The sequence below is a fragment of the Dendronephthya gigantea genome, unplaced genomic scaffold (genome assembly GCF_004324835.1).
Source record: "Dendronephthya gigantea isolate DGI-Jeju-01 unplaced genomic scaffold, DenGig_1.0 000024F, whole genome shotgun sequence".
In the NCBI taxonomy this organism is placed as follows: domain Eukaryota; kingdom Metazoa; phylum Cnidaria; class Anthozoa; order Malacalcyonacea; family Nephtheidae; genus Dendronephthya; species Dendronephthya gigantea.
In genome coordinates, this window is record NW_021163034.1 from 1385808 (window position 1) to 1515000 (window position 129193).

Here is a 129193-nt window from a genome sequence, read left to right on the forward strand (position 1 = left end):
TCTGGTGTGCCAAAAATAATTGTAGTGTAAACGGGCTTAATGTTCATAGAGATTAAATAGCGGAACTTCTATTATCACGGCGGAAGAGAAACAATTCTTTTTAAGTGTCATCGTTTCCTTAATGATATTGCATAATGCTGGAAGAAATTATAGGGATGATTTTGTCAGTGTTTTCACTTTTCACAAGCGAAACGCCGCGTGTGTCTTTCCGAGAACAGCCTCGTCAAACAAACGGAGACGACAGTGAAAGCCGTCCGGTAGTCGAAGATAAATGGCTGCCATATATTAACAAAGAATACGAGAACTTCAATAATGTCGACGTATTGACTTCCTCCTTGCCTGAATTAACTAGAGAAAGATCAACAGACTATCGAAGGTTTGGTGATGTCTCATCTGAGCTTGTGAGTTATCGGAAGTCCATTTGCAAAAGCCTTTGGACAAGTCTAAGTATAACCATCGCTATTATGCCCATGACAGCTTTCATGCTGGCGTTTTTATATCTGGATTTGAAGACAACTGATCTTTGCATGGAATGGGAATATCACAACCACAGTTTACCGTTGTCTGTAAAACGACTTCGAGTGCTTGGCGACAGTGTGGAAGCAATAATAATAAACCTTTGGTTTCCCCTGACAACCGCTGTGCTGTTCAGCTGGAACGTTTTTAAAATGAAGTACTTTTCTACTTTTTATATCTCTGTTATTTTTGGATTAACGACAGTTATCTATTACATAATTTTACTGCTTTTGGGGGTCTACGGCAGGCATATGTATTATAGATACCCTGTAAATGTACTTGATTTCACTGGAGTAATCATTTGTAGTATTGTGGTATTACGCAATATTCGCTCTGGTGAGCAGACCACATCTTATTCTAATTTCCATATATTGTCTTTGGTATCGTCAGAATTTCTCCTGGGTTCTCTACTGGCATACGTTTACAGATACGGCATAGTTCCTTTCTTCAATGGTGTAAAAGAAGAACAATATAAATTTACGATCGCTGCTATGGCGCCTGTGTCGGTCATCATTCCTGCAGTAATTCTGAAGCACATCGCGTTGAGGCGGAGTTCCGAGGTAGTACATCCTGGTCGGAGTTTTGTGCTGGTGTACTTTATCCGAGGTGGAGTAATTTACTTATACCGTACCATGCAAGCGGACTTCACAAACATTTGGCTGTTCGTTGGACTTTCATTATTTTCCGGCGTTTTTAACTTTTTGAAGAAAGCAACCTATCGCGTAAGAATGAGATTGTGGAGTTACATCATCTCACGGTTGAAGCGAACTGTTTGCTGTCAAAGACTTCACGAAATGCCTCGTGACACACCACACTACAGAAGGTTAAGAGCGGATTTAGAAATTCAAAACATGCTTTTTGAGTACATTACACTAGTTCTAAGTCAAGGGATCTTGGTCTTGTACATTGTAGAAAGTTTTAAACTTTCTGTTTCGTCCATCATTTACGAGACTTTGAGGAACGTCGCTATTGGCATTGGAATCGACTTCTTTTTCAATGTCTTATCTAATTTTGTTCAATTATACACATAACGTGGTGTGGTCGAAGCACTGGAAACGACATATGTTGGCTAACGTCATCATTGTCATGGTGATGGGTTCGTACTTTAGTTCAGTCCTCCTCACAGTTTTTCAAACGCGTGTGAAGGGGGTTGGTGCTGTTAATGGAACATACGTAGTCAGAAACTGCACCTTGTCTATATTGTGATATTCTGCCGTGCACTGAGCGTGTTTTAAGAGACGACCTGAAATATTAACTACAGTTCGGGAGCCCGATTTACACTTCCAGTAAACGAGGACATGCAAAAACACTTTTCTGAGGTCACTATAGAGCGAAAAATACTTTGTCTATTGGAAAGTAATACAGCCTGATTTCATCATTTCATTGAAAGGAGCTAGTGTGAATCAGGCCTAATCACATTAACAAGGTAAACACTCCTTTTGAAATGCAGTCAAAGCAATGTGTGAAACGTTCAACCCTTCACAAACTGTTTTGAAAGTTGACCCAACAAAAACATTTTCGCAAACTCTAATTTCTCAACACTTGAAAACTTCACGAATGGATCCTGTCTCTTGACAAGTTAAAGCGCACTATCATTAATCTCATAGTTTCACCTCTGGGTATATACAGGCAACCACTTAAATATGCAAGAATATTAATATTGTTCGGGTTTGCACCACAGTTCAGCTAAAATGACTTTTAGCATTTTAAATGAAGGATTAAGAGCCATTTTCAATTCCCAGAGGTGCGTATCTATTGCGCTTTAGAGCTGTATTAATGTCTTGCATATTTAAGTAGTTGCGTTTTTTTTGAGACACCCTGTATAGATCTCTTGCCCTTCGTAAACAGATCATATGATCAAATCAGACCGCATGACATGAATGTCACCCTATCTTACGGTCTTTTGCAACCCATAAAATCTTATAAAACCTAGAAATTTAACCATGAGTTCGTAGTATGCTCATTGGCGGCCATTGCTCAATACACATCCAAATGGAAAGCCTACGTGGCGCTTGAGCCCGCCGCACATGAGAGATGTGATCAGCTGCATGAGCTAAGCCGCCTCGCGAGGCAGTTAGCTCAGCCCGAAAACCATCCGCACACGAGAGTAACCTGTTGCGCTAACAGCCTCGCGAGGTCTTTAGCTCAGCTCTCGTGTGCGGCGGGGTTTAATCCAGACCCCTATGCGATGCGACACCGCAGAAATTGGTGTTTAAGACGTTTCAACCCGAAAATCTAATCGCTGGTTCACAATTGTGCATTTCTGTATCGCCCTATCAAAGAGAAACCTTTTGAATATCTTAAAAAAGTTCAATTTTTCTTCTGAATACGCATTCTGCAATCTTTTGACAGTTCATCATACACATCTGACCGCTGTGAAATGGCCATTTTGAGGCTTAAAGTATACACAAGGGTTATTAATTCAGACGATTCGTTTTTACCGTGAGCAAGCTTCAAATCTTTTGTGCAAGACATATTTTCTTGAATATTTATAAATCTTTTTCCTCACCAAGTTTGAAGTCTAAGTATCGAGAATTGCGGCTAAGCCTATACCAATTTCCGCGGTGTCATGCGATGCAAGTTAATTTGATTTCGTTTAAGGCTATTGAAGTGGAAACAAATTTAGGTCACGAGATTTATTCTTTAACAAGTTTGCATCAGAATCATAAGTTTATTTTAGGGGAAGACGTCGTGCTATTATGATAGGAATAGAAAAATATAGCGGAAATAATCGATCATTTTGATTCATTGTCTCAACCACTCAAATTAGCAGTTTTTTTACGCGATCAAGATTGTAATTATCTCACCGATATATCTAAAAACAGGAAATGAGATTCATTGAAGTTTGTATATTCTTGTGTTTCATTTCATTTGACGTATTTAATTCCCGAGGGTCAACTCGAAATCGAGACACAATATTTCAAGGATGATTGTTATGTTCTTTATTGCGATTACCATTCAGCTGACTATATACTCAACCATGTCAATCATTTCAATCCCTACCATTCTGCTGACTATATATACTCAACAATCAAACTATTCTATTCATCGAAATCACATACATGCATGCATGCACCATAGATCTTTAACCTTGTTCATCATGAGTTCCAAGTTTGTTTCTAACATGGAGATCTGTACGGTTTTACTTTGTATTGACCGCTTTTTAACTTCTCAAAAGCCATATCGAAAACGTATGCAAGTTTCCCGACACTCTGAACGCGGAAAACGTGTTTGATCGCCGGAGAGGAGGCTACATGAGCCATTTCCTTTATCGCATCTGTATCAAGGTCGCTTACGGCCACAACAGAGATTTGAACACCCATTTTCTTCAGCTCCTGAGCCTTTGGTACTGTCATCGATTTATTTACATTCGATTGTCCATCCGTTATGAGAAGGACCTTCAATTTTGAAAAGCGTCGGCTTCCTATGTTGAAAAGACATTCAAGTAGCTGCATACGCATCTTATAATGCACTATTGCCAACTATAGATGTCTTGGGTGTATCTTACAGGGCTGTACATGCACTGCTGTTGATTTCCATTTTTTGGACTTCGAATTTGTTCGTTGGAAAACTTGAGAATCCGGTAAGATGACTGCAAATTAACTCAGTGCAGTTAAAAAACTGCTAATTCAGTTGAATTAATGTTGTTGCATTGATATCAAGATGATTTATGATGGATGCCTTTTCAATGGATACTTGTGAATGTACATTTGAACCAATGGTAAAAGTACTAGTCAGGTAACAAGTAAAAAATATGTTTCAACAGTTCATATTCGTGATGTAATAATTACTGTTATGGTCAGTAGCGTAGCCAGCCTGTCGATTTGTCCCGCTATGCTAATATTTTCGTGTTCACGGACTGTGAAAACAATAGATTTCTAAAGACATGAATAATTATAATAACTCGAAATTTACATAGCGGGACAAAATCGTCGGGCTAGCTACGCCACTGGTTATGGTTCATCCCCAAACAAAGGCTTAATTAACTTAGGTTGTATAGGTTAATTTTTGAATGTAGATCTTAAATTTCGAGGGCTATATATAGTAACGCTTTAATAGATTATATCGTACAGTACCTTTCAAAAGCAGGTCCTTAGCAAAAGCCAACCCTGCTTGTGTGTTTGTGCTGCCACCGGGATACGGGATTGAACCAATTCGCTGACTTGCTTGCGCAGAAGAAAGGAAAGAGAAGTCGACTTTTGCAAGCGAAGAAAAAGTGACCGCAGCGTGTCGACAGCTGTATATCTTACCACCTCTGGGGGTCTCGCACATCTCTATCGCTTGTGTGAACGCCTTCAAGCCCTGACGAAATTCACATTCAGGAACTGACCCAGAACCGTCCAGCACAAAAACGATATCTTCCAGAACCACGGACCTTCTATTGCGATTTCCGGCCACCGGATAAAAATCAAAGAAATTTTCCAGCACCGTCTCTGCAGTCTTTTGTGGAGGTGGAATTATTTGCAGTTCTAAAAACATAAAAGAAGTGAACTGAGGGTGAAGTGAACTGCCATGAGCTGAAGGTTTGATAGTATAGCATCGAAGAAGTGAATAAAACATTGCACTAAACGGTATTTACTTTGGTAAATCGGAGCATTGGAATCCGATGGCAATGTCGTTGTTGGTGCTGGAGTAGTCTCGGCGAATCTCCAAAAGGTTTGTTCACTGTTCTTTGGCAAAACACAGAACAACAAAAGCGATAATACAACAACCGATTTCATAGCTTCTTCTTCTGGGAGAGTTTGGTTTCGCGCTTCTCAGCAGTTGATGGACGGAAATGAAAAATGTTCAACCGTATTTGACCGTTTTATTCGCTGCGTGGTCGTTGATTGATGAGGTTTTTGCGAAAACACAGGAAGTCCTAATGCATGTGTCAATTTTGTGCCCTTGTTTGTTTTTCTTTTTTACTCCGAGGTGAAAAGAAGCGAAAGTTGTCAGTTTCAAAGCAAAGCAAAGCCAAGCCAAGGGGCATTCCGAACACAGATAAAAAATCAGATATCCCTTGAACCAGTTGAGTCGTGCGTGCATGTCTATAGCGTAATGGCGCGTGATCTCCACAATGTCAGTGTGTTTGGCGTTAAACTAGTAAAACTGAAATCATGAAACGGCAGACGTCTTTCCAGTGTCAATGTTTAAAACCGGGTCGTCGAAAATCTAAACATAGGCAAACTCGGTATATGCATTTAACGTGCTTATTGACCGGCCTTGCTCACACCTTCTGATTGACTGGCGTAAAAAGATAAACTTCTTAGCGTAAAATGCAGCAAAACGCACCAATTTACATCTTTTCGTGGCGAACAATTTTTAAAAACAGGCGGCTAACAGTTGATGAAGAAATTGAGCAACCATGCAACCATAAGCAACTATCGGACCCGGACGTTGAGAATGAAGCATTTCAGAAAATTTACTCACTCTAACACCAGTATTTGTCCACTTGGGAACTTACCAACTGCTTGTGCACCTGACAGTGGAAAGCTATTTAGGACCACTTATTACTGGTGTCCCTCGCAGCAAGCGAGACTGAAAGGTAGAGGAAGGTAGCGTCCACCCTCTTTCAGTTCAGCCTCTTCGAGCACGCAAGGGCAGTCGAGACCCACACACTTCGGTCATTGAAGGTGTGTGAGTTTTTTTTGTTTATAAGATCAAACTTCAAAGGTATTCAACAAGTATCTTTTTATAAACAAGAGAGAAGTGCTCTCAAAAATGCTGTTTCAAGTGCGTTCCAGTCGCACAGACCAGATATAATTACAAATGTGTGTTGTGTTATTATAATTTCATGCTATAATGTAGGACTTTAAATCTACCGGTGACCACAGACAGTGTTTGTTTGAATTTAGTTTCTTCTGTCATGCAGAGCTGTTAGACCTGAGGAATGCACTCATACATTCTCGTCGATGAGAGACGGAGATCGTGAGGTGCTTGTTCTTAATCGATGGTTAAACCATTTGAAGTGGAACCTCAGTTGAGTAAGAGACTATGCTCAAAAAAATGGCAGCTCCGAGATATCGTTCCAGTTAACATATAGAGTCCACCCTAGTCGTAGTAATTCAAAGTCCAGAATCCACGTATATAATCCTGGCTTTAATCCCTAACCTCACCCCAACCCTTAAGAAACTATTAACCCTAACGAATAAAATAACTGATTAAATATTAATATTTGTCCCTTCTGGACATAGAATTACTATTACCAGCCCAACCCTGACCATTGGTAATTGGTATACTAATCCTAAATCGGTTTGTCTTAATCCAGATTCACATTCAGCATGCTCTTCCAGCTTTTTGCCTTAATGAACTATATCATAATGCGTTATCGTTAATCTAACGCCAGTTTTCAAACGGCAAGGAGCAGTTTCTTATTGGGTACGCCTGAGAATCGTGCATTCGAACTTGAAACACCGTCAGCAAAACGCTAGTGAAGTAACAGACAACCACGACAAGGATCACAGCATTCGCTACGATGTGTCTACGCCAGCATCGCCACCAAACGCGCGGAATTGGAATGTTATACCAGTGAATGTGTATAAAAATCGACAAAAAGTTAAAAAAGAATTCAATGGACAATCCGATTGCGAGCCTCACGAGGGATTCACGTAACACGCTCCAATCTGAGAGTTCAAAACTTATGATCATATACAAGGCCAGGTACGCTTGACTGATTATCAAAGTGTTGTTCTCGAATAGCATATTTTGTATTTCGGTGTCGGCCTTCAATCGTCTTGAATGAGGTGTGTTCACGGGCAGTTGTCGCAGCGATGCACAACAGGTTCTTCTCAACAACTTAAAAACTTGAGCCCAAACGCGATTTCGAATGTTCATCGTTGCTGTTCGAAGCACGCTCGATGCGCCAGAGAATAAGGACAGACCGATAAACAGCCAAATGCTCTTGAAGTCCGCTTGCATGATGCGATACAAGGTGATGCTTGCCCCGCGCATGAAATACAAAAGTACGAAACTTCGTTGAGGTTCGATTATCTCCGAGGAACGCCACAAGGCCATGTGCCTGCATACAGCGGTTGGGAGCAACGTCAGCAATGGTATCATGGTGGCCACGATGAACTTATAGATTTCGTTGTTCAGGGAGTTGAACCAAGGAACCGCAGCATATCTATAGTACATTGCAATCACAAAGGAAGCTAAGAATTCCGTGGAAATGACTGACATTATCTGAACGTCGGAATAGGTGACCGTTGGATGGGCTTCTCTGACTTTCCGGACAACAAGATGACATCCTACTATCAGATTGGCTGCAAACAGTACATTACCAGGCACACGATACACAACGTCCGTATCGTAAGCACCGAACAACAGTAGAAACGTCAAATACATCGTGGCAATCACACCAAATAGAAGACCCACAAATACAGTTAGAACATAACGCTTCTTGAACTCAGGCCACCCGAACAAGACCACCAAACTTGCTGGAAGCCAAAAATTTAGCAAGATCCCCTGAATGCAGTCACCGATCAATTTGAACCTCATGACGGCAAACGGTATGGTATTGTTGTGAGTTTTCCACTCGAAACACAAATCGCAAGTTCTCATGTCAAAATACAGGAAAGCAATCCCGATCGCGGAGAGAATGAGGACGGATGAGGTGATGCTGAGATTTGTCTTAAGACTTCTCACGAGAGACTGACGGATCGTGGGCTTGACTTGCACTGATTTATCTTCCTCGGTCAGTTGTACGTATCCAGATTTGGCGTGGATAAATGAGACGCTCTCCTCATTAAATGTACCATATTCGCTGTGTGTTTCGTTTTGCCATAGCGCTGTCTCGCAGGAGTCGGGATGGTTGTTCGCTTTATCCCGGAACAGTTGCGGCGTGTCCAAGGTGAACGCAGAAAATATCGAAAGAAAACCGGCAAGAATTTCTTCTAACATTCTACTCAAACCAATTAAGCTGTGTAAATATAAACACGTTATACGATTCCTGGATCAGAGCAACAGAAAGTGGTAAAGCATATTGAGTATCACTGTTCTGCTAGTCAATTCAAACTATACACAGTTACTATATAAATAAGCAAATTCTCGCCCCGGAAATCCCAAGTATACTTAAGCAGTTCCTAAAATACAATCCTTAATGGTGCAAATATAGAGTATGACTTAATTTCCATAGAAATTGGCTTTATTCTTGCCCATCACAACACTTAAAATGCTCTCTATAATTATATTGGACTGTGTTATGATTTCCGCTCTTTTTAGTTTCGATTCATAAGTTAAAAACCTGCGTACTCGACTATTCAACGCAAACGAAGAATGTCCAACTAACATACACTCTCATATATCAAAATCATTTACCTTACCTTCTTGATAAAACCCGGTTTTGAAATGTCCAGGGGGGGGGAGAGGTAGTAGCGATTAATTCCCATGCAGTCACGGTAAAAGCGTTAGCCAAAAGTCTTTGTTTTTTGTTAAGGAAAAATACGTCATCAAACGTTAACTGGTTTCGCAGAAATTTCAAATAGGCTGTACGTTGTAGAAGTATTTAAGATTTTATCATCAACAAGACAACTACAAAACAACTTACTAAAATCTTACTGAATTAAATTGCGTTAAGTAACAAGCTTAGACAACATGGCCGTCTTTTAAAAAAAAACATTTTAAAACGTTTTAAAAGCTACTAAATACTACGAAATGTTGAGAACTGCTGGATTTTTCAAAGTACATATAAAGAAAAATATATTGGTTTTATACGATTCAAAAGAGGACGAAACCGGAAGTTCCCGCGAAGATGCTTTGCACGCGTCCCTATACAGACGCGCCCTTCACGAAAATCTGCCCACTTTCGCCCCGCATCGTTCAGACGTCCCTGTAAATCTATTATATCCTTGTCGTAAATATATCACTGCACGCAGCTGCCCTCTCCTGACGTCATGCATTAGTGTTTAATTATTAAAGCGACATATCTATTAGATTGCTTAAAGCCATATGCTCCCGATGAGATACCAAGTGAATTGCATTTCATACAAACCGCATAACTACAGCGCCTTTCTTCAAATCTCCTGTCAAAAATGTCGTCGATGAGCAGCACCGTTTCGACTGTGTCCATCGCCATTGGTGTTATAGAGCTCCTTTCGGCCACCGTGTCCATCATTGTCGGTGTGGTCGCCGTTACGAGCTACTCCGGGCATGCCTCGGTGTCAACAGGCTTTTGGGCTCTAGTCGTAAGTACACAGTATGTTTATACTTTTGTTTTCACTGTTTGACAACGTTTGGTTCTTGCTGGGCGATGGTGCAAATATCAATATTGATATCAATTCAACATTGCGCCTAGTGTGCTTGAATCAGTTAGATACGGAAAATTTTACCGAGACAAAATACCTCGCGAATTCGAGAGTGAAAGAGAACGTTTATATTTATTGCATGGTTTGATCTATCAGGTTAATCCCACATACAAGAGAAGTGAAATGTTTTGTGGAAAGTAGGAGCAATAAGGATACTCAGTCAGCAATTCTTAAAACATGTCTAAATAAAATTATTACAGTGGATCTTCACAGAACGTGAATTGCCATCACAAACCCACGCCATTTGTTAGTCGCGGGGCGATTATCGTCCATGTCGGCAGAATCTCTTAGCTACCGTTCGTCGTTTGCCAAGTCCATATGCATTGATGTAAAATCAGTTTTCTCCGTAGGATTCAAACTAAAGATGCAGGGTTGTCATGCCATGTTGTATCGACTGGCAATGCCTATATGTGTCGATCCGGACTCAGTACGGTGCATGGAACTTTTTCAGATCTTTAAGATGGCGCGGGCGGAACTTTTTAAACATACAAATGCGATCTAATCAGTGCTGGCTTGGACCAACGTGCAAATTGAAAATGTTAATTTGGGAGGTAGTGCGTGCACTCAAGATTACTTTTAAATTCTCACTTTGCTCTAAAGTGGGAGGAAAGGCGCCGTCGTTTTATAATATGTTTCAAGCGAATCATTTTCCAAACTGGACTTCAGTGATTCTTATGTTATAAAGTATAAACCTCCGACAAAGGACCCAGGGAATTTAAGCCGGTATCTGTGCCGGAATCTGAGGATATGCGTGTACTCAGCTGTAGACCAGTAGCTTGTGAGAGATTCAAGTCCATTTGTAAGACTTGTTTTAACTCAGTCGTTCGAGTTTCGGGAATTTAAGTTTATTAATATTATGAATTATCACGAATTATATATTTCTCAGCTAACTCTTGCAAGCCATTTCCTGCCTACCCTAAATTAAATTTTACATTCGATTTTACATACGAAACAAAGTGCTTTTTGTGTCAACATGGCATCATATACATTCTTCGTATAATCACTTGTTCAATGTAACCTGGGTCTACTTTCCCGCATCTCAGCACAAAATTGAAAAAATACATGGCCTGTCTGAGTTCGCGTAATCAAGATTATATAAACTTCTCGGAACATGCAACCATAAGTTGTTCTTTATAAAACAGCAGCTGCACGGGCGATCAGTTTTAGACGAAAATCTAAATTTTGAAACTATCCTAGTTACAAATTATCCGAGTTTTCTTTTGTTAAGTAAGTATCTTTGCGGCTTTGCCAGCCAAAAAATCTTTGCATTTTGCGATGTATACTTAACTCGAACTATCGGCTATAGTTTTATTATTTGAAGGTTTGCCGAACTGAAAAATTGGCAATGAAGATTTATATTTATATCCAAAATCCTCTAATTATACAGCGAACCCTAAACTGTGAAACTTCGCCGGGCTTAATCAACTGACTGAATATCTTCGTGGTTACTTTTTTCTTCAGTTTCTCGTTCCTGGTGTGTTATCAATTGTTGCAGGAAAGACGAAAAATGTATTGGCAGTAAGTCAGATCAATCATATTCATATATATCATATATGGCATGTAATGAAACCGATATATGTAGCGATCATGCAGAGTAGCGTCAACGACGCATGCTCAGTAGATACAAGAAGCTTAAAAGCAATCAGGTTGATGCAACATTGATATGAACAGGATGGAGCAATGTTGTGCTGCCCACATTGTTCAGAGTTGTTATCAACATCGAACAATATTGTCACACCCAATTCATTTTCAACAATATTGTTCAGTGTTTTTGACAAGTGTGAACAATAATGGCAGCACAACATTGTTGCATGCTGATAGACCGCGGGCTCAGAGTTTTTAGGTGTGTAACAGAGACGGCGGCTGTTACTTTATGACATATAGACATATAGAAGCCAATTTGCAACTTTTTGAAAGATGCTTAACCAGAGAAATAAATGCTCTGTGAAATTCTATTCAGTCTCCAGTTGTTTAGCCTATATAGTTGTTTAGTCCCACTGTCCCATAATATACTGACTGCCAAGAATCACATTTTGTGCCACAAATTAAATAATGAAATATTTCACTCGATTCTGTTCCAGCTGACTGTTGCTCTTTTCTTCAACATCGTGACGACAGTAGTTTCTACCGTGGCAGCTCTGGTGTGCATCTCATTCTGGGCAATTTTGTCGCATTCGGGATGCAATCACCAGCAGTGTAAGTGGATCCGAAAGTTAAATGTATAATGTAAATAAGTTAGTTGCGGTATAATGTGCAATCTGAAATTACGTGTTCATGTTTAAAAGCGTAGCACGAATTAATGACTTAGCTGCAACGAAACTTAAAGAACTTCACTCAAATTGCAATTTAATCTTTGCCGTTTGGATTTGCCAAAAAGCATTAAAGGCGAATTTGAATACATCCATTGCCATTGGATAACATAATTATTCAGGGCAATTTCATTCTCTATATTGAGCCCTTTCATAAAGGGGCGTAGGAACCGGGGGGGGCAAGGGGGCCAAGGCCCCCCAACTTTAAAAATCACAGAAAAAGTACCCTTTTGCTGAGGTAAAGTGCCCTTTTCTTTGTGGAAACGTCTATGCCAACGCAACAATATAATAATATAATTCAACTTTTTTCAACAATAATATGTGCCGATGTTAAATGCCCTTTTCATCAGGCAAGTGCCCTAGACGTTATGGCCTCCCCCCAACTTAAATATGCTTCCTACGCCCCTGCTTTCATAGCAAGGAGAATCATGCTACGTTACATCGATTCACGTCGAACCTCCAATGTATCGCTAGATTTTTCTACGGAATGAAACGTATGCGGTCAATATTAACTGCCAAGCTACAATCCAACTCAGATCATTGCTTCAGTATCAAACGAATTCTTTTTCGAGCTCATAATTGTGAACGTCCGTTAAACTTAACGAAGACGAAGCAAAGTAATTTCTAGCGAGTACATTACTAGCGTGATGAACCTAGCTTAGTTTTTGTTATTGTAAAAATTGGAAAGCAAAAGTGCGGAACAAAAACCGCAGACGGTTTTATATCGTATATTCCTATTGATCAACTCAAGGACAACACTTCAGGGTTCTTCTTCCAAATCAGCATATTTTTCCTTATATTCTGCCATCACTTTGTACACAAAACGTCAGTTATGGTTACTGTATATGGAGGTTTTTAGAAATGGCATATTGATAGGTGTCTTAATGGATATAGTTCGTGTTTTATACACATTATCCAAAAATGGTTTAGCTTTCAAAATTGGGAAAATAAGGGAAATGCCGTTAACAATGGCTAGTTTTTTTTCTTAAACTGAACACTTTCTCAACAATGAATGCCCCAATTCAACTGTTAATTAATCTTCACTTTATCTTTTCAGATGGGTTTGGCTGCGATACCTATCATAAAATATTCGCTATCGTTGTTACCATGACAACCTTGATGGTGCTTTTGACCATAACAAGTTTTACAGGTTGCATCATCGGCTGTGCAGGAACGTGTTGTGCACCACCGGTACGTTTTAGTCATCACTCCGTTTAAGGCTGCTTTCCACTTACGCGTTTTTTATGCTCCTCGCACGTACACGTACGGGGAACTTTAAATGCTTTTAAATTTGTGCAAAAGTGGTCAGTGGTGGGGCCAGGCCGGCAGTGTGATTCGAGACAAGGTTCGTGCTAAACATTCTGGGCAGGATTTCAATGTGGCATTATTGATGGACAATTTCGATACCGATGGGCAAGATTACATACAGACTCTTGTGGTATTGACAACATAAAAATGATTTTCTCAGGAGGGGCACAAAATTTCACCAGGGGGGTTGAGCCCTCCGACTCCTGCCCTAGTAGTGCGCTTCTGATCCTGACAAACACTACCATTTGCAACTGAGCTACTGTTAATCGCCATACGCAATCTGATTGATTGGTGATTGATTTTTAATGCTGTTCATCTTTTCTCAACAGCAACCAGTTATTATCGCGACTGTTCCAACTCCACAATCAACGGTGATCATTAATTCCCAGTCTTCCAGCCAATCGCAGATGAACTACCACCCAATGATACCACAGAATACAGCTGGCTCGATGTTGCAGGCGTACACAGGTGTGCCAGTCCAAACGTTCGGGTTTCAAAAAACATCGTCTCCGTCCGTCCCGACAACAGACGATCAACCTCTTGTTGACAATATTGTCCTTTAAAAATGTCTGGACTAGCCTGCGGAATAGAAAACCTGCCCGCAGAATAACACTCAATAGGAAGGCGTAGCGACAGTCTTAGGGTGTATGACCTAAATGCATGACCCACCGTGAAGCAGGCTGGTACTTAATAACGAAACTTTCCCGCGTTTATTTCGCTTTTAAATTCCCCAATCAGTTCGTAAAAAGGTGTATAAAATAAATTAGAAAGCACATTGTATAGTTTATTAAGTAATTCTAAATCAACCGAAAGAGAATGGTGTCTTCATTTAAACAGGCGTTTTTGTCTTTCGCGCGCGTACCCCACGCTGCTATGAAAATTTGAGGCTGTGTCGCAAGTAAGAGAAAACCATTAACATTTTGACCGCATCCGAGCGCAGGGCCCACAATTGAAATATAGGCCCCGGTAAGAGAGGAGAGATTTGTCTCTGATTTGACACCGAGAAGAGAGGCGAGGGACCGAAGGTGAAAAAATAATAAAAGTAACAATGACACTAAAGAAAGATAAAGTGTAAACTTACTTTCCTTATGGGAAGAGTGTCCTACAACTTCAAATACCCGCCATCGCTGTGAAATTAAAGATCTCAGAAAAAAAATTCAAAATAATCTGTGTGAAAAGACGCCGGGGAAACACAGGAATTTTGCCCTTCGTTGTTTTCCGGACCGACCTTTTTCGTCCTATACAGGTCCGACGCTTAGCACTAATTTTAAACAAAAGTTGAGAGTCCACCCCCGTAGCGCCCTCTCTCCCCTTCCCGCCCAGCTCACACACACCACAATATGCGCGCCTTGATCACACACACCACAATTTGCGCGCCTTGAAAAATGTAGAAATATTTGGAGATATTATTGATATATGGCCTGCGAGGCAGCCTATTGACATACTGATGAATGATGATATAATTCTCTTTGTCGTGTATCATTGAAACTTGAGTATCTGTATACGTAAGCCCCAGCGGTTAGCGCAAGACCGCCATAAATGACTTTCATTTTTACGAAACGACAGTGTTGTGACGCAAGAAGTTGAATTGCTTCACTCTGTGGTTGCTCTATCCGTTATTTGGGGAATTTTCTTCAGAAATAGCTGCGTGAATTCGATCAAAGTTTGGCAAGATGGTGATGACAAGAAGCACCGCGGTTGGCTCGATTGTGACCGGTTCAATTATGCTGGGTTTTGCCATTATCACAGTGATCTGTGGCGCCATTTCGTCGAGCAAGCTCTCTGGGGCAACAGCTGCTTCGGTCGGATTATGGGCGCTTTATGTAAGTGTTTTGTCGCTTGTTATGCTTTCAATGCCTCGACTTCGCTTCTGGTCGAGCGCAAATACTTCATGATCAACAATTCACAGCAGCAACTAAAGAAAATATCAAGCGTGTGCCTTTTCCGCTTCTCTATAAGTGTCAAGAAAGAAGATGGCGAATACGGATATGTTGACCTGATAGTGTTGCGATTACGAAGTCTCAGTCAGTTTCTATAATTTATATAATATAGCCGACAACAACGATACTCATATATATTGTCGGGGTAGTCCGGCAAACACAATTATACATTACGAATAAACCTAACAAGACTCGCTGTTCCGACTTCCGAAATCGTATCATGACGGTCGTAAATATTTTCATGTCGGCGACCACATTTCTACCTTTCTAGCTGCTAAATCAATTTTGTGATTATGGTAGTATTAAGATGTTAATTCCTGAGTATTTTCACTCCACGGCAGCCGAGGAAAATCGATAGAATTCACAGTTAACCTGCCTGAAATGAACATGTTTAAAAAACTGACGAATTATCTAGCGACATGCGATGTTACAAGACGGAATTCGAACCCGCCTTCATGCGATGAGTTCCTCCTAAGGACATTGCATGTGCGTGAAATTTGAAATGAATGCCCATCCGATTAAAACGACCAAAAATTAAAGACGGGTTTATAACTTTGTGCTCTTATACAAGGTTTATGTCTAAGAATCGAGCTGCGGCAAAATAGTTTTTCAATGAAATTTGTTAATAATAAAATATCCGGCATTTAATATTCATAATTTAATTTAATAATACGATCCTTTGTCTCAAATATATTGCACGTAATTAGGAACACGCGTTCCATAGAAACTTGTTTCGCCGATTCAAGAGTTGACGAGGATTTGAGCGTTTCTAATTTATGAAATACCACGGGAATTTGCAGGTATAGACTATAGAATGGCAAAACAAAGTTCGCATGATTATAAGTGTTGAATTTGACACTTAACTCGAGTTGACTTTTAATATTGGCAGGGCAACAACAAAATTGATGAATTCCTCAAACATTTCTTAAAATTTCCCTTAGATTTCCGAGGAATTCCCTAGACATGAATAACGTACAACTCTAATTGGCCACATGTGACCAATTAGACCAAAATAATCATATTTAACATAACACCAAGCAAAAACAACTGAAGCACGAGTTTTAGCAACACTTGAAAAAATTTCCCCGAAAAAAGTGATTCCCTGGCCAGATCGCTCCCCAAAAATCTACCAATTTCCCCGTTTTGGGGAAATTTCCCCAAAAGACAGAGCCCTGAATATTGGGTATGCTTAAAATAGGCGTGACTAAACATCCAGCCTCGTACCCAGGCTCCTTAATAGTAAAATATATAACGTTGCAGTTATTGCAGTTATATATTTTACTATCATTAAAGCGCTTGGGTGCGAGGCTGCGAGACACCTGTACCGCTGTCCAAACATGTCATTTCTGAATTTATTTGACGAAGACTTATTTTAAGTATTCAGAATTCAGATAGCATAGTAACTGGAATATAGGGGAATATATAATAGGGTTAATCTCGTAACTAGAGTCCACGATGTTTGAGCGGAAAAACTCGCCGGATTTCATGCGATTTTAACCAAACCAAACACCACAGCAATGATTTAAACTAAAGAAAAAAGCTGCGGTTTCATGTTAGCGGTTTGGTATCGCGTGGTTACGATTTTCAAATTTTCTCATTTTTCATACCTCAATAACTTCATGTTAGAATTCGATAGAATGTTTCAAAATAAACAGCTATTTTCGCTGTTAAATTGCTTCAAGTTATTCGAAATTCTTCATAATTTTTCGTAACCAAACCTCGTTCGCACAACTGGCAGGGTTGCGAACAACTTGTACTCTAGGAAGCGATTACCAAATACGATGTTATGATAAACTAAAACTCTTTATATACACTTCTCTTAAAAGGATTCTTTTTATTTGCGACGCATTTTTGCAGGAAAACGTTCAAAACATAAAATCTTCTCTGCATATACCACCCAAATATCATCACTTCTTCTTTTAATTAATCTTTACATTATATGGTGGACTAAGTTTTGACAACGACAAGAGTTTTTTATCAAAATATGATGCGGCTATCAACAATGTTATAAATGTCAACGCCATTAGCACTGAAAAAAATACATTGAAAGTAATTTCGAAGTATCATTTTCTTCTTGGCGTTATTTTGCCATTACTTTTAGATAATACAGCAAACATACTTTTTATTTTTCATTTTATTTCATTTCATTAAAATTTATTTATTCACGGTGGCAAACTATCGATATACATTGTTTTTCATAGAGATACTTTTAAGCTTTGCAAAACATTTTCAGTAGTGTTAAAAAGTTTAGTAGCACTGTCTGAATTTTTTTATTATAGTTTGCTGTGCCAGGGGTACTCACGATTGTTGCTGGGGCAAGCAAAAATACCATTGTGGTAAGTAAGGATATAGCAATGTCTAATTGTAATACATTAATAATACTATAATTAAAGTGCACCACGTTCGTCATATTCAGCAAATTTTGTCCTAGTGGAGGGCTCAGTTTTCCATCGGTTTCGCATCAAAAATTAAAAGCTTTTCGTTTTACACACTGCTCTCAATTTTATGTAAGTTGTCCGCTGACAATATGAGCCCGCACGAGTGGGAGAAATTTACTAAAAATTTGGACCAGTGTGGCTCACCCCGTAAAATTGGTGAATTTCATGAATATTCAGTTAGTATGACCTTTTTAGTGGCATTTTCAAGCTAATTTATCATATGCTATGGTTTTCATTGGTGATTTAGGTAAGAAAAAATGACTATGCCACTCAACCTATATAAGATCGAATTCTGTACTTGTGCGGACTAGCGGCAAAATCTCTTGGAGATGGAAATCGTTTCGAAGAGCAACTCTCCCTGAAATCCGGTGTGAGTGGAAATATCTGACGTATGACTTTGTTTTCATTCTAGATGGGCTTTGCTTTGTTCTTCAACATCATTGCCGTTATCATTTCGACGATCGCAACGATTGTTTTAATCGTATTCACAGCGGCGATGAATGAAGTTATTAAGTACAAGAATAGAACGAGTTACGGTTGCCACCCAACTGATGATGATCGATGCAAATGCAAATATGGCGATGAGTACGACATTAGAGATGAAACATGTAAGTATTAATATAGGAATCTCAATAGATATCATTTGAAATAATAAAACTTAATCCATTTGCGCTGTGAGTCCAGCGACGTCAGTAATCGCGAAGCATAACTATAGCTTATAACTATAGCTTCCATAACTGGACTGTGGGATACTTTGGGACTTTACTGAGGGATACTGGCGCTATTAATAACGTGATTATATACAGAATTGACAGAAGCATAATCGAAATTTAAGATGAGGGCGTGGGGAGTTATAGTATTATTGGGATTACTATCGTATTATAATCCTCCACCATCTAAGCAGAGAATTAGTGAGGGTAATCAATAAATCGGAGTTTGTTTCGTTCAATATGTATGTGATATGATGGGTCAAAGATCTCGGATGCCCTATTCACGTCCAACCTGATCATATCTGCTATTTTTTTTGACCGCACAGTTTAATTAACCCATCTGAAATAAATTTCTCTTTTAGGCCCGTCACCCAATCTTTTGTCTCTTTGTAGATGATATGAAATGCAGTGATCTTGACACAATTTACTCCGTATTCATTGCTTGTCTTGTTATCTTCATTATCATCACCATCACCTGCTTCGCCGCATCAATCTTTGGCTGTATGGGCACATGCTGTGCTCCTGTTGTAAGTACAGCATTATGTATTATATAATAACCACAATGAAACACGCAATTTGATTGGTTAGTACTTAGTAGGCGTACAGGATGAGACAATCCTTCACGGAAAGTTTACAATGCCAAGTCTCTGGGATAATCGAAATCAGAAATGATTCTGATTGGTCGTTGATGTCACAGGGAATAATACAAGTGATACTTTCAGCGATTTTTTATTGTGATTTATAACGTTTAAAAAACAAAACGAAAAGTATCAAGCGCGAAATTTGAATTCTAATTTACAGTTGGGGAAAGCAAACGTGTTTCCGCATAAAAATACTGAGAGTTACTTAAAATTTCAGGATCCAGTTGTTGTTGTCACCACAGGCGTCCCAGTGCAATCTGCAGGAGGTACAGTTGTTGTTGCCACCAACCAATCATCGTCTGTCCAACATGGCTACCCGGGAGGCATGCCGCCCGCGTATGGCTACGGTCAGCCGACACAGCCCCCAGCATACGGGGACAAGAGTGGCCTCATTAACAACATGGCTATTTGAATAACACGCCAGGCCTTAATTGTTTCCATTTTTGTTGAGATTTTATAGAATCACTTATATCATTTAATTTAGATGGATTTAAGGGATTATTCTAGTTCCATAAGAAAGTAAGGTTTACAAGTAAAGTTTTGTCTGTAACACACATTTGTAATTACTGTTTTAGATTTTTTTAGCTTGATCGTGTACTTGGATATTCCGAAATGTAAACTTGCATGGATTTGTAGTACAATACATTAAATCAGTCAGGATTTCTGGTTACGGGTTTGGATTATCCTAAATGCCCGGTTCTTCCAACTGAGGGCTGTTTTCCACTCTCGCGTTTTTTGCACGTACGTATACGCACGTAACAGTTCTAGTGCCCAAGTGATATCAAATGAAGAAAATGATTATACAGTTTTGTCGAAGATCTGGCTTCTGATTGGTTGATTTTTATACTCATATCAAGGACTTTGCCTCAACATTTGTTACCGCTGCGATTCAAATTAGTTGTTGTAATATGAAGTACTGCGCAGTAATCGCAGGCGTCATCGAATATTTTCAAGATGGCGCTCGAAGTTGAAAGTGCAGAGTAAGTCTTGTATATTAAATCCACAGGTTTTTTTCTCATTTTATTTATGCGATTTGGGACAAAGCCTACCTCATATTCTTGCTGTTTCTTTGCAGTGTCGTAAGATTAATCGAACAATACCTGAAAGAGAATAATCTGCCAAGAACTTTGGCTGTTTTGCAGGTACATAACGGCTATAATCTTTAATAAACATGTGGCCATTTCAGTACGCTTAATATATTAGAAAGTATTATTACAAAAGTTACTTCGATCTTAGTCTATAATCGTTTCTTGCTCAGCGCTTCCATCATCTTATCGAATCTCGAAATTATACCAAATTTCCATTTGAATTATTTGATTGCCAGGGTGAGGGTGCATTCGGTGTATATCACACGCCGAAGGTACGCCAAAGCAATCTTAACATTACGCCAACTTCCCACCCTGGGCCATACTTACGACAATTACCCACTCCAGGACGTTACGCCGATCGCAGACTCGCCAGGACGTTCGACTCGTGAGTCAAAAAATGCTACACGTTTAGAGGACCATTTTTAAGAAGTTAAATGCCTTTGGTGTCGTTAAAATACTTAAATGCATGCAGTTGAAGTCGGTGTGTATGTGGACCTTTGAATTACAAAGTTTGGTGCGTTTATCCGGTATTTATGCGCCGACAAGTTAAAAACAGTGTACGCCACTACGCCAAGGAAAGTTGATTTTACGCCAGTACGCCAAGGATACCCTAACTCTACGCCGAAGATATTCCGATTTGTCTACACCGAATGCACCCTGGTTTGATTGCTTGTAGTATATATAAAACTAGTATTTTCAATGTGGAACTCTGCTATTGAATTTTTCGCGCACAGGAAGAATCTGGCATAACTCTAAACACAGTCGACAGTGTTGAAGGCTTTGTAACTGAAATCAACAATGGTCATTGGGATACAGTTCTTCAAGCTGTTCAACCATTGAAATTACCAGACAAAACTCTCATTGAGCTCTATGAACAGGTATAGGACACCTTGCATATGTTAGTATGGATCTTATAGTAAACAGCACTTCTGAGCCTGCCACCCATTTGAACAGTAAATCGTTAAATTTCATCTCGATGTACCCCACATTAGTACATTAGTATTCACTCTGTCTAATGCTGGAAAATTTTGACAGTACAATTATAGAGTTCCAGGCCAATAGTGCATTATGTTAAAGATCTGTTAGGGGATCAATTTTAGAATATGGAACAACCTTGTTCTTTTGTTTATTCTATGTAATTCATGCATCAAGTAACATAAAACAAGGTACATGTAGTTCTATATGGCATTCCCTGAACATTAAGAGTTAAGTTGTCCAGGCATTCTGTAATTGCTCCAATTTTACTCATGCAGGAAAGAGCACTTACATTGATATCTACCGATATGTTTAATTAAATCATAGAATAGAATTCTGCTGTTGTGTGCCCTACTTTTCGTTAGAGAAGGGAATACATGCATGCTTTATAATCATGCTGTTTATTTCTTGTCTAATAATCTATTCAGATTGTGCTGGAGTTGATTGAACTTCGTGAACTTGGTGCAGCCAGATCTTTGCTTCGTCAAACAGATCCAATGATCATGTTGAAGACCCAGCAACCAGAGAGGTATCTACATTTGGAGAACTTGTTGGCACGGTCGTACTTCGATCCTCGTGAGGTGAGTGACATTCTTGGGCTGCTCTTGTTATGCACTGTTACAATTTCTGCTACCATGTGGCATATGGTAACATTTCAAAGCAGAAACAGTGTCACACTTAGAGTAGGGGTTACATTCTCCCAAGAGTTTAGGATAGAAGTATGTAATTAGATATGTGAAGTGTGTAAATTAAGACCCTTTAAACCTCTAGAATTTACCTGCATCAAGTGAAGTGCCAAAAATCATAATTAGATATGTGTTGAAATTTAGAATTTGGGTGGAAATTTTGAGTGTAGTTTACGGTGTAATCAGGGGACAGCTAAGCCTGTCAACAGCCCTGTTGACTTGACCCACACCTCATCTCTTCAACTTTATTGTATTCTGCTCCTCAGGCGTATCCAGAAGGAAGCAGTAAGGAGAGAAGAAGAGCAGCAATTGCTCAAGGTAGGTCTGAGTTCAATTTATATGAGAAGTTATATGGATTTTTGACCTTAAAACTCACTGTTCTATGTCACAGCTATATATAATACCAAAGTTATACCCAGGGTTGCATTCCCAGTGTTTTGGGGTTTGAATATGTTACATGTATCATTCTGAAGGCCTTTCCTCTTTGGTGCCAAATGAAGTTGCATTCAGCTACTCTATGAGATCAGTGACAAAAAATAGCGAATGTATGGCGTATTCTGATCTCCCCAGATCTCCCCTTAAATTAGCATTCTAGTTAACTTTTAGTTCAGTGGGTTATGGTCTTGTTTCCTTGAAAACGACCAACTTTATTAGGTAAATTTTGTATAAACCAGTCGATCTGTACAAAAATCAACCTTAAATTGGCGTGAGCTAGATTCTGGTTCCAGAAAAATGAGGAGAACCGATGCGCAAGCCTGAGTGGTCATTACTTGTTTCTTATTCTCTGAAACTCTTTAGCTTTATCAGGTGAGGTATCCGTCGTCCCTCCATCGCGCCTTCTGGCTCTGCTTGGACAGGCTTTGAAATGGCAACAATACCAAGGCTTACTACCACCTGGAACATCTATCGACGTGTTTCGAGGAAAGGCTGCAGTCAGAGATGAAGAAGAGGAGAAATATCCCACACAACTTAATAAGACCGTCAAGGTACTCTATCTCACTTTTGTTCAACCCTGCTGCGATTTCCAGGCTGATTCAGTTTCGTCTAGTGGTTATGGAAGCCCTGATGTATGCAAGCGGCCTTATATAAACAGCCATTACCTACATGTAAAGCATATACACTCTTTCACACCGATGATCTACGGTCATCCATTTAAGGAAAATTGCTCTTAAATTGCACTAAATTGTAAACAGGCCTTTCTTTCTTGACTGTCAAGTAATATACTAGAATCTACATGCTAGGGTGGAACTAAGGGGCTTTTTACATGAGCCCGGTTACTCGAGATTCAACGAAGCTTGAGAGACTTTGAGGTATTAGAATAAGTCTTCATGACACCAAACAAGCACATGCTATTGTTGTGGTGATTATACGACGTCTACTCATTTCAATACCTCAAAATCCTCTCGCGCTTTGCTGAATCTCGGGTAACCGGGCTCATGTAAACAGCTCCTGAACAAGTAAAGAATAAACCCAGTGAAAGTAGTAGAACACTTTTTCTAATTCTCAAAGAAAAATTTCTAGTTGAAAACAATCTTTATCAATGCACGTCTTTGTCCGTCGGTTTTTAGTTTGGTTCAAAATCCCACCCAGAATGCGCTCTCTTCTCACCGGACGGCCAGTATTTGGTGACTGGCAGTGTCGATGGATTTATCGAAGTCTGGAATTTTACGACGGGGAAAATCAGAAAAGATTTGAAATACCAAGCTCAGGTACGTCAGAAACAGCTCGGTTGAAACAACTTAATATATCTCTTAAGTTTAATATACGTAACCAGGGAGCAGCGTGGCAGCATCTTCAAACAACTTAGCATCAAATGTGGTATAACGACTGCCTAAAATAGACAGTATGACTTATACTAACTCTCGTGACGAAGGCCCTCAGGTCGAAACGTCGAGAAGTGTTTTTCTCTAAATTTTAGTTTCGAATTTATCTCAGAGTTGATAATAGTTCTTATAACTTAAAATAATCACAAAATTTCGACTAATTTCATAAAGAATTACAAAACATATAATCGATTGAATACGGCAGAATGGATTTCTATTTCGACAACCGTTCTGGACGCTGATTGGCTAAAATATGAGCGTGAGATCACCTGGTACTTTCCAACGTGGCATTGCGGTACTGATGGATGTTGGCTTCTGCACCTAACACTGCTAAACTTGTATTTTTTATTTGTTCATTACAGCTTCGTTAGGCTTAACTGTGTTCTGACTAGTCGCTTTTAACGTCGCTTTAACTAATTGCTTTTAAATCCAGTGTATACTCAGTGACTTCCAAATTAAAATCAAATTGTTCTTGCAGTGATAATTATTGTTTTGCTTTCGAGCTTATATAACAGTGATGTTAATTTAGGATAACTTCATGATGATGGACGATGCTGTGTTATGTCTGACGTTCAGTCGAGACAGCGAAATGTTGGCTTCAGGCGGCCAGGATGGTAAAATAAAGGTGACGAACGCTAGAGAAGTAGTATAAACTAAGCCAAAAAACACTTGGACACCTAAGAAAGAAATGGTTTTTTAGTAGTCTTGAGAGTTCTTGAACTATAACGAATATACAAATTTGTCCCTGTAGTGTAGAATTCTAGAAGTTAAAAAATACCTCCAGTGTGAGACCAAGCTTTATTTTCGTAAACTATTAAAACATTCGTTTCGCTATAGGTATGGAAGATGCAAACAGGACAGTGTTTGCGTCGCTTTGAACGGGCACATGCAAAGGGCGTTACGTGCATTAATTTCTCGAGAGATGCAAGTCAGCTTCTTAGTGGTTCTTTCGATATGACGATAAGGTATGTTATCCTTTTAACTAGGGAGCCACCTTAATCATTTTGAGGCGAAGAGTATACCTTTTCACGAAATGTTACCAAAACTGGAGGGGGGGGGGGCGACTTCTTGACTCCTCTTTTCCCAAGACCCTCTTCGGGTCGACATTCAAACTCAAATGACATTTTCGTTCAGAATGCATGGGTTAAAGTCTGGGAAGACATTGAAGGAATTCCGTGGCCATATTTCTTTCGTCAATGATGTGGCCTTCACTGTGGATGGTCACAATATTATCAGCGCCAGTAGTGATGGAACAGTCAAGGTGAGACAGTATGAACTTTGATTCCCTGAGTTATAAACACAATAGTGAACTTAAGCAAGTGAAGTTTTGTTTTTCACCAATCACAATCCTTGACCCAGTCTTTTCACGTTACTCGTGACGTCTGTTTTGTCAAAAACGTCACTTGCTTAACCTCACTAATATCATCTTCCCGTCAGGACAATTAATAAGGCGAGAAGATATGACAATATCAAACTACATATTTTCAGGTTTGGAACATTAAAACAACAGAGTGTATTCATACGTTCAAACCTGCAGTTGGCAGTGTGGCGACAGATATTGCCGTTAATTCTGTCCATCCTATCCCTAAAAACTTGGAACAATTTGTCGTGTGTAATCGATCGAGTACAGCCGTCATTATGAACATGCAAGGCCAGGTATTATATTTTAAGAAAACGTATACATATCATATATCATATAAATATTATAATATCATATCATATCTTATCATCATATATCATATCATATCATATCACTACATTGTCATAGTATTTTATCACCCTCGTATTGTTTATGTTACGGACACATGTTATTATGACGAAAACTGGGGGGAATGAGGGGCACCCCTCTCCCCTTTAATACCCCTTCCCGTTTATACCCAAGTACGGGGAATTTTAGAGCGATTTATAATATAATATCTATCCACATGCAGTCAGTCACCAGTGGATAGCGCTATTCCTACGACCTGCTCCAGGTTTATAAATGAAAGAGCTAATTCATTATATTCATCATTATAACGCGCATTCGTGTTTCTAGATCGTTCGTAGTTTCACGTCGGGCAAGCGAGAAGGTGGTGATTTCACATGCTGTTGTCTCTCGCCACGAGGGGAATGGCTTTACTGTGTCGGTGAGGACATGACGCTGTACTGTTTCAGTATTGCAACTGGGAAACTAGAACAGTCTCTACAGGTTAGTTTCTCGAGATTACAGATTTTTTCATTACCTTCTGATAAAAAGGTGCTTTCCTTTATACAGTAAAGACGGCCAGATTGTATTTCAGAGTGTTTCCAGAACTCTGCATTCAAATATATCGTTATTTACATCTGCCCCTCACCGCTATATTCTTAACGAAATACTCTAATTTTGGCCGCTGGAAAGCGCCCTTAGTCTACCACGCAATCAACCCAATATTAGTCACCATAGTTTGTCTAATTTCTCAAGGTCCATGAAAAAGATGTAATTGGCGTGAAACACCACCCTCACAACAACCTCATCGCGACGTTCAGTGAAGACGGGCAGCTCAGGTTGTGGAAACCATAAAACATGTATGTGAAAGACAATGTTTTGGTAGTAATTCCATAATCTTAACTTTAATCCTGAACCTGACCGTAACAATCAACTAATACTCGTGCTAAAGGATTAGATTATGGATTATATTAGGAAATTCTGGACCTGGAACTATTAAGTCTTTGTACATAAAGGTTTGTTTCCGTACTTAACTAACTCATCGCTTTTCCAAGACAAATATCTCCCTTGCTGAAATACAAAGCTAGATCTGACGGGGGAATAAACATTGGGTTTAGACACAATCATGAAAACATTTCCCAGTGACTTGCCGAGACTTGGAGACAAAGCAAGCATTGCATGGCTCGAGAAATTGGCCTATTTTATTCATTTTTACTTTATCTTAGCATATGTTATTAAATTGCCTACGCTGTGATTTGTAAGTCGTTTTATCACAGGTTCCAACGTTACCGATATTTAAAAAAGTGCTAAAATTATTGAAAATATTCTCTCATAATCGTTTGACAAAACTTGCAGAAATAGGCGACTTTCATCAGGAGTCACGTGACTGTGCGGTTGGATAAAAAACGCGAGAGATTTTGAAATTTACGGCGACATTTTGGAGTTGCCGACATTTTCATCAAAACACTGATACACAAGAGACTTAAGTCGGTATTCTGAAAACTCACTTACACTTAAACTCGTTAAGTGGAAGATGTCAATCACCACACAATTCCATTGGCTATTTCCACTCGAATAAGAGCTGAGTTCGAAAAACTACCTTAGTTTTCATCAGCGTTAGTATGCTATCAGCGCACAAGTTCACTTCGATCAGGCATCATGATACAAAGCATCAGCCTGCATCGCAGCATCGGACCCTTCCTGGACCTCGGGGGATCTCTTAAATCGATCTTTTCCGGACGCTCACGAGTTTTGACAGAAATAGACAAACACATTTCTCGGCGTTTCGACCTATGGGTCCCGTGTTTACAAGTTACAAGGGCCTTCCTCGGGAGAGTTAGTATCGCTATACCACATTTAATGAGAAGTTATTCGAAGTCGCTCTCACGCTTCTCCTAATTTATTCTCTCATTTTACTAAAAAATACTTTTCCAATAAAGAAGTGGCTATGTATTTGCAAAAAATTACTTCGACAAAAGCAGATAAAAATAATGGTCAAGCGTATAAGTTTGTTAATCGTTTCTCTAATCATATCGCTGTTTAGTCACTCTTCTATTATGTATTAGGCTTTATCGCCTCAATTAAGACTACCATATTCCGGACCATTATCGACGGCAACTAGCACGAGGGCAAGACGTCTTCGACGATATCGACGAAAGCCAAACGCTATCATAATTATCATGAGAAGTACAGCAAAGCTACCGACAGCAATACCGGCGATGACCGCAGTCGACAGGTGACAAGGTCCTTCTTGGCAAGTTTCACTGCAACAATGTCCCGTATCACCACAATCAGAATTAAACGTACAAGTATAACCAACACAGCTCTTTCGACATTTCCCATTGCAACATTGATCATCCGTGTCATCGCAAGGAGATAGGGAGGAACAATAGGAATAGTCCGAATAGGTAGCATTACAAACCAAAAGACATGTTCCACTACAACACACTTGTGTTTCGGTACAATCCCCTCCGTTCTTACAAGTTGTTCCACCTTTACTTGTCCCACACAATACAGCAAAGCAGATAGCCAAGTAGACCACCTTCAAAACGGCCATATTTATTTCCGTATTCAACCAGGAAACGATTCGCGCACCACCAAGTGTTTACCAAATGTTATAATATATTACCATGTTGATCTCTATGAAGTAACTGAATGCAACCAATGAATATTTTCTAATTAGACGAAGAGGATCGCGTCCGAGTGGCTCTCGCCTGCGCCTAAATAAAAAAACGATCAAATAAATAGCTTGCTTTAAATTCGTCTATTGTACGACGTTTTATATAACGCCGACCTTAGCTCGTAAACAGCGTTTTTTCGTGGGAGGGATGTCCACTCCATTTTAATATATAGAGCTCAGTGGTACGTCACACGTGTTGTTTTCGAAATTTTTCGGAGACATCGAGATCAAGCACGGAGCGTCTGACAAGAAACCGAAGAAAGGCGAAAGTTTTAAAGTTTTTGATATGGATGCAAACAGTAGACCAAGCATTGGGCGGGGGAGAGGACGGGCCCGAAACCTGGCGAACGCTATAAACCAGGGGGGAAACGCCGGCCAGTCGAAATACGCACCGTTAAACGCGAAGAACGACGAACAACGTTTGCAGTCATTGAAACTGGCAGTCGATGAATCGTTGCGTGTTTGTCTAACGAAAAAAACTTCGGAAAATATCAAGTCTTTCTTATCAAAGGCAGAGGAATACGCGACGAGTGAAAGCTTAATCCAAAGCGTGGTAAACTCGCTGTTCGAGATATGTTTGGAACAGCGAGGTTTCGCCATCAATGGCGGCCAAGTGGTGGCTACATTGTTTTCCTCCGAGAAGATGCCGACGTTTCGGACAATATTTTTTAAAAAGGTAAAAGTGTCATAATATTTTAAAAAGGTAAAAGTATAATAATATTTTTTGAGTCAACCTTGAGGCGTATAATCAAAATTTTTTGTCGGCGTCAGCCAGCTCCATGCTGATTGGCTGAATATTTGTGGCTGGTAAGGTTGAAAGTTGACCAGTAAATATGCTTTCTCTGCAAAGCTTGTAGTCTTTGGATGAGCTATTTTCACATAACAACAAAGCAACATATATGATTGCATGCATCTGTGATATAATATCTGATAGAATATATCAAGTTGTTTACTATTTTATTTTAAGAGGTGCTTTGCAGGTATAGGGCAAAACTCATGCATGTTGCTTTTGCCCTATTTTCTGCCCAAGATTACACTTCTTTTTCAACAGGGTAATAAGGATGACATATCTTAATTAAATTTTCAATTGCCTAAATAAGAATTTCTTTATTTAGTTTCAAGAGATGTACACAAATCGGGAGATGCTGAGAAAAAAGGAATTTGAGAAATACATTTGTTTTTCAACATTCCTTTGCTCAATATTTAACGATGTTCGACTAAGCAACGGCCAGGTCATAAATGTGTTAACAAAGCCAACATACAATATGCTTTACGATCTTCTGAACAATCAAGAGGGCTTTCAAAGGGAAAAGGCGATTGTGGTTTTTCGAGACAATTTACTAATGGTTGCTCCTCTTCTACATAAGACAGACAAGGTAATCTGTAATTTTAGCAAGTAGACTACTTTTTCAAGATGTGTATCAATTTGCTCCCAGTTGGCTATTTTTTAATATTTGCTATTGTGCCTTCTTTTTAGAGTCAAATGGATGAGCTTTTCAATAGAGTGAGAGTAGGTATTGTTAGGGACAGTTCCCCAACAATTACATGCACACTTCTTCAACTACTAGAACAATACTTTGCTGGAGATTGGTCACTTGAACCCGAAACAAAAGGTTTTTATGAAAACTTATTCAATCACATCACAACTAAATCATAATATTTTTAATACTATAACTTATTGTTGGAAATCCAAGCAATTCTCCATTTTGTAAATATGTGTATTTTGAGTTTTGTAATGGACCATCCATAACTTTAATTCGCTGGTTGATGTAAAGATTTTTAATTTGTTATTATACAGTTATCGCTTTACATGAAGTATCGGTGTGTGTTTGCTATGGTGATAATGACGTGCCATAAAAATTGCCGGCACCGGCACAGATTTATTTTCGTTTCTTTTCCAATACTTGGAAATTTATAAAATTTTATACATTTCTTGGAACGCAAAATACGTACGTAATGATGTCATATTCTTTTTGCCCATACTCATTCCAAGAGTTTAGGTTAGTACAGATCATTTTTTCGTTTCTTAGAACATGTCTTTTGGTTTGTCTATGAGCTTTAAGTCGAAATATGATGCAAAGAAATTTGCTTCCATTTTGACATTTGATTTATATTCGATTTATTTCAACTCAAAAGCTTGTTATGAATCGTTGACAAGTAATTTGATGAAACTGCCACGTTGCTCCTGGTTAACGGGAAACGTTATATCTGAATTTCAGAAGATTTTAAAGTGTCATCGTTTAAGAATTGAACAAATATAGATAGATAGGTTAAATAATGCATTTTTAAAATTTCAACTGATTCTTAATTTAGCATCCTTTATCAATATATCCATCAAAGCAGAAACCTACTTCTGTAGTAGCACTAGCCTATGATGCAGGAACCATAATCACCCTTATTCACCTCTGCCACACCATGCCCATGGATGGGAAAAGAGTATCAAATATTTATGGTCAAGTTTATGACTTTGCTAAAGAGATGGTGACATCCTTAGACCAGGTATATCCAGGCGACCATATTGCATATGAACGTGTCAAACTCTACTGGCACCATGTTATTGTTGAGGACGTTGACAGGGAACTTGAAGAGGTCAAAATCATCCATTATTATAACAATGTGAGAGAGTTTTTTGAAACAACAAGTAAAGAAGGTTCTTTAGCTCAGGTCATGAGAGGTTCAATCAAGTTCTGGTCTAAAAGGTATTAAATTAGCCTAAAATTTGCATGTAAGATAATAATAATAACAAATTTATTGTAGCCTTCCATTTTACATGGCTCTTCATCTACAATATATCTATACTATAATTAATGAATACAAATTAAAAAATGTCTATGCTATAATTAGCGATATAGATGGTATAATGTATTGTAGGTTAAAACCGTTGATATTATCCTACTCAACTCTTGCCTGATCAAGAAGAAGCGTTTTTGTCTTATTGACTAAATACTTCCAACCCTCATAACTTATCTCCTCAAAAGCAAAAGCAAACACAGAAAAATATTTATTATCTTCCTAACTTTGCCAGAGTCTCTGAAGCAATTTATGTTAAATTTTGAAGGGCTGTCCTTTTCAAATCACCATCAACATGAATTCACTTCATTATATTTCAAACACATTATATTCCTGACAGGTTTTACCGTATCGTCTACAATGTTGAGACCTATCCTCCTGAGAAAGTGTTGGAGCTTGCTTGTGACAGACTGGGGGAAAAGAAATACAATCCATTGACTAGTAACTGTGAGCATTTCTGCACTGAGTGTAGGATTGGAAAAGCTGCCAGTGTTCAGGTTGGTGGAGAAAGTTTGTTTAATTTGCAACTAACTGGTCCAGCACCTTAACTAGCTGTAACTGTGTAAAAACAGTGGCATGGCTTGACATTTCTTAGACCTTACTGAAAAAGATTTAACATTTCTAATCTTAGCGAATCGCATTTCCGAAGTCCGAACTTTGAAATTATTATTTGCGGGAAAAAATCCCAAGTAACAAATGACAAAATGCAAGCTTCTGGCCCAATTTCATCTTGAATATATTAATTTCACACCAAAAAAAAAGATTTTCGACTTTACGTGGTCACTTTCTAGCTGGCCAATCAGGTTGCTGAATTTCGATTTCGGCTTCGCGCGAAAAAGTCGATTTGTGAAAAACGCGGGCTTTGCAAACGCGCTACTATTAAAATAAAAACAATTCAGATAAAAAATGATCTCAACAATTTTCTGACCCACACATCTTAAACAACAATATCTTCATCAATTATAACTTATTGTTAAATCTGCATTCGTACAGGTAGAATATTTAGTGGAGAACATAATTGCAACAGTACTGCCTTCTCTATCGCGGCCACTTCTGGAATTCTTGCTGAGGAAAACTGTTCAAAAAAGCATCGAGGAATTCACTAAAAATACTGCCAAACATCTCGCTCGAGAGATCCTACCTAAACTTTCGCATGCGGTGTTCCGCATAGCCTTGCTACGTTGCATCGGACTCGTGGGATCCCGGGTGTCCTGGGTGTCATTGCAACAGAGTACTGTTGTAATCGTACGGGGAGTTGTTGCGACCGAGGCGGGGAGGCTTTGTAAGACTGGGACCAAGGAGGTGGTCAGGAGTCTTGGGCAAAGTTTAGCTGTGAAAAAAATTCCCGAGGGTACCAGCTCCCGGAAAGCAGTTTGTCGCATGACAAAGTCTGGCGTTTTAGCAGGTATGGTAACTGGTGTATAAATGATAAGCTTGTATCGGTTAATACTAGCATGGATAGTTAAAAAAGACATTTTTTAGTGATTTTATTATCCACGATACTGGCTAGGGAACGCCAACTTTATATGAAAGATTTTACACAAACCTCTCGTCCACTCTATAGTTGATTCTCCTTACATTACATTCCTGATATTCACCAAATTAAAGGGCATTAGAGTGAGAGTTCTCCAATCTCCAAGTCCTTCAAATTCTGGTCACTTATTTTAATACCAAGATGCGCTAATCCAGTATGACACACGTAAACTGATTTGCATTTTAGGCGTTGCAATTGAATTAGCGTTTATGAGTAAAGACATTCGGGCCGCGTCGGTGAAGAAGAACGCGGGCGAGATTACGAAAGAAGAATACGAGGAGACGGTGATTAAGAGAGTGGTGGGGGCTTCGGTGTCCGCCCCCATGTCGCTGGCGGGAAGTGTCGTTGGACAATATGTACTGCCGGTGCCCGTCGTCGGCAACGTGATTGGTGGAATCACTGGAAGCGCTGCTGGCAGGGTTGTCGGCGCGGTATTAAGTGCGGGTGTGATAAGGACCAAAGAGCGTGTCGGGAAGTTGATGAAATCCTTCTCGTGGAAACGCGTTTAGCTGCACACTCCAGTGTCTTTGTGAGATCACCCGGATAAGATATCATTATTTATGATTACGGATTATTATTTTTTAATCAGTCAATTAAAAGATATGATATGTATTTTAGATATATATAATGTGGTTGTTAATTTATTTTACTGATAAAATATGAGCTGCGATTGAAAAATAAGGGCTACGTGACTCAAATTGCACTGAGCATCCGTCTTGAAGAATTCCTGCATAAGTATAATATATAATATATATGATTACTAGTTCTTTTCAGCATGAAATTCAACGCTAACCATACCAGTGTATGTAATATAAACGCAACGTAACCTTGCCCCGAAACCCCTGCCTGTCAAATTTGATGCTATTTCATCATTTTCATGTGTTTTGGGGCAAATTTGCCAATAAAATTGCAAAATACGTCATCTCAAACAGCGCAGTGGGAATTTTATACAGTACAGAGCCACCTTAATAACGTTCGAAATCACGTGAGGAACCTTCGTGTTCGGAGTAGCGTTCTTGCAGTCAGGAAGTAAATTTTGTTTCCCTTCGAGTCCATGTGTTTCCGTGCGACCACCGGAAACCGAGAATTTTGCACACTTTTACACAGAAACAGCGTCAAATAGAAGATCAGGCACACACACAAGATTGCGGATTCGTTTCTAAAACCGTTTGGCCGCGATTTACGGTAAGATCGCCGTTTTTACGGCTTTAGTGCTCAAGTGTAATTTGACTTCCTTTGTCGTGATGGAACGTTCGTATGTGTTCCGTTGCCTTACATTGGTTAACTTCGCGCGGGAAGTACGCGTATTTGCATCTAACGAACTAGGTTATTTAAGCTGTGCTGTTATGGCAGTAAACCGGCTGTCGAACTACGCTCTTCTTGCTCTACATTTTACCGTATTTTCGGGCGAATAATCGTCATGTTATCTGTACAAAAACGTGAAATATATCATTGATGAAATATGCCGCGAACTATTTACGTTTTTTCTATCCCATGGGAATTAAACATAAGCACTTATGTTTGTTATGTGTTTCGAAGAATGTCGCTAATTCGAATACTCTCATCTTTAACTGTTTGTAAAGCGACTCGTTCTGTAACTATTCAGATCGGTAAAGGATTATATCAGCTGCTGTTTAATGAAACGCTGTTTATATAAATTGCTATGAAAGGCAGAAAGGGTTCCTTTGTTTTTATCTCACCAGCTTGGCAACAACAGAATTTACTTTCTGCATGTTCAATCGTTGGCTTCTTAGGCAAATATTTGTCGTATACGGATGGCAGTAAATGCGTACAACTTTTGCTCTATTCAGGCTGTATACAACGTTCTATTTTTAATCGGTGTTGATTTCAAAATTAAAAGGAAAAAATCGCATTCGGAAACTGAATATATTCGACTTCCGGAGGTGGCAATATGGACAATACATTTATTTAGTGCGTTTTCTGTTCAATCTTAATACGATATAAACTGATGTGCTTTATTTCATACGGATAAAAAGGACACATAAATTTTCCCTGCAGTGGTTTCTTTCATTGTTTTTTATGGAAAGTCGTTTGTTATTCACATATATGAACATAACTGCTAATAACTTTAATACTATTAGCACGAGTAGTTGAAAGAGAAACTGCAGGAGAACTGAGGGGAAAACAGTGGGTAAGGCCTGCATACTTTTCTAGTTCTTTCCTGAGGTGGGTCATGGAAAATTCCAATCCAACAAGCTATAGTGTGCCTTGAAATGGTTGAATAACAAAATTGAAATCACAGCATTGGGCATGAACTCAATCTTGACAATGAAATTAAAAGGATAGAAAACAGTAAACAAATGCCAAGTGCAGCATGTCAATGATTTGAAGCTCCCCAAAAATAAGGTCCTCCCTTAGCCTCTCAATTCCAAAATTGCTCCATGGTCCCGGTTCTTGTCTTGATTCTATATCAAAAACTTGCCCACCATAATAGGGTCACTGCCAATAGTGCATGGTGCACAAAATATTAAACATTTCAACATGAGGTTGCTATTAATCCACTTTTAATAAATAATTTTCTGCTGCCTTAGGAGCATTACTTTCAATAGACCTTTCTCATAATGACTTGTTAGTATTGACTAGCACCACTCGTTAGTTTTGAAATTTATTAATTACTCAATTGGCTCATTTGTATTTAAACCAATTGGTAATCAAACCAATTGTGTAAATTGAACAACATTCATGAAAATCTTTATAAATGCTTAATAATAGACTCTAAATTTTGTCCATGGTCATTCATCTATTGCATTTAACATGTTTTCCAATCACATATGAACAGCTAATATATATGTCCATCTCATTTTAAAACTTACATGTTTGCATCTCAACTTCTCAGTCACACCTACTGTGAATGTCAACACCAGCAATGGCGTCATTGGTTGACCTTGGAAAGCGCCTCCTCGAGGCATCCAAGAAAGGTCAGGCTGACGAAGTGAGCATGCTGATGTCATCTGGGGCTCCTTTCACAACTGACTGGGTAAGATTGACAAAGCTTTAACTGGGGGTTTAATGCTGGGAATATATTTGTGACCATATGGGTTAAAAGCATTTCTTGTCTCCTTGAAGTTGCTATAGCAAAGCAGTAAATGCCACCTAGAAAATAGCCAACAGTTTTGGTAATCTTAGTCCAGTATTATGACCACATATTTCCTAAAAATGATAGTTATTTTAGGACCTCCCTCCATGCGCAATCAATTTCCATCTAGTAAAATGTATATTCATTTTTTAGCTTGGTACTTCACCACTGCATCTTGCGGCCCAGTACGGGCACACTACCACAGCAGAAGTGCTATTAAGAGCTGGAGTTAGCCGAGATGCGAGGACCAAGGTATTGATTTTTGTTATGACATTGTTATGACACAGCTGATACAGCTGTTTTTCCAGATGGTTGTTACAATTCAACTTCAAGTATTTACTTTCATTATGTTCATTTTCCAGGTTGACAGAACACCTATTCATTTGGCTGCACAACATGGGCATCTTGACATTGTTGATTTACTTATTGCTGGTGGAGCTAGTGTGAATCATACTGACATGGTATTACTATAAACATGCAGCATTTTAGCGAACTTGTAATATCACAGCACTAATGGTTAACTTGATCACCATTAACTGGAAGTTTGCTGAAACATCTTCCTCTGACATGGGGTGTTTTGTGTTGTGCCGGCTATAATTTATGGCTTTTTGTATTTTAGTTAAACATGACACCCTTACACTGGGCATGCGACTCTGGCCATATCGAAATTGTTAGGCTCCTGCTCAGAAACGGTGCGAGAATGGACATTGAAAGCAAGGTAGAAAATTGACGAAAAAAGTTCATTATACGGTATCTTTAAGACAAAATTTTCAACACGTATTAATTGATCCCTTTTATTTAGTTCAAACACACGCCCATCGACATAGCGAAGCAGAAAGGCTTCAGTGATATTGTTGTTGCACTTCTGGAAGAAGAGGTAATGAAAGGATATAATTTGAATCGTTTTTTGTTTTTCTATTGTATAAAGAAGTTTTTCGAATAGATTCGGAAAGGGAGTTGTTTCTGAATTTCTAGGAAACTTTTTTATATTTTTTTCTCGTTTATACAGGCCTCAGATCGGAGTCGGGGAATAAAAAGACAGAGTAAGTTACATTAGAAATTAAAATTCCGAGAATTTTGCGGGTTAATTCGGATCAGAATAAGTTGGCGAAGGTGTGTTGAGTTTGAAAACTTGACTGTAACTAGACTCCTTAGCTTAGTTTGTTAGAGTCGTGCGACGGCATCACGGGGTTTGAAGTTTTTTCCAGTGAATACGGAGTGAAAAGAATTGAACTATATTTTATCAATCCGCCATTTTGAAAAGCGATAATAACACACGTGCGATTATTCATCATAATAACAAATGTGTGATTATCGGGTTTGATCCACCAAAAGGGGATAAAAAACTTTTCAAAAAAAACTAGTTTTTTATTATATAATAAACAGATGTTCTCATGTTGAGAAAGATATCTCACTCGTTCGCTGCGCCCAGTCGTTCGATATCATTCTCAACACTCGAAATAATTCCATATTTCCGCGCATCGATGTATTATTGTCTATTTAAATATCGGTTGAACATTCCTTCCTGAAGTTATATGAATAAAAAGCTGCACTGAATGACAAATAAAATTCAAAATGGCTAACCGCCCTTACCATTTTCGCGGTTCAAAGAGAAAGAAAATTGCCCTTGGTGATCTCTTTCTTTAAATATTTGCAGGTCAAACCAGCCTGACACTTGGCTCTATAAAGAAACGGCAAAAAACTCGAAAATTTCCAATGACTGCTGGGTCATGGACCGGAGTTCACGATCCAGGCAGTGGGCAGAGTGAGTATTCGGAGCCGGGGGGTCAGAATGAGTTTGAAGCACTGAATAACGAACATGTAGTTATATTCACGTAAACTACATGAGATAATATCTCATAATTTAAACCTATCTTCAGACGTTCAAGTATTAAGAACCCACTCGGATTCAATGGCGCCTCTGGTCTCGGCTGCTGCTTTAGCAAGTTCCGAAGAGAAAAATACAAAAAGTAAGATTTGGTACACAAGAGTAAATAAAGTAAATTGTGAATACATCCCTTAACTCTCTGTACTTCATTCGCAACGTTTTGGTATTCTAGTTTTCAAGCTAGATCTATCAAGTTCTCTTTTTTAAACCCTGCATCCTTTCCTTTCTTTTCGACCAGGTTTGAAGCAAGGAACAACCTCGTCCCAGGACTCCAGTGTGTTGGACGCTCTCGCAACTCTGGCGACCGCTACTTTACATCAAACAACGTGTATACCCTCGACCCCTACCAACTCCATCGCGATGGCAATGTCGGCTGTTGGGAGACAAGGCGTCACCTTGTCCCCTTTGACGATACCCCCGAACACACCCAGTCAGGTACTGAGCAACATCACTCCAATAACACCACCCATGTGGGGAAACGTGCCCCCACTCCAGTCTCCCCTGGCCGCCCTCTCGACTATATCAGCGCTATCCCAACCCGCGCAACCTTCACCTCTGAACATTCCCATGCACCAACTTCCCTTCGCCGTGCCAATCGGGTTCAACAGCCAGTCAGGCAGTGCGACTGGTAACCAGCTGATCATCACTCAAGTTCCTATCGCAGGCCATCAGAATGTTACGGCGCCTAGCGCCCAGTCTACCGTTACGGTTTCCTCGATAACAGGCTCAGGTGAATAAAGAGATAATACACTAATTATACTAACTTCGTCCCCAGGGCCAGGGTAATTAGCGGAGGTGAAGGGACCCTGGGTACGAGGTTGATTATACACCTGATTGAAATTGTTGTGTTTGGTAAAACGTAAACTTGAAACCTTTAACTTCAGATTCTAAGCCTGCCAAGGATATTTAAAGCACGTTGAAATCTGTTTGAAACGTTTATAAACCCATATAGCTACACTCATTTGTTGTACCAATTATGAAATTGGAAAAAAAATAGGGTTTAATGTTGAAAGTTTATAGAGGCTAACCTTTCTTCAATTATTTGTTAGTGCATTTAATCTTTTAACCTCAACTTTACACTACGCCTGTTTCTCTCCCTGAGCTTCAGATTGATCAACTTTGCTATAATTTCTTTCAGCTGTTTCTTCTGTTGTCGATCAATCTGCATCCTCGAGCGATGCAACACAATCCAACACTCAAACGACAACGTATCTTCTACCCATCATGGGAGGTCCTTCTGGACAAGGTAAATACAGCTTTATAAGTGTAGTCGCGGTTTGTCGCACATAATATAGGTTAAGAAAGAAGATCTTGCAAGAAAAAGCATATAGGCTCAAGCCCTCCGGCGGGAGTCCGTCTATGTTAGAAGTGCTCTCAAGCTAGGGAGAACGTAACTTTCCTCTAGAAGGAAGAGCAATAGAAGAAGAGTAAATTTGTTGTGGTATAAATATATAGAAAGGATAATACCATCTTTTGCATGACCCACATTGTTTACACAGTTGCCAAACTTGTGACAAAATTATCTAGTTGCATCAAAGCGTATATCCCCATGTGTTATCATCTTCACCATCAAACCTCACTCAAACTTTTGTTCTCTACACCAAAGTCACGCATGTTGCTAAAGGAGCCTTCGATGAACCGATCTGTTATATTTTCATTGCCATATTTTTCCCCAGGTCACCTCTTTATCACCGCCCCTGACGGAACGCCACAACTGGTCGTCGACAGCGCTCATTTAAACCAACAACAATCCAATGTCGAAACCACAACGTCGGAAAAACCAGCTACGCAACAGGTATTTTTCGAATCCGACTGGCTCTCCAGGGCTCAAAATAACAGCAGGCGAAAAATGCCAGTTTACAGTCGGTAAATTTTGGCCAGTCACATTTACTGATAATTTGCTTGGCCCATCATCAACGTGTAAATTTATTTTCATTTCTCATTTCAACAAAGTTATTCCACGATGAGTTTTTTAAAAAGTCATGTTAATCAGAAAATTAGGTGTATTAGTGACCGTTTAATTGGGCTGAAATGAAGCTGACTGTTTTGAGCGGATATATCTTCGCCGTTCTTTTGAGAAATACTTGTCTGGCCGTAAAGGAGGGGGCTGGAGCTAGCGATTGAATTTCGTATTTTTTTGCACAGGACGGCGTATTTCAAGTGCAGCTCTCTCCAGCCATACTTCAACAACTCAGTCAAACATCGTTGGATATTCAATCTCCTCGGCCCAATGTTGTACACAGCATTCTGACACAACCTTTGCATATCGCCGGGCAAGTACCAGGTCAGCTACCGCAAATTCAAATGGCGCTGGCTCAAGTTCTTCCCAATCAATCCGAGGCTCAGAACCAGCCTCCGACGAACGCGCAGAGCACGCCGCCTCAAGTTCTGGTAAGTACATTAAGAAAGCTAAATTTCGATACAATTACATCATACTCACGTAATACAATTACATCATACATTATTTGCTGTAAAGATGGCAGGGAAATTTTTCAATATTACAATGTTTCACTAGATCCAAGCCGTACCATTGTCCACGCCCCAACGGCAAGAATTGCAGGCACAAACCACACAACAAGGAGCCGAACCAATCGCAACGTCACATCAACAACTGTTACAGCAGTTACTACAAGGTGACTGATACTTGTCTAATTTTATCATGTATTACACGATGTATTTCACCCAGTACAACAGGCTCCGTTCTTCAGCGGTTTAAAGGCGAGGCAACCCCGCTGCCAATATGAGCCTGCGTGAAATTTCGCTGATTTGGCCAATGCAGTTATTACAAGCGAAGTAATAAGAGTGAAAACGTGATTGCTTTGAGGCGCTGATCTCCTTTTGAGTCACTCTGCCGTAAACTTCTGTGGCTTTTAGCCTCATTATATATAGTATATATAGTTGAGTATTAGGTGTTCTCATTTTCTTTAGCTGTCGGGTCTAGGCGTCGTTAAATATATGTTAATATAATATCTCTCAGTACCTGAATGCCCCTCATTTCTGCGGAGTAGAGAAGTGTTAAATGCGCATGCTCGAACCACTATCAACAGCGGGCATTAAATCCTACAGTCTTTGCTAACAGTTATTTTCACCGACTATTATACGCGACAATTATTTTTGCGAAATTAATGGCCAATCAAATATGATAAAATAAATACGTGAATAACAATCTGTTTTATCACCTAAGGTCAAGGGAGCCCGCAGGTCAATGTACCAGAGGCCACACAAACGTCTGTTACGTCGACTCAAGCAAACAGTCAACCGACACAACTTAGTTCCCAGCTCCCCGCAACAGCAGCTCTACAAAATTTACTCACTCAAAACTTACAAGGTAAGTCAGAGAATTGCGCACTTATTGTTTGTTTATGCAGGAGCACGCGGATTTCATCATGGTTAATAGAAATAAGCTGGAGATCGATAGTGATTTTTAGTATCAGTGTATTTCCAAAATTTAAACAAAGTTGATTTCCTTATTTCAGGAAGTATAAACACAAAATTCGAACAGAATTACCTTCGAATTCATTGAAAAAAAAGAACCATTGAACTATATGTAAAACTACAGAACCAAATAATAGACAAGAATACGTTTAAAAATAGCTGAACATTTAACAGAAAAAAGGTTGAAGTCCTGTTTCTTGTGGTATATAGAACATTCTATAACACTGTGTACCATCGTGATAATAAACTGATTGACTTGTACAATGTAAGTTCCATCCAACAGAAGAGGGGCCTTTCTTTAGAAGGGAACGAACCATCGGTAATTCATTCTCAAGTTTTAAATAAATTTCCGTCTTATGAGCTGAAAGAAAACTGACATAAGTCCAATGACATCGTTGACTTTAAAGTGGCCAAAATCTTTGTTTACTTTCTATTAACTATGGTTTGACCGCGATGTTCTGTCTTTCCAGGTGTAAGTAACCCCCAGTCCCCCGCTCAGGCGCCTCAGCAACAAAAGGTATTCGTGGATCTTCAGAAGATCGTTCAGACCCAGGAACGCGAGTTGCGCGCGCGCCGGGAACTGGAGGAGAGACTCGAACAGGCCCATCGAGATAGTCGCAAATTTCAAACGGAACTACATCAGGCTCAGAAAGAGGCAGAGTCTTATAAGGACCGTCTCCAGGCTATTAAGGAAAAAGATAGCGACGATGAGCCCGCTGTTGGTAATGTCAGTGGTGTACCGTCTGGCGGACAGTTTGCGCGGCAACTGTTTATGCAATCTGAAGGTCTTGAGGTAGTACCATATTGTGTCTAAAAACTGCTTGATAAATTTTGGTTATTATGTTGTAGTTCCGCTACTTTTTTATGAGTGTTTTGTAATCGGTTTATATCACAATTTCTGCGTTTGTATAGGAATTGAGCACGATGACCGCTGACGCCGTAGACATGCTCAGTCAGGTGGCTCAAGAGAGCACCGCGGTGACACAGGTGGAAGTTGATGAAACCGTGGTGGACGAAGGGGATATTACATGTACATAGGGGATGATAGTACGAATGACTACAAGACGAGAAAGTACATGTTCTTATTGACAAAATAACACATGTACACGGGGGCGAATGTGAATTAATAAACATGTACGTAGGAATGACCAGATTTTAAATATTTTAAATTATATAATATTTTAGTGTATTTTACGGTAGTGGGAATCGCCTAGAATAGTTAGAAAGTAATAGTGAGAAGACATAGTTCTTGTCCAGATGTTTCACTGCTATTTTTGTCGTAGACAAACTTTTCTGAGGGTGCATATATTAATATAATCGCTTTGTCGAGGACTGAACTGCAAGTTGTTTTACAATCTGTGTGGTGCACCCTCATTGGTCGTACATATTTTAGTATAGTGTAATATTGTAGAAACTGTTCAGTATAGTTACTGCCAGGAATCGGTACCAAGGACAAACTGAAAACAATGTAACATTTTCGTATATTTTTCTAATGCATGCCTCCAGCTATGGGCCATTCTTGTTCCAGCAAAGAATGATATAAAATGACCCACAACTCAAAACACCATTTTGAGTAGAATTCCAAATTTCGTTTCAAAAATGTGCAAAATGCACTACGTGCGAAATATATATAATTGAAGTACGCATTTCACATTTGCAAGCAGTTTGTCTTGATGCTACCCTGGGGATAACTATGCAACAGACAGTTCTTTGCTAGCGTGGTAGTGGAAACATTGACATGCAGATTTGAGATGGTCGAGCAATACTTGAAGTGGCCATCTGTGGAATAAATAATTGCCTATAGTATTCAGTTAATTACTGTAGGGCCATACGATTTAGAACGGCAACACCAATGGCTCAGCTGGCGTATAATGAATCATTAAAAAAATCATATCACACTGCACAAAATCGCATGCTTGTTCCAAACATGTTGACCGTGCAGTCTTCTTGTACTTTGCCAAATCGCTATGGATTATAATAAATCCAAATCCATACGATAAGATTTATTTTGTGGTATTTGTGTGAAAAAAGGTTTTGCCGTCTTTGTCGGTTGCCATTTTAGATCGCAAGGTTTATTTCATTTCAACTTTTAGAAGTCATCTCATTGTGGCGGTACTGTAAATTGATATGGTATTATTGTATGATGAAAATAATTGTTTTAGTAAAGGGTGAGGTGCAGTGAATGAAATCGTGAAATGAGTTTGTTTTAAAAAAAATTCAATTATCTGAGTTGAAAATCATTATTTCTTCGAAGGGAAAGTTCAATTTTATGCAGATATGAGGTGAAGAGCAAGGCGTAGTAACCAAACCGCTCTTTTGCCATTCATATTTCTGGACCGACAAATGCCATATTTTGTAAAGGTTTTAAAGCATTTAAACCAAAACAGTGGGTTAAAATTAAACCCAGGGTTAGCGCTAATCCAGCTTTGAACAACTGGCCCCCTGGTCGAATTTTAGAATAAATTGCGTGCAACTGTTGCGTGTGAGTTGACGTCATATCGAAAACCGGAAACGAAACGTAGCATGTGAGTTTACTAATGATCATGATAACAATCGCAGAACTTTTAAACATTTAGTTTGTTTGCCATTTAAATTTTTATTTTTTGTGTTAGAGAATATATTATATCGTAGATTCATGCCTGCTGAAATGCAACAGAAAACTCTGCCTCTATTCGTACGAGGAGAGGTAGTTAAAGGTTTTGGACGAGGGAGTAAAAGCTTGGGAATACCAACAGGTGAAAAGATTGTAAATAACTGATAAATATCGCCGTATTATATTTGTATTGAGAAACGTATTTGGCAAAAGCGAGTATGTTCTGTTTATATACATGTTTAGTATATATCTAGGAGGATTTTGCATGTATTTGTGTACTTTTATACACATCTACTATTTCATTCAAATCTGCTGTAATTAAATGATGCAACTAAATATAAGAATGATACATTCATGCAACTAAATAAGATTGATGGAATACGATACTAGATGGCTCTGGAGTATTTTGCTTTGTTAGATGCTAGAGAAATGCCAGGCGTTGCTCAGCCTTGGCTTTTATAACTTAATATGTTCTCTTTTCTTAAGAATGTGTATGAGTGAGGGCAAATGACCCCCTGGTGGAATGTATATTTTAATGCCAGGCATGAATGACTTCACAACAAAAAGCTTGAAATACAAATGGTATTTCTATTGCTTTGCCCTAATCCGAATCACCAAATAAGCGAATTAATATGTTTAAGCTCTTGTGGGTCTACCACTCTGATCATTAGCAGGGTTCAAAGTCAACTATTACAATTGCGACCTTTTGGTACCAGTAGTGGTCAGGGCCGAAACTATATGCAATAATTCCTTGCATGTATGTTATACTCAATGTTTTCACAAAACCAACACTGTAAAATGGTAAAGTAATAGAAAAACTCGTTTGAAAAAGTGAAACACAACATTTCTCCCATAATATAAACAGGTCTCAATCATTTCTGTCTGTATAATAGAATCTCATGTATGTTATACTCAATGTTTTCACAAAACAAACACTGTAAAATCGTAAAGTAATAGTAAAACTCCTTTGAATAAGTGAGTTACAACATTTCCCCCATAATATGAACAGGTCTCAATCTTTTCTGTCTGTATAATAGAATTTCAGCTGTAAATTGTGACATATTCTTTAGCAAATTATCCTGAAGATGTGATCAATAGTTTACCTGAATCCCTTAATACGGGTGTTTATTATGGTTGGGCAAGTCTGAATGGAGATCAAGTTTATAAAATGGTTCTTAGTGTAGGATGGAATCCATTTTTTAAGAATACAAAGAAATCAATGGTAGGTTGAGAAACCTGAAATATAAAATCCTTATTTCTGCTGTGTGCTCATTCTAATGTTTTATGTTGATTTGCCCACAGGAGACACACATTATTCACACATTCGCACAAGATTTTTATGGGTCAGAACTTCGTGTGTGCATAACTGGATATATACGGCAAGAAAGCACGTTTCCATCTATGGGTTGGTACAAGTTATAAAATTTGAACAATTATTGTAACAATTATTGACTGAGGTTGAACATAATTAATATGAAATATTATCAAGCTGAAGTTACACTCATGTTACATTCATTGAGCTGGTTACATTTGTGTTTCACATCCCTGTTCCTTTGGGACACTGATATCTTCGCCATCGGTGTGACGTAATGACGTGATACGACTATTTATTGACGTTAATGACGTAAAAGCCGTGATATCTTTTAAATAAATGATAAAATTTAAGGCCCAGTTAGACGGTGCAATTTGCAATGCAATTTTACTTTGAAGAGATGTAAATAAGTGAAGAGGCTTCAAAATGTAAGTGTAAGAATCGTCCATGTGGTGTAATAAGCATAAAAGTTCGGCATTTGCCAAATTTACATCTCTCAAAAGAAAAATTGCACCGTCTAACAGGGCCTTTAGTTACTGCACGAACTGTTTTAAACTTTCAATCTGTAAATTTCTTTCTCCGTTTATTTTAGATTCCCTAATTGAAGCGATTCAAAACGATATCAGAATAGCAAAAGAAGAACTTGATAAGCCTGAACATCAAGCATACAACTCACATGCATTTTTAACCGACAAATCTTTGACTCAAAAAAGTGAAGTAATTTTAGGATGTGCTAGTTAGTTTATTAATATTTGGGTAAATCCATGTACACTGGCAAAATTGCCACCACGGGGCTGATGTTTTACAATTTCAACGGACTGGGAAACGTAAAGCCTGAAGGCCCGTTTGCACTTGCAATTTTTGTCCGATTTTATGTGCGATTTTCTTCTTTTGAGAGATGTGAGCTACACTCAAGGGCGTAAATCCATGTTGGAAAGTGGGAGGGGGGGGACACCTCAGTTTGCCATAGATGAGTTAATGCGTATGATTGGCTGCTACGCTTAGAACATTTAGGTTGTAACATTTGTTCATACTTGTAGTTCTATAGTGCAGTTAGCCAATATATAGCCAATTACTTCATGTATCAATTCAGGGGCGCAGGAATATGTTCGAGATTGCGTGAGAGGGGGGGGGGGTCACCAAGAGGCGCCACCATGGTTGGCGCCGAGCTTGAAAATTTTTGAAATTTCTTAAGATCCTTGCTTTTGAAGTTGTTTTGAGAGCAATTACGCGAGACGATACATTTAGCTTAGCGAAGCAATTGCTGCTGTCTTTCTTCAACGTATGAAACGTTAAAACTATATTGTGATGAATGAAAACTTTGATCACATCTACATGTGTCCGGACAACCCGAATATACAATTTTGACAGAGCATACGTAACTAATCACTCGTTCACATCTACCAAAAGAAGAAAATCGCACAGAATCAAGTGTAACGCCCTTGCTGTAACATAAAATAAGCATAAAAGTGTGAATACATGCTTTTTAAAATAATATAATAGCAAATAATAGGTTTTCTGAAGGGCAATTACCAAATTAGATGCCGGCAGAAATTACTAGATGCAGTGAGTGAAAAAGGAAACTTTACGTTAATTAAATATTCTTAAACGCCATTGAAAAACGATAAAAAGGCAAATTTAGTATAAAGAAACCTCGAGCAGTCGCAGTGAACGAATAATAATCCCACAATCACCACATAGAGCCATTGTCGTATATACTCACCTTCAGCTTTTGAAGTCGCATCCACTGCGTGACACGCCAATCTATCGGTTTTCGCTTTCTTGTCCTGTTTCGTGGCGCCGTAGTTTTTGGCTTCTCCCATATCTTGGATAACCACGATGTTTTAATGGTCAAATGCTTGTCCTAGGTAAACTGTAAAGTTGCCGCAAGCATGTTTCATGCTCATATACAAACATTTATCATGAATAATCGCACATGTGTAATGTGTTATCATCGCTTTTCAAAATGGTGGATTCGTCAATAAAACATTGCATATTATATAATAAAAAACGGTTTATTAAATATTGATAATTTGATAAAACACCATTGATAAAAAACAACTTTAATGCCTTAAAAAATACTGCAGCCGTTTCTTGATTCCTTTCGTGGAAATTTTATGGAAATTTAAACATGTTGTTTGCGAAATTTTTGTTCAATTTATGGAAATTCCAGCCTTACTCGATGGAAATTTCAAATTTGAAAATGGAAGCACTGCCATTGTTCACCAGTTCACGGGGCTCACGGCCATACTCACGGCGCCATATTCAAAAATCTTTTCTTTCGGTGCATAAAAGCCTGCGAAAATGTTGTTTTTAATACGAAAAGAACAAGGTTTTCTATGAGTTTGAATACGCAAGGTGTGAAGCAAGTATTTCTAAACGTTTTAATCTAATAATACTGACAAAATATAGCAACATTGAAATTAAATTTAAAGACCTTGTGAGACAAAGAGGCGACGTTACTAAAGTTGCAATACGAGGTCAAGGACAAAAATCATTGACAAAAACACACTTGGCAAGAAGATAAGCACTTCGAAAACTTTGATTTATAGCATTTTCGGTGAGTAGAAAGAGAGTTTATCCTGTTTGGGATGAATAGACGTTTTATTTTTGAATCGTTTTTCGGAAAGGTTAACCATAAGAGATGAAGTTTTTAATAATACAATATATTCAAGTATTCTTAAAAAAAGCGCGTACATTTCAAGCAATTCTCATTCAAAAACGATAAAGCTTTCTATTTGTATAATTAGGCGTTTTTCATATTTCCTTTAGACTGTTTCATAGGCCTGTCAAACCTAATAGTGCTAATACTCGTTAAAAAATGCCACTTTAGTAAACATAAATACAGTTGTTTTATAAATTATAAAATTCACATTTTATATTCCCAAGGGCAAGAGATATTTTGACATGATTTATACAAAAACCAGGCAATTTCACCGCCGGGTTATCTAGGTTTTAGTTTCGATTTTCGCTGAAAAACAGAATGTTCCTTACTTACTTTGCAATCTGCCAGTTAGCAAGCGTGCCAGTTTGAATTATCGGCGATAACTGTAAGTCATTATTTTTGATTTGAAAGATTTTAGCATATGATTTTAGCAAAAGACCAAGCTTATAACACCGCTTTCGAAGACTACTGATAAAGAGATGGACGAAAGCCAAGATGAAATATCAAGCGAACCAACTGAAAGGTTTGAATAAGCCATTTATAGGTTCGGGAGAAGAATTCATATAATATAGATAATGAATTTTAAATATGCCGATTATGTTTTGCAATCGTATTGTTGAGCTCTCTTATTTCTCTGCCAAGCATGTTTCACTTGATATGACTGAATCTTCCGTTTCTTAAACTGGCCCTTAGTTCAAAATGTCTATTTTAGGCAGTTCTTATACTAGTATGAATAGTGTGAATAGTATTTTAGGGCCTGTTTATATGATCCCGTCTAGCCGGGACGGGATGTTTTCATCCCGCTTAGCCGGGAAACTCGCCTAGGCGGGATGGCGTGTTTATATGGAGTTCATTCTGTAGTGCAGGTTCCTTCGACGGCATGTTTTATTGTAGAAAACGAATATGCCAATATATACACATGCTCATAATGTATGTTAATCGCGAATCATCCCGGCCAAGCGGGATGGAGTGTTTATATGGCAATTTCTCGTCCCGTCTAAGCGGGATCCCGGCAAGAAGTGCCGGGATCCCGCCTAGGCGGGATGGAAAAGTGGTCATATAAACACTAATTAGTGTTTGTATTACAAGCGGGATCTCGGAAACTGTCCCGTCCCGGCTAGGCGGGATCATATAAACAGGCCCTTAATATAAGGGTTTTGAACGAGGGGCATCACCATCCCAAGTCAAACTAGCTTTCTGCGGCCCTGAACTGCCGTTACACACCTTTTTAGGCTGGAAAAGAACGAATCTAAAAAAAGCCAACCCGTTGTTACCTCATCTGAGAGTGTGGTTACCGCGAATGCTGAACCAAACCGCCCAACCGTACAATTTTTGAACGTGAAACCCGAGACTAAAAATTTAGAACCCGGAACTTGTTACTTGATTTCCAAACCAAATGCCCCCGTCACGACAGCCGATACTAAGGCATCCATTTCGAGTGGCCAAATCATAAAAATTATCAGTTCCACGGGAAGTTGTGTTCTCGTTTGTACTATTAAAGTGCCACCAGATGGTGGACCTGTATCACCACATCCTGGTAATAGCCAACCAGCTAGTACTGGTGGTCCAAAGCAAGCAACCATTCATCCAAATGTCACTGAACCAGCACGAAAAGAAAAAACGGGTGCAACACCTTCAAGAAGTAACCTGTCACCCACCAGCCGGAGTGATCCACTTACCATCCAGAGTGATCCACCTACCATCGTGAGTGATCCACTCACCATCCAGAGTGATCCACCCACCATCAAGAGTAATCGACCCACCATCCAGAGTGATTCCTCCACTATCCAGAGTGATCCAGCTACCATTCCAACCACTATAGAGCATGCGGCACCGCCTGTATCCGATAATCTTCTTGTTACCATACCAGAACAAGAACTATTTACCATTCTTCGGCATGGTAACACCAGTCAGATAAATGGGCGATCGTTTCAAAAGAGAACCATACATCAATCAATTTCCAAAACATCAAAAAATGATGCTGTTGAAAACGAAAAAATAAACTCTACTGACACCACCATTGTGAAACCTTCCTCTGTAGATGGGCAAGATTCGTCATCTACTCCAATTCGCCACAAGCAAACATTGCCGAATCCGGTTGATTCGACTATTCCAAATAATAACCATCACTTTACAAATGGACAGATAAGTTCACCATCTCTACAGCTACCATGCTATGACCTAGCTACCAACCATTCAGCAGTTGTAAACAGCGATCATAGCTTTGAGAAGGGACAGATGAACTCCACACCTATCTCCAGAAATCTACCATGTTTTGACAATTTAAGTACGACAACTACCAGCGGCAATTCGAGGAAGATTAGCTCAACAACTGTCAGCGATGACCATCGCTCTAGAAATGGGCTGACATATTCTCCATCAACCCCCGAAGTTCCACCGTGTCACATCCAAACGGCAATCCTACCCAAAGACAGCCCGCTAAAAAGTTCTTATTTGGATACACCCACCTGGGACCCCTTGTACCACCATATAGAGTACAATGATATAATCTCGGCGCTTCCCAACGATTTACAATACCTCAAAGAAAGCGAGCTACTTCCGCTTGCCCACGAAGATTTCGCGAAATATCTCGAAGATAGGAATCTTTATACCCCAACTGAAATGATGACGTTAGCCGATGACGATGGCGTGGTGCCTTCGTCCTCGCCACCGTTGCCAGGCGACGGTGACACTTACATGGACTCAAGTTCAGACGGAAGTCAGGAATACCCTTGGGAGGGTTTTGTTTCTCATGGTGAAAATATTGTAAGTAGAGCGATCTAGTCACTTCTCCAGCTGCACTGAGTGTATTAAATTTGGGAAACCAAATATTGGGAAGGATCCCTATTACTTTCTGTGTCCCGACCACGCCTTTGCGAACCCCTACTCTATTGTTCAGACCCGGGGCACTCTCTCTCACTTATTCCTGCCCCGTATACATTTCAGTACAAATCGCCTTCGGGAACTGACCTGGATCACCCGCAGTACGGCACTTTGAACTGGGGCCTGACGCCCACGATCATCTACAAAACACCAGGGCCGGACATCTCGTCGCAACATGTTGGTGATGACTACATGAAGTGTAGCATCAGCGCCGGAAATGTCGAGCTGCTGACCCCACCTCCAGCCAATTACAGGAAACTGCTGCGTCGATCTCGCAGGAGAATGCAGAGGAGACGTGTTAAAAGAAGGAGAATATATTTTGAAAGTATGGTTTGTGTGATTGATCATATTGGTAATATTATGACCGTTTGAAAATGGGTCTCTTCCACCAACACCGGCATTGCTTGCCTAATGTAGGTCCTGGGCAAGATACCCCCCGCCCCCACTTGGCGATTTCCCCCACTGGAATGTAGTCTTTTCTATCGCTCCAACAAAGCAAAATGCGAGACTAGGGTCTCATTTCTCCGGCACTATCGTGTGGGAACAAAATATTACCGCATGGTATAGCACTCTCTTAACGAACCTTTCAGCAATAGATAAACGGAATGAAACAAAAAAACCCCGGTAAATTTAACGCTACAGTTTTCTTAAAATTGATGTATTTTAAGATGATGAGAGCGATCAAGGACTCCAAGAAGTGCCAGTCAATGAAGGGGACAAGGTAAGACAGATATAATGCTTTAATCATTGTTTCAACAGTCACTGATCAATGATATTTGTCTTCACTCAGGCTATGGAACACACATTGGATACAGGTAAATATGTACATATTTTAAAATTATAGCGATTGCGCGGTGAATCCCCCCAAAAAGCAGTGTTTATATTTTCGACTGCATGAAGGGGTAAACGAGAGATGGAATAATTTTTCGGACATGCGCATGCAGGCCCTGCATTCACATTGTAACGATGTCATATGTCACACAGATAATTATGTACCTGATGATCCCATGTGGTTTGAAGATGCCACTGGGGAGAATGGTGGTGAAGAACAACCATTCAGGTAATGGTCCATTCGGTACAGTCTCGTTCATTTTAACCAAATCAGAATTTTGACCACGATCATGAAATGGTTGGGTAGACCTACTGAAAACTCATTTACAATGTTTTATCTTCAGCGATGGTATAACCGAACAAGATATTGCGGATTGCTCCGAAAATCTTAAAAATGCTTTGCCTAGCGGTGACGAGACTACGGACCCAGTAAGCTTCGTTTGTATAACGCATCTGTTATAACACTGACCATTTCGAAATCAGACGATCAGAATTTTGTATACTCACTTTTATACATTGTTTATAGTTTCACCTCCTCAACGAGGCAGTGGAGTACATTAAGGACCTTGAAGGAACAATTGATGGTATGATGGGTTATGGAGGTGGATTAGAAGGATTGTGCAGGAGGGGTTGGGACGAGGGTTCAGTAGGGGGGTGACCTAACCAACATCACAAGATAGTTTGACTGGATAGAATTATAGCTACTTCATATTGAAGAAATGTTTTTAAAAGTCTCATAAATTTAAAAATTATTTTCATAAAATCTCTTTATAAAAGCAGAATACGTTTACTGCTCTGTTGTAGTCTTTAGGAATTTTTTTGCAGAGCGTGTTTTTCTTATATTTTAAGACCTTGGTGGAGACTGTAATGATGCGAAAGTTGAAGTTCAAGAAGATAATGAACTTGAAAAATCAACCGAGTTGAATGCTAGTAGGTTTTATAAAACACTTATGGCAAATACGATTAGTTCAAGTCTTTCCAGACATTCAAATCCGATCCTGAATCAGGATGTAATTTCTGTATAGACGCCATAATCAGTTATAATTATCATCATTATGATTATTATTTTGAAAACAGTTTTCAGTGAGGTTAGGAAACTCTTCATTTCTTGTAGGTTGTGAGGATATTTTGAAAACTTTACCCACATTTTCATTTGATGATATGGATGAACAATCATCTCGCGGTAAGTCTCACGTTTTTGTCTCAGTAACGGCTATAAGCCGATGAAAAAAGATCTACTTAAAAATCTGCCTAAAATAGACCGATGCAAGCTAGGGTTCAAGTATTTTGTTTTGTATGCGTACAGTTAGTCGTTTCTGACAAAATAAAATAGATGAGAGTATGCATTAGTATGCATTATTAAGTTTTTCATTATATTTCTACATGCGAGCAGAAATCCAAGAGATTCTACATAGCATCGATCAGTCCTCGGAGAAAACATGTGAATTAAGTGCGGAGGGTTTTGGTGAAGAACCATCAACTGATCTTGCAATCCAGGGAAAGAAGCAAAACACACGGAAGAGAAATCGTCCGAGGAACTCCAACAAAATGCAAAAGAAAAAAAGATCCTCGCAAAATGAGCCGATGTCTAACAATACGGCTCGAAGCTCCCCCGAGGGTAGTTCAAGAAGTAAAAGGTATTGGTCCGTCGATAATCATCAATTAACCATTAATAAATACTCGATGTGATGTGTCAACAAGGCCAATATTGGGTCTGCCTTATTAAGTCGAGAATGGCGGGAAAGATTTTCGCCAAAACAATATAAAATGAAAATGGCGGGAACCGAACGAGTGGGAAAATTGGTTGTTAAAAAACGGGAAAATAGTTTCTCAAATAATACAGCAACAGAAATGGCGAAAAAAATTCTGTACATTTCACAGTATAAACGGTTAAAAAAAGGTATTGCGAGAATATGTCTTGTCATTACAAAATATAAACTGGAAAAGAGTAAATAGCTAAAACTAGTAGTGGTATAGGGCAGAGATCTTCACCGGCATTAGTACCTTGGGTTATGCCGAATTTTATTCAACATATAATTTTCTCCAAAACAGGTCTGTTCTCGACGGCAGCCCAAGTTCAAAAACGTCCAGCAGAAGTAACAGCCGAGCCGGAAGCCGCTGTGTAACACCCATCGCACCGAAACCACCTCCCGGGGTCTTGCTTAGTCCATCTTTGCCTGGCCTCATCCACCTACAGGTTATAGGCTCGCCGTTCAATTTACCGAAGCCGCCCATTGAAGTTTACTGTTTCTCGCCACCCCCGGTACGGTCACAGATGATCTCGCCTAAACTGGATGGCGCTCCACGGCTGATGCCCACCGCGGTTTCGCGACCAATATCCGATCCACCGAATCTTCAGAAGGCGCCCCCTGACCCACGCAATACTACCACAAGGACCGGATCGGATTGTCAGGGTTCAGGTCAGGTCACCAAACTGTTGCCTGCTAAGAAATACTGTCTTAGATCAGGGAGAATTGCAAAGTGAAAAGAAAAATGAAAGGAGAAATCGTGTAAGTTTCTTGGTTTATTATAGTTTTGAAGCACAAATACTGTGCAAAATGATGCGTTCAGATTTTAAGACCAAAACTGATACTCAGGAAAAGTTCTTTCATCACCTTGACTTATGATTGGTGTTTCTGTCTCCAAAGCAGAAAAAGGGAACTCAAAGTTGATGAAAATAAGTAGATGAATCAAACACTATGGAAAGCGGTTATGCCAAGCCCAACTGCCCAAGCCAAGGCCAGTATATTGTTGTGTGAATTTTTGTGTTGAAATGAGTCTGCACTAAATCTTGAGTTGTAAAACCTATAGTGAGTCATTGTTGTTATGTAAGCAGCAAAGAATAATTTTATTTGGTGCACATCAACCTAAGTCATTTCACCGAGATATGTTTCATGTTTTACTGAGATATTTACAATTTAATCCTTAATATTAAAATTTAAAGTTGTACAGTGGAACCATATGTACTGTATAAAGTTTAGTATTTGTGTTGATGTTTGAAATATTTAAATTGTTGCACACATTTTAGAATACAAAAAAATATGAAATGTACGTAACAAACACCAAAATTTTTATTAATGACATAGTCCTTATTTTCTCTTAAAAGTGAATGATTCTTATCTTAGCCAAATGCTACAGAATACATCATCCTGGGGGCCAGTTCATCAGGCGACCTCCAATAATGTGTATGTGTAGATGATACACTGACTGAGCACCATCTCTGCCATCATTGATTACTACAAAATATAAATTGTTTCATTATAAATATTCTAATCATCCAAACTATATATACCATACTAATGCATAGAAAAACATCCCAAATGGTTTCATTTTGTAGCTTTACATTAAGTTTTGCATCCAAATAATTTTTAAAACATACTTTGTTTTTTCGAAAGCTTGGTTAAGAGATTATAATTCATTAAAATGGTTTGGGTTGGTCACAAACACTATCTGCTGACTTACCAATTCTATAGCCAGATTCATGCAATCCTTCTTGTTTTGCAACTTTCTTGGCAGTCATCATTAAATGTCCCAGCAACTTGAATTTCAAGGAATTCATGAATTAAATAATTGGACACCATTAAATAATTCTTCAACTACATCAAACACATATGGGTACCTGTGTGTCATCTTCACTGGCCTCGGATAAACGAGCAATTGGTTTTCTTGGTATGACCAAAACATGTTTTGGTGCAACTGGATTGACATCTCTGAATGCTATACACTGTGACAAAAAATGATATAGGTTGTGAGGCTTCTTAAGGGGTAGGAATCACAATTAGGTTTAGGAACCAATTATACCAATGCTTTTTCTTAGTTGCTCTTTTGGACTGAAAGATCTGAACCGTAATTATTAAAAGGTAACCCTTACCTAACAAACCAACCCAGGGGCAACCCCTACTTTCCATACACCTTGGCCTCCCCCCACAGATTATGGGCCTGCACCCCTCGTTTGGCAATATATTTTATCTACTACTTTTACCTTGTCATCCTCATAAATCATATCAGCCGGTATTTCCTTGCGAAGTATCTTGCCAAATATTGTATCCCCCGTAGTATATTTCCCCCCTTGATATTCCTCTGACGCTAGCTTGGCTTTGGAAGCACCATCGTCGCACCCCTCGCCCCTGTTAGTGCAAAATTTCTCCACCTGCACACTTCTGGGTAAAAAGCTAAATGTCGCAACTGTTGTCACAAAAAGACGACGAGAGATTAGCGAAAATGGACGAAATGCAAGCGACATTCTCCAAGAAAGTGAAGAAACGCGAAACGTGAATGGAGGTGGTAATCCCTAATACTCGATACCCACCCGGGAAATCGTCTCATTTTTATATTTAACCGGGGGGTGTAAATGTAGGACACTTAATATCAGGATGTCACGCTCTCTCACAAAAAGCCTGGCAACTAATTACGAAACACGCGGTAGAAGAAATCCATCATGGCGGATTTTTATGTTCGTTATTATGTGGGACATAAAGGCAAATTTGGACACGAATTTCTCGAGTTCGAGTTCAGGCCTGATGGTAAGTGGAAAGAATATTAAGCAAAGTAATAGTTAAGCTTAGTTTTGTGCCATACTTTGTGTGAAATTTGGCGCATTTATGTGAAGTTTTTGTAACCGCTTTCTTTAAATGTTTGGTCATTTTTTCTCAGGTAAGCTAAGGTACGCCAATAACTCGAACTACAAGAACGACACCATGATCAGGAAAGAGGTGAGTAGACTCTCACAGGGAAAAATTCAAAATTTGTAGTAATAAACAAACATTTTTTTTACATTTTCAAACTTGTGTCAACTGGCCTTAGACAGTTAGACTAGTGGCCTATTGTTGGCACTGAGCACTCATAAAAGCATTCTCTGTAGCCTCTACCCCAATATATATTTCATTCTTCCCTTCTTTGCCCCAGTATTTACCATCCAATATGCCAAAACATCAAAGATCTTCAATTTTGAAAAGTCATCCTATACAGTTTAAATCAAGTCTTCTGTATGTAAATTCTGTATAGAAAACCAACCTGTGTGCCAAAGGCCTATAGTATTTGCTACTTAGAATGCACCCCATAAGAGTAATATGACATGGTGGATTTCTCATAACAAGGGAAATGCCAAAATTTACAAAAAAAATGTAATTTTTTAGGCTTTCGTCTCAAAAAGTGTTATGGATGAGCTGAAACGAATCATTGAAGACAGTGAAGTATGTATTGATATTCTAGTATGTTTAAGATGATTTGGGTGAGCATTTGAAAACTTGGCATGCTACTTACACAGTATTACTTCTTATGTAGATTTTAAAAGAAGATGATTCAGTTTGGCCACAACCAGACCGAGTTGGCCGGCAGGTAATATCACATGATATTCACCTAAGCTTGGTTTTGTCATTTTTTAGCTTTACATTTATTGATATTTTAACTGCATTACAATTTTTCTTAGGAACTTGAAATTGTGATGGATGGATTACATATTGCTTTTACAACATCAAAAATTGGATCTTTGGTTGATGTGAACCAGTGCAAGTAAGTCCATTAGCAGTACTCTAGCTGTGGCGTTCACAGCTACCTACAAGAATTACAAAATTGATTTATGTTAACACAACATGTCAAAAATCTAATACAGTTTAAAACTGTAAATGCGTACACAAAAAAATGTATCATGCAGAATTGCAAACTTCTATTCAACTGTAATATTGCATAGACAATGCTGCATATTAGTTGTTTGCAACAGCATGATTAAAGAATTTTAGTTGAGGGTGTAAGATTAAAAATTTTTTTGGCGATATTGACTTTTAAAATTATCGTTTTTTTTGTGGTGACAACATGCTATGGTAAGTAAAAAGAATTCCTAAATGAACATCCATTTACATTGAGTTATACAACCTAAGATTTATACAACCTAAGAAAATAGCCTAAGGAAAAGGGTTTTTTGTATTAGTACAGTAAATGAATTTGTGGTCAAGGCATATGGAAAATAGCTTAAACGTAATATGCTGTTATGTTCTGAATGTATTTGAATGCACACCTGTATTTGAGCCAAGATTATCAGTCATATTCTTTTTGTTCTATCAAGGACAGTTTACTAAGATAAAGTTTTACTTTATTTTAGTGATGCTGATGGTCTGAGATGTCTTTACTACCTAGTTCAAGACTTAAAATGTCTTGTGTTTTCTCTCATTGGCCTGCATTTTAAGATCAAACCAATTTAAAACAAAAAAAACATTAGTCTATTCTAGGACTTGAACAATGTATAAATCACGTAAATAACTCGCAGTGAAAAAGCAGACTTACGATTTAGAGAAAGATAACTTTGGCACATACGCACACTTCACGTTAATTATCAATAAGTCAAACAGACAGAAGCTTTGCACTTAAACCTGCTTATTAATAGGCGTTATGCGCTGTACTGTAGACTAACTTTGGATTTAGGCAACAGGAGGGAACTAAGATACCTAGAAAGAGCATACTCAAATTAGTATAATTGCAAAGATTAGTTGGAAATTTTTGTGAAATGCGGAAATTTGCAAATTTGTATATTTTTGTATTACGTAAAGAAATATAAAGGCCCGTTTACACTTTCGATTTTTGCTGCGATTTTCTTCTTTAGACAAATGTGAACGAGGGAATTAGTTACGCATGTTCAAATAAGAGCTCTTTTACATCAGAGCATTTGTAACTAGTTACTCTTTCACATTGACCAAAAGAGGAAAATCGCACATAAAATTGCAAGTGAAAACAGGCCTTAATACATAAGTATATAAAATTTGCCAACTTTTCATGCCATTTTTCATACGTTTTTTTAGCATGCTGTTTTCCGAAAGTGTCCTTTTTATTGCCTAAATCAGTAAAGAATTGATCTATAGCGCCTAACGTCTATTTCATGTGTATTACGTTTTGAACTTTGCAAGCTCACGAACCGGAACGTGACACAGTTCACAAGATGTTGTGTGGTTTTTCGAAAGATGGATTTATTTTTCGGTGCACAATAGTCCCAGTCCTTTTTCTTGCTTTTGTCTGCTCTAGACTTCTCTAGACATTGTTCGATTACGTTCTCATGCTCGGGTGCGCGAAAAAACCTGGGTACGAAGATATAAACGACTCAGTAGCCAAAAGACCTGTTCGGCTTGTATGCAAATTAACACATTTCAAATCAAATGGTTAAGTTTTTTTGGCTATTCCATGGTCACAACATCTGAAATGGGTTCATTTGCATGCAAGCTGAAATGGTCTATTAACGTTTTTTAAAAACTTGTATTTTATGCAATAAAGTTGAACAAACTTAGACTCACTGTCCCTGTTATTTTTAAACAAAGCCATTCGGTTATGAGCAGATATTATTCCCAGATGGCAATAACACACTTTGCACCTAGTCAAGGATAAGAAAAACTGTATATTCTGCAACGCTGGGGCTGATTGTGAAATGCTAGATAGCAGTATTCTACGAATAGTTCAATATTTCACACACATTGCAGTTAAAAGGCATGGTGATGTGAGCATTAGCTAAAAAAGGTTAATTTATATTTACAGCAATTGAGCTAGTATAGTATGTAGGTTATAGAACTGAATCATTCATTTGGCAACTACTAACGAGTGAAGAGTTTTTAAAATGGCCCTTGGAGTGTAAAAAATTTCTTATTTCCCAACTCATACGCTAAGGGACTTCAATTTGTGGCTTGGGTCGCCTAAAGTCTGATGATAAAGTTTCCTACAAGAAATCACCAAGTTGGTGGTAATTACCAATCATCTATAGCCCCGTTTACAACACACTCGATTTATTGGCACGGCTAAAATGGGTACCTCCGTGCGCAATTTTATTTGTCCTCAGGCTACTAAAACAATGGACGGGCACGGATGAAATATGCGGCACGCGTACTGTCTCATTTTGGTCGTGCCGTGCCAATAATTCGAGTGTAGTGTAAACGGGCTATAGTAAACATGGATAGATTAGAGAGCTTAAGCATGCGACGTTTTTGTCAACACGGACGTCACGCGTACAAAATTTTGGTGTTATAGATGGCGTCAGCCGTTTTTGTTTAAAATCAGAAACCGCAGTCCGTGCAGTTTCCCGTCGTAGATTTTAAGCAAGAACGGCTGACGCCATTTTTAGCCGTTAAATTTTGTACGCGTGACGTCCGTGTTGACAAAAACGTCGCAGGCCAAAGACGACGTAAGAATGGCGAATAAAGGGCGTGGCACATCCCTATTTGGGACAGTGAACTGTAATAAATAACTGAAGCGATACTTCCTCATTGTTTTCGTGAAGCCAAAATTGCGGGCATTACCTCCAGACACGCGTGAGCATCATGCCATTTATTCGCCATTCTCACGTCGTCTTTGACGCTCCCGTCCTCAATCTAAATCTATCTCCGTTAATTAATGGGAGTTGGGAAATACTACACAGTATTCATACATCACACGTGGGTATTTACTTGAAATCCTTTATCTTAGAACACTATCGTAATAGAAATTGGTAAAAGTTCACTGAATTTCTCTATTTCAACTTTGATTGTTATATATACGCACGTCACTCAGTTTCAAATACAATATTCTTGATTACAAATATATTTTACATTCAATTTAAAAATTACTAAAATAATTGTGAATATATGACCTTGAATACATAAATTGAAATATTAATTAGCGCGATCGAAGAAAACTACAACGAAAGTTTTACTACAATCTAAACCTTGCCAGGAATCATTTCTATCGGTGAATGTTTATATAAAATTGAATATACAAAAGTGTCGTTTGTTGTTGCCATTTTTCTAAATACAGTACTACCTAATGTGCAGACCCGCCGTAAGTGAAAAAGGTTTTGAAAACCTCAAAAAGTCAATTACGCATGCTAGACATTAGACACATATATATGAACATTACAATACTTTAAGGGTGCACCGTGAACCTCTCGACTGCAAACTTCAAAGGTTTGATTTATTTTCTAACCTTTTCACCTTAGGTTATTACTATTATTGCTTTGATAATGAAAGTAACCATTTATAAAGTTTGTTTGTTGGTAAGGATTATACTATTTTATGTAGTTGGTTGGAGAGGGGAGGGGGCATTCAGCCGTGATACTGCACGACATTGTTACAGGGTTAGACGAGGATACAAATATGCACGATTGCACATCACAATGCGTTAAGAAAAAGAAAGGGAATGCGAATAAAGAAAGGGATTCGAATATATTTAGAGAAATATTCAGTAATCCAAACCACAACCTATCGAACTATTATCTCTAAACGACAGATGTCGAGAGAACGCGAAGCTGATCTCATTTCACCCAAGGTTGAAATAAGAAACATTTTTTAAATAGGTGTCTGAGCTAAATTTTCTAATAACTCAGACATAAAACATGGTTAATCTTCTCATTTATGATGTTTAAGATTAAGCCACGCCTCTGTTGTGAATATTTATAATAAAGTTTATAGTCGGAGGTTTAGGGCTATAAATAACTGTTCATGGGCACCAGGCCTTTCTCGGCGGTCCTGCTTATGTTTAAAATTTTGGCCAACACTAATTGCCTCGCGCTATTCTGCGTACAAATATAGTTGTATTGAATGCTAACTAATCATTTGAACGTCTCTCTTTGTTTATTGCTTACTTTCGATGACTCGACACAAATTCTCGCGGGAACATTCCTTTACGTCCACGAATTTCCCCGCACCACCACGTGCTGTCTTCCTCGCGCAGCACTTTAATGACGTCACCTTCACGGAATGAAAGTTCCTCGCTGCCCTGCGCATCATATGGAAAGTCGGCCTTGACATATTTTGTCGGGGGTTTGATCTCTGTTCGTTTTTTCAAGTCCTGAACCGTAGAGTAGGTCGGATCCTCTTCTATATCATCGCCGTAATCTATCACTAAAGTTGGAATAAAAAATTAAAAACAGGATAGTGTTTTTTTCAATCGCTTAAAATCACCTGTTGTTAGGTATAACTTTGATTAAATCCTAGTATTCCTAAGTCGAGAATCCTCTTTAATAATATTTGGTTCCAAAGCTGAGATTTTATTGCTTTTCAAGCATTTTTAAAAGGGTTGAAAAAATCAGACGAGTTTCTGAGATATCAACACGGTCAAGCACGGAACAAGGCTAAGATAAAACAAACAAAATTTAAAATTTTTATCTTAATAATTACGATACCCTTTTTAGCAATACCCGACCCATCATACTTTTAAATTTATCCATTCCTATTCATATTAAGAGGAGTTTTTACCACCAACTTTCCCGTCTAAGATATGTTCCCGTCTCTAGTATGAATTCGGCTATTGTTACACCTGATCTCGTTTCAACAAAACTTGCAACTTGGTCAGTATGAACTGCTCAACAATATGGGAGATTGCTCAATTCACTTAAGCGCACGAATGATTGCCATCAGTTGTCAAATGTGCTCAACAGCAAGTAAACTGTCAAACGCATGTAAAGCTGTCAGAACTCAGAAATCGTGCCCTGTTCTAACCGTCAACAACATCGCTTACCGTTAGTTTTTGGTACAGTGTTCGCAACCGTAGGTGTAGGTGGCAGACTAACTTTTGCCATGGGGTAATTTGGCTGTCGTTGTGATGACTGTAAACCAGTCTTCTGATTACTCTGCGTCGTGTAGAAATTCTCGTAGAATATTTCAGCTAGATGAATTGAAATGAAATAAGAGTGCTGATAGGGAAATGCACAATTTATGCATATGTTGATCATATAATTTTGACACAAAAGTAAACTTGTGGCGTTTCGTCGTGAATTGTAGCATATAGTGCATTCATGCATAAACTAGAAAGACAAACTATAACTAAACATGCATAAACTATAAACCCGAGTCGTGAATTCATGCATAAACTATAAAAACAGCGAATTGTAGTTCTGGCGATCTCGTGTGTCTTAGAACCACTTACCAGGCCTCTCGCATCCGGTTTGCTTTGCACTTAGGAACAAATGAAGATCCGAATTAATATCGCACTGTTCTAGAGACTTCCTTACTTCTTCGCAATGCTGGGAAAAACAAAAAAGACACGCATTCAGGCGCCGCAAAAATTCCGCCTCGTGGAGAACCGCCCTTAAGCCCTAATTCCACGGGCTAAATTCAAAAGAAACAGGCGAAATATTTCGCATTTCGCCGAGAAAAAGCGCACGTGGAATTAGGCCGTTATAGAAAGGTCTGACATGCTCGAAAATTTCCGTTTCAGTTATAAAAACTGCGGTATCCAATGTTTAATATAGATATATAGATATATAGATTTTTACAAAATTAGGATGATATCTCTGAGTTAACTTATTATGAATTATATTTCAATTACAAATTTGTTTTCGCGAAAAGATCACTCAACCAATGCAATTTGCTTTGACAAACCTGGTCAACCCTGACGCAGTTCGTGGACCCGAGGTTCGTGTACGTCCACATACTATTTCGTAGAAAGGAAATCCTTTCGGTTTCAAGTTCTTGGAAAGTCTAAAAATTTAAGAATTACATGGGATTACCCCGAGCGATGGTTGACACGGATTAAGACGAACTAGACCAACAAACTTACATTACAGCAGGTGGTCATTTCTCTTTCCCATTCTTTACGCGACTCTTCCAAAGCTCTTACTGTGCTTTGATAGTTTGCATCTAATAAAAGTTTGAAATTAGCCTCGAGCAAATTGATAAGAACTATTTTTTGGAGGTTTTAACAAGCGGCAGGGGTGATTTCGACTCATCGGAAAGAGCTTAGAGTTGACTTAGCTTGTTTAACGTTGGGATACCTAATGATAGCTAATGGATAACTAATGATAGATAGTTTTATTGAAGCAAGTTTCGATGTGATAGGAATTAAATATCACAATAATGTAAAATTCTGCATGAGCAGTTTGATGCATATACATGTAAATCATGAGAATATAGAAAAGAGGCAGCTGACTGCTGGTGCTAGAATCCTGAAATGAAATTAATATTTATATCAAAGTGGAGTGACAACTGGCAAAGAACGAAATGCACTTACCAGCATTTTCAACTGCCGTTTTCGCCTTCGATAATCTTACACGAAGCTAGGCGGGATATGGTATGTTTGTAAAATGCGGAAAATGATATATTAGAATCGGCATATTGAAAGCGGGCAATTTAGCCACAGCAATATACCGAAATTTACGATACACTGGAAACCCTAGATATACAACCTTGTTGAATTTATCAGCATTAATTCACTTCACTTACTGAATGCTAATTCACAGGAGTATGAATTTTGTGTAACTTTGTCTGCCTGATTCTAGTGGCATTTTTGGACATTAAGTAACAGATTTACGATACTCATGATGTTCGAAACTTTCTTTAAATTTTCATTCAAGGATATTCCTTTACATCTCATATCAAAAGAAAACCGGTTTACTGATAATACTGGTATATTGTTTTGATATACCGATACCGAAAACCTCTTATACTGAGCATAGCCGCATTCTCTATGATACGGAGTATTCTAGCTTAGCCTGGTTACAAATCTGGTTAGGATGGTCTTTCAGTGGGACTAATGAATTTTTACCTCTCGCCTTGTTTTGGCTATGTACACACGAGCGTTTCGAGCGTTTTCACTTTCGTTTTCATACCAAAACGGTTTCAAACACCGTCAATTTAAAATAGAAGTTAAAGTTAAGTTATATAAAGCATATTTTTCCTCGGTCGTGTGAACAGGACGTCAAAACAATAAAATAGACAAAAACGATTTTGAAAACGCTCGAAAACGACGCTCGTATGAACATAGCCTTTAAACTGGTATCGGCAACATAACATGGCCGCTACGGCTATTGTCGGGTTGTTCCCTGGGAATGAGCAAAGATGCTCTATGATAACTCCAAATGTACCAACCTTTTCCTCCTCTTTACTTTGCTGCGAAGCAGATTTCTTCAACGTGTCCTCACACTGATCGTGTTCTCTGCATTTTTGTTCGTAATTTCTTTTTGCCTAGGTAAAAAAAATATGCTTGGTTAACGCAGGTTTGCGGTGGCAGGTTTGCAGTTCATCACAAAGGCAGACAACACAAAGAGTGAACATACTTTTACGTTGTTTTCAAAACAGTTCCTTTTCTCTTTCTGCAATTTTTTCACATTCTCTTCAATCTACAAGAATTCCGCAAAAATATTACCTGTACTCAAACTGGGCGAATTTTCTGAACCGATTCGGCAATATTAATAAATAGCTGTAAAGTTTAATGCGTTGGACTGTATAAATAATAAGTTGTTCGCTTAACTAGGTACAGATTTTGCCAACCAGAATCGCGCATTTACCTATTCTGGTCTCTGCTACTCAAACGACCAATTTGCGAGGTTAAGCATACGGATGATCTAATCATGCATTATTTTTTTAACATGTTGAAAAATTCTCGAAAATTGAGAGGGCACGTGATCAGCCTTGGGCAGGGCCTTCGCACGCCTAGGCCCAGGCCTAGCCCGCGGTGTGCAGCAGCCTGGGTTCGAGGTAGAAACTTAGAATAAGAATTTACGCAATTCAGAATAAAACCATTGAGAAATAACAAATTGTTCGATGAAAAGTGATTGAAAACAGGTACATTGCCTACGAAATAGATGTAAAAGGGAAAAGCCTCAAGATTAAGAATGAAGTTGCCGTTCTGTTTTAAGTTGGAGTGATTTAGCAAAAGTTTAAGATGGATGAGTGCAATGGATGAGTGAAGACTGAAGATCAAACGCCCAACCTGTAGTGCGACCGTGAGTTTAATCGTACTTCGTGGTTTTTAATGATGTAAACTTGTAATCAATCATACAGTCATTTATGCCGTTCGTTTATAGAAAGCCTCTCTTAATAAAAAGTTTCTCTTTTGGCAGGGCTTGTCTAGATCTCTTTCTCTGACCCGTTGCCTTTTCTACATGTGGAAATGTGCATAGTGTATTTTTACCGGTTTCCTTTTGTTTTTTTGATCCTCCCTAAATTCCCTGACTTCTCGATCAATTTGGTCAATTAACTGCTGACTGAACTCCAGGTGAGCACGTCCCATACTTTCAGTTTCTGGAAATTGATACAATTGATGTGAAAATTGTACCAGCATGGAGGCATGTGAATGAAATAAATTTTGAGAGATCTTCCACACCTAGAACCTAACCAGATACAGTTACAATAGTGATTTACTTCTGACAGACAAACTACTTCTTCCATCTTTTGCAATGTGTGCTCTTCTTTAAAAAGTCTTAAATACATGTAAATATCTATTCGAATATCACATGTACAGACATCTAATACTGACAAACAAGGTATCCATGACAAATCTGGTTACAAACCTTGCCTGAGGACATCCCATGACTGCCTCAATGTGCTGAAAAAAGTAAGAAAAAAAACATGTCACAATTTAGAAGTAAAAACACATTTGCTTGCTATACTGACTAGATCTCCAAGCTTTTCACCACCCAAGTGACTCTTCTGAAAAGTGCATACCCTATTTCAACTCCATTCTCTCCAGTTTTTGCAAGCTTTAGCAATGCTTTGCCATATCTTTCTTCAGCTTCTGCTCTGTATAGGAAATTTAGCCACAATTGATCCACAAGTGTACATTCAGTAACTCAAATCTTTCTTTATTACAATAAAAACTTTCAATGCATTAGGCCTTTAAATTACCTTTGTTTAATAAATTCTTCATAGTCCACACACATTTGTCTGCCATCTTTCACCCGCTTACACAATACATCAAATCCTGTTGTACTGTTAAAATCGCTGCCCTGTTGGATATTAATAAATAATCATCTGTCTTACCGGTACCCAAGATGAATAAAATTTTTTGACATTAGAGAAAGCAAAATTCAAATGAAACTAAAAATTTAAAATTGTTCTATGAATTGCATTTGTGTGTTTCTTCAGTGGGGTTGTTATGGCTCTATATTGGTGAGCACAAGCAATGCAGTGAGTATATATTTTACCATAATGGTGAATTTCCACTTGCAGAAAAACAGTTGCATACTTTGAATTTTGATAGAATAAATAAATTAGTTCAGCTTGACTGTTCTCATTTCAAAAGAAAATATGCAAAAATTTTGCTAGGAAACCATTCCTCTGCAAGTGAAAATCCAGCGTAAATGCAGATGTAATCTCATTGTGATATAAATTGTATATATATTGTCATCCTCATTGATGTCATGTCCAGGAGGATGGTATGTATCATTAGGCAGAATTTGATGTGCCAGGAGGGGTAATTGCATCTAGTCCGTTCCACCCCAGATGGCCTGGGCCTCTCTGTGTTAGCCTGTCCCCACCCCTAGTAGGGGCCAAGTGGGCCTCCTGTCTATGCTGTGTGTCAAAGGTGACTAATATAAATGACAATTCACAGACCCCACCTTATCGACACCCACCATATTTTCTGTGTAACATGACATAACATGTTTTAATGAGCTTAAGTCTATTTTATTTGATACCAGGGAGATTTTGCTGGTAACTAAGGGAATACTGCAGTCCTGGTTTTTCTCAGTGAATATATTGTATATTGCATGATAATATATACAGTGTGTGCATTACCAGGTAATGTAAACAGTACTCCGTAAAAGGGAAAGATGACTTACAATGAAATATGAAAACACTCGGCCGTCAGGGAAACTCAAAGTCACGCACTGAGATTTAATCGACCCAATGTTAGTTTTATACGCGTACATGCCGCGGATTTAAAAAAACCCGTATCTTTGACTTCACATTAACACGTAAACATAATATTTATCGGTCCAACAATGGTATGCTTCAGCTAACAATTTTATTACCGCTAGCCGACGAATGATAGCAAGAACAACAATTTCCACTCGCATAATATTTTATACGATTTAGAATCTTAGCGATCATTTTCGATTTTTTTCAACATACATACAAGATACTTTGACAGTCGCCGACATTATACAGAGATTATTTTAAAGTTTACTTCCTGCTTTCAATGAGCGAGCATTATGTATTTAATTCTACGCTGGTCTCTGCGATTTTACCCGTAAAGTTAAACACTAGCACACTTAAAGAGAACATCAAACAATATACTCACCCAGAAACAGTCGACAAACCGCGTTTTTGTCATGATTGGTTCACGTTTTGTTGCAAATCAAAAGACTTCTTTCAGACCATTTCACAACACTAATTTCGAAACAATTTCTGAGTATCGTGTATATTTAATACGTACGACAACTTCCGATGCCATCCGACAGGATATTGTAAGAATACGCACCGGAACACATTCCACAACAATTTTTTTTTAATAAATTCCCAGTAATTGCTATACTTGCGAGTCATTGAAATTCAAAAAAGTCGCAATTACTAGTTAACGATCTATATGCAACTATCTTATTCTAATAATAAATTTTTATTTAAAATACATCGCAATAATTTATCCGTATTATGGCGGTTTTCCACTACAGGCGGAATTTTTCGCCTGATTTTCTTTTCAAATGTGAGAATAAGACCGAAGAACCACAGTTAATAGAAATAAGAAGCGGTTCTCTTGACCGGTCAAGTAATAGCTGCAAGCTGCAATACACTCATTCAACAAAAACGTCACTATCTTGGATCGTGATGTATTGTGGGACGTGGGTTACGATGGATAAAAATTACATTTAAAGCCATTGATCTTGTGTTGAGTCAGTTGAGATACAACACAAAAGAAATACACTTAACATTCTTCGAGGGTTATGAGGAAGTAGAAATCACTTTGCCCACCATTTTGGAATTTTTCGAGTCACTCTTTTCATACGTGTAAACAGACTTATCCTCATTTTTCCCAGGGATTTGTTTTCTTTTTAAAGTTTGCCCGTTTATATAACCACAAAAACAAATGTTTTCGCTTTCTGTCTTCCTTTTCATATTGATTCAAGCTTGATGCTTCAATGCATTGTAATAATTGTACTGACATGCTTTCATCTTTTTCGTTATGCCCGGCCGTTTGCAAACATCTTTGTTGATTTTCCAAAACAAGGCCGTTTTAAAACTGATAATATGATAGATATATGCGGTAAGCATCTACAAAATAGGCAAGGAAAAAGTAAATAAACTCCGTTCTTCTTTGATATAATAGCGGAAGTAAGTAAACTTTGTAGATCTACAGTTAACCACGAAGACGTGTATTGTATTCGTCAGACGTCCTTTAAAATTGAATAATCGAAAAATATACCGAGCAATTTGCACACTCATTTTAGGTGTCTATGAAAACTTCCTTTCTTTTCCTATAGCTTTTTCATCGCGGTCCATCGCGGCAAATAACTGAAACATTTCCACACACCAGTAGGTAAATTTGCACTTTTTCATTCACTTGTTTTAATAAAATTTTCCTTCAAAACAAAAATTGAAGGCATCAAATACGATGTGTGGATATATATAGTCCGATTGTAACCGACAGTGGTAAACTGGGAGGATTATCCAGGTATAAGGAAGAAGCTTGGTACCGGCTTGCTATCGGGTAAAGCCGCCTTAATACGACCACCCTTTTGTAATACGTCTCTAAATCATCGATTTGTAAAATGAATCAAAAGGCGTGATTTAATCCTCTGAAAGTACGAATCTATCAAATGTCCCCTTATACTTCGACCTCAGAATATTCACGCGAGACTCGTGGGCATACTCACCACATGCAGGAAGTGGGTGTGGAGTCTAAATTGGCGTAAACTTTCTATCATTATTTAGATTGCCCGATAAATTGAAAATGGAGTATATATCAAATAAATAAGGCGCTTTTGATATAGATTTTCACTTAGAAAGCTCTCCGGAAACCATTGACATTCGTTCTCAGTTGAACTGAAAATTTGATGATTCCGGTGATTCTAAGAAATTGTTAAAAAATAGCCTGTAAAGTTCGGGTCGGAAGCCATCTCAGTAACAAAAGAAGCAAGATACGGAGAATCGTCGGGCTCAGGAAACATACATGCATTAGAATGATGGACAAATTCTATGGATAACACTGACAAAAGAATTGTCAAGAAACCGCGGCTGTGTATTAAGAAGAATAAGAAAATGAAATCATATATACTAATCAGTTTTATTTAAGCGTAACAGCTTCAAAGAATTGCCTTTTAACTATGCTCTGACAAACGGATCTCAAATCAACACATCTAGTTTTCACCCCGAATTATTTGTAAGATTTTAACATTCATTTAATGTGCATTACTGATATGGTTAGACGGCACAGTCCAATAAATTTACATCTTCTGATATGTTACTGTACGTGTGTTGTAAATATATGTAAATATAGTAATATATACAAGTAAATATATATACAAATACAAATAAATGCTTATAGTATTTCCACTGTTACTTCATGTTACATTGTGTCTCTGTATGGGTAATCGAATATGTTCTTTTGATGTGCGGGTTTCCCCTCGCGACTACGATTATTATTGTGTTATACATAAATAGTTTTCTTTATCTGAACGAAAAGGTTTCGAACCCAGCGTATCTGTATATACGTGGTACAATGGGTTTGGTGTTTTGCTATATATTCGGCAAGTAAAATTTGCTTGTTTATATAAAGATCTGGTAAATGTGTTTCCAAATTTCTGCACCTTAAAGGAACTATGGGAAGGAAACAAGATTTTTGCAACAACTACGTGTTCTTCGCATCTGAAAAACTATAGTGTAGCTAGTCGCGGTCGTGATTGCGAGTGCATTATCTCTTCCGTGATGACAGCTTGGAGTGCATTTGATATGGTAAAGACGCACTCGTTTCTACACAACATTGTCTGCTCAACGCCAAAGTTGAATCCCAAAATTTTGTGATATCCTGACTTCAAAATGTCTACACTATCCCGTCGTGGAAACGTTTTTTGACAGTATTCCACTCTGCTTTCTTTCGCGGGAATTCCAGAGCGAACTTCGTCGCAAGTCGGTACGACTTCGTCGTACGTCGGTAAGACTTCGTCGACTGGTGGCAAATTGAGTATGTGCGACTCCTTTTGGATCCCGTTATTTTCCCCCCGTATAGTCTGTTTCCCCGGTGGGGTATCTAGTCCATAGTCGTCGGGACGTATAACTGCATTCAGTAATTCGTTCCACGTTCTTTTCGTACGCTCGTGATGAATAGGAGACGTGGGAATTTGAATTTTGACATCTCCACGGCCATATTCGATGTGAGTTGACGAGGCCAGAGGGTATAGTTCTGGAGATTTCATCACTGTAAAAAATATTTGTTGTTTGAGATTTTACAGTAGACGACTGACGATCGCGCCGACCAAAACAATAAAAAAGAGACTGGCGCTGGGCTTAATAACCGTGGGTTATCTATCATTCCAAACTAAATCGACTTAATCAAGTGCACTGGTTCCGGTATAGTGACTTTTATAGAACGTTTTCTATTATTATCCAATTTTTTTAAAGCGGTATAGTCTACTATGACATGTTTTGATAGACCAGATTAATTTACGGCAAGGTTGGCGGTTAACTCTTGACCGATAACTTGAAAATATTTGAAGCATAGTTTCAAACAAGAGAAACATATTTTGAATATATCACATTATGTAATATGACGTCACTTCTCCGCAGTGATGTTTACATGTTTATAGTGAAAAGGAAGTAAAGGAAGTTGTAATTAAAGGAAGAAAGTTCCGAAGTTCATTTTACGCGATCTTTACGATAAAAATAAACTTTTGCGTGAACGTTTGTATCATAGGCCGATCAGTACCATTCAACTGAAAATAACTGTAAATACTTTCCATGCGACGGCTTAGCATTTAGTATGAATCGCGCACGGAAACCAGTATCTCTCGGGTGGTGTAATTGAATAAAACATGTAAGGAAGCATTGTTTTCATATGTTAAAACGTTCAAAACCAAGTGACAATGTCAAACTTGCCCATACCTTGTCTATAAGGAGGTGGTCCCGTCTTCAGAATAAGATCATTTGGATAATCCAAAGCAATTTCCTCGACCGAGCTTGCCTGCGTGCTAGTGTTTTGACTTTCTGGCGTAGAATTTTCCGCCGTGGCTTGTTTTTTAATCCTGAGTTGAAGTAAAACCAGCAGTATTAGGGCTGCTGCGACGGCGATGACAGCCACAACGATAATAAAGATCTCCATCTGAGCCAATTGGATCAGTTCCTCTGATTTGGCTAGATAACGATAGATCGAAATGTCAAAGATAGCAAGGATGACTATCCTATCTCATTCCAAGAATATACGCGACAGTCCAATCTAGCCTATGGTCCAGACATGCATAATGCGATGATACCCGTTGAAAACTTTTTAGCCAATAGATCTGGAATGGTGAGGAACTAATATGATCGAGTTTTGAAACAATAGTGAACAGTGTTCATGGTTCGTTCTTTTGGAAATCAATTTCTATCGTTCATTGTTCTTATTGTTATCATCAACCAGTTGCAAAGCTTGTTCGCCTATATTGGTAGGTATCGACCCGGAAATTGTGATTCAATAGACAATTTGCATTGTCGACTAACAAATTAAATATCAGTTTCGACACAAAGCCGGCTCGCCAAAGTTAGTGTTGAAAAAAAGTTGAAAAGCTTGTGGTGGTAACGATCGAATTGCTGTAGAACGCAAAACCATGACAGGTGACACGTTTTACGAAGCACTTTTATTATTGGTAATATTTGTAAAATTTATTATCTTTCCATATTTTATATTTGAGTTGTGATAAGGGTCAGAGGGTAAGGGTAGTGATTACAGGAATACGGTTAGGATTATATAGATTATAGCATGAAGAAATCAGACTATCCGGCCCTTTCCACAGTAGCGTAATCTGGTTCTTGACATAGGTACGCATGCGTGGGCTCCATGCGTGGGACCCACGCGTGGTTAAAATAGGCAATGCGTGCGAGCAATTCGGGGTATTCCATAAATTCATTTGCATTCGATTCAAGAAATGAAAATTCTTAGTCTGAAACGGACCTAAATATTTGAGGGAAATACCCAACGCGGAAAGTTTCATGTCATACAGAGCTTGACTGACCAATCAAGCTTGCCTTGGTAACATCTGACTTTCCGCGTTTAACGTCATGAAAAAAGTCTATAATGTGTGATTACCACCAAACCCAGATTGTGCCAGGGCAGTGTTTGTGACTTTATATAATCTGTTCTCAGTGGTTGCCTTCGTCATCCAAAACAGTAATACATCCACTGTAAACCGCAGTAGTGACTGTGTGTTAATATAGTTGACTGTGTGGTAATGCATCAGCAATTTCTTTTACAAATATCTTCTGAAGCTTATTTTCTCCTGTATGCGGGAAACGTTTTTTACCGTTTGGTCGTGCACACGGGAATCGCTTTCCTGACTCAAAAGCTCGCTACGTTTATTCAAGGCAGCGTTCATTCACGAGAGGCCGGACTTTGGTTGATAAATAAGGCCAGTATAGATATTTCCCATACTAACTAGCTTGAGACATGGCTCTACGCACGGGACAGACGTTTAAGGTCGTGTTCAACAACTTCATCCGGCTAGACAGCAAATTCGGGAAGTTCGTTGTCTGACTGTATGTTTTTAATCAATCAATAGTTTAACTAAAGTATGAAATAATTCCTTTTTATGAAGCAAAGCTTACTCTCCGTTACTTATGTAATACATTACACATGAGTTACTGATAAGCAGTATCAAGAATTTGTCACTAAGTCGTATAAAAGACTCGTCGAAAAAAGTTACATAAGATCAAAAAATACTGGTAAAGAAATTAAGAGATTTTCAGGCGGTTTCAGAAGCAGAACTGAGAGTTTAAAGTTTGTTTAAAGTGGCTGGTAATCACTACATTGTCATTTGTATTGGGATGAGTTACAAAGTTCACAAATGTTTGTTTTCAGTCCCCAACAACACTCACCTTTATTTATAAAGTTATTAAAAAAGCCAAGGTCTACCTCCGGTAATTATCCCGGCTAATTTCTATCGAATCTCAGTCGACCCACACTGTATATCTTCACACAAGACGACTTGACAAACAGTTCAAAATAAACTCGATCGTGCCCAAATTCATGTAAAGTTAAGCCCGATGACGATATACCAATGAGTATATCTTGACAAAGGAATACACAATGTCAAGTGTACAGGAATAAAGCCAGGAAATGAGAAGAAGCATGCTTTCAAGACGACCACAATATAACCTGTAACTTATAACTTACGTCAGATAGCAACGAGTCATCATACGTGATAAATATCACTGCTATCTCTATTATAGTTCGCTAAATAGGAAGAGGCGATGCATGCACTTGTAATGCCATGGCAACTTATTACCACGCCAAACGCGTTTCGTAATCCCATTCCATTTGAGTTAACACGACAGAGCGACTTTTAGGAAAAAGTCGCAAAACACAAACCAATTACCATTATAAGAAGGAATTGACTCTAGCACTGAATTCTTCACCGATTTTCATAGAAATATGTAGGTGGAATCTTTCCAATGTAGTAAACAGAGAATTATGATTATACTGTATCAAAATTGAAGAATCGCCCGAGGGCAAGTCTTGAAGTACTATACGACTGATCCCGGAAATGTCACTGGACAACACTGAGAAACTATTGCCTACGTCAATAGTGCAAAAGATGAACCCAATATTCTCGCAAGTATATATTATATCAGCTAATAATGTACTAAGTATATTTCAGTTGAGCAATACTAATTTCCACGATATACTATATACATTATACAGCTCAAATTTGGTCACTCGCGCCATGATTGGCTGACAGTGTGGGAACAGTCATATTAACTTACCAGATTTAAAGAAACTGATCTCAATGGATAACTGGACAGCAAAATGTATGGTGATAATATTCAGCACAGATTGATCTCATGAACTCGACAGTCGTCTATGAATACTATATGCTTCATATACTGAGGCCTGAGTTGCCGCTTGAAAACCATGGAAAACATTGTTAGATTATAAGCCGGAGTGCATGTATTGAAATTTTTCGTCAACTTTGGTGAGTTCCCCTCCTCAAGCATTTACAAAGTGATTCGAGTGAAAACGGGGTCAATCCCAAATACTGTAATGGGTTTTTACCTCAACAGAGAGCAATGCCAGATTATTACGATTTTAATATTGAAAAGTAAAAACATGTTATAACTACAAAATATATAAAAAGTAAGGGGTAATTCAGAATTATTTCAGCAGTTTTTATTGCCCCTGGCTACAATGCCCACTCAGTGTATAAACACAATCAAATATATAATATAATATAAGATACATATATATTAGACTTTTTTGGCAATGACACAGAAATAAGTTGGTTTCCGATGAAGAATACCTCCCATATTTCAATGAATATAGACAGGTTGTCTCGAGTTAGGTCATACAGATCTTAATTTTATAATTTAAGTTCCTTTCGAGTTTCGACTCAACTCACTAACTTATATTGGGCACAATCGCTTCCGACATATGAATACGTGAATATATAGCAATATATAATTCTAAGAGATTCGATTTTCTTTTGATAGAGAAATTACGGTAATGAGTTAGTGTTCTACTGCATTAATTTCTCTCCATTATTAGTCTATCCTACAATCTGAATACCATGCATGCATGCGATCTGACCGCATGTTTACATACAGTAGCTTATAATATTGTACTTTGTTCAGCCGGAAAAGGAGAGTCTCGGATTTTAGAAGAATATGACCATCCATGGATCGACAGAACTGAATGTGGTAAATTCGATCATAACATATAAATTCTCCTACTTAAAATAATTATCAATGAATTGTTGAATTCGGCAAATATATACCAGCTATGATATTCGCCGTATCTTAGCATGAAAAATATGTTCTTTTCAAGAATATAATTGAAACCTGTCCTTTTTTGACATTCGTAAATACGGACATTAATCAAAGTGCCTCTTCTTTGATACAAAGAGCTCATTCGTTTGGTAAATAGCATCTATGACTATTGACATGGTCACAGACTTACAGCTAGTGATCTTTCGAGAAACATAAATAAAATAAATAATAAATAATAGATAATTTTTAGCTATGAAGTTTTGAAATGTAAAATATCGATGGTCATATATTTATCCCGGTAAAACAGTTTAATTAATTGATATACATAATAGCTACATTAGAAATATGTTTATAGTTAATATAGGTCTGTACTGATATATGTTTCTTTGCACGGGCTTGCGAATAACATGTTTATAGATAGCTATATCGGTGATATAGAGAGATATTGTCTTCTGAACGGGGCGAGACACAAAGATCTTTGACTTAACTAATGAAATATATGCATGCATGGCGGGAATGTTTTGAAAGAATATTTGAACGAGTGAATGAATACAATGATTGTGCTGAAGCAAAGAACAAGGAGTCTTTTAAATTGTTTACTTGGAGCTCTTGAGCTACAGCGTGTTTTATGTTAAGAGCTATCTTTGCACAAACCACAACAAGGAGCCGACATTTCTAATCATTTTGACAATAAAAATGTAAGAAATCACTCAAGGTGATTTTATTATTACCAATGTTATTATAAAATGCAATATACTATGACTCTTATTTTTCGGTTTAAAACCATGCATTCATGGCATAGTCTACGAAGTAGCTATATACCTATACATTTTATACGTCATTTAACGTGCACATGCATGGCATGGAATTTCACCCACATGCAGGCTTGAGCTTCCTGTTATATGAAGTTTTAATCTAACTTCATTTTTTATAGTATACATTATATCTACAGCATTGCCAAGGCTTTATCGTTTCAAATCATGCAAAATCATAGGAAAGCTAGTAACAGATAAGGTATAGCTATATACCGTCTTGCCGATTCAAACTTGGACTTTGGACATATGGCCTACGCTAGCTCTTAATTTGCATGTATCCCCCTATATTCTGCATGTCATTACATCATAAGGGGTGAAAGAATTGATCCATAATCTAAAATATCGCGTGTATATTTGTATATTAGCATCTTATGCAGAAACGATTAGAGAGTGCATGATGTATAGAACTAAACTTTCAGGCAGAATACCGGAGTGGTTTTATATTTCTCTAATAAAACTAAAACTTTGAAAGCTCTATCTACAGCAATAGGCGTTATATATAGCAACAAAGTATTGCTGAAGCTAATTTAGACGCTCTTTGATTTCATTTTGCTTTCATCGTATTTCGACAAATTACCTTTAATGGTTTCCGCAAGAAAACACAAAAATTAAAGGATCTTTTTTTCTACACGTTAATTGCATGATCATGCACATTTGCTATATTGTACTTGTTTGTTGTTCACATTATATTACACGTTAATTTTTGTGCGTTATGAAGTTTGACCTCAATACCCATCCAATGGCTTATATCATGCATGAGCTTACTACAATATCGGGTAAAAGTGATAGAACATTTTGTTCCCTAAGAACATATTGCTTCAGTTCAAATTAACATTGTCCCTGTGTGTTACCCGTGTCACGAAATAGTCAGGTAAACGTTTTTGAAGTGTTGTTTTACAATATTGAACAACCTCGAAGTTTTCCAGGCAGGAAAAACGGTGGCGGTGCATATTAATATATACTAATATATATGTAACTAGCACATTGCAATGCTGTACATACATACATGCATTCAATGCTTATAATTTAATGATTTTTACATGCATGCATGTAACTAGCCTGCAGCGCAGACTATATATTGGGGTATATATATATATACCCCATATATAGTCTGCGTGGCAGGCTGGCATGTAACGAAAATTACGCGTAAAAAATGTTCAATCGGGGAACACATATACGTTAGCATACCCTGATATAAGAAAGCGAATCGGGCAAGTATTTTTTTATATTTCAAAACTGTAAAATGCAATATGATCATCTTGAGATAGAAATCAGAAATTCAAACATATTAGATGAATATTGTAACACGGGGTGCATGGACTCGCTATTGTCCGAAACGCGGGCCTTTTCAAAACTTCCCATTTATTTGACATTGTCGAAGTCAAATTTGTCATTGTCATAAATGACGTATGGATTATTTCAATGATATCGAATAGTATTTGATAAATTTTGTACCATTAACCATAAATATACTAATGGTAATATGCCTAATATATATATGATAAGCATTAAAAAGATTAGCGCGCGCCATGCATCAACTCGAAGCATGTTTTGTGATGAAAATACAATTCGAAAATTTAAAAGAAAACTTTTAGTGCTTCTCCGTATAGGATTATTAAGCTTTGAATAAATAATTTAACAGTTTCAAACTGAGCTTTTAAAGCAAGAATATCAATTATAATTCATCTATCAACTATAATTTAGTCTTAGTGATTGAAATGCTTCTGGTTCGAATATTATTATAATATATATAATCATTAGATGAACTGATTTAATAATCCATATATATATAACTGATTCAACTATATTCAACAAATCCGAACTTACCAAAAACTTTACTGTCGGTTTTCTCGTATTCGCCCACTGGCTATTACATCCGTCTGTTGACCTCACACATCACGCACAGCGTTCACTTATAACGATTGTTTAATTAATATATAGGATTGTTGCTACAAATTTAGTGATGTAAAATTAAACGGAAAAAACGCCAATTTTTTTTTTAATTTTTTTTAAGCAAAATAAGCAAGTACCACTCGCCCGGCTGCCACGTCCTCTTTACATTGGTGTCCGATTTGCGTGACCCTAGCACAAATTGTATTTCCTAATGATGAATAATTACATTAATTGCAACTATCGCAACAGAAGAAATTAGCGTTGTCTTGGAGCTCTTATTATAATTACGGCAATTGCGTGACTCACATTCTAGCGCCCTACACTCTATCAAAAGGCTAACGGGTGGTTTCTTTGTAAAATATATAATTATGGTACATTATTTATCTTATCCATTCCACAGTTATTTCCCATTGAACTCGTTGGCTTGGTTTCGAGAACGTAATATATATAGATCTGATTTAAAAACGTTATAGGTATATATATATATATAGCCTGCTTGCAATCTTGTCGTAATTGGTGTGAATTTTTTCACGATTGTGCAGTCGACAATGGCCGATTTAAATGCTGAAAATAAAGATGAATTTACATCTGGACTATCTCTACTCTCTGGACTATCGGTGGAAACAACTTGCTTAGGACAACGGTGGAAACCAAGTTTTAATGTGTGCATACTGTGTTAGGACATTATTTGCACTGCACTCTGCAATGAATTTTCATGGTCTTTTGTTTTGAGCTCGATTCTGAACTAAATCTCTTGACTTTTTAATTAGGTAGACCACAAAGCGAATATATTTTTCTTTTTACCTTGTGAAATACACAGTTTGCTGTTTAGCTGCATGGGCGAATTTCCTGCACTGTCTGGGTAACTGGGTTTGTTTTTTACAGCCTACATGCACGTACGAGAAACCGCCTAAATTTTTTTAATTGTCATTAAACGTTGGCGCAGTTAGATCTTATTAAAGAATTCGCATGTTTCTGGCACTTTCTGCGGCTTCGTTCCCCCGAAAAACGATCGATAAACAATTAATTCATTTTGATATAACTGATGAGACAAAGAAAGTGCAAATCACCAAATCTATTACTATAGCTGTATATCAGTGATGCATTTTCCTGACCAAAATTCTAAAATAGCAATGGGTAATGAATGCAGACGTGTGGGAGCTACTGACGGACCACATTTTTGCCAGACCGACAAATACGCAAATAAAGCTTAGACAACAAAAATCCGTCTAATTCTCAGATTAACATCAAATAACACGGCAAAACTGGAATTATTCGCCGCATCAAAAAACCAATGGACTCACAACCTCGTGCAACAGTTAATCGCTTTTATTACAACAATGACTGTATGTATGAAAAGAAATGATCGAGATTGATATAAATCTATCGATAACAGGAAACGGAGTTTTTATTCTGGCAAGTCTGGCTGAGAAGTTGGACTCCGTAGCTATATATCACCGGAGTTAGGTAATATATCAAAGCGGTTTGCTATTGAGAAAAACAATGAGCTCTCTCCATAGATATGGTTCAATAGTTATACTCGTATAATTTATACTATATCGTTCTCAGCTATAGTGACCCCATGTATTATTATGGACAATCGCAAAAATGTTGAACAAGCTCTTTGATTACCTGTTGCTGGTATAAGAGTAGCAATCGCCGGAAAAGAAATATTTCGGTATCACTTCTTCTAACGTTCTCACAAAGTTCTGCAGGTCATACGTGACGTTATAATCGAGGTTTTTTTTATATATAACAACGCGTGATGCAAGTGTGGAGTACCAAGTTACACTTTGTCTTACCCACACGTACACGCATACCAGCAAAATCACCAATTTAGGATAGTTGAAATCAGAACTCATCAATAATGTTTAAAAGTCTTCTCAAACAACATTTATTGAATACACTTATACATGTAACGGTCGTATTCATAAACCCACGTTAGCTTTAAGAGAGAAGAGAACTTTAGCTTGACGTTTACGACAACCCTCCAACGGCAAATAGAAAAATTCATTTTGAATTTTCAAAACAAATGCTAGGTTGCTGAGGCCGAGAAAATTGGTGCGTTATTTTCAAACATAGACTAATTACTGAGACAAATTGCGGTCGAGAAAGTGCCAAAAATCTTTAAATGTTAGTTTGAAATTAGCCTAAATTGTGTCAAGGTAGAATGACGAATATCATGGACGTGTCAAGAGAGGGTGTTTGGAAATTTCTTAATAAGCTAAGCTAAAGACAAGTACGACTGCATGTCACGTTCGACCCGAATCGCGGGACATGGCTGGGTGACTATGAGTGATAACGTCAATTCGATTCTAAACATGCTCGAAAATATGCACCAGCCCAAATTCGATCTTAAATATAAAAAAAAACAATGGAAATGGACTGGCAATGGAGCCAAGTTCGGCTTCAAATTGGCTTCAAAGAATGATGGAAACCAAGTTAACGTTCCAGTTCACATAGAGTCCATTGCTTGTAACTTCTAGTACAGCAGGCTCAACGTCTTTTGCTTGGTGCGGTACTTAATATTATAAATATGTAGCTTGACACTAGATGTGGAGAAAACTCGTTTACCTCTTGTTTGGGATTATTTCCTTACACTAGCTACAATTAGTGTACTGGTCATGCATGGTCATGGTCCGGCTGTATTTGTATTTCCTAATCGGATCACGTGCCAGACGGGTGATCCGTTCCATCAAGAGGCCGAACTAATAGAATAGATTATAAAATTCTTATAATTACTATACACTGACAATTTCGATTAGGGCGTTGGTAAAGACTGGACATGCAGATTACGCATCGTTTCAATGGATGATTTCAATTTTATATACTCAACTTTATGGATCGAAGCAGAAGTACCGAAATACAACCAGACAGAACGTCTTAGAATGTGTCAAGTTTTGAACGACCATCAAAGTTCAAATATTTTGTATTTATCATATCAATGAGCCGCGGAAAGAAGCTATTTTTGTACGTAGTACAACCGTACATGCAAAATTCATAAACTTAACTTAATACCATAGACTTAATACTATGACACAGAATTTACACCAAGCAGTTAATTCCACACTTCTAAAAAATTAGTTGTGCTACTAATATATGCGTAGATAAAGCGAAGACGACTTAAGCCTGTAAGTGTCCATTTTTTGTGGCGGCCATTTTTATTGTAGACGCAGCAAAGCTAAGACGATTCGATGCCAAAAAAGGCGTCACAAATTAAACGACTTGCTACACGTCTGTTATCACGCTGTCAACAATAAAGCTGTCTTCGCACGGCCTGTTTTAATTTGGTGTACCAACTTATAAACAAGTGTTTACAACTTGTAACAAGCTTAATAGCATTATCAGACTTAAATGCGCACTTTGCTTCTTCCTGAGAAAGAAGACACGGAATTTAAAGGTTCCTCTAATGATTTTAGCAGATAAGAAGAATATAAGGAAGACAGTTTGTCATTCAGTAAATTATTCAGTTACAAACAGAGAATTATTAACCAACACACCTTTGTCTTAATTTGCATCGTTCAGGCGGCTTTGGTTTAAAAAACCTGGTGCTTTATTTAGCTTAATAACAATGTTGACATTAGCCGTCAAGACTACAATACAATTGCTTCGCCGTTTGCATGCCATAAACCTCTTTAAATAATTTTAAACCTTAGTTGTTTTTCATCTTGTGTTATTTAAAACATGTCAGGTCAATGTATTGACGAGTTTGTATTCTAATTCGCTATCGGTAATCCCTGACCTTGGCATGTCGCAGTAATCCTTGTGATTTACCGATGATATTGATTTTATGTTCTTTATTCCTTTATATCAAACCGGAAAGTACCCTCTCCAGCCTAGCTGAGGTACACCAAACCTTTTAACATCCCGAGGATGTGCTTACAAAGAACCGGATATCTCTTGCAATGCGTTTCATCAAAAGATAAGCCAAGAGTATAATAATGCTAAGTTGCGAAACCTTTCTTCGCTTTTTTTAAACATAATTTTTCAATAACTGTATGTTATTATTAGCGTGATAAATTGCTGGATGCTGATTGGTCGAGCGGAGTACAGTTGTCAGCTATTTCATTCTGTACTGATCCAGAAGTACAATTTAAAAACGATTTTCCCGCAAAATAAACAAAACGGCGGTCGGCTGTTCAGTTTGTATGCAAATATATTTCTGGAGGAACTATGAAAGACCAAAAAGATAAGCGAAAATTCTGCCAAAGTGCAAAATCATGATTGGATAAAAGTCTGGTAAGACTTTTTGATTTTGACAAGGAGCTAGCATGCTTGCATGATAAAGTTATAAAGGCTGGCAATAAACCGCTACAAATATTTTAGACTTTTATCATAAAATATTAATTAATGCATGTAAAAAACAAATAATCATGCGATGTTGCTCGTATAATTAGGGTTAATGGTACTCGTGATGGTGATATTATTGACAGTTAGTAACATTGATGCGCACATTGACTTCAAATGGTTCAAAAAGTAAACGTTTCACATTATATGCTATATAGATAATTTAATACCCCTTTCAGATGCAAAACTCGACCAAAAGAACAGATTACGGACTATACTTGTATCGTACATCAGAGCATTTATAGATCGATCAAAAGCATTAAAAACTGGTGTAACTGGCCAGCCGTCACCCACTTGTGGCTAATTTATGACCAATCATGTTCCGATGATGAAAATTCTTTGTGAAACGTTTGTGCTCTTCACAAAACACTTTTCGATTAATTGCATTTGCCTCTGGGCACCGACCTTGTGTCTGGCAACAAGTTCATGAGGTTTTTAGCATAAATTGGAGATCTATAAGTATAATTGCCAGTGATACATTTGAACTTTGAAGCTAAGATAACATATTTGAAATCCATCAAGAAAGCTTTACCCTCACATGTATTATAATCACTGAATAGAGCTGCCAAATCTCAAGGCCTAAAGCCCCGCAAAGAGGGTAGTTCTCCTGGAAACTTTCCTCGCTCAGTTAATTTTTTCTGCCTACGATAAACAATTATACTTCAATGAGGTCAGCCCTACATATGAACAGTTTTTCTGCCTCAAAACCTGGTCCATGTCGGCAAGGATGAACAAGTATTTGTAAAGTTAAACTTGTCAAACACTTGTTGTTCAGCGAAACAAATAGAGCTTCTCAAAAAATAAATCGCGTCTGTCAGGAACTTAAAAGGGACCCTTATACTCAAAGGCGTTTTGCTCGTAGCTATCAACGTTCCGGCACGCGATTGACCAGCGCGCGAGTTGCACGCACAAGTCAAAAGAACTACAGAGGAACGGATAGGTTAAACCACAACTTTGCACACGCAATTCTGTTGACGGCTTATATGACATCAGAATATTTATATTTCGCTACAGTACGCAATTCGCTCGAGTAAATTGCGTCAAGACTCGAGTATGTTCGGAACTATGCACCCATTATGAAATTTAAATTTATCAGTCAAAAATAGAGTAGGATGAGCAGGAAGAGTACAGGAAGAAAAATTGAACAAAACAGCACGAGTGTACACGTACACCGCGTCTGTATAAATATACGTCAGCCCCCGTTATACAGCAATACGGTTTTATTGCGACGAATTTCACCGTTCAACTCAAGAAACTGTTTTTCCATTCACCTGTTGTCGGTATTCTGAGAAGTTACAATACTCCATGCATGTGGGAGGTTTTAACAAGTCTGAATAAAATTATTGACGAGTTTGTGACAAAATTGGCTATCTTGGCGTTACAAATACATAATGAAAACTCTTGACTTGTATTTTTAAACTTATGTATAAAAGGTTCCCTTTTATTATTAGGAGGCTCAAAATTATTAATCTTATAACCTTATTATTATATTATATTATTTTGCTAATTAAAAATTCAACTAGCTGTTCTTCGAAATATACAAACGGTCGTAATGAACTAAACCGGCTCCAGAATCGAAACTTTTGAGTGTCAACTTACCAGTAGGTGGTGTTTCCTTGTGGATGTTAAACCTGATCACTGTGTAATTTCCTAAACGCTTCATCGCAGAAAGATTTCCCGAATCTCTGTGTCAAAAATTCTTAATTCTCTCGAACTTCGACGTGCAATGTTGTATTCCCAACCGGTAAACCGCTGCCTCACGCAAGTGTTCGCTAGCCACTTCTGTCTGATTCTTAACGCTCGCCCCCAATCCGGAGAAGCTTGTAAACACAAAAGGAAAACATCCATAATGCATATTTGAGCCGTGAAAGTGGCTAAGCTGGGTTTGGCTTTCCGACATGTCATTGCTATGTACATCTTTGTGAGGCTTACACAGGATAATGAGACAGGCACGCCTAAATGTTTTCCTTTGCGAGGACCTTAAGTACGGAAGCATGCACGTAAAAGCGTTAATAGGCTTAGGAAAACAACGTAATGTTGTTGTTGACAGAACGCAGAAAGTGAGAATATCTTAATTAGAGGCGAGGCGTTGATGTGGAAATTAATTTAAATGTAACAATTATACGCAAGCCGTGAAAACGGCACGCGATACCGTTTCAAAATATACTTCGGTGAAAATTCACCACAGCTTCAATTCGATCGAAGAAACAAGTTTAGGGCTTTTTAATCTTTCAATTTGGTAATAATTTGCGGTACTCGAACGAAGGATTATTTCGCGAGGATTAATGGTCGTTAGTTTTTACCTCGAGTGGAAAACTGACACACAATTCTAATCGAAGCCAAGAACTATTGTGAAAAATTTGTCAACTATAGGCTACATGTCTATAGATCCTCCTTTCTCTCATTTTATCTCTATGTTAACAAGCCTAGTTCGCAGTTTCAAAGTTATTGTAATCACAGTTGAAATTTTGCATAGGTAATTATTGTATTTTAGGAGTATCAGTGCCGAAAATATTTCTGAGAACAAAAGCACTATACCATGTCAGACATAAGATCCTTGTTTCCCTCTGACTTAAAAGCTTTGAAGATGAATTTTCAATATAAGATTAATCGCCGGATTGAGTGTTTTTTCAAATATCGAATAGCGGCGGTGTCTGGAATAATTTTAACCACAAATCTCTTCTTTTACAGACTTTTAGACTCCGTGCGTGGTAGATGAATTGCCTAATCGGGCGTAATGTTTCTGTCATTAAAATCCTATCAACGATTCATATACCCACGTACGTAAAGCACGCTAAAGGATGCTAAATGAATGTCTCGTTATTCATGCTGTTGTCATTGTTGCAGAGTTTGAAAATAGGTGAAGTGGGTTTAAGTGGAACAAAGCGGATTATCCATCACACCGACGGCAAACTCTCGTGTATAACTCATAGTATTCCGATCCGACCGAGGATGTGATGAGAGTTAGCCACGGAGAGGGCAAAAGGTTTCTTATAATCTGGCAATTTTCCGTCTTCAGCTCGCGGGCACCGTCAAACGTGTATCATATTCAAGGCTGCTCGAATAAAAGACAGAAACACTTAAGTCTCGTCTTAATTAAGTTAGAGCACGAATTCAATGCGAAGAACTGTTAGAAATACTTCACGGAACACGCTGAACCTTGAGTGCCATCAAGACAGGCTTCCGCTATCTTGGCTTCACTCAATAATAAGTCAAAATAAGGAAGATAGCATTCCAGTCTTATTAGAGTCAGTCACTGGACTACCCTTTCCAGTTTCCACGAACTACTTTATTACACATAGTCCGGCACAGCTGAGACCAAATGCAATTGATTTGTTTGAGATAAAAAAACTGAAGCTATATTTTTATCAAATTTATTATAAAACTGGGTAAGCTGTCTGGGTTATATTTTTTCCATACTGAAGGTTTCTCAAGGTCTGTTCAACACTCTATCTATTTTTGTGCGGGAATAGACTACGTTCAGGAAGGAAAATTTCCCAACATACTTCACTCACTTTTGTTTGTCGATGTTTAGTTGACAAGTGGCTATTTCTGTAATGTGGCTCATTTAATATATGCGCGTATTATGTCTTCGAAGGGTATAGAAGGATATAAAAGGATATATTTAGCTGCATTTTTCCCAGTTAAATAGCTGAGAAAATCTCAGCTAGAAAAATAATTTGTCCTATGTCCTACATCATTTTTTCTTTTATATTTTCATTTTTAACCAGCTCGTCAGTGGGAAAGCTCTTTTCTCACGGGTGGGCCGAGCACATGAGATTATCAGCACTTTAAATCATGTGTAATATGACGTTTCCATGGCTATACGCGTTATCAATCTGAGGCTGATATCGTGGGCGACGACACATTGACGAGATGCGAACATACGTTTTGACACTAAGTGAAACTGCCTTCAGAGAACGAAGAATGTGTATTGACTTGCGTTAGGCTATGGTTATATATGATATATTTGTTTTTCTGACTTGATTGGTCACATGACTGGATTGTTATTCAGTTACTGTGACGGTGATTTAAATCAGATTTATTTTCTCCCTTTTGTTAATGGGAAATTTATTTAGGAATTCACATCGGAAAACGCATTTCTGGGATTCTTTAGGAAGCATTAGAGGTTTTTAATTGGAATGTTTAGGCAAAGAGAACCCAAGCTGAATAGCACACATTTATCTCAGCTTTGCCTCAATCATTGCTAATTGAGATATCATAGATATAAACACCTGTTTCAGGTCTTCAAGATACTGCACTGAAATTTACTTTATTAACTTTTACTGATTTAAATGGTATAACTAGCCCATCGACTATACAATCTAGCAGTTTACTAACCGTTAACGTTCGTATTGACTATTTAAATTTGCAAACACGTTGCCGTATATTTCACAAGTTTGTGGAAGAATATGTAAAGGCCCTTGCAAATGACACTTGCAAATTCTGCTGCGAAGTTTGGGTGCGACTTTCGTCTTTTGATAGATGTGAACGAGTGAACAGTTGGAAAAACTTCGATGTGTAAGTGCCTATATTTGCACATCCGTGACTTATCCACTCGTTCACATTTATCAAAAGAAGTAAGTCGCACCCAAAGTCGCAGCAAAAATCGCTTGTGTAAACAGGCCTTAAAAACCCCTTGCCATTATTATAATGCCTGCAAGCAATGCATCATGATTTCCGGTGGTAAATAATGTCTTAAAACGTCAGCAGCAGTGCCCTTGAATAGCTAGAGGCGGGTCTTTGGAATAGATAGCGAAAAATGATAATAAAATACGTTGAATATTCCTGCCTTTGCCTGCCAGGGATTTTTTAAGGCTCGTTTACTCTGGGATTTTGTGCGATTTTCTTCTTTTGATGGATGTGAATGAGTGATTAGTTACGAATGCTCTGAATCTTATAATCAGAACTCCTTTTGATAGCAAAGGAATTCGTGATAGAACATTGCAAAACAGCAGAAACAACGGTTTTAATTCTATCCCTTTTGCATGAGTATCAAGTTTGGAAACTGATCTACTATGGTTAACCACTGATGACGGGTAAGAACTGGGAAAAGTGAAGAAATACTAGGATACGACCAATTATATACATTAATCTGTAGCTATAATGATCATAAAGGGGGCGCTTCGGACCTCTATGAAAAACAGCTTTGAACTGAATGTGAGCATGTCCAACTAACTAACTGAACTGGATTGAGACTGGATTGTAGCTTTGAGGTTTGTTCCTCAGGTGATGCATACATGCATGGTTATTTCATAATTTCTTATCTAAAATGATCACGATACATCACATTTTTTAAATGTCGGGAATATTTTCGCTCAGATTGTCCTCATACTTTTATACTGGGCAACGTTGCAGTTTGGAATGCATGCATCAGGTTGTATCAAGCCCGTTTAGCTTAAACGATGGTTAAGTTCAAAATTGAAAGTACGTACGTCTATCGTTTTATTCAACAAGTAAACTAAATGCTTTTAACCCTAATACAAAGATACTGTTTAAAACTACATATTTAGTGCATATTTACTGCATAATATTCAAGTTGACTCATTCAAGAGAGACGTAAGAGTGTTATCAATTTTGACTTATCCGCCCGGTTTAAGCTGAAACGGGCTTGATACAACCGGCCCCAGTCGTTTATCTCTCGTATTGTCTTTTAAAGGTGCTCTCATGAAAAATGCCATCAAAGTAAACGAAGAATTAACTCTGTTTGCTTTTTCTGCCAAACAATAGTTAACACAACGTTACTCTTCCTTCGCGCTGACGAGAAGTTCTGGGTTCTTGATAGTAATCTTGACAGTATCCTGTCAATAGGACAACTTACTACTAACAAGCGATATTTTTCACTCTCTGAATTGCATAAAAATCACCATTTCTGGGTCGATTTGTCTCAGTAATGCCCATATCTTTTTGTCGGGCAAACGCCACCCCCCCCTTCTCCTTTCCAAAAATGCAGAGATGCATTGACTGAAGGCATTAAAAGTCTCTGTAAAATACACTATCAAACACTATCGTATTTAAATAATTTCAGCCGTGAATTAACATAACGTTTATGCAGATTTTTCACATGATAATATTTTACGTTTATCTCATCATTATCTGATGGTCTTCAATGATATAGTGAATAAATCTAAATCGCCATAAGCCAAACATCCTTCATACTGAACCACTTAGGGTATGTTTTCGTTCCTGGTGCCGAGTTTTAGCCTTCAAATTTTGGTCTAATTATCTAAGGGATCGCTTAACCAGATTTGCAAAAAAGCTGCGGGTACGCGGGTACCATGCGGAGGAAGGTTTGTTTGAATGAGGCTTGTGAGGAAGGTTCAAAGTTGAACACTCTAATTGCATGATCACATGCATGTAGCTACCAAAAAACAAATATTTCTTTATGCTGCTTGCCACTTGACTCAGTGACGTAAAGTCATTTTGAGGAAGTTTTCAAACTTGAACTTGAACTTGAAATCCTACCGGAGGAAGGTTGAACTCTTTTGGCAACTCAGCGCTTAAACATCCACTGAGCTTATTAAGAAGCAACCACGTTCTAGTGTTTTCTTCGTAGTGAGACACAGGCTTGTTATTTGAAAAGTAAAATTTACTTAAGTGCAGTCTAGCTGACAAAGGAAGTTTGTATAATTAAAACGGAAGATTTGTGCGGATGTTTATTGAAAAAACGTCACAATACGCCGTAGTGAAAATTAAATTAAGCCTTTGAAATTTTGTTGAAGGAAGTATTGTAAGATCATACTATATAGGTTCCTGTTCTTAAATTTCCTGTTTATTTGCACCGGGATAGTTTTGAATGCCAGCGACTGTTTTGACTCCACTGTGTATCTTTTTTAAGCCGATTTCCTCGGATGATAAACCTCGGTAATCAGGCTTCATTATCCATTGTTTGAATCGCATTGGCCCGACCTAGAGAACTTGCCTGCATGCATGGATGTGAATGTCAACTGGGGGGGATCTGTGGAGGAAACATAGGACAGATTCGTCTGTCCTGACCGGGAGCGTAGATAGAACCCTGGGTACGAGGTTGAGTACATAACCGGAGCTTGCAAACGGGTGTTGGGTCAAAAGTCAGGAGTGATAAATAAACCGCAATAAAAAGTACATTATATATTGCAGCCCCCCCACGATTAATTTCACTTGTATTCGGATTTACTATTCTAGATCAAAACTCCAGATGAAACGGCGAGGGAAGTAATTGCATTCATGGGATAAAATTAAACATGTAGATCACTTGATCGTTAGAGACAAAAAGGCGTCGCCACTTCAATTTTGTCATAGTAAAGTGGCGGTCCTCTTAACCATCACTTTTATCTTCAGTTGGGGTCCAGGGTTTCAATCAATCTTGCCACTGAAAGCATAGTTTTCATCAGCTAGTCGTTGCTTGTAGTTACCACGACGCGTGGAGGATGCAAAAGAGTGTCATTAAATCACTGTGGTTGCACCGCGATCGTTGAAGAATGTCTACATATACAGCGACAGACAAGAGTAAATTACTAAATTTAGATTATTTCACATCTACCACTTGTCGCTGTAGCGACGGATGACGACCAAACTAAAGCCTGACACTCGCTCAAGTATCCTTGACCACCACGTCAAGATGGAAGTCGATGATGGCCTCCTGTGTCATTCATTCTCAGGCAATGACGCTAGCAGTGACGTTCGACGTAGGATTCCTGAACACTTCAAACGTAACGGATATTTGAGTCTTCGTTCATTCGACATTATGTGGAAATCGTTCAATGCCAAGATATTTTTAACGTTATGAAAAGCGTACAAAGGTCTGTTCACACGATCTAATTTTGTCGAAGCCAATTCAATTCTGATGGATGTTTCATAGTTTCAAAATGTATAATATGGGCAGCAAATCAACCATAGCCAAATATAATAGCCAATGCAGTACTGCTTTATCAAGAACAGACTACATTCCATATGTCAGAAGACAGACAGAAGTGAATTGAATCGTGTGAACAGAGATTAAGTCCGAACTGTTCAAATTGTATTTTGGAATAATTTAATATCATTGCATGCATGTTATCATTAACACGTGAAAAAAGTTATTTTATAGAATTGTATGTATAGCCTTTCTGAGTGAAATTTTTAATTGAACGTTATGTTTTCCCTTCTGTCTAGTTCCCTAATTACGGACACATAATTCACGCTAATTATTAATCATTAACAATCATTAATCATGAAGTAATCATCATCATCATCATCATTATAACGTCCAATTAACAACTATTAGTTGAACTATTTCACATGAGCTGATGAGCATATATAAACCATATGTATGGGAGACATCGAATATTATACAACTTTCGCGAGAAATGCCGGCTGATCAACACTGGATTTCATTCCAATATTCTGAAAAAAATTCATTCAAACTGGATTCGAACTCGCTTTTTTTACCACTAGAGTATATCGTAAATGTACATGAATTTCCATCGCGCTGAAAGGTACCACTAAAGATTTTTTGTGGATAAATTCTTATCAGAGGGCTATGGGATAAAGTTGAACATCGAATATTACGAGTATTCCGCAATGTTCACACGGCAGTTTAGACACAAATCACAACAATTTATTGGACTTCAACTGGAACAAATGTGTCTGGGATTTCGGTTTCCGTGGTTAAATATTGAGACGCATGTAAAACGAGTGTAAACTATGCAAGGCTGATATCACCATAGAATACAGTGAGTTGCACAATTAGTAATTGCATGACGTAAATCCCGCGCGCAATCGCACGAGGAATCAGGCTTAATCTATGATGTAAACCCTCCCCTTTCCTTTTCGTTTCCTGTCACTTTCATTTTCGACGTTTCCACTCTTTCAATTTCCGTATACTTCCAGGGGGGGAAGAGCGTTCAGACCTAAACTTCACCGAGTAGCTAATATTTTTCCCCTTCTGAGTTTCACAGCTCATGCCAAGAAAAAAAACGATGAACGTGTAATGTTTCGCTGATGAGACGAACCACTTCAGGCACTCTCGCATTCAGCGCATATCGCGAGAGTTTGAAGCCCGTAGACGCTTAAGACTTGTGTTTCATACCAGGAACTAGAAGAGATAAACACTGAAAGCTACAATTAATTAGATTTCGGGGTGGGTCAAGAGGTCGGGGATGACCCTAATTGCTCCCCCCCCCTTTTCCCCAACTGGTAAAATATCTGCAGGCTTTCGCGCTAAAACGTGTCACGTGACAGCATTGTTATTAGTCTTACTATATAATAGTAAAAGTATATTCCCGTTAGATTTATCTCCTGTTGCCACGTTGTCAAACAACTAAAGTGAGAAGAAAGACACTTAGTCTTCAATACTTTTTTTTGCTGCTAACAATACTGTATTTATTAAAAATTATCTAAAGTTTCTAAGATAAAAGTAATGGACATCGATGAAACAAATAAATATGATGTGGAGACCGCCGAAGTCGGTCATGAAACTCGTGAGGAAAGAGGCAATTGGGGTCGTCATATCGAGTTTGTACTCGCAACTATTGGCTTCGCAGTCGGCCTAGGAAACGTCTGGCGTTTCCCGTATCTCGCACAGAAGAATGGCGGAGGTAAATTTGATATCTTCTTAATCTTAGTTGAGTTATTTGTCGAAGCTTTGTGTTGTTATGTTTAGCGCGGCGCTATCATGTTCGTGTGCCACGCATATATTTTCGCCCTGTTTTTTACTCGCCGAATACAGACTAAATAAAATAATCTTTAATATCGGAACAAGTATTCGTACTTTTTTTTTGAAGTATCGTAAAGATTTAGTTTTGTAGCTATTTATTTTCGGTAATAAAGGGTGAAGTACTTTGTACTATGATAGGAAGAACACGTGCGATAGGCGACAAATAACAGTGCTCTGAAGAGTGTTTTTCGGTGTTTTCAGAAGTTTGACTTGTGCTTAAACTTCTTCAGTATAACAACATTGTCGAAATGTTCGCGAAAGTTTATAAATTCTTGTTAATACGAACATCTACAGTCCAATTTGTTTTGTAACTGCGTAGTATTAGTAAATATTTAATTAATATTCATAACTCGTAGTTCAAAGCATGTCGTTTAATAATACCGTTCTTCACTTGGAACGGAAACGCATGTATCTTGAACTCTTTAGTGCTCTTTTGGTCGCAACCTCGTCGACAGGAAGTTGTCGGGCGGTAAATATCGTCTCATATTTGCGATTAAAAGTGAATTCGGGAGGATGACGGGTGTAAAAATTATCGAAGCGTCGGCCTCGTCGCCAGGAGTTTATAGGTGGGCTTTGGCTTGTGTTGCGTTCCATTCATTGCGGGAATTACAATTGTCTTCTGAGAACTGATTATAGCTTGCCTGTCATACTGGGAATTTTTGCGTGTTGATTGAAAAAGGATGTGTTTTGATTTAGCGAATAGTCGCACGAAAGAAGATTGTTTCACTTTTTACTACGCGAGTTTTACGACAAAGGCAATACGGTCGTAACTTCAATTAACAAACTAAAAATATTACAACAAGTTGTGGCCACAGATTATGAGTTGGCGGATTCTATTGGGGGGTAAACTGATAAGAAAGAGATCAATGATATCGTCTGTGTAAATGTTTTAGCTTCTAACAGCATAATTATCACACGGAAATAAGTTGGACTAGTTTGTACTGTCAAATATCCACTCGAGTTTCCATCTTTGGTTCGCTTGTAGCAACAGCAATTTTGTACTTTTATACAGATGCGGCAAAATTGGGATGATTGAAATTACGTGGTTTCAGCTGTGTAGCCTTTTATATGCAAATTTGGTCTCCCACCTATACACTAGCTATGAGGGAGCACTTTCATTTATGCTATAAATTTCACCCACGGTTAAAGAAATTGCCCACAAAAATGACCAAGAATGGCTTGAATACAAAATACTTTGTATATATAGGTCCTTCCTGTCTCTTGAACTTTCCATACTAAATTTAGATGTAATTTCAATGGATACTCTAAATTTCCTGTTGACATAGAACATAAATGAAAGGTAATATGACCGAAAGCAAAATTAAAAGTAAATAAGGAAGCATTGAAAATGGCTTACATGACCTGTAATTTCAGGCTTATATTTCATGATATAAACCACGGGGGGTGTTGTTTCATAATTTTGATTATCGATAACTTCCAATACCAGGAAAATGTGGTTATCTACGCATGTGATCTACACAAAGGTGTGGATTTTGAACTGCTTGTAGCATGTCATAACATGGTGTATATATATATATGTCTTCAAACCGTCATTTAACAGCAGCAATAGGGTTCATGTTTTGTAATATATTACATGTGGCATGTTTTATGGCCATGCACTTTATTGTTTCTAACTAGTGTGTTTGACTCTCCCTAGTCATTCAATGTTGTAGTTTGTTGCTATATGCAAACTTGTTTAGGGTATTGATCAGTATAATAACATGTATAGTTTTATATTGTACCAATTTTTAAAGTACATGTTATATGCTGAAATGCAGTATATTTCTATAGTTTTAAAAAAAAGGCAAACACTTGTGTGTAGGTACTATCGGAGAACACATTCTCATTATATTACGTGTGGGTTCCATACATGCCTTGTGGTTTTCTAGATCCAAGTTGTTGCTTAGACACTACTTTTAGTTGCCACAGACAAATTACCTTTGATGTACAATGTTCCATATCTTGATGATTATCAATCTACTCAATCAATTCTCACAGGTTTGCTAACATATCTTAATATATAATATCACTATACTGCTATTTTGGAAACCAAATGCCACTCTAAGGCTGGCATACTGACTGATAATTCTTCAAGATAAAATATGATGCACATTTCATAATCTTCTGCAATCTGCATGCCCAGACAATGTAACAGCAAGATTATATTTATCAATTTTTAAACTATGCATGCATGTAGGGTGCAATATAATGAGAAGTTACCTGGGTGAGAATATTTACAAGTATGAAATGTCACTATAACTTTGGAAAGAGAGAGTCCGGGCACTATCCAATTCCAACAGGAGCTCTAGCTATTGTGATATATTGATCTCTTATTCATCTTTATCTCTGAAATAATTTCCTTTTGGAACGCATTGAGTCTTCTTTAGCCAAATTAACTAACAATGCATATTCTAATTAGAAATTGGGGCTAATTTCCTATTAGAATTCCTTTTCTATTCCAAGTTGAATATTATTACTGCATTGCAATTAAAATTGATGCCAAAATAAAACAGACAAGTTTCCAATAAAGATCATTCGCATTATTTTTTAAAAGAAAACCGGCCTCCGTTTTCCTATCAAAACATGGCTCATCCATTTAAAGTGATGGACACCAGGGGAGGGAACAGCAGAAATGGCAAGGGGACTACTGAATTAGTGTAAACACTGCATTAGTGCATAAGAACAGACAATCTCAGAAAAAGCCCCAGCTTGGCCAGCTAGCCTGGTCGGACATAATGTCTAGATTTACACACCGATCATTGCGTGACCACCTCCCAACAATTCAGGTCGAATGTTTGTACATATAAAAGCTATCAAAACTGATAGCATATTAGGGACCAATCATTTTTACAGTTGTCGGTAAATTGTCATTTGATCATCGTGGGAAGGATACTTTTATACGTACTTCATGCATTATAATCCGTTGAGATAAACATTGCCTCACGCGAGATGCAGTATTGCATCAGCCCTAAAGCACAGCCATGCTTGATATATCTTTATTTACACGAATATTAGTCCTAGTCGATCAAGCGTTTTGTGTCAATTAGCCAGTTACGTAGATCGATTCGTGCGGGTTTAAAAATTAAAATAACTCAAAACTTTGACTTATGCAGCGTATAAAGAAAAACAATTTACATTTGCCTGCAATCAGTGCATCGATAGTAATGATTTGTTACAACATGTCATTTCATGTCAACATTTCCAGACTTAAAAAAACGGTAATTTGTTTTTCGCCATCTGAAAGGGAAGCCATTTAGTGAACGAAATTCGAAAGAATATGGTCATGGAATCAAGTAAATGTGCCCAAAGCAACTCTAGTACACGTAGTTGTATTCTAAATTTGTGAAGTTAAGTGAAGTTAAGAAATATGAAAGCATATTCCCGTCGGTACGTGCTGATAATAACAAACACAAAGTCAAGGAATGTAAATTATGCCAAGATTCGACTGTTAAACTACCCCCGCAAACCCCCACGACCACGTGTGTTGAAAAGCCGACTGAACTTTGTGCTGTTTTTTTCTTTATTCTTTGTGTTAAACTGGAGGAGAGGAGACTTCTAAAGACTTGCAATTAATCAACCTACCTCTTAGCTCTTGCCACTAAGAGCTGTTATTTCACCGTCTGTTTCACACGTCGCATTTTACATGTTACAAATGCGTTCAATCAAAACAACAAACGACAGCCAATAATAAGCCAGAATTTACCGCTATTTTTCGTTTTTAAAATGCATCCGACACGTACGAAATGTAACGTTTAAAACATACCTAAACAAAAGCAGAAGTGGACTGTGAATAACTTCTGAAATAGACGTGCAACTGAATTCTAGTATTGGAAGCCTGCCATGCTTTCGTTCCCCACGCCAAAAAAAAGTCATTGACACTGAGCTTTTTTTTTAATAAAATGTTACAAAGAATGACCGAAGTACCTATAGTCAAAAGCTAGAAAAAAAATAAGACAATATATTTGTTCGAAGTTACGTTCTTCAATTATACATTTTGTCGTTATTTATTTACGTAAAACTAAATTTCACTAAGATTAAGTATATTCTACAAAATCAACAATGTACGTTTCTTTACTTTAGTTTCGAAATGCTTAAGGACATGCAGAATTCGTTTATTTTGTTCGGATTTAAGAGCCGTCCGATAACATCTTTGTACTTAAGTATGACTTTCAATTTGCGGTATTTTTAACAACGTCTGGCATATTCTCGAGCCTGAAGTATTCTTAATGATGTGGTGTCGTCTTTGTATGCACGCGAAGCAACGCGTACTTTGCTAAGTGGGATTTACCACATCCACATTTTTGTTGATGATGTGATTACTGATCACCATAGCAACAAGGGGAGTGTGCGGGGGCTGGTAAGAGGCATTATAATTCCTCATGTGACAATTATACAGCGTGTTCTAATGATCAATACAGCGGGTGTCGCCACGAAACGACTTGTTACAACGCATTTTTCGAACACCCGTTTTATTGTCTGACTAAATTCAAACAATTGTCTTTTTTACTTTCACTTTTCGCATTGTCTGACCGTAAACACCTTGCGTAAGGAAGCAGACACGAGGCGGCAGCGTTCATGTTAATTATAAAAAGGGAACGCTGTTTATATTTGCGGTCAACGTAGTCATGTATATATTCTTATATTATTACTTTCGGTGAAGCTATATCAACAATCTCGAACGTGGACCGTCGTCTTAAAAGCTTCTCACAAAATGTTCGGCGGGAAAATATCATCCCGTTGTTTAAACTGTTGGGCCTTCTAATTAAAAATCAAACTTTAAAGTCAACAACTGTGCGTCTATGTGTTTCTCAGCGCGTCCCCTCGACCCCCTATTTAGTAATCACGATGCAAGACCATCTGTCACTGACAAAGACGCTATATCGATTCGAAAACAATATATCGTATGTTATTTTGCTTTGTCACGCTATAGCCTATAGCGTTTTCCACGTGCTTGAATTAACGTCCAGTCAGTGCACTACCCACGACACACCTACCCCAACACCCTCTCGCTCCTTACTGACTTGAGACGCGAACTGTTCTTTATCAGACATTCGTTTATGATTAACAGAATCGCATCATTTGTCAGTAAATGTCCTATCATATTATTTTCAATGTGTCCATAACACCACGACGCTTCCCACCCACCTGCAATGATGAATAATTCACTTGGAATCCTATAGATATTTCTATTATGTTTCTAATGTGTCTTTATAAATGGGTATTTCTTCATGTTGTGATGGTCTGAGTTACCAAACCAGAAAACATTCGCTTTACCATGATGGAAATCGAACTCGCAACGTTTGGTTTATAGTCCAATGCTCTTCCAAGAGCATTTTCTTCAGAATTATCACCTAAAGTTCATTACACGGTTTTACAAATTCTTATTTTTCCCAGTGGCATGTGCTTTTGTGAAGGGTTATTTAATCGTTATGCCTTGTTTTCTCACTTAATCACAATTCTCAATCGTATAGGCTTGTTATAAAAAGTTGATTTAATTTTTTAAATTTTTTGGTTTCCTGCATATGTTCTTCCAATTTTTCCTTGTGTTCGTATTAATCATTACCTAGAATGGTATAAAATGCTTGAATTCATCTGGCCCTCTCTTGTGCCGTGCAAGTCTATGCAAAATTAAAAGTGAGTGTTGAATGTCTTTGGCATTTTCTGCCCCTTTTTTATTCTAATCTTCTTTCTAGTTCTTCCGTGTTCTTCCTCGTCAATATACTTCAGTTATGACAGAGAAAAACACTATCCACATGTACACGCTTCTATATCTTACAACCCCTTTTCTAGCAAAACAATTTTCTCACTGGATTCCACAATGCCTCGTCGAAAAAAAATGGGTGACTTATTAAAGAACTCAAGGTGGAGTTAAAGACTTTGGGAAAGGGGTTTCAAGCTGGATCATTGTCCTAGCTAGAGCATCAATAAAGCACATGTGCACTCAATAAATACACTAAATAGCTCTGCTAAAGTTATCTTATTATTCTTATTCGCCAACAACCATCTGCGGTTTAAAACGATTTTTCTGTATTATTGGAAAATGGAAAATTGGAACATAGATTAGTCCAAGATAAGGGTGCTGATGGATAGGGGATTCGAGATTTCATGTATGACTTCCCGTACATAGGATTTCTTTCACCAAAACAAACTGTGTGGACGATGAGAGAGCAATTCGTGTTGAGACTTTGACACCATGCACAGTCTGCAGTCCATGTGGTCACATGTGCTTGATCGTACGTTTGTGTGCAGGAATTTTGGAAGACAATAACCGTAACTAGAGCTGTTTTTTGTCACCTGCCATCGGCTATTTTAGTCGCAGCACAGTCAAGATTTCTGTTCTTTTAAACAAAGGCAGTCTCACTACTGTATTTTCATTAGCACCAGTAAGAGACCTGTCATCTTTATTGCAAAAGCAAGACAGAAAAGTAATTATACTCACAGCACCCTCAGACAATGCGAAATATTATTTCCATTCAAAAACGTACATATGTCTAAGAGACGTGGCACTAGATATTACGAATTAGGGAAGTTACCTATGGCGCATCCTACATGCACATATACAGTTCCTCATTTCATTTTAACTGAGACAAAGAAACCCAGTACAAAGCGAATCCACATATGCAACAATTCCTTAGTAACCTCGGCGTCTTGACGCTAACAGATCCCTCCTGCATTTTATTGCTAAAGTCTCCTGCTGCTTTTTGTGCGAAGAATTAATCGAATTTTCCTAGTAATTGGCTTTAGCGGTTATTCTAGTAACTCGTTAAAGCCAGACAAAGTCTTATGCTTCCCTAATCAGAGTTTCCTGGTATATTTCTTCCAGGAAAAATTGGCACAAATTAATTTCTTCATATCTGATCTTCTTTCATATTTATGACTATCATTTTTTCCAATGCCTAAATCATCTCTAAGCACTGTTCTCCTGGTAGTGTGTGATAAATCTTCCGTAATAAGAGTGTCTTAGTACTAGTATATTTTTTTCAGGAAAAATTGGCATAAATTAAGTTTCTTCATAATCTGATCTTCTCTCATATTTGTTACAACCATATTTTCCAATACCTAAATCATTTCTCAGCACTGTTCTCCTAGCTGTGTGTGGGTAACACGAATGAGAACACCATGAAAAGATAAAACAGAATCTTCGATCAATTCCTAGCATTATTTTCATAGCAGCTTGCATCAAACTAAAAGTGGATTTCACAAATCGTATTTCACATGATTAAAGTCAGGTGAAAGGACTCAAACATTCGAGAAAATATATTTATTAAGAGGTTGATTGTATTCACAATGGTCTGATACTTGTCTATATAAATGTGAACAAAGTAACCAAAACATTAAAAAAAAATGTCTAAGTGCGTGAGTGCAAACATTCAACACCGCGACACTCGTGACAGCGTCTTGTTTATAAGCGAGACAAAGATGTTTCTCATTGTTGCCGTGTTTTTTTAGTACGAATTAAAATAGATGCTGGTGGTGTATAAAAAGCTAGGAACTATATTATATTGGCTCAGCAACGTCTACCGAGAACGGTAGGACTGCAATAATTAAAGGGCTTGCTGGCAACGCTAGGATTTGATCAATATTGGTATGCGATCCAAGTCATTACTTGGAAATGTTTACGCGCTTATTTCCACGAAACTGCATGGCGCCACCGTGTCCAGCGAGCTGAACTTCCGCTCACAAGACTTCCAACCGATTGCGCTGAAATCTAAATTCGTATTTGATGATTGTATCCACAAGTATTTCACCCTGATAACGAATTCGTTGAAGCTTGTGAACCGTTAAGGCCACCAGAAATGACGAATTTTAAAGAATTAAGATTGCGGCGAATCTGCTTCTTTACTTTAAGAAGAATGATAATCCGAGCCCGGAACCCCCCGGGAATGTTACTCTTACCCTGCGATGTGTTGCCTACTTTCCCCCACTGATCTATGAAAGTCTGGAGGACGTATTGCTTTATATAGCCTACCAAATCTAAAAAAATATTGGCTTAGCTGGGTAACGTTAGTCACAATGATTCGCTTGTCGATGTTTGGTTTTCACCACTGATCTCAGTAAAGCACTGGACACGCCATACTGACTGTCTGGGTGAAAACTGAAGCCTGACTATATCATCAATCATAGTTACTTGGAAGAACTGTTAGGGTGCTCATGATATATTAGTCTTTTCCATAGGGGCTCTGAAAGTTCATTCGCGTAGCCCACGATAGTTGCCTTATCCAGTTCGCGTAGCCCACGATAGTTCTTTATCCAGTTCGCGTAGCCCACGATAGTTGCCTTATCCAGTTCGCGTAGCCCACGATATTTGCTTAATCCAGTTCGCGTAGCCCACGATAGTTGCTTTATATAGTCATAGTTGCTAAAGTTTATTATCAGATCAGTGTGGTGGTATACTGGATAAGTCAAAATTTCATAGCACTTTACCATGTCAACGTTTTTGTAAGAAATTGCGCTATTTTCCTAAGGTGCCTTTCTTATACCCTATTTCCTCCTGCCATCGCTGGCATACCGATTTTTTTCATCGAACTCGGAATCGGTCAACGACTCCGACGTGGGTCCGTCGCCTGTTGGAACGAAATATCTCCGTATCTTGGTGGGATAGGAAGGCATTGCATGGTCTGTCGTTTCTCGTCTGTTTACTACAACATGATCATTGGCTGGGCTTTCTACTATATGTTCGTTACAATGCAAGAGAAGCTCCCCTATGCAAGTTGCGAAGGATACACTACGATTACCTTAGGCCCAGGTAAGTAAATGATATGTTTGTTGTGTAACGGTTAGCTTGTCGCCGCAAAATTACAAAATTGAAATGGTGTGTTTAAAAATTCCCTTTATATTATAAAAATTACAATTATACTCATGGAGATTGGTTACTCAATTTTGACGTAAGAAAGATAGCACATTGCAAAAAACACAGAAACTTCTTTTGATTTTTACCGTATGCTTTATTTGAACGAAACCTCCCTTATGTATAATTTAACGTTTGAATGACAGTGCAAACGTGTTGTCATCAATGACATCGTTGTCTCAATGAGATTGAGAGGATCATTGTCTCAATGAGTGTCCGCCATCTTGGATTATAGAGAATGTGCATTATAGTATATGCATTAAGCATGGATCTTTTGAAATCACGCGACCGTACATTATAAATACATATTTCTTGCTACATGATTTAATTTCATTTGTTCAGCACACACTGAGCACATTTGTCACGCGTGATAGAAAAAATCAAACAGGTTTGATATTTGTATTTTACGACACGAATGACAAAATATCCCAAATTGGTCCGCGCAGACTAGGAATGTGTGTAGGTCACAATTGTCACGAGTGACATGTGTTTCGTGCTAAGTGCACCAGTGTGCGCCAGGCTTTAGGCTGAATTCGGTTGGCAAAAACTGGAAGTGCATGTAACCAATTTTTATAGTTCACTTTAAAAAAATTGTTGCCATTGGCCTTCTATTTAAAATTAATATAATAATTAGCCGTAGTTTGAAAACAGTGTGATTGAAAAGAGTTGAAAGCCTGAAAGATGAGAAGCATTGCTTGTGTCAGGCTCAATGATGTTCCATTTGCATCTTTTAGTGCAAAACGCAACCGCAAATTATTCCAGTCCTCAGAATGTGACTGATTGCGAGCGACTGGGTTCCACCAACTATTATTGGTATCACGAGAATCTTCAAATCAGTGACGAGATGACTGCGAGCAGCGGCCTTTTATGGCATCTTTGTCTGGTTCTGCTGTTCGCTTGGGTTGTCGTATTTGCGGTTATGATGAAAGGTCTGGCCGCCGCAGGGAAGGTAAGAGCAAGTTTAGGCAACCCAGAGGAGCTCATAGGTAGGTCATGCTTGGGCCATCGAGAGGGTCAATAACCTCGTGGGGTTGGTTTTTACAAGTTGACCATCCGATCCGATCCTCTTTAAGTGGATAATGGCAGGGAAATAGCTCAGCTTCTTTGGGTATGTTACCCAGAATGTAGACCATCTTACGAGGTGGCTCATTCTAAGAGTTGGGGCTCTAGGGGCAATCCTAAAGGGTATATAATTCTATAGGTGTTAATCCCATAATAACCACTATCCCCCGATAATTCCATAGGTAAATAATCCAGGTGAGGGTAGGTGGTGGCTCAACTCGTAGGTTGGGCCTCAACTTAGAGGGGGGTGGTGGGGCTCCTATTTGTGTGTAATCCCAGAGAGGAGATGTAACAATATTCAACGTTTTGTTAGGAGGGAGATGGGATGGCCTAAGGCGCATGCAGCTACGTCGATGCATTTTCTCAAATTACATTCTTTCGTAGGTTGTTTATTTTACGTCACTCTTCCCTTATGTGGTCCTCTTCATCTTTCTGATCCGAGGCTTGACTTTGGAAGGAGCTGGTGTCGGAATAAAACGAATGTTTACACCCAAAGTAAGTATCTTGCTACCTAAATAAATGATGGGACTTGATGAACACACGAAAACATCCCAAACTAGCTCGAAACCGATATTTCTGTGCTAGAGTTGTAAAAAGTCTTTAACCTTCCCCTCTGGGAAGATTTCATTCTAACCTGCGTAAAAACCTTTCTTATTTGATACCCTCGAACTTATACATGTTTTTGTTTTGTTTTGTTTTTGTTTACATGTTTTGTTTTCTATTTTTGATTTATTGTATATATATAATAATATATAGTAGCCCAAGCCCTCCAGAAAGATTAAGACGGCTTGTTTTGTTTCAGTTCAAATATTTGGCTAATCCCGTCGTTTGGTTGGAAGCAGCCACTCAGATATTTTTCTCTCTGAGTCTCGCATTCGGAGGATTGGTTTCCATGGCCAGTTACAATCCTGTCCACAACAATTGTCGACGTGATTCGGTTGTGGTGTCTCTCATCAACTGTTTCACCTCGCAACTTGCTTCATTGGTTGTGTTTTCTGTCCTTGGTTTCAAGGTGAGTGTGTAGTGGGTACTTCATATATCACGAGTCCTATGATACACGTTTCACACTCCAGATGCATACATGGTCCTATACGTCACACTCCAGATGTATATGGTCCTATAACTTCATACTCCTGATGTATAAGTCCTATAACTTCATACTCCCGATGTATATGGTCCTATAACTTCATACTCCTGATGTATATGGTCCTATAACTTCATACTCCTGATGTATAAGTCCTATAACTTCATACTCCAGATGTATATGGTCCTATAACTTCATACTCCTGATGTATAAGTCCTATAACTTCATACTCCCGATGTATATGGTCCTATATATACTCCAGATGAACCTATACTTCACTGAATTTTCCAGACAATTTAAAAAAATACAAAATAAAAGACATTTTGTGTTCTTGATACTTAAGATATATCATTAGTTATCACACTCACTTACACCATCTTGGAATGTAATACTTTGTTTTTACACTGAAGGTCTCTTTGTAATTTTTACTATAACTATAGTGTACATTTTTTCCAGGCTACACAGAAATGCAAAGGAAACGATGATTGTGACATTGATGAAGAATTGGAAAATGTGAGTTCAGTTCATTCAGGTCACACACGTAACAATGCTATTCTATTTTGTTACATGCAAAATATGGAGCTCGAAGAAACGGCAAGGTCACGTGTGTGACCAGGGAATCTCCCTGTAATGAATAATGCACATCCTAGACAAGGAACAGCTTTTAATAAGTCTGCATAAGTCTGCATATAGTTCATCTAAGCTTGCTTGTTTGCTTGTGAGAATGTCAAATGGTTGTAACAAGGTCTTCAAAAATCTCTGAACCATTGTGTATGCACTATCAGACCCTGACACTACAGAATACAGATCATTCTGATGTTAATAAAAAATTGCTGGAAAGCTACAGAACAAGATCTATATACTAACCCCGGTTACGTCGTGCATGTTGGAATGTCCTTGCATGCAGTATGTCTGACGAATAAGCAAAGATATTTATCTACAATTTGTTGACAGCAGTCCGATGAGTGCTGCTCGTTCGAAATTTTCTCGGGTGAAGATGATCGAATATGCTTGATCGTTTCAGGTCGCATCAGGCGCCGGACTCACTTTCATTGCTTTCACTGAGGCCATCGTTCAGATGCCCGCCCCTCACGTTTGGGCAATCTTGTTCTTCATGATGTTAATCACCCTGGGTTTTGGAAGCATGTTCGGAACTTTGGAAGGCGTTGTTACGCCGCTCTTCGATGCCAAAATCGTCAATGTCAAGAAGCCATACATCACAGGTATGTGAGACGGGCGAAATTACAGAACTGCATCAAGGACATACTGGGGGAAACAGCAAACTCAAAGTTTCAAAGTAAACTAGGATTTGATATTCCAAATCTGGAATTTTTTTTAATATTAATAATTCAAAAATATGATCGAGTATATGACATTTTCTTTGCCGTAGAGTAAGTTTCAGTAGGCATGAACAAGAGTATAGTTATAACTCAGATAATAAAATACTTTCGCTGAATTTTCATAGATATTTTGCCCTGATTTATAGTTTTGGAGACACCCTAACATGCGATAACTTCCTCAATTTCAGCTGCTGTGTGCGCGGTCTCGTATCTCATTGGTTTAACGTTCTGCACGCGATCTGGTGTCTATTGGTTGGAAGTGTTCAATGATTATTCCGGCACCATACCGCTGCTCACTATCGCTTTCTTTGAACTGATCGCTGTCGCGTGGATCTACGGCTTGGATAAGTACGTTCACGCTTTTAATACTGTATGTCTTCAGCTATCTTATCTCATCCCATCTACTCCTGTACCCATCTAGGTTTGAACGTGATATTGAATACATGCTGAACGACAAACCGAGTATGTACTGGAAAATCTGCTGGAAATTCATTGCACCCATTTTCATCATCGTAGTATTCTTCGCGAGTTTGATCCAAATGATGGTGAAGGGGATTGGTTATAGCCGATGGGACGTTGTTAAGGTGGGAGGATTACAGAAGCTTTTTGAAGTAATCATTTGGACAAATGCAGTGGATTTGCAACCGCTATCTAAGATGGAATAGACCAAATGTGTTTTTATAGTCTACGTTGTATATCCAAAGTGTTTTTTCTTCAGGGGGAGAAAGTTCCCGCACAGTTTTCTGGATTGGCATATTTTGTTATTGTGCTTATGATCTTCGCACCGTTGGTCTGCATTCCTGGCGTCGCGCTCGCGCGATGGTTCGGCTATTGCCCGTACAAGACTCGTGGTGCGGCGGCAATTGACGACGACGAAGATCCTAGTGGCACGATAACACCAAATCTCTCGCGAATCCCGCTGACGAGCCACGAGGAAGCGCCTGGTTCGAAAGATGATAATGACGAGGTAATATGAGGTAATACTTGACCTTGCATTCAGATGCTTAATGTTTTTTTTTAGTGCTGTGAAGTAGTTTGCTTGTGAAATATCTCAAAGCTTCTTTTCAATTGAGAACAAGTATTTGAACTGATTTATTTACGAAATCGAAGTTTTATAAAAGAAAACATTTTTTTCTCTCCACGTGGAAATCCATACACTCTCGTCAAACCGAGCGTGTACTAAAATCAGAAAGACTGTATGTCAACTGGTTATGCAATCGCCCTAACCACGAGTTCTCCTTTCATGTCTAGGCTCTATCATTGATCGATCATAAAGAGTCTGGAAGGGAATCCGTGCTTTAAATATGCCTTTGGCCTGTTTCAGATTTCGAAATATTTTCAACCTTTTCATAAGGAAAATACAACTGAGTTGAAAACAAGTTAGCATACCGAACCGTACATTAGCTAGTCAGTCGTGCCTTACAATGTGCGTAATACGATGTGCTCTCTTGTGAATCATCCATGTTCATTATAGTCTCTATACCGGCTGAAATCCCTAGACCTACGATACTACTTTACTCGCACCCTATCTCGACACACAAAATCGCAGAGGTATTCAATCCCACTCCTATTGAGATCGTTTAAAAGAATTTCGAAATCTGAAACAGGCCGTATTCCGTTGGTTCATTTATCGGCATCAAAGGTAAGGCATTTAAATTTGGAAAACCGCTAATTTTGCTCGTGCCAAATACCTGACCTTGTATACCACCGGAAACCAGCAAGTGTTATCCCATAACACGTGGTGACTGCGAGTGAGGTGGACCTCAGTCCCCCAACATAGCTCTCGGCCACGTATCGGGTTCTGGCGTGACTAAAATCGTTAGCTTTCCGATTTTTGCTAGTTCATGATCTTGGACACTTGACTGAAAATCGCCTAACTGGCTTGATCGGGATCCAATAGGGCCATTTAAACGGATGAATCTCCGGTCTTAATTAGTGGCGACGTCTTGTCGTTCATGGTCCGACGAGCGGTGTCCGGAACGTATCCGGTGTCCGACGAAATGGGTTAAGCCGTTTAGGGTTTACATCCCGTGTAAATGGCTCTAGTGGCACTGTTTTGTTTATGCCAGTTTGTTTTGGTTTATTTATACTTATAAAATTTCAACATTGTATTTGTTCTTTCTTCAAGCCGTCAGTGCTTACAGAACACGAAAATTGCGAGTTCGACTATACTGACTGATCATGCACATTTCAGCGGTATATTTCTGTAAAAAGGTACTCTAAGAGGTGTTTTTTGTGAGAGGAAAAAAATATAACCCGGGTTGAAACCCCATATTCGTCTTTAGCCGCGCCTAATGCTAATGACCTAAGTTCTTTGTTTTAGCTTATTTGCAATAAGTTTGGCTAATGAATGGCCGGGCGTCTGAACAAAGTAGGCCTTCAGAAGATTGTCAAAAAAAAGGAAAAAACTTTTCCCAAACAAACAAATAAAAAAAATAAAAAACAAAAAATAGAAATAAAATCAGGAAAATTGAAATGGCCAAAAAAAAGCCGAAATAAAAAGCCAAAGCCAAAGGAAATAGAAATTTTCATATGGAAGTAAAGAATCTTGAATAATCACCGTAATATGGTCGAAGGACGCTTCAGTCAAGTTGCCAAGCATCATTTAGTCCTTTTATCTTGCCGTATTTTTTTTCAAAGATATTTTGCATGCTATTTTCTAGTTGTACTTAGATGCCAACATTTATTTTTTTTTCATTGTAAAATAAAGTGCTAGATTTGTAAATAGATTCCGAGTAAGGTTTACACTATCGATCGATTCCTTTACCCTGGTTTCCATGTGGTTGTAATCGTGTCGTAATCGTGTCGTGACTGACATTACGGCACGGTTAAGACGCATTTACGACGGTATGGAAAAGTAAAATATCGAACAATATCTCGTAATTTATTACTGTTGAGATCGATGTTGTAAACCTATAAGTAAATGTCACTGATTTGGACATAGACTGGATTATGCATTTACAGTTTTTTTCTCATATAGTCGGCTAATTGATTGATTGAACTTGTCTAACATTTAAATTTTCGCCCTTCAATTGAGAATTTCAGCAATTATTGGCACCCGGTCAAAAACATCAAAAGAAAAACCTGTATTACGATGTGTACTTCAGTCTATTTTCACATCATTGAAAAGGGTTACCACTGGCTGAAAACCGTCATTTGTGTGGCTCCTCAGCCAGAGGAAACCTTTAAATGGGTAATTTATTCATACCATTACAAAAGAGAGAAAAGGACCATTCACTCATACTTCATGCGCAATTCATCATCCATGTGCTACAATTGATAAAGAAAATTGGTGAAGAAAATGTTTCCAACAGATGATCGAAATCTCTTATTATTTGGCATACCAGCAAGCCTCTCCGTGTACAAAGTCACGTAGAATGAAGTATTTCAGTTGGTTCCAGGGCGGTCTGTGTAACCTGCTGGTTAGAACCGCTCACTTTTGGGGGAAAAAATAAAGTCTTGAATTTTTTTAATTCTGCCATCAGAATTTGCATGTTCATATTCATTTAAAGTAATCGAAAACCAAAACGTGTTGGTATTAATATTTATATTATTATTTATATTAATATTCCGATATTTAGACAAACGCGTGATGCAAATAACACACGAGGTTTGATTGGCTCTTCAAAACTAAAGAGCCAATCAAACTTCGTGTAGCATCAGAATTTCCGCATTTCACGTCATGAAAGGTCTATTGAAGATGTGTAAACAAAGCATTTGTTTACGTTACGAACCGAATACCAGCTTTATCATTTTTTCTATAAATGAGTATATTTATTTCAATTGCCATTGATTTAAAGAAGTACCTATGCCCGGCATGGGATCTGAAGAAGCTCGCGAAATTTCAAACTAAAAGTCCACTAAAAAGCATAACCCACAAAGTGGAAAAACACACCGTCTTTTTCACACAAAATACCCTAAAACTTACCGAAACGGTCTTCAGCACCAAGCCTCGTTTTAGTGTAAAGAGAACATCTTGCATTGAAGTGTGGGCCTTGGTTTTCAAGACAATAGCATAAAATGAATCCGCATAGATGCTATTGTTGTCAGATCACGTGTATATGAATGGTATAATATAACTATAAGTATATTTAATGCAACTAGATGTAATGTAATTATCTTAAAGATTGCATAGTGGGTGTTCTTATCTATCTATATATACAATATTAACTGCATAGATTATAGCAGCTATTTACCGTTGATATTTATATTGTAACCTACATTATTCTGTTCAATATAATAATATTTACTGATAGTAATAACTTAATAACTAGTATATTTAATTTCACGTACTTAGATATACATAGTGGTTATAGTGACTTTAACGACTTCCTCGTTTGGAAGAAACGGGTTTTCTTTTTGTAAATAGTTTATTGAGTAATTAACTGTAATTTTAAAGTTCCGCGGATCTCCACATATGTATAACCCAATATTTAATACGTACAAAACGTATCAATACCTGACAAGACCTTTCAAACTTCTTTCCAGTATACCTATTTGAAAACTTGGAAAACCGTTGCAAAAACAGCTTTGTTTGCATCGTGTGTGCAAGCTTCTTGATTACAAGTATTTCTTTTAAACAATGTTTCCCTTCGTTTTTTTCACTTTAAAGAAAGTCTAAGAAAATAGTTTACACATAAACACTAAGCAACGACGCTTCCATTTTTTCCATGTGGGTTAATTTAATATAACAATAATAAAACTTGAAGATGTAAAATAGATTATCAGAGTGCTGTTCCAATATCACTTACAAACCGCATTTGTAAATAGTATTGCATGTCGATATTCATAATTAAGTAGCCCAGTATTTTCGCTGATTTTAGAGAAGGCCTCTTTAAGAAACGCGAAGCTGCCTGTTAGGTTGATGTTATTGTTCTATTTTGTCATAGGGTTGGTAGATTAATAGCTCAATAGATAAGCCAAACTGTCGTGTTTATGTCATCGAAAATCCGAAATACAACAGATCAAGCAAACAATATGGCGTGATGGTGTTCGGCTTATGTATTCAGCATTTATAACCTACTGACCATGCATGGTTTAATTATATATAAAGTAAATTCTATAATTTGTGTTATTTTAATCGTATTATTTAATCTATGTTATAAGGTGTATAGATATTTAAACAATAAAGGGTACACCAAAAAACTTTTTTTCATTGTTTTGTGTCTTATTCCATTTTCCAAAGTGATCAGTCAAAATCGATGTCATCAAATCACCATTTAATGCATATTCTATGAATCCCTATATATTCGAGAGAACTACATATGTCTTCAGGGATGAAAGTGACGTTTTTTTAGAGGAGAAAACAACTCGGTATAGTTTCATCCGTTTACATGTTCAAAATCAAAACTGTCATACAGGGAAGCTAAGGGAAACCTATATCATATACACTACACCTGCATCTTGTAATTCTATTAGGTTTATTTTATATCTGAAACGGTACAATGAATAAGCATGTATGTATACAAGACTGACTATTTATATTTCTCTCATGTTTTATATGTTTGTCATTTATGTGCATCCTAAAAACATCCTAAAGACGATTTTGTGTGTTTTTAATTCTTTACATTTTGAAAGACTATTTGCATGCTTACAATAGCCACCTACTTATAATACCTTAAAATGCGTCATAACATCCTCTCTCTATATTGTTATAAGATCATTGAGTCTTAACACGTTTTAAATTACAGTACGATGTCTAGAAATGAGCAGTGTTTGCTCTTGTATTTTCTTGAACTCCGACCCTCTGTTGTACCTTTTCGTCGTTTCTTTCAATCCCCTTGCCCTCCAAGTGGGGCATCAATTTTGACATCGCGGGTTATTCCGAAGCTGGATCCCTTTTCCACGACTCTTTGGGTGTTGTTTTCTGTAACGACAGGTCCGCCGACACGACCCTCACCGATCACATGTTCACTGACATCACTCTTCTCGATGACACGTTCACCGACATCACTCTCCCCGACGACATGCTCTCCGACATCACTCTCCCCGGCGACATGCTCTTCGACATCACTCTTCCCGATGACACGTTCACCGACATCACTCTCCCCGACGACATGCTCTTCGATATCACTCTCCCCGACGACATGCTCTCCGACATCACTCTCCCCGATGACATGCTTTCCGACATCACTCTCCCCGACGACATGCTCTCCGACATCACTCTTCCCGATGACATGCTCTCCGACATCACTCTCCCCTGCGACATGCTCTTCGACATCACTCTTCCCGATGACATGCTCTCCGACATCACTCTCCCCGATGACATGCTCTCCGACATCACTCTCCCCGGCGACATGCTCTCCGACATCACTCTTCCCGATGACATGCTCTCCGACATCACTCTCCCCGGCGACATGCTCTCCGACATCACTCTTCCCGATGACATGCTCTCCGACATCACTCTCCCCGGCGACATGCTCTTCGACATCACTCTTCCCGATGACACGTTCACCGACATCACTCTCCCCGACGACATGCTCTTCGACATCACTCTCCCCGACGACATGCTCTTCGACATCACTCTCCCCGATTACATGCTCTTCGACATCACTCTCCCCGATTACATGCTCTTCGACATCACTCTTCCCGATGACACGTTCACCGACATCACTCTTTTCGACGACTCGTTCTCCGACATCACTTTTCCCGTCAACTTGATCTTCGACGTCTTTAACGTGATTTTCTTCGAAATAACTCTCTTTGATCACACTCACGTAAATTTTTCTGTTGTCTTTTTCCCCAACGTCACTTTCCTTTGCCTTACTTTCTGTATCGACGCTCTCTCCGACGTCAGGATCTGCGGTTAAAAATGAAATCTCTGTATTTTAGAAGTCAAGTTTGAAAGTAAACAAAAGGTTTGCTTACATCTCAAACTTCTACACTTTTTAAAATTCGATGCGCTGTCTGAATATTTTCACCATTTATGTAATTTTACTTACTCTTCGAATTTTTAATAGTGTTTACATATTTGCACAAATGAAAGCTCTCTCAAATGCTCATGTACCTACCATCGTCATATGAGGGTGAAGCTTTCTTCTGGATGGTATCGGGATTGCCATTAAGTATGTCAGAAAGCTCTTGAGGTTCCGTCGAGTTCTTGCATCGCCAAATTGCCAGTAGGATCCGGCCAAAAAGGAGCAATCCACATATTGTTCCAACTATCATTCCAGTAATCTCTCTCTCCTTTTTCGCTAAAAAAGGCAAAGAAATAATGGTTTCTGATATCACGTTGCAATTAATAATGTTTCATAACTAGTTATGAAATTCGCGGTATCTCAAACAATCGTTCACTTTCAGTGAAAACATCCGGTAAAGGCACAGCATAATAAGATGCGGAGTGAAAACAAATCCTACCTGGAGGTTCTTGATAAACGCTGTAAGATGCATTGAATCCTTTGTTATTACCATTCTTTCTGCCACTGATAAATTTTACTCTTAGTTCGTTTTCTCTTGACACAATCGGTTTGTTGACAAATCTGCTATCATTGCCACAAAACTTATGAAGCAGTGTTGACCAGTCATTAATCCCATCATAAATGGCGATATAATCTTCAGTGCATTCAATTCCGTTTTCGGGTTGTCCAAGATCCAGATCCCTAAAACGAAAAAGAGCAATATCATTGTTCGCTTTCATTTTTGCTATTTTTCGAGTTCTATTCTCAAAATATATTCTCTAGGGCTCGGCTGATAGCTTGAATAAGGCCAGTTGGGGAACTAGTGATCGCTCTAAACAGATGAATTTATGCCTTGGGAAATATCCGGAATTCGAAATTGTCCGGGAACCGATCACGAGGTCGTTTTGTCGTGAAACTTCGGCCCCTTACCGGATAACTTATAATAATTCACTTATCACAATATTAAACTGTTTTGCGGAGTTCTAGCAGTTATCAAGCTGTTCAAGCACATGATTCGTTTTTACGAAGAACCTGAAAATCAGTTCAATTCTCTTGTTTGCACCAAGTTTGATATCGTAAATGCATTTCAGATTCTTCCTGTAGTTTCCAGGATAACTGGGAGACTTGAAACCACCAGACTCTTCTTTGAAAGTCTTGTCCACATCTGAAATTGTAAACTAGCATATTACACACGGTGTTATCTTATATTTTACAAGCAACTCTCCTGGCAATGCTCTAAAACGATTTCAAATCAAAATTGCATTATCTTTCACATATTTATTGTATTTTTGCAGAAACGAAAATTCTATATATAAACTTTGGACAACAGGGCAGGCATTCTATTGTGTTAAGGCGGATTTCCACTTACAGCGAAATCGTTCGCTAGCGAAGTATTTGCATATTTTCTTTTGAATTTTAACAGCATAAATAAATTAGTTCGACTTGACTGTTCTCAATTCAAAAGAAAATATGCAAATATTTCGCTGGCGAACGATTTCGGCATGTTAAACAATTCAAGCTGGTTGACGTTTACCACAAATTCAAGACAATCAACTGTGATTAATGTTGGGAGACACGAGATTTAATATTACTTGGTTTTTTAGTTCTTGGAAGTCTTCGCCCGGAAGATGTTCGTCGCCCGGAAGATGTTCGTCCCATGGAAGATGTTCGTCGCCTGGAAGGTGTTTGTCTGGACCCTGTATGACCTGGTTTGTATTATAAAGATAAATCAGTGGCGAACTTCACTTAAATCAGTGGCGGACCCAGCATTGATCAAAATCAATTACTGCCTCACAATTTAAAATTCAAACTATATCCTGCATAGCGATGCTACACAAGTGAACTCAAATAAAACTGGAGTGATAACTCCGTAATAAAGGCCAGTTATTGGATGAAGCGCGCTGGAAAGACACGCCTACAATTGAACTGGGAGATAATCAAGGAGTGAGAATGGGGCATAAATTTGCCAGAAAAGTACATTTTTTGAATTCCCGACTTTAACTTTGAACAACAAATTTACCCTTTCTAGATAGATCTAACCGGCGCCAGAGGTACCAGTTTTGTATTTGTAATATCCAAAGAATTCGAACAGCTCAAAAAACTTCAACTAACATAAAATGAGTTTAAACCTTTCCACGTTTAGGAAACTTGTTTTTTTTGGAAAAATTTAAGTGTTATTGTTTGTTTTAAGCTTTTATTCTTTGGTGGCCTTCAATTTGGCTTCAAAGATGGCGGCCAAGTTATCGTGCACACCCGCCATTCAATGACACCGCGGCATCGCACTGGCTGGCGTCATAATTCCCAAGAGTTGCCCTCCAGATGCCGGCTTCCTTGGAAGGGGAATTATAGGTTAAAACAGAGTAGTTCTCAGCAAGTACAGCTCTTCTCCAAGTAAATGATAACGTACCCCTTGTCCACCAATCTCGGCAACGTTTGTGAGGTGGACGTTTTTCCGAAGTTTCCCAGCAAGGATCGTAATCTGCAAAACGAATAGCTCTGATGCCGTGACTAAAACTAGGACAGAAGATGCTTTGATGTTTTTCAGTGCATTGCGAAAAAACTGATTTTATTTTCAACAACTTTGACATAAAAGTGCATTGAAAATAATTGTATAAACATTCGACTGTTTAAACCTGCAGGAGAGTAAAACTAAAATTATGCTCTTGCAATGTGATGTATCACAAAAGTATTCCGCCAGTGGATGTTTTTTATTCAACTATATTGCTACAAACGCTAGCAACTTTACATGCTCCTACATTCCTGTCGGAAAACGAAGGAAGTACAAACAAAAACGAACAATTAGTAAGTGGAAATATCTATGAAAGGAATTTCAGAAATAACGTTAAAAACGGCCAGACCGGTTTTGTTAAATTTCAGTACAGACACATTATTGGTATTGTAGAGTGTTTCAAAAACTCTGCATTCAAGTATATTAGTCGTTATTTACATCTGCATGCCTGTATAGCAAATGCAGCGTCACCGCTTTATTTACTATTAATACTCAATTTCAATTCAAAATATGACCGTTTTGATCATTTCGGCCGCTTAAAGGAAAGTGTCAGGGCCGTGGCTAGAAGCTTAATTGGGAGGGGGGGGTGTTTATTCATATATTCGTCTTATGCCCGACTGATTTCTTTTGTACGCTATTGTTCTAACGGTATATAAACATGCATGAATATATGAATATACACCTCCCAATTAAGCGGTCTAGCTACGACCCTGGAAAGTGTCCTTAGATTTATCTAATTTCTTACCGTCTTTCTTGGTAAATAGTTTATATTTAAGGTCAATTTGGCCATCTGAAGACTCGTTAACAACTTTCAGACAATCGGATTTTGACACCCACTGCACTGACTGCAGATAATCACATTCATATTCAACCTTATTACTTGTAGTGCTTCTTTCTTCGCAACCTTCATAAACCGTTATCTCGCGATGCGGATCTTTGCATCGCTTCCACAGGCAGGGAAAATGGATGTAGTCGTATCCTTTGCACTGGTAGTAGGTATTCAATGAGAGTTGAACACGTTCATCGTTTTTTGCCTTAAAACATGTGATCACTTTGTCTGTTTTCTCAATTTTTATATCGTTCCATTTGTGAGTAGTCACGTTTATGATACGGGTGCAATTCTTCCTGGCTGGCTAAAATGGTAAAATTGTTTCAGGATGTTAGAAAAACAGTATAAAGTTGTCTAACTTCGAGCAAATAGATTCCTTATATATCATATGAGGATATAATGGCAATGTTACCATCATTTTACTCCTTTAAAAATGGAATGCTCTACCAAAACAAATTACTCCTGTTGCATGCGTGCATGGAAAAGATTTATGTGGAAGTATTATATTTCGGTATAGAGGCTATAGTTCGGCTGTTCAGCTGGTGCAAGATATGCTCAGGACAGTCCGATTTCATACTTGTCCAAAATTGCACTTTCATACTTACAACAGATTTTTACTCCTAAAATTTTGCTTATAAAACCCAATCAGCTGTGAAATTTTTCCATATTTTAAGCAAGTTTTTTCTGTATATTAGTTTTAAGTGACTGAGTTATGCGAAAGTTTCATTTTGTAGGGTAAATCAAATACTAAATAACATAAAGAAGGATTGAATGCGGCCTTCTTTGTATTACTCCGTATAGCACGGATATTATTAGTGCTGTATAGCCTTTGACATTATGAATTATGTGTAAATTTATTGCGTTTTACTTACATTCATTTCCGAGTGATAACGTTGTTAAACTAAGAAGAACTGGGACCAGTAGTGTCAAAAACATGTTTTCAAACAACTAAAAAGATGCAGGTTGATTTTTACTGGAGTCAGGGGAATTTTCAAATATAGCTGGGTTGGCAAACGAAATGAGTCCTTTTTGGGGGGCTCTATTGCATGGCGTCAGAAGATACGATATCGGTATATCGATAAGGAATAAAGCAAAAAATTTAGCATAACACAATAAATACATATTACATGGAAAAGAAACGCAAAAAACTTCATCGTTCTGAAGATATATCACCGTCAATAAACTTGAAACCGGAGCCCGCGATCCACGTCAAGTATACGGTGAAAAAAAAAGCATTTAAGATATGGAATATTTGAAAATATTTTTCCGTCGGCTGGACGGGAGAAATTCATCTATCAGGTTTTTTTTTGATCACTCCTCATAATTCGAAAACATGAGAAGTTACTTTGAACCGTTTACCAAATATTTATCATACGCGATAAATATTATAAATTAACCGTCCCAGACTTTTCACGGTTTCTTCGCCCCTGCCCAGGCTCCAGGCGCAGCGCTTGCGAATTCTGGAACCTGTTCAGTTTAAGGAAACTTGTTAAACCAGCCAAGTCAAGTCTGTGAGGTAACACAACCAGATGATGAACTGCCCTTCTTCATTTGCATTTACAGTTATATGATCAAAAAAAATAGCGCCGGCCATGTTGAAGTGGAACTGTCAAAATATTTGCGAGCAAACCACTTGGTTTATCTACGACACGGGAGGCATTTTGCCTGGTTATTTTGTGCCTTAATTAGTTTGCCATGGCAATAGTTACCTTCAGAGAACAGAATATTGTGGCAAAAATTCTCATGTTTTGTTCATCAAAGCAGATCCGCATAAAACGGAAATTTAAGTTAAACCTAAAGAAAGCATCAATATTCAACTTCGACTAGGCGCAGCTGTTTTTCGTACTGCTAACATTCGTCGTTGATTATACAAGCCCATTTTTCATTACCTATATATTTCCCACAACGCGAATTTATTCCTTTTCCCTAGGGTAATTTGTTTCCGATCTGTGCTGTTGATATGTAGCCTTGAAGCTAAGAAGAGAATTGTCGCTTTGCGCAAAAAATATCCGGCTCTAGGGCAAACCATGGCGTAATTTTAAATGCGTTGTAGCTAAATACGAAATTTGTAAAGTTCAGGAGAATACTTTTCGTGGCTAGTTTCGGAAAAGAACCGCGCTTAGGGAGAAGTTTTCAGTTTCTTGTTTCAACTATTTTTGGAAGGAATCTACTATTATGTTCTAGGCTATTAGAAAATATATTTTGTTGAATTGTTGCATACAAACTCAGCGATCGCCCGATATTCGAAATTACTTCTTCGGACATCACACATGATAATGCATTAGCTTTGAAAATATACAAAAAATATATCTTACTTTAAACAAACTAAAACTTTGCATTTACGCTCCGGAGAAAAGGCCAGTTTTCCAAGAAATTTTCTCTTTTCAATTCTGACAGGTGAAGGGAACCGCTAGGGTTCAATTCTCGCAGTTGAAAAGATTATCATACTAAAAATTTGGTCGAAAAATTCCGCCAAGTGGAAAACCGCCCCAACGAGCGTTAAGTTCTTTATAAACACCGAGTAATTCACCATCATTTACGACATTAGAAACCACAAAAGATAATAATCTTAGAACGTACAAGAAAATAAGCTTACCATAGTTTTTTTTGCTATTTATGCCCACCCAGCTCTTTGCCGTAATTATTGAGTTTAGTGCTGAACGGCCGTGACAAAACAACTGTCTCTTTCTAAAGAATATAAGCTTTTGGCTTTGAATAATGAGAGCTGTGAATTCCGTATATTATGTGTCGCATGTATACGCATATATTTGTGTCGTGCGGCGTGCGTTTTACATTATATATTTCAAGTGCAGTCTGACTCTGACATCAATCAATGTATATGCAATATGTTAATCAGCCCATCAAGATACGTACACATACATATACTTTATTTAAACACGGAAAGAAAACCATCAGAACATTGAAAATTTTGAAATATATAAGCCTAATTTATATCAAAAATGACGTTAGAGTAATTTTCTACCTGGTTGCCGTGTGGGGGTCAGTTAAATTAGAATGTAATGATTTCAGATTACCTTTAAAAGAGGTTAGAGATGTTGATAATCTTAAGGATTCTGAGAAACGGTTCCAGAGAAATGCTTCACTATAAGAGAAGGAGCGCTTCAGATCGATAGTCAATGTTAGGTTTAGGAATAAACAACTTGCGATAAGAATTCCTAGGAGGAATCTCCCCCCTTCTAGAGTCAAACATGCATCTCATGTAAATACTGAACATGAGTATGGTTACACATTCTGTTTTTGACGATTGAGTGATAAATTATTTCACTTCAGCTTATATATCAGGAAAGACATTGGATGATATACATCATATGTAGAACATGTTATGATGCGTGCTGATCTATTTTGTAGTTTGGGATGTCTTTGGTGAATATTTGAAAGGCAGTCTGCAAAACAGTTTCCATTCAGTTAGAATGGTCAATCACGAGATGGTTTATTTCCTGTATAACAAATATTTCTCCTGCTCATAAACGAACACGCAAATCCGTTACTATACAGTATCGTGTGATATATGTAGTTTGTAACAAAATAATGATAGTATGTAATATCGTATAGTGGTGATGTTGTGATGGTATGGTGTGATCTGTGGTGGTGAGATATGAAGGGCACATTCATTTTATCTTAGCAACAACACGAAGGGGGTCGAGCTTAAATTTTACAAATGCAGTGAATTTTCAACCACTATCTACGATGGAAAAGACCGCCAAATGTGTTTTTATCATAGTCTACGTTGTGTATCCAAAGTATTCTTTCTTCAGGGAGAGAAAGTTCCCGCACAGTTCTCGGGATTTGCATATTTTGTTATTGTGCTTATGATCTTTGCACCGTTGGTCTGCATTCCTGGCGTCGCGCTCGCGCGATAGTTCGGCTATTATCCGTACAAGACTCGTGGTGCGGCGGCAATTGACGACGACGAAGATCCTAGTGGCACGATAAGACCAAATCTCTCGCGAATCCCGCTGACGAGCCACGAGGAAGCGCCTGCAAATGGGTTACCTTTAAATGGGTAATTTATTCATACCATTACGAAAGAGAGAAAAGGACTATTTACTCATACTTCATGCTCAATTCATCATCCATGTGCTACAATTGATAAAGAAAATTGGTGAATAAAATTTTTCCAACAGATGATCGAAATCTCTTATTATCTGGCATACCAGCAAGCCTCTCCGTGTACAAAGTCACGTAGAATGAAGTATTTCAATTGGTTCCAGGGCGGTCTGTGTAACCTGCTGGTTAAGATCGCTCGCTTTTGGCGGGAAAAATCAAGTCTTGAATTTTTTTAATTCTGCCATCAGAATTTGCATGTTCATATTCATTTAAAGTAATTGAAAACAAAACGTGTTAGTATTAATATTTATATTTTTATTTATATTAATATTTCGATATTTAGACTAACGCGTGATGCAAATAACCCACGAAGTTTGATTGGCTCTTCAAAACTAAAGAGCCAATCAAACTTCGTGTAACATCAATTTCCGCATTTCACGTCATGAAAGGTCTATTGAAGATGTGTAAACAAAGCGTTTGTTTACGTTACGAACCGAATACCAGCTTTATCATTTTTTCTATAAATGAGTATATTTATTTCAATTGCCATTGATTTAAAGAAGTACCTATGCCCGGCATGGGATCTGAAGAAGCTCGCGAAATTTCAAACTAAAAGTCCACTAAAAAGCATAACCCACAAAGTGGAAAAACACACCGTCTTTTTCACACAAAATACCCTAAAACTTACCGAAACGGTCTTCAGCACCAAGCCTCGTTTTAGTGTAAAGATAATATCTTGCATTGAAGTGTGGGCCTAGGTTTTCAAGACAATAGCATAAAATGAATCCGCATAGATGCTATTGTTGTCAGACCACGTGTATATGAATGGTATAATATAACTATAAGTATATTTAATGCAACTAGATGTAATGTAATTATCTTAAAGATTGCATAGTGGGTGTTCATATCTATCTATATATACAATATTAACTGCATAGATTATAGCAGCTATTTACCGTTGATATTTATATTGTAACCTACATTATTCTGTTCAATATATTAATATTTACTGATAGTAATAACTTAATAACTAGTATATTTAATTTCACGTACTTACTACTTAGATATACATAGTGGTTATAGTGACTTTAACGACTTCCTTGTTTGGAAGAAACGGGTTTTCTTTTTGTAAATAGTTTATTGAGTAATTAACTGTAATTTTAAAGTTCCGCGGATCTCCACATGTGTATAACCCAATATTTAATACGTATCAAAACGTATCAATACCTGACAAGACCTTTCAAACTTCTTTCCAGTATACCTATATGAAAACTTGGAAAACCGTTGCAAAAACAGCTTTGTTTGCATCGTATGTGCAAGCTTTTTGATTACAAGTATTTCTTTTAAGCAATGTTTCCCTTCGTTTTTTCACCTTAAAGAAAGTCTAAGAAAATAGTTTACACATAAACAACTAAGCAACGACGCTTCCATTTTTTCCATGTGGGTTAATTTAATATAACAATGATAAAACTTGAAGATGTAAAATAGATTATTCAGATTGCTGTTCCAATATCACTTACAGACCGCATTTGTAAATAGTATTGCATGTCGATATTCATAATTTAGTAGCCCAGTATTTTCGCTGATTTTAGAGCCAGGCCTCTTTAAGAAACGCGAAGCTACCTGTCAGGTTGATGTTATTGTTTTATTTTGTCATAGGGTTCGTAGATTATAGCTCAGTAGATTAGCCAAACTGTCGTGTTTATGTCATCGAAAATCCGAAATACAACAGATCAAGCAAACAATATGGCGTGATGGTGTTCGGCTTATGTATTCAGCATTTATAACCTACTGACCATGCATGGTTTAATTATATATAAGTAAATTCTATAATTTGTGTTATTTTAATCGTATTACTTAAACTATGTTATAAGGTGTATAGATATTTAAACAATAAAGGGTACACCGAAAAACTTTTTTTCATTGTTTTGTGTCTTATGCTATTTTCCAAAGTGATCAAAATCGATATCATCAAATCACCATTTAACGCATATTCTATGAATTCCTATATATTCGAGAGAACGGCATATGTCTTCAGTGGTGAAAATGACGTCTTTTTAGAGGACGACTCGGTGTAGTTTCATCCGTTTGCATGTTCAACATCAAAACTGTCATACAGGGAAGCTAAGGGAAACCTATATCATATACAATACACCTGCATCTTGTAATTCTATTAGTTTATTTTATATCTAAAACGGTACAATGAATATGCATGTATGTATATAAGACTGACTATTTATATGTATACATTATCCAATGCTTGAAGCATCTTGTGTCCTGTGAAAGTATTCTCTCATGTTTTATATGTTTGTCATATATGTGCATCCCAAAATTATCCTAAAGACGATTTTGTGTGTTTTTAATTCTTTACAATTTTCAAAGACTACTTGCATGCTTACAATAGCCACCTACTTATAATACCTTAAAATGCGTTATAATATCCCCTCTCTATACTGTTATAAGATTATTGTGTCTTAACTTAAGTTTTAAATTACAGTACGATGTCTAGAAATAAATAGTGTTTGCTCTTGTATTTTCTTGAACTCCGACCCTCTGTTGCACCTTTTCATTGTTACCTTCAATCCCCTTGAAATCTTCAAGGGGGACATCAATTTTGACATCGCGTGTTATTCCGAAGCTGGATCCCTTTTCCACGACTCTTTGGGTGTTGCTTTCTGTGACGACAGGTCCGCCGACACGACCCTCACCGACCACATGTTCACTGACATCACTCTCCCCGATGATACGTTCACCGACATCACTCTCCCCGACGACATACTCTCCGACATCACTCTTTCCGACGACATACTCTCCGACATCACTCTTCTCGACGACATGTTCTCCGATATCAATCTTACCGACGACACATTCACTGACATCACTCTCCCCGGCGACATGTTTACCAACATCACTCTCCCCGACGATATGCTCTTCAACATTACTATTTCTGACGACACGTTCTCCGACATCACTCTTTTCGACGACTTCTTCTCCGACATCACTTTTCCCGTCAACTCGATCTTCGACATCAAATGGATTTTCTCCGAAAAAAATCTCTTTGATCTCACCCGCGTAAATTTTTTCGTTGCCTTTTTCGCCAAAGTCACTTTCCTTTGCCTTACTTTCTTCTTTAACATCGCTCTTTCCAACGTCAGGCTCATGGCTTTTTACCTCTTCCTGTGCCTCGATATCGCGTGGTAACCCAACGTCGTCGTCATCTGACATTTTGGAATCCGGTTCTTGTAATTCGTCCCCAGGCTCTGTGCGAATGGCAAGTCCCGGATAAGGCGGCGGCTCTCCGTTTTCTGGCTCTTCGACCCAGCGAACGTCCTTTGAATCTGGAGAAACTGGGTACGTCTCAGGCGAAGCCATCACTAAATTATAAAAAGTGCTCTTCAAAACTGCGGTGAAAAGTGAAATCTCTGTATTTCAGTGGAAGTCAAGTTTGTATATGAACAAAAGGTTTGCTTACATTTCGAACTTTTACACTTTTTAAAATTCCATATACCTACCATCGTCATATGAGGGTGGAGCCTTCTTCTGGATAGCATCGGGATTGCCATTGAGTATATCAGAAAGCACTTGAAGTTCCGTCGAGTTTTTGGATCGCCAAATTGCCAGTAGGGTCAGTCCAAAAAGTAACAATCCACATACTGTTCCAATTATCACTCCAGTAATCTTTATTTCCTTTTTCGCTAAAAAAGGCAATGAAATCATTTATTCTGATATCACGTTGCAATCAATCAATAATTAAGAAATAGAAAACATTTTCCTTGTTTCTACACAGTTATAGAAACACGCGTGGGAGTTTGGGAGAACGAGAAATAATCAGTAGGAAAACGAGCCCGTAGAGCGAGTTTTTCCACGCTATTTCGAGTTCTCCCAACTCCCACAAGTGTTTCTATAACTAGTATAGAATATTTCTATTTCTTCAGTTATAATATAACTCAATAAAAAGGTTTTGTACAAATATTATAATTCGATTCAATTACAAATTCTCATTACATTACTTCGCTTGTTCTTGACCAATCAGCAGCGCGTACTATAAATGTTATATTATAATGTACATTGTTTCATAACTAGTGTCGAAATTCGCCGTATCTCAAACAATCGTTCACTTCTAGCGAAAACACCTGCCATTTTTAAAGCCACTGCATAATACGTTGCGGATAAATTGAAAAAAAATCGTACCTGCAGGTTGTTGATAAACGCTGTAAGATGCATTGAATCCTTTGTTATTACCATCCTTACTGCCACTCTTAAATTCTACTCTTAGTTCGTTATTTTTTGACAAAATCGGTTTGTTGAAAAATCTGGTATCATTGCCACAAAACTTATGAAGCTCTCCTGACCACTTATTAATCCCATCATAAATGGCGATATAATCTTCAGTGCATTCACTTCCGTTTTTGGATTGTCCAAGATCCAGATCCCTAAAACGAAAAAGAGCAATATCATTGTTCGCTTTCATTTTTACTATTTTTTGAGTTCTATTCTCAAAATATATTCTCTAGGGCTCGGCTGATAGCTTGGCTTTTTTATTGAATAAGGCCAGTTGGGGAACTAGTGATCGCTCTAAACAGATAAATTTATGCCTTGGGAAATATCCGGAATTCGAAATTGTCCGGGAACCGATCACGAGGTCGTTTTTTCGTGAAACTTCGACCCCTTACCGGATAACTTATAATAATTAGTGTATCACTATATTACACTGTTTTGCAGAGTTCTAGCAGTTATCAAGCTGTTCAAGAACATGATTCGTTTTTACGAAGAACCTGAAAATCAGTTCAATTCTCTTGTTTGCATCAAGTTTGATATCGTAAATGCATTTCAGATTCTTCCTGTACTTTCCAGGATAATTGGGAGACTTGAAACCACCAGACTCTTCTTCGAAAGTCTTGTCCACATCTGAAATTGTAATGCCATATTACTACACATGGTGTTATTTTATATTTTACAAGCAACTCTTCTGGCAATGCTCTAAAACGATTTCAAATCAAAATTGCATTATCTTTTACATTTATTGTATTTTTGCCGAAACGGCAATTCTATACTTTGGGGAACAGGGCATTCTATGGTGTTAGTATTTCTAACCGAGCACTGTCAAACTGACTGACTGGGACTGAGAGCGGACATGAGGTACTACAGGGATGGTTGGGGGTATCTTGTCTAAGGAGATTTAAGCTCCATTTGATATAATTCTAATATTGATTCAATCGGCATGTTTTAAACACAATTCCTTGGTTAAAGTTTACCACAAATTCAGGATAATCAACTGTGATTAATGTTTGCAAACAATAGATTTATTTTACCTAGTTTTGGGGTTGCCTTAGGAGGTGTTCGTCGCCCGGAAGGTGTTCGTCGCAGGGGAGGTTTTCGTCGCACGGAAGGTGTTCGTCGCAGGGGAGGTGTTCGTCGCCTGTACCCTGTATAATATAGTTTGTATTATAAAAATAGCCATTTTTCGCTTAAATCAGTGACGGACCCAGCATTAATCAAAATCAACTACTGCCGCACAATTTAAAATTCAAAATATATCCTGCATAGCGATGCTACTCAAGTGAAGTCAAATAATACTGGAGTGATAACTGCTTAATAAAGTCCAGTTATTGGGTGAAGCCAATTGGAATAATTGGAATATAGATTGCTGATTATGGTGGTAGCCGCGCTGAAAAACACGCCTACAATAGAACTGAGGAGAGCATCAAGGAGTGAGAAATTCCGTGAAAATCGGATTTTGGGCATAAATTGGCTAGAAAAGTACATTTTTTAAATTACCGACTTGAACAACAAATTTACTCTTTCTAGATAGATCTAAATAATCCGCATCATCTTACTGTAAAAGCAGGCGAGGCACCAGCTTTGTAGTTAAAATATCCGAAGAATTCGAATAGTTGAAAAACTTCAACTAGCCTTCAACTAACAAAAAATGGGTTTAAGCCTTTCCACGTTCAGGAAACTTGTTTTCGCACTGGCTGGCGTCATAAGCCCGGCTTAAGCCGGTTTTCCACTAGCGATAATTTTCGTGCAAAGGGACTTTATTCCTTTGTATTTGAGCAATTTGTTCCAGATGGTTGCAGTTGAGAGCTCTGGAACAAAAGAAAAATGTCGATTCGCGCGAAAAATATCGCTAGTGGAAAACCGGCTTTACACTACACTCGATTTATTGGCACGGCTAAAATAGGTACCCGCTCCCATTTCATCTGTGCTCGGCCTTTGCTTTGATAGCCTGAGCACTAATAAAATTGGGTACAGGTACCAATAGTGTAAACGGGGCTATAATCTCCCAGAGTTGCCCTCCAAATGCTGGAAGGGGTTATAACAGAGTACAGTGAAGATAACATACCCCCTGGCCACCACCGGTACCATTCTCGGCAACGTTTGGATGGTCGATGTTTTTCCCAAGTTCCCCAGCAAGGATCGTAATCTGCAAAACGAATAGCTCTGATGCTGTGACTAAAACTAGGACGGAAGATGCTTTGATGTTTTTCAGTGCATTGCAAAAAAAATGATAGGGGGGAGGGAATGTCCTGGAAAAGGCTGCCCACGTGACCTGAATACTCCAAAACATTTGGAGTCACGTGGAAACACAGTCACAAGGAAAGCTCCCTTAAGGCGCTGTTATACGTTGCAATTTTTCCTGCAACTTGCAATCCAATTCTACTTTTGAGAGATGTAAATTTGGCAACTACCAAACTTTTGTGATTATTACACTCCATGGCGTTTCTTACACTCACATTTGAAGACTAGTCATTAATTTACATCTCTAAGTAGAATTGCGTTGCAAGTTGCAAGAAAAATTGCAGCGTGTAACAGGGCCTTTAGTTATATTCATCTAATTTCTTACCGTCATCCTCATTAAATAGTTTATATTCAAGGTCAATTGGGCCATCTGAAGACTCGCTAACGACTTTAAGACAATCGGATTTTGACACCCACCGCACTGGCCACAGATAATCACATTCATATTCAACCTTATCACTAGTGCCTCTTCCTTCGCAACCTTCGTAAACTGTTATCTCGGGATGCGGATATTTGCATCGCTTCCCCAGGCAGAGAAAATGGAAGTCGTCGTATCCTTTGCACTGGTAGTAGGTATTCAATGAGAGGTGAACATTACCGTTTTCTGCCTTAAAACATGTGATCACTTTTTCTTTTTCTGTTTTTTTAATTTTTACTTTGTTCCAGTTGTGATTAGTGACGTTTATGATACGGGTGCAATTCTGGCTGGCTGAAATGGTAAAATTGTCTCAGGATGTTAGAAAAACAATATAAAGTTGTCTATCTTTGAGCAGATAGATTCCTTATATATCCTTGTAAAATGGAATGCTCTACCAAAACAAATTACTCCTGTTGCGTGGAAAAATCTAGTGATTTATATACGAGTGACTGATATCCATGTTTTAACCGGTACTAAAGATTTATGTGAAAGTTATATTTCAGTATAGAGGCTATAGTTCGGCTGTTCAGCTGGTGCAAGATATGCTCAGGACAGTCCAAATCCATACTTGTCCAAAATTGCACATTCGCACTTACAGCAAAATTAAAAAATTTTTCAAGGATTTTTACTCCTAAAATTTTATAATAACTTGTAGGTACACCACGTAAGTATTAAATACTGCAAAGCTTTCGGTCCGTTAACCCGGACCTTCATCAGTGCAATTACTTGAATACACGTTTGCGCGTCACTTAAATATCATGTTAGTCGTGATTAGTTTGCTCGCGCTATTAATTAAACGGTTTCATTTAATTAAGTTCTAATTAATGCGCGCGCCCTAGACAAGTATTTGACTAAGAGACACCGAAAAGAGCACGCCACGTACTATTAAGTGGCTTTCCCTCTTGGACGATAGTTTGATGTTTATAAATTTCAATAGATTCTCTCATTTTACGAGAGACAGTAAACTTATCGTTTGCTAAAATGGTAGCATCGTTCCATTTAATGCGATGATCATAAGTCCATGCATGGTGAGCTACTGCAGACTTATCCAGTTTACCTTTCTCGCAGTTCGTCTTATGTTCTTTAAGACGTATTGAGAGATTTCTACCGGTCTCTCCAATGTAAACCAAACCACATTCACATGGAATGCGGTACACACCAGGTTTCTGTTGTTCATCGACGCCATCCTTGTGTGTGTAAAGAGCGCGAAACAATTTGTTATTGCTAGAATGGTAAACTTGTATTCCAACTTCTTTTAAAATCCTAACGATTTTATATGAATACGTCAAATACGTCTTACGTCAAATACGTTTTTTCAATACGTCTTAAAGAACATAAGACGAACTGCGAGAAAGGTAAACTGGATAAGTCTGCAGTAGCTCACCATGCATGGACTTATGATCATCGCATTAAATGGAACGATGCTACCATTTTAGCAAACGATAAGTTTACTGTCTCTCGTAAAATGAGAGAATCTATTGAAATTTATAAACATCAAATTATCGTCCAAGAGGGAAAGCCACTTAATAGTACGTGGCGTGCTCTTTTCGGTGTCTCTTAGTCAAATACTTGTCTAGGGCGCGCGCATTAATTAGAACTTAATTAAATGAAACCGTTTAATTAATAGCGCGAGCAAACTAATCACGACTAACATGATATTTAAGTGACGCGCAAACGTGTATTCAAGTAATTGCACTGATGAAGGTCCGGGTTAACGGACCGAAAGCTTTGCAGTATTTAATACTTACGTGGTGTACCTACAAGTTATTATAATTACTAAAGTCGCCATGCAATCATACAAGAAAATTATTCCTAAAATTTTGTCTATAAAACCCAATCAGCTGTGAGGTTTTTAAGAACTTTTCTACCTTTATTAATTTTCCTATTTTGAATAGGTTTTTTCTGTATATTAGTTTTAAGTGACTGAATTATGCGAGGTTCATTTTGTGGACCAAATCAAATACTAAATAATATAATGAAGGATTGAAAGGGGCTTCTTTGGATCACTCCGTATAGCACGGATATTAGTGCTGTAGCCTTTGACATTATATGTGTAAATGCAGTATTGCGTTTTACTTACATTCATTTCCGAGTGATAACGTTGTTAAACTGAGAAGAACTGGGACCAGTAGTGTCAAAAACATGTTTTCAAACAACTAAAAAGATATAGGTCGATTTTTACTGGAGTCTGAGAATTTTTAAATATAGCCGGCTTGGCAAACAAATTATTCAAGTGCATGAGTCCTTTTGGGACTCTATTGCATGGCGTCAGAAGATACGAGATATCGGAATAAGGAATGAAGCAAAAATTTTAAGCATAAAACATTGCTATTACATGGGAAAAGAAATGCAAAAAACTTTGTCGTTCTGAGAATATATCATCGGCAAACAACGGTGAAAAAAAGACATTAAAGGCAAGATATGGAATATTCGAAAATATTTTTCGTTGGCTAGACAGGAGAATCAAGTCTTCTTTTGGCAACTCCTCATATTTCGTAAACATGATCAAGAGAAGTTACTTTTAAACCGTTTACCAAATATTTATTATTAACATTATATATTATGAATATGATACAGTAACCGTCCCAGGCTTTTCACGGTTTCTACGCCCTTGCCCAGGCTCCAGGCGCAGCGCTTCCGAATTCTGGAACCTGTTTTAAGGAAACTTGTTAAACAGGCCCAATCAAGTTTGTGAAGTAACATAACCAGATGATGAACCGCCTTTCTTCATTTGCATTTACAGTTGTATGAACAACAAAAATAGCGCCGGCAATGTTTAAGTGGAACTGTCAAAATATTTGTGAGCAAACCACTTGGTTTATCTACGACACGGGAGGCATTTTACCTGGTTATTTTGTGCCTTGGTTTGCCATGGCAATAGTTACCTTCAGAGAGCAGAATTTTGTGGCAAAAAACTCATATTTTGCTTATCAAAGCATATCCGCATGGACAGTAAACTTAACTTAAAGTTAAAGCATTAATATTCAACTACGACTAGGCGCAGCTGTTTTTTGTACTGCTAACATTCGTCGTTGATTATACAAGCCCATTTTTCATTAACTATATATATATTTCCCACAACGCGAATTTATTCTTTTTCCCTTGGGTAATTTGTTCCCGATCTGTGCTGTTGATAGGTATAGCTTGCCTTGAAGCTAAGAAGAAAGTTGTCGCTTTGCGCAAAAAATATCCGGCTCTAGGGCAAACCATGGCGTAATTTTAAATGCGTTGTAGCTAAATACGAAACTTGTCAAGTTCAGCAGAATACTCTTTTTGGCTAGTTTCGAAAAAGAACCGCGCTTATGGAGGACTGAGTTTTCGATTTCTTGTTCCAACTTTATTTGGAGGGAATCTACTATTGCGTTCTAGGCTATTATATATAGAAAATATATTTTGTTGAATTGTTGCATACAAACTCGGCAATCGCCCGATACTCGAACATACTTCTTCGGACATCACACATGATCATGCATTAGCTTCGATAATTTATCAAAAATATATTCTATTTTACTTAAACAAAGTAAACTGACTTTGAATTTAAGTTTCGGAGTAAAGGCAGCTTTCCACAAGGCGAAATTTTTCGATCAAACTAAATTTTTCGCTCAATTTTCTTTTCAATTGTGACCTGTGAAGGAAATCCGCTACGGTCGAATTCTCACAATTGCTTGAAAAGAACATCAGACTAAAAATTTCGTTCGGTCGAAAAATTCCGCCTGTTGGAAAACCGCCTTAACGAGCGTTAAGTTCTTTATAAACACCGAGTAACTCACCATAATTTACGACATTATAGACACCACAAAAGATAATAATCTTAGAACGTACAAGAAAATAAGCTTACCATAGTTTTTTTGTCGTATACTTGCTGTTGAGTTTAGCGCTGAACGACCGTCGCAAAACAACTGTCTCTTTCTCAAGGATATAAACTTTTGGCGTTTGAATTATTAAAGATGCGAACCTCGTATATTATGTGTCGCATGTATACGCATATATTTGTGTCGTACGACGTGGGTTTTACATTGTATATGTCAAGTGCAGTCTGACTTTGACATCAAGCAATGTATATGTTAATCAGCCCATCAAGATGACTCAGAACAGCTGTTTTCGTTCAAAGCTTTTTCTCTACGTCCATCATTTAATGCTATAGATGCATGGGGTGTGTTCTAA

General features: G+C 38.1%; 14 protein-coding genes and 1 pseudogene across 18 annotated transcripts; 9 read left to right on the plus strand and 6 right to left on the minus strand.

Annotated features, from left to right (window-relative positions):
• Window positions 1-672: 672 nt before the first annotated feature.
• LOC114522785 lies at window positions 673-1547 on the plus strand. The gene has a single exon (XM_028543533.1). The coding sequence runs from the start codon at window positions 768-770 to the stop codon at window positions 1545-1547; it is 780 nt and encodes a 259-aa protein (XP_028399334.1). The 5' UTR covers window positions 673-767.
• Window positions 1548-3414: 1867 nt separating this feature from the next.
• On the minus strand, window positions 3415-5277 carry LOC114522918 (collagen alpha-1(XII) chain-like). The gene is made up of 3 exons (XM_028543700.1): window positions 5096-5277; window positions 4593-4985; window positions 3415-3940 (listed from the first exon to the last, which is right to left on the minus strand). Exons 1-3 carry the CDS (start codon window positions 5235-5237, stop codon window positions 3636-3638), a joined length of 840 nt encoding a protein of 279 aa, XP_028399501.1. The 5' UTR covers window positions 5238-5277; the 3' UTR covers window positions 3415-3635.
• Window positions 5278-9439: 4162 nt separating this feature from the next.
• On the plus strand, window positions 9440-14402 carry LOC114522910. Its single transcript, XM_028543692.1, has 5 exons — window positions 9440-9680; window positions 11262-11318; window positions 11882-11996; window positions 13167-13300; window positions 13747-14402. The coding sequence occupies exons 1-5, from the start codon at window positions 9528-9530 to the stop codon at window positions 13978-13980; spliced, it is 693 nt and encodes a 230-aa protein (XP_028399493.1). The 5' UTR covers window positions 9440-9527; the 3' UTR covers window positions 13981-14402.
• A 523-nt stretch (window positions 14403-14925) lies between these two features.
• On the plus strand, window positions 14926-19806 carry LOC114522938. The gene is made up of 5 exons (XM_028543724.1): window positions 14926-15240; window positions 17637-17693; window positions 18208-18403; window positions 18899-19032; window positions 19364-19806. The coding sequence occupies exons 1-5, from the start codon at window positions 15091-15093 to the stop codon at window positions 19556-19558; spliced, it is 732 nt and encodes a 243-aa protein (XP_028399525.1). The 5' UTR covers window positions 14926-15090; the 3' UTR covers window positions 19559-19806.
• A 246-nt stretch (window positions 19807-20052) lies between these two features.
• Window positions 20053-26657, plus strand: LOC114522924 (WD40 repeat-containing protein SMU1-like). Its single transcript, XM_028543707.1, has 13 exons — window positions 20053-20126; window positions 20222-20288; window positions 20969-21112; window positions 21638-21790; window positions 22162-22213; window positions 22694-22881; window positions 23464-23604; window positions 24248-24343; window positions 24556-24683; window positions 24853-24979; window positions 25207-25374; window positions 25754-25906; window positions 26159-26657. The coding sequence occupies exons 1-13, from the start codon at window positions 20101-20103 to the stop codon at window positions 26255-26257; spliced, it is 1542 nt and encodes a 513-aa protein (XP_028399508.1). The 5' UTR covers window positions 20053-20100; the 3' UTR covers window positions 26258-26657.
• Window positions 26658-27296: 639 nt separating this feature from the next.
• On the minus strand, window positions 27297-28101 carry LOC114522921 (latent-transforming growth factor beta-binding protein 2-like). The gene has a single exon (XM_028543704.1). It carries the CDS (start codon window positions 27957-27959, stop codon window positions 27480-27482), a length of 480 nt encoding a protein of 159 aa, XP_028399505.1. The 5' UTR covers window positions 27960-28101; the 3' UTR covers window positions 27297-27479.
• A 193-nt stretch (window positions 28102-28294) lies between these two features.
• On the plus strand, window positions 28295-33041 carry LOC114522920. Its single transcript, XM_028543702.1, has 7 exons — window positions 28295-28758; window positions 29198-29458; window positions 29560-30082; window positions 30396-30781; window positions 31213-31369; window positions 31866-32277; window positions 32593-33041. Exons 4-7 carry the CDS (start codon window positions 30498-30500, stop codon window positions 32913-32915), a joined length of 1176 nt encoding a protein of 391 aa, XP_028399503.1. The 5' UTR covers window positions 28295-28758; window positions 29198-29458; window positions 29560-30082; window positions 30396-30497; the 3' UTR covers window positions 32916-33041.
• A 380-nt stretch (window positions 33042-33421) lies between these two features.
• On the plus strand, window positions 33422-43013 carry LOC114522903 (mucin-17-like). 3 transcript variants are annotated; one of them, XM_028543682.1, is made up of 17 exons: window positions 33422-33591; window positions 35264-35404; window positions 35657-35755; window positions 35866-35964; window positions 36123-36221; window positions 36306-36380; window positions 36513-36546; window positions 37161-37268; window positions 37384-37473; window positions 37630-38121; window positions 38530-38637; window positions 39068-39186; window positions 39537-39782; window positions 39907-40024; window positions 40576-40719; window positions 41297-41619; window positions 41739-43013. In XM_028543682.1, the coding sequence occupies exons 2-17, from the start codon at window positions 35279-35281 to the stop codon at window positions 41862-41864; spliced, it is 2406 nt and encodes an 801-aa protein (XP_028399483.1). In that variant the 5' UTR covers window positions 33422-33591; window positions 35264-35278; the 3' UTR covers window positions 41865-43013. The 3 variants fall into 3 exon arrangements, with proteins under 3 accessions (XP_028399483.1, XP_028399485.1, XP_028399484.1); XM_028543683.1 differs by lacking the exon at window positions 33422-33591 and adding an exon at window positions 33642-34558; XM_028543684.1 differs by lacking the exon at window positions 41297-41619 and having other exon boundaries at window positions 41739-41862.
• Window positions 43014-43373: 360 nt separating this feature from the next.
• Window positions 43374-46737, plus strand: LOC114522853 (riboflavin kinase-like). Its single transcript, XM_028543619.1, has 4 exons — window positions 43374-43561; window positions 44490-44641; window positions 44722-44824; window positions 45324-46737. The coding sequence occupies exons 1-4, from the start codon at window positions 43462-43464 to the stop codon at window positions 45470-45472; spliced, it is 504 nt and encodes a 167-aa protein (XP_028399420.1). The 5' UTR covers window positions 43374-43461; the 3' UTR covers window positions 45473-46737.
• Window positions 46738-54003: 7266 nt separating this feature from the next.
• Window positions 54004-55396, minus strand: LOC114522900 (uncharacterized HIT-like protein Synpcc7942_1390). Its single transcript, XM_028543678.1, has 4 exons — window positions 55093-55396; window positions 54730-54834; window positions 54573-54648; window positions 54004-54346 (listed from the first exon to the last, which is right to left on the minus strand). Exons 1-4 carry the CDS (start codon window positions 55351-55353, stop codon window positions 54255-54257), a joined length of 534 nt encoding a protein of 177 aa, XP_028399479.1. The 5' UTR covers window positions 55354-55396; the 3' UTR covers window positions 54004-54254.
• Window positions 55397-55534: 138 nt separating this feature from the next.
• LOC114522925 (protein mago nashi homolog) lies at window positions 55535-58380 on the plus strand. The gene is made up of 6 exons (XM_028543708.1): window positions 55535-55633; window positions 55764-55822; window positions 56246-56302; window positions 56394-56447; window positions 56539-56621; window positions 57208-58380. The coding sequence occupies exons 1-6, from the start codon at window positions 55549-55551 to the stop codon at window positions 57305-57307; spliced, it is 438 nt and encodes a 145-aa protein (XP_028399509.1). The 5' UTR covers window positions 55535-55548; the 3' UTR covers window positions 57308-58380.
• Window positions 58381-59317: 937 nt separating this feature from the next.
• On the minus strand, window positions 59318-67182 carry LOC114522922 (proline-serine-threonine phosphatase-interacting protein 2-like). The gene is made up of 13 exons (XM_028543705.1): window positions 67077-67182; window positions 65681-65781; window positions 65501-65575; window positions 65347-65381; window positions 64968-65077; window positions 64111-64173; window positions 63923-64018; window positions 63066-63111; window positions 62616-62695; window positions 62438-62536; window positions 61983-62079; window positions 61575-61721; window positions 59318-60958 (listed from the first exon to the last, which is right to left on the minus strand). Exons 1-13 carry the CDS (start codon window positions 67107-67109, stop codon window positions 60696-60698), a joined length of 1245 nt encoding a protein of 414 aa, XP_028399506.1. The 5' UTR covers window positions 67110-67182; the 3' UTR covers window positions 59318-60695.
• A 1925-nt stretch (window positions 67183-69107) lies between these two features.
• LOC114522856 lies at window positions 69108-83543 on the minus strand. 2 transcript variants are annotated; one of them, XM_028543624.1, is made up of 3 exons: window positions 83377-83543; window positions 70871-71119; window positions 69108-70187 (listed from the first exon to the last, which is right to left on the minus strand). In XM_028543624.1, exons 1-3 carry the CDS (start codon window positions 83438-83440, stop codon window positions 69646-69648), a joined length of 855 nt encoding a protein of 284 aa, XP_028399425.1. In that variant the 5' UTR covers window positions 83441-83543; the 3' UTR covers window positions 69108-69645. The 2 variants fall into 2 exon arrangements, with proteins under 2 accessions (XP_028399425.1, XP_028399426.1); XM_028543625.1 differs by lacking the exon at window positions 83377-83543 and adding an exon at window positions 77365-77443.
• Window positions 83544-91020: 7477 nt separating this feature from the next.
• Window positions 91021-108917, plus strand: LOC114522749 (annotated as a pseudogene).
• Window positions 108918-120290: 11373 nt separating this feature from the next.
• Window positions 120291-129012, minus strand: LOC114522747. Of its 2 annotated transcripts, XM_028543488.1 has the most exons (10): window positions 128868-129012; window positions 127110-127185; window positions 124937-125320; window positions 124436-124516; window positions 123402-123515; window positions 122865-122997; window positions 122281-122522; window positions 121602-121784; window positions 121149-121463; window positions 120291-121112 (listed from the first exon to the last, which is right to left on the minus strand). In XM_028543488.1, the coding sequence occupies exons 1-10, from the start codon at window positions 128868-128870 to the stop codon at window positions 120595-120597; spliced, it is 2049 nt and encodes a 682-aa protein (XP_028399289.1). In that variant the 5' UTR covers window positions 128871-129012; the 3' UTR covers window positions 120291-120594. The 2 variants fall into 2 exon arrangements, with proteins under 2 accessions (XP_028399289.1, XP_028399288.1); XM_028543487.1 differs by having other exon boundaries at window positions 120291-121463.
• Between the last annotated feature and the right edge of the window lie 181 nt (window positions 129013-129193).

Bases quoted from the DNA above. Each gene is read 5' to 3' on its own strand.
- LOC114522785 (XM_028543533.1), top strand. From the start codon at position 768: ATGTATTATAGATACCCTGTAAATGTACTTGATTTCACTGGAGTAATC.
- LOC114522918 (XM_028543700.1), bottom strand. From the start codon at position 5,237: ATGAAATCGGTTGTTGTATTATCGCTTTTGTTGTTCTGTGTTTTGCCA. The intron at 4,986-5,095 runs GTAAATACCGTT...TTATGTTTTTAG, and splicing joins CAATGCTCCGATTTACCAAA to AACTGCAAATAATTCCACCT. The intron at 3,941-4,592 runs GTACTGTACGAT...TTTTCAACATAG, and splicing joins TAAGGACCTGCTTTTGAAAG to GAAGCCGACGCTTTTCAAAA.
- LOC114522910 (XM_028543692.1), top strand. From the start codon at position 9,528: ATGTCGTCGATGAGCAGCACCGTTTCGACTGTGTCCATCGCCATTGGT. The intron at 11,319-11,881 runs GTAAGTCAGATC...ATTCTGTTCCAG, and splicing joins AGACGAAAAATGTATTGGCA to CTGACTGTTGCTCTTTTCTT. The intron at 13,301-13,746 runs GTACGTTTTAGT...TTTTCTCAACAG, and splicing joins GAACGTGTTGTGCACCACCG to CAACCAGTTATTATCGCGAC.
- LOC114522938 (XM_028543724.1), top strand. From the start codon at position 15,091: ATGGTGATGACAAGAAGCACCGCGGTTGGCTCGATTGTGACCGGTTCA. The intron at 15,241-17,636 runs GTAAGTGTTTTG...TTTTTATTATAG, and splicing joins TCGGATTATGGGCGCTTTAT to TTTGCTGTGCCAGGGGTACT. The intron at 19,033-19,363 runs GTAAGTACAGCA...TTAAAATTTCAG, and splicing joins GCACATGCTGTGCTCCTGTT to GATCCAGTTGTTGTTGTCAC.
- LOC114522924 (XM_028543707.1), top strand. From the start codon at position 20,101: ATGGCGCTCGAAGTTGAAAGTGCAGA. The intron at 21,113-21,637 runs GTATAGGACACC...TAATCTATTCAG, and splicing joins TCATTGAGCTCTATGAACAG to ATTGTGCTGGAGTTGATTGA. The intron at 25,907-26,158 runs GTTAGTTTCTCG...TAATTTCTCAAG, and splicing joins AACTAGAACAGTCTCTACAG to GTCCATGAAAAAGATGTAAT.
- LOC114522921 (XM_028543704.1), bottom strand. From the start codon at position 27,959: ATGGCCGTTTTGAAGGTGGTCTACTTGGCTATCTGCTTTGCTGTATTG.
- LOC114522920 (XM_028543702.1), top strand. From the start codon at position 30,498: ATGCCCATGGATGGGAAAAGAGTATCAAATATTTATGGTCAAGTTTAT. The intron at 30,782-31,212 runs GTATTAAATTAG...TATTCCTGACAG, and splicing joins ATCAAGTTCTGGTCTAAAAG to GTTTTACCGTATCGTCTACA. The intron at 31,370-31,865 runs GTTGGTGGAGAA...GCATTCGTACAG, and splicing joins GAAAAGCTGCCAGTGTTCAG to GTAGAATATTTAGTGGAGAA.
- LOC114522903 (XM_028543682.1), top strand. From the start codon at position 35,279: ATGTCAACACCAGCAATGGCGTCATTGGTTGACCTTGGAAAGCGCCTC. The intron at 35,405-35,656 runs GTAAGATTGACA...TTCATTTTTTAG, and splicing joins CTCCTTTCACAACTGACTGG to CTTGGTACTTCACCACTGCA. The intron at 40,025-40,575 runs GTGACTGATACT...TTATCACCTAAG, and splicing joins GTTACAGCAGTTACTACAAG to GTCAAGGGAGCCCGCAGGTC.
- LOC114522853 (XM_028543619.1), top strand. From the start codon at position 43,462: ATGCCTGCTGAAATGCAACAGAAAACTCTGCCTCTATTCGTACGAGGA. The intron at 43,562-44,489 runs GTGAAAAGATTG...CATATTCTTTAG, and splicing joins AAGCTTGGGAATACCAACAG to CAAATTATCCTGAAGATGTG. The intron at 44,642-44,721 runs GTAGGTTGAGAA...ATTTGCCCACAG, and splicing joins AGAATACAAAGAAATCAATG to GAGACACACATTATTCACAC.
- LOC114522900 (XM_028543678.1), bottom strand. From the start codon at position 55,353: ATGTCGCTTGCATTTCGTCCATTTTCGCTAATCTCTCGTCGTCTTTTT. The intron at 54,835-55,092 runs GTAAAAGTAGTA...TTTTTGTCACAG, and splicing joins TGATTTATGAGGATGACAAG to TGTATAGCATTCAGAGATGT. The intron at 54,649-54,729 runs GTACCCATATGT...TTGAAATTCAAG, and splicing joins CCAGTGAAGATGACACACAG to TTGCTGGGACATTTAATGAT.
- LOC114522925 (XM_028543708.1), top strand. From the start codon at position 55,549: ATGGCGGATTTTTATGTTCGTTATTATGTGGGACATAAAGGCAAATTT. The intron at 55,823-56,245 runs GTGAGTAGACTC...GTAATTTTTTAG, and splicing joins ACACCATGATCAGGAAAGAG to GCTTTCGTCTCAAAAAGTGT. The intron at 56,622-57,207 runs GTAAGTCCATTA...ACTTTATTTTAG, and splicing joins GTTGATGTGAACCAGTGCAA to TGATGCTGATGGTCTGAGAT.
- LOC114522922 (XM_028543705.1), bottom strand. From the start codon at position 67,109: ATGACAAAAACGCGGTTTGTCGACTGTTTCTGG. The intron at 65,576-65,680 runs GTAATTTAAAGG...TTTCCTATACAG, and splicing joins GAAGAATTTATTAAACAAAG to AGCAGAAGCTGAAGAAAGAT. The intron at 62,080-62,437 runs GTTTGTCAAAGC...TGTTTTTCCCAG, and splicing joins ACTGCGTCAGGGTTGACCAG to CATTGCGAAGAAGTAAGGAA.
- LOC114522856 (XM_028543624.1), bottom strand. From the start codon at position 83,440: ATGAAGCGTTTAGGAAATTACACAGTGATCAGGTTTAACATCCACAAG. The intron at 71,120-83,376 runs GTAAGTTGACAC...ATCGTTATCTAG, and splicing joins CAAGGAAACACCACCTACTG to CCAAATCAGAGGAACTGATC. The intron at 70,188-70,870 runs GTATGGGCAAGT...TATTTTTTACAG, and splicing joins ACCACCTCCTTATAGACAAG to TGATGAAATCTCCAGAACTA.
- LOC114522747 (XM_028543487.1), bottom strand. The intron at 124,517-124,936 runs GTAAGAAATTAG...TTCGTTTTGCAG, and splicing joins ACTATTTAATGAGGATGACG to ATTACGATCCTTGCTGGGGA. The intron at 121,464-121,601 runs GTAGGTATATGG...TTTATAATTTAG, and splicing joins TCCACCCTCATATGACGATG to TGATGGCTTCGCCTGAGACG.